The 133,359-nt window shown below is 37.8% G+C and overlaps 4 protein-coding genes across 6 annotated transcripts; 1 reads left to right on the top strand and 3 right to left on the bottom strand.

The window, feature by feature from the left end:
- Positions 1-8,747: 8,747 nt before the first annotated feature.
- FASTKD2 (FAST kinase domains 2) lies at positions 8,748-21,645 on the bottom strand. The gene is made up of 12 exons (XM_062004849.1): positions 21,335-21,645; positions 19,809-20,594; positions 19,312-19,415; positions 17,792-17,900; positions 15,830-15,953; positions 13,826-13,965; positions 13,353-13,525; positions 12,799-12,962; positions 11,578-11,799; positions 10,591-10,675; positions 9,325-9,439; positions 8,748-8,885 (listed from the first exon to the last, which is right to left on the bottom strand). The coding sequence occupies exons 2-12, from the start codon at positions 20,484-20,486 to the stop codon at positions 8,772-8,774; spliced, it is 2,028 nt and encodes a 675-aa protein (XP_061860833.1). The 5' UTR covers positions 20,487-20,594; positions 21,335-21,645; the 3' UTR covers positions 8,748-8,771.
- MDH1B (malate dehydrogenase 1B) lies at positions 21,186-31,128 on the top strand. Of its 3 annotated transcripts, none has more exons than XM_062004853.1 (10): positions 21,186-21,286; positions 21,812-21,924; positions 23,435-23,569; positions 23,730-23,872; positions 24,537-25,039; positions 26,113-26,254; positions 27,200-27,363; positions 27,886-28,025; positions 28,713-28,797; positions 30,489-31,128. In XM_062004853.1, the coding sequence occupies exons 4-10, from the start codon at positions 23,751-23,753 to the stop codon at positions 30,518-30,520; spliced, it is 1,188 nt and encodes a 395-aa protein (XP_061860837.1). In that variant the 5' UTR covers positions 21,186-21,286; positions 21,812-21,924; positions 23,435-23,569; positions 23,730-23,750; the 3' UTR covers positions 30,521-31,128. The 3 variants fall into 3 exon arrangements, with proteins under 3 accessions (XP_061860837.1, XP_061860836.1, XP_061860834.1); XM_062004852.1 differs by lacking the exon at positions 21,186-21,286 and adding an exon at positions 21,384-21,498 and having other exon boundaries at positions 23,733-23,872; XM_062004850.1 differs by lacking the exon at positions 21,186-21,286 and adding an exon at positions 21,384-21,498.
- A 14,480-nt stretch (positions 31,129-45,608) lies between these two features.
- FAM237A (family with sequence similarity 237 member A) lies at positions 45,609-51,020 on the bottom strand. Its single transcript, XM_010207722.2, has 3 exons — positions 50,500-51,020; positions 47,484-47,890; positions 45,609-45,892 (listed from the first exon to the last, which is right to left on the bottom strand). Exons 2-3 carry the CDS (start codon positions 47,881-47,883, stop codon positions 45,747-45,749), a joined length of 546 nt encoding a protein of 181 aa, XP_010206024.1. The 5' UTR covers positions 47,884-47,890; positions 50,500-51,020; the 3' UTR covers positions 45,609-45,746.
- Positions 51,021-60,519: 9,499 nt separating this feature from the next.
- ADAM23 (ADAM metallopeptidase domain 23) lies at positions 60,520-130,876 on the bottom strand. Its single transcript, XM_062004835.1, is given in 27 exon segments — positions 60,520-61,214; positions 65,304-65,358; positions 68,259-68,349; positions 76,862-76,973; positions 78,798-78,966; positions 80,352-80,471; positions 81,772-81,877; positions 83,497-83,560; positions 83,995-84,045; positions 85,193-85,273; positions 85,817-85,903; positions 86,639-86,710; positions 89,223-89,322; positions 90,571-90,619; positions 92,854-92,944; positions 93,674-93,758; positions 97,167-97,333; positions 99,970-100,041; positions 102,188-102,253; positions 103,158-103,231; positions 104,875-104,947; positions 106,423-106,486; positions 107,211-107,293; positions 111,353-111,416; positions 117,819-117,895; positions 129,308-129,534; positions 130,599-130,876. Coding segments are annotated over 27 exon segments (2,580 nt in total). The 5' UTR covers positions 130,765-130,876; the 3' UTR covers positions 60,520-61,100.
- Positions 130,877-133,359: the final 2,483 nt, after the last annotated feature.

Raw genomic sequence — 133,359 nt, 5'->3', positions numbered from 1 at the left:
TAAAACAAACTCCATCCTTGCTCCCTTCCTGTGTTAGTATCTTTCTGGAACTCATTGCCTTCTTCACTGGAATTGTGTCACCTGCTTAGTCAAAAAGAGAACATGAAAGAAACAACCAACATTCTTGGAAAAGGGAACGTCCAGATGGAGACGTCAGAGTCTCATCTAAATCCTTTTCAGTTGGATCGTCTCAGTCTCTGGCCAAAGCCTATTTACTACATAGTACACTACTATAAGTGTTTTTGTTATACACTCAGAACAGAGGGCTTGTTACTATCTGAAATCTTTCATTTCTTGATTAATTTATATATCAAGAAGAAACAGTTGAATTCCCTTTTTAATAGATTACAGATAGACATATTGATATATAGTTCTTCAGAAAGAATTTTTTTCTCTCAACTTCTCTCTTGTAATAGAGTTTCTCTCTTGTAATAACCTCCAGATTTCCCCCAGAAATCTGCATGAAATTTGGATGAAGAAAGTCTAGTCTATCTGTTTATGTACGCATGTTATGGATATTAACTACAATTATTGTGTGTTTTTCAGTGAAGTACGAAGATCTCTTACGTTAATATCAAGGCTATCATCAAGGAAACAGACATCAGAACTGTCCCAGTATAAAAGAGGAAACAGCTTAACTCAAAACTGTCTTCTCACAAAACCAGGTTGCATGTAAGAGAATAATACATTCTTCTTCATAAATCTCACTAGAACCTTCCCATTTTATTGCCACACATCATAACCTGCTCAAAAGCCTGAACTGTGAATTCCCTACCTGTAGATATCCAACCCACAGTGACTTACACAAGAGTTGAAGGAAATTCTAATTTATAGGTATAGAGGCAGCTCCATTTGTGAGGAATCAAAAAAACAAACTCATGTTCGAAGACCATGTTCCTTATTGACACTCAGGTCATCTGCTCACATAACCTATACTTTTGTTTCCTTTGTCTCCACCACTGCTATGAAGTGGTCCAATATTTTGAACTTATCTGTAGTCTGTCTCCTTATACCAGACATGTCTTTGAACTCGGGTTCTGTCCCTTGAGAAGAACTCAGAATTTTGAAACAGCAAAAATAGAAGCATAGAGAAAAATATGAAAGGCTTTACCTTTATTGTTTCCTCTTGCAAAAAAAAAAGATATGCACAAATGGAGCAAATCATGAGATGCGCTAAAATTCAACTCCATGTTGAAAACAGAAGCTATTTTGTGGCAAAAACATTACTCCTGTTATGCTGACAGTTTTGAAGATACATAGGGTCATTCTGCTTAATGAACACGGGATTCAGAAGAAATGACAGTTACTTGCTAGGTCTTTGATTCAAATTCTTTGAAGTCTAGTTGATTTTAATAGGCTTTAGATGAGAGTCCTGTGTAAATAATTGTGGACATTTCTCACTGATTTAAAAAATGGACGTGATTTGGCACTTCAGCAGAAGATGTATTTGTAAAAAACATCACTTAAGTATTTACTTAATGTTCAGCTTGAAAATAGCGCTACTGAGTTCAGAATTAATGCCATTTGAGACTATTCCACTATCAATGCAAAAGTATCTTGGGATGAACAGTTAACTTCAACAAGCCTATTGCCTTCTTGGGCGTCAATAATGTCTCTCTCACCGTAATAAAGTCTGTTCTTTCGTCCTTACAGGCAGCTGCTTATCTTTCTAGCAAATATGGAAGGCAGCTTAATCTCTTTATTCCCTCCTTGAAAACTGTGTGCAAAAAGATATGAGACATTCTACAGAGAGGAAAGGTCAAAAACATGTCGCACAAGCATGCCATATGAAACCATGTAATGTCCTTTCTTCTAATTCACTTTGCAGTTCTCTCATACATTCTTCTTAGAGCTTCAGAGCATCAGTTTAGTCTTTAAACTGCCATGTGAGACAAGTAAATATTTCCACTACTTAAAGATTAAGAAAAGGGAGAGAAAAAGAGAGAAAAGGTGACACAGGAACTCTGCTGTAGCTTCCTTAAATATATGACCATCTGCTCTCCTGATGGACGTATAGATACTATATGCTGACTCCAACAAGCTGGCTGCTAAGCCTGTTAGTTTATCCTTTTTTAATCTTGCACTGATATCATCTCAAGCTAAGCTTTTGGCCTGGAGTCTAAATGAATGGTTCGACCTGCTTGTTATTTTTTTAGCCTTGCACTACACATATACTCGGGTATTTGTGACTTATCTGCATACTATCTGTGTAGAAAGAGCCACAAGCTAAATTGTTTTGTTTAATGATTCCATGCTAAAACATAACACATGTTTTAAACAGCAATCATATAGTGATGTCCTGGTAGTTGCTTGCACACAGATTTTTTCTTCTGACATGCCTTAAGGACAAAAAGCCAATAAAAAGACAAAAACTTTTGTGTGGCTCCACAAACATCAATTCATCATGTGAAACTTTCCCAGTTCCACAGCTAAATCCCATACTGACTCCATCTGAACTTAGCTAGAACTAGATGGAATTTAACACCATCAGTAGTTTTCTAAATCATCACCTTGATTCTGAGAAAATCATCCTCCCATAAACTTCTTTTTTCCATTGCTGCAGAAAGCTCATGGTATGTGTCCAAGATAGAATCATCACTTGGTAGGGTCAGCACAGTAGTATGCTAACCAATGTGCCTTAAATCCTAGTTTTCCGATCCACTAAAGAAGACAGGTGGATAATGGAACTATTTTACTAAAATATGTTCTAGTTATCACTGCAGCTTTACTTGGAGGAAGCACACAATTAATCGGAAGGTTTTTTTCATGTTACTGTGTCATAGAAGATCGTTTATTCTGTAGGCATTACATTTTTCTGTATTAAAAGATATTTCCATCTTTCTAAGCGATGTTCAAAATACTCCATTCTACAATATTACCACCCTAATTCTGAAGCATATGGGTATTCAGCAATATGTTGTGTGATCTGCAAAGTGAATCATTGCTCTGCTCAATATGCCAAGTCGTCAGCTTTTTTAGTTTTGTGGAGAAAGCTCCTTCTGAAATACCCAGGACTACAATGTGATTTGACAGTTAACTGTTCTCAAGCCTCATTAGCTCCAGCAACAATCCTAGCCTAAGTGGGAAAATACTGGATGCTATGCTGACTTACTACAATTCTCTTCTAGAATTATCTTGCTGAATTCTCTCTCTGTTTTCCTCTGAGATTATACTGAAAACATTCCATTAACCTTACATTCGGGAATTAAAAATAAACCAAAAGGAATTGATAAAATAGATTACAACATCGCAAACAAACCTTAAAATTAGTTCCATTAAGAAAAATCTTTTCTGTCCTACAGATCATCAGGTGACACTGGATATTTAAGCTTTAGCTTAGTGAAACTCATTTGATGATTGGTATGGGACCTTGTGATTTCAAAATATATACATTTAGAGACACTTTCACAGAATTCTCCCCAGTTTTTACAGCATTTATTCACATAGGTATTTTGAAACAAAACTGGAAATATCAGTATGTTGTGGCAGTGGAAGAAGTATTGCCTGCCTTTTTTCCACATATCTATCCTGTGCTACAGCCTTCAGACAGCTTTGTTATCAGAAAGTAGTCTAAAGTACCCATTCAGTAAGCAGATTTTATGGAAGTGGGTTGAAGCAGGCTGACAAAATCTGTATTGGTTTAATTAGGCTGCCAGAGCAACTTTCTCAGACACCATTTTCTTTAACCAGGAAAGAAGAATGTTATTAGTGAATTGTCTTTACTTAATAATAGATGACTTGTGGTTATTTTCCCTTCATCCTTTAGACAGCAAATTGTCTCTGCTAGGTAACCTTGAGGTGGCCCTTTAATGTACAATCTGAATTTTAGATATTTACTACTTATTACTAAAACAGGTGAGCTCTAGGAGCTAAGGAAGAAGATCTTTATGTAGAAAGTGCACAAATTTCCTTTCAAAAAGGATTCTATAGTCATGTAAACACAGTTCCTATAGGAAAAACAATGGTTTTGCAATTTGATAAAAAAAATACTAATATTTCATGCTCAATGGTAAATTGCTGAACCCAAAGTCCACACATATGACCTGGCTGCTCTTGTAGTAGTTGTCCTATATTGATGTTCTGACTGGGCAAGAGTTAGGTAAGAATCCTTGATTTTGTGAAAACACAAAGCTTCTTGTAAGCTTTAATTATCAAACCATAATGTTGTTTGTTCTATTTAGGCCTTTTTAAGGAAGGTGTTATAGAACATTAAAAGCCTATCTTGTATTTTAAAATAAAATAATTACCTCTGTAAGTAAATAAACTCTACTATGTTATCGCTTCTAGCAGAACTGTAAAGGACAGTACATAAATCTCTGTTGCAGCTTAATGGTTAGAAGACAAGCTTACTGCACTGTATTCTAGAATAGCGAACTTTATTTTTAATGAGTTCTATTACAAGCACTAAAATACTTTATAATTAGATGTGATTATGCTTGCATATGATTTCTCAAAACCAAACAATATACACTGTATTGACTTAAGTAATTAGCTTTTGCAGCTACAAGATATGTTCATTTGTCCTCCATTTTATCAACAGCAATTCACATATTTAGTACTAGCAGCACTATGTATAACAGTGTTCCCTACATGCAAACAGTTATGCATCTATGTCAGTGAAAGGTAATACTTCAGACCCCTCAACTAGCATGAGGGTTGATTATAAATGGTTCTGATGTCCCTGAGGAATCTCAGTGATTATTAATGAAACCAATATTACCCGACAGAAGAGCTCAAAGCAGATCTCATCTGAGTCAAACAAGTCTGGTCTATGAAACTTATATTCAGCAGAATTTCCGGTGTATTTTTGCAAATGAGTTATAATGAGGGTTATAAGCTGGATTTGAAGTGTGCCCTGTGTGGGTATGGCTGTGGCATGCAGTAGAAACAGCTTGTATTTTGTGTGCAAAGAGAACATATTAACAAATGGTAATATAAAATAACACCTACTGTGATGGCCAGGGATGGGGGAAAAAAGCATTAGAGGGAAATCTTAGTATTTTCTTCACTTTAGCAATTGACCTGAGCCACATCTCTAGGTCGCTGCATGCGAAGCAGCATCCAACCTCTTGCCTGTGCAGAAACAGATAAAATACCTGAGAAACACTTTCATTTTCTAATTCTAAGGCCCAGTTTATTTAGATTAGTCTTAACCAAAGTAGAACTGTAGCACTGTTCTCTTAGTCTCTCTTTGTCACAGAGGACCTGGATGTTTCTTGTGAATGAGTTGCTGAAATATTTCATAACCTTAGAAGGCTGGAGATAGGAGTCAAAAGTGGTTTGAGACATGAGCAAATCCAAGTAGAAAACTACAGGTCATCAGGTCAGCAAATGTCCAGCTGCTTATGGAAACAATTTGTTTTTCCAAACACTCATTGTTCTCATTCTGCACTGCTTCATAAATTATGTTTCATTTTTCCTCAGACGGTACTAGTTTATTTTCTGTTCATACAACAGCCTTCTTGACCCTTTAAGCCCACAGCTCCTGCCTTCACATTTCTTACTCTCATTTGAGACCTCTTCACATATCCTGCGATGCTTAACATCATTCTCAGGCCAGTGAAGTTTGCTATTTAACTCACATTTGTAAATCCTTATCACATGCTTTCTTTGTGTGATACATTGCAATTATGGGACATTGTCACTCTTTTGTATGTGAATGTCCTTCAGGTGGAGAGTTCAATGGATGAACAGGATACGCACTATTCTCAAGGAAAAATTTACCAGATAAGCCAGCTTTGTAATCATACTTCACTGTTCTGTGATAAGACTTATGAGTCAAAAAAAAAAAAGTCTAACAGCAAGCACCACGCAAAAAACTGGAATCATAAAAAGGAGTATCTTTTTTCTTTGAGATTAGCAAGACAAATACTTAAACCCAGTATTTCATAGCTTTGAAAGATTTGTATGGATCAACTTTTCAGATCTCTTTGTGGCCCAAGAATAAAATATGCTGCCTTCATACCTGGTCAAATACATGGTTGTTCTGTTGTTCTGCTGACTCCACTGTCTTTAACTCAAAGCTACATAATTACTCTAAGCCCTATACTTGCTTTGTCTTCTTTAACAAGCCTTCAATTCACTGAAGATCCTCCCCTCCCTCAGCAATTTAGTTTACTTAATAAATTACCTATTTTCATTTTACACAGGGTTTAGGACCCTGGCCTTGCTACAGATTGGATACACCTTTAAGTAAGTGAAACACCACAGCAAATGTCTGGGCTACATCATTAATAAGATATACCCGTGGGCTGTAAGAAATAAAGCCATTTTCAGCTTCCCATTCCTCACTCCTTCAGAAACAAATTTCAGCCACTGCACTTTGCAAAGTGTTCCAAGTGTGAACAAAGGTTAGAAACACATGTTCCTGAGTCTTCAGGTAGACTGTGAAAACAGATGAGAAAGGTGCAGCTTGTATCTCCTGTCAGCCTCACTAGCAGGTCAGTCAAAAAAGGGGATTTTGCATCTTTTGCAGTGAGCAATCCATGCAGTGACAAACATGACAATTACAAGAGTAAAATAATTATTGTTGATCTTTACTGTGATTCTCCCACTAATTTTAATAAGCGCGATTCGAGAGAGAGGAGAATGGTATTCTACATATCCATTGTAATGCACAAAACAGGAAGTTAGATTTCCATAGCTACACAAATTGGACACCTGAGTAAATAACAAACCTGGGTTTATTTCAGACATTGCAGCGGAGTAGCTGTCTAGCAGATGTAAAGATTCAAGAAACCCACAGCTCTCAAATCTCTCTACATACTGCTTGGAACTATGAATCAGTGTAGGTGACACAGTTGCGACTTAAGACAGTGTAAAGCAAGATATTTTAAGAAGTAATATGATCATTATGGCAGATTACTACACTTCCACACTGCTTGTGTAAGTTTCTGCCTACTTATAAGGTGCTGTAAAAAAGAAAGAAAAGATGGTGATCAGCTAATTTATTGTAATGCCTTCTGGCATTTTGTGCTCATTGGTGGTCAATTCTGTCCAGGCTGCTGGCTCCCAAAAGGACAGTACACTTCCCTGCCTAGTGTTTTGTCCCTGAAAAGGTGTGAGCTACCTAGGGCTACTGAGGACCTGACTGAAAAGCTGGAAGCAGAGGAAGCAGTTTCCCCAGCCAGCTGAGGTGAGAGGCACGGCTGACACTGCATTGGTTCGGTTTGCAAGGCTTTGGCTTTGAATAGCACCAAATGCTCTCTGAAACACAGCTCTGAGCCTGGCTCTCCAGCAGAGTCTTTCAGACTTCATCCCAGAGCAGGCTGGGACCATGAGCCAGTTGGCCAGCTCAGAACAGCAGGATGGCTCTGACCAGTCTGCTCCAGGGATGAATTTGTACAGACGCTTTCTTAAAGTAGCAGCTCCTAGAAGAAGGCACAATGGACTTCTCATCAGGTTAAGCAGATTAACTCAGTCATGGTGGTTCAGTTTTACAATTGCATCGAGTGTGGTTCCCAGCATGTGCTGCGTTTCAGAGACTGCACCCTCAACATCTCACTCTGCTTTTTATGCCAGACTGCTGTGACAATGCTTTGCTTGCAGTTGCCTTCACACAAAGTGCAATACATTCTCTCTACATGTTCTGCAGGAGGCTGAGCAGTGATTTTTTTTTGCACGTTGCTTCCTTTCACCTTATCTCATCACTGTAATATCTTTATCTCATCATTGCAGTACCTCAAAACTGCGCGTGCATGCCACTTCAGAAAGACAAGGAGCACGGCGTCCGTCAATCCCCGAGCAAGGCGAGGCGAGGGCACCCTCGTCCGGCAGCACAGCCACCACGCAGCACAGCGCAGCAAAGCCACCGCACTGTGCCTGCGGCACGCCAAGAACCTACCTCAACAGCTTATTACATTGCAAAAGCAAGCGAGGTGCTGCTGGCAGATAGAGTCGTATTGAGCATTCCAATGCTCTTACTAAGTCCTTTGGCGATTCCAGCACAACAAATGGATATTACCAGTAATTGTTACCAAGAACTCTGCTCATTCATCTCAAAAGCCCAAAGCTACTAGGACTGCCAATATAATCAATTCCACCACTACATAACAGGCCACTGAAGATGCATCACACATAATGAACAAACCTGAGTATTGCAACACCTCTTTGAATAGTTGTGGAGACACTAATATCACAAACAACAAGGGTTGGTTCATAAAGACATCAGACCTGTGTTCTCGTAGCATGAAGCCTCAGCATCTATTACAGTAACAGTGCAGCAAAGGGTTCAAAAGTGTACAAGCTAACCGAACCATTATTGGCCCAAACTTCTGAAAACTGGGTGAGACTGACTTCTTCAGAAACTTTTCACTAACTTTGGATTTTTTAATAGGCTGAGTTACTCACTGCTTTACCAGCTGTAGCTCTAGCATAAAGAGCACAGGCGATATTGGGGGTGGGATAGTGGGGGGAATTCTCTGAGTATCTGTAGGCCGGGTTCCAGTATCACTTGAAACGGTTGACTGATTTCCCTGACCCAGAGGAAAGAGAGGAGGGGAAAGTAAGGAGGGGAAGCAAAATTAAGATAAAAATAGGACATTTCAACAGCAATAGATGCTGGGATGCTTTTTGGCTTAAGAAAACATACTCTCACTTCACAAAAGAAAATTCCCACTAACAATAGACATTGTTCACAAACATCTGGATTTTCTCAATACTCTGGAGTAGGGAGTTGTGTATAAAACTTATCTAGTACTTATGTATTCCATTAAAATCTTATATTAATTACACATGAAAAAGAGAGATCACGAGACCCAAAATTATTTACTTTAATTATTATCCTGCATAGTCACTTCAGAAAAAGAATTTTCCGAATAAATTTTTCCTTTCAAAAACTCAATTGCATCTTCATTTGTCATTTCTTGAAACTTCTTGTTCAGGATCTGGAAGAAAGGAAAAGAAAAAGGTACATTAGTTCTTTTATCTTTATCAAAAAAACCAAGCGCTCAGTAATGAGAAGGCCATAGGGAGTCACTGTATTTTGAAAACGAGTCGACTTGGATCTTTCATTCTATCAAAAATCAAGGAAATGAGCCAAAGTCACATAGGTTTTTAAGGTTCTAAGCAATTCAGTGAATGGATTTAATTTTTTTTGGTACTATATTTATTTTGCTGATAATGGTAATTAGTAGCTTGTCTTTTAGAGTCCCTCTGTCCTTTCTTCCTAGGGATACTACCAGTATCTTCCAAATAAAGATGATACACAATTACCACTCTGGAGAAGGCTCACCATTCCCTGCAAGGCTTGTACTACCATACAAAGTACTCATCACCATGCTGGTAACATGACTGAAACACAGAAAATAATGGGACGCTTCTCACCAGAATTACATGGTAGCCCAGTTTATTCAGATGCCGCTTCTTCATCGCCAGCTTCCCTTGCGGGTGTGTTGTACCCAAACAGAAGGCAGACAGAGGAACAAAGAGAAAAGCCAATCTACAACCAAGAAGAGTAGACTCCATTGTACAAATGCAGAATAAGACAATGATTTGATGATGTCCTTTAACACAGTAGAATATACAGCTGTCTTCCTGGTAGGCAAAAGTACCAGGACTGCATAAGTTTCATTATCCTTGTCTTTCTCCAGACTTAAGTAATTTAGACTCCCTCTTCCTCCATGAGCTTCACACAAGTACCAGCATATACCCAAATAGCTATGTCAGAATTAAGTCCTTAGATCTCCACTTCTCCTACAATGAGAAGGAAATAGGTAATTCAAAATCCTACTATACTTTGACAGCTTCTGTATTTCCTTTGATCCTTTGCTCATATTCAGAATCAGTTAATTTGTGCCATAAAAACATACTTAGAAGGGTGAGGAAAGCTGAGTGTCTTGGAAGTCTGACAGTGATTCTCTGTTACACAGTCCACTATCTCACCTTTTCCCAAAAAGCAAAGTGTACAAAATATATTGCTGTGCAGTGACCCAGCACATAAATGTTAAGTATTATCCAATCCTACTTAAGCATTACTTAAATATGTCCCACTTCAGTTACTGAGAGGTCATTCTCCTAAACAAGATTAAATTAATCACCTAAAATGTGGATATGATCCTTTTAACTCAAATTCTATTCCAGTAGCTGAATTAATTGCCATAACATACCACTGGCAAGCACATTTTAGAGATTTAAGAGAATCATAGAATGGTAGGGGTTGGAAAAGATCTTTAGATATCTAGTCCAACCCCCCTGCTAAAAACAAGTCCACCTAGATAGATCAGGTCACACAGGAACGCTAACTGAATGCTTAACTTGACACACAAATACCTGGAATTTTAAACCATAATGTAGTGATTGTTTGGAAGGGATTTCAGTTCTACTCCAAAACTTGTATCCGTTACAACAGTATCAGATTGCTGTGATATTTTCTGTCACTTTCTCTGAAATGTTAAGTTTTGGTCTCTGTTAGAAGGCAGTGAGACAGATGAGTTGTTGGCATAGAAATTCTGTATATTTCAGTGACCACAATTAACAAGTTAGTTATCTACTTTGTTTCTGCAGATCTGTGAAGCAAAAAAGTAACCGGATGGAATACACAGAAACAAACCTAGTCTGCCAGAAAAAAAATAAAATGCAGTCAAAAGATACCTTTGAACACGTGAATTAGTTTGATCATCTGCTGCAGCTACTGGGAGCACCTTCTTTCTCTCTGAATCCATTCTGATTTCAAAATCTGAAAAGAAGCCAACAAAACATTTAACACTACAAGAGGTTACAGTTAATATTTGCGTCCAAACATAAACTGTTGAGATTGTTTTCAAATTCACAGCTCATTTTAAAGAGTTGACGCTGTCACTGCTCTGTTTCTAACTGCTGTTCTCTTTTCCTTACCTGCAACCAACATAAACAGCTACAGCTTGCACATCTCCAGAAAAAAATATAACCCCACATTTGTTTTTGGAAATGTAGATCAAAATCATAGACAGTTATATAGAAATCACAGGAGTGAAATCATAGTTTAAAGACACTAGTCTTGGTTGCAGTCTGTCGTGATTTTCCTCATTAGAAATATTTAGGAAGAAAATTATTACAAATACAGAAAAACCACAAAGCTGAGTGGCTGGCAAGAAAAATAAATATAAAAGAAATCTAATGTTATAAAATTAAACCTATCTAATGCTACAAAATTAATGTTATAAAAATAAACCTGTCAAAGAAGGAACCTGCCAATTGCTAAGTCAAAGCAGAACTCAAACTTTATCCAGACCTTCAGAGAAAAAGTCAGAGAAAAAAAGAAGGTTGCCATTTGGTTTTGTTTCTGATGTGATTTAGTACTAATATGTAAACTCTCTAAAACAGTTGGCCATGTTGGAATTATGCTTCTTGATGCTTAACAAAAAGTCCAAAGTAGTTTTGTAAATAAGAACAATCATTTGAATCAATTGATTTATATACTCTAATAGAAGTATTCAAGAAAGTAGATTCACCAATCAAGGACATAATTTGTTAAAAGGTTGTGTCTTCAAAGTGTTACACTTCTAATCATTTGCACTCTACACAATTTATTACCTACTTACGATTTCAAGGATTGTAAATCTACATTTAAAAGAATATGACAGTAATTTGGCTTCATACCAATATGATATTTATACGGCAGCTGAACATTTTGCCGAAACATGTTCTCATTTCCCAGAAGTTCTATTAGTGCCTCCCGAGCCTTTCTGAGATTAAGGGATACTGATGAGGATAAATTCTCAGTCAGCACAAATGCGGGCTTCATGAAGGAAGGGCTATCAAGTTCCATACATGCTTTCACATTGCGAAGCATCATTTCCTTTTGTTCTTTGTAAAGATCGTCTGAAAAAAAGATGCCAAAAAATATTACACCTGATGTAGCACCCCACTGAATTTTTCATTTTATTATCATTTATAGTCTGTTCTGGCAGAGGAAGTAAACTTCAATATAGGAATTCAAACCCAATTGTTTTTTCACTGAATATTATTGAGTATCTTTAATATATTGTTAAATATACACCATCAATTCAGTAATTATAACATTAAAGTCTATGCCTGGGACCTGCCCTTTTATCTAGTGTTCCCCCTCAGCTGTACACAGCTCTGTGCATGCTATTGGTTACCACAGGAGACTTAAGGAGAACATGGAATGAGAGAACACACATAGAACATGTTATAAAATGAAGGCAATTAGGCAGCTATTTATAAAACAAAGAGACAAAAGATTTGGCCATAATTTTGAAAGGACACTGTAACAGTGTTAAGCTGCACAGACTCCGGGCAGTTACAGTGTTGCTGCTTGCAGGTTCAGGCACAGCATGACAGGCTGTTTTGCTCTACACTGAATTTCTACTCCACTGAACCACTCTACTGCTGTAGATGATTGTATTGTGGAAATCAAATTCTACTGCAAACCATTACAAGTTCCTCATAGTAACTTAGTGCTGTAAAAAACCCCTTTTACTAATGATTCCAGGTACTAAAGTTGGTTTACAAAGGTTAAGACCTCCTGTAGTTTTAAAAACACCTGTCAAAGATAGAACCTCTGGTTCTTACACACTTCTGCCGTGTCCACGTACCTCATATTCACCTTTTGCCATCTGCACACCTACTATTAAGCTGTTGCCACCATAGGGCCCAAGACAATAAGCCTGATGCTCCAGTGCAGAAATAGGTGACTAGATCACCAGCACTACACTAGTTTTGTCTTGAGAACTTCAAATTGAATATTAGTCGTGTCTGCATTCTTTAATTTCTGCACTTTTAACACAGCTACAACAAATTATCTACAGAGGCAGACTATCCTTTTTACAAGAAGAACATGACAAAGTAAGGCCTGACCTGACAGCAGAAGTTCATCCCTGCTGTGCTTTTTCAGCAGCTCATCAAGTGCACGGTGAGGAAGATATCCTAAGATGCAAAGTGAATACACTGCCCTCAGTAGGTCTGTGTTGGAAATCTCAGGGAGGTACTTATTCAAGCAGCTATGAAGAGTCTCAAGAAACCTTTTGCAAAAGCAGAAGAAAAATATCTAAATACACAAAGAAGAGTATATAATACAGATTTCAGACAAAAAACACAAGATAGAAATCTTTACAATTTTGCATAATCATAGGTTGTACAATTTAACATTAGCTTTTGATTCTTCTTTGACCATACAGCTACCTAGCAACAGATTTAGTATCCTAGTCAGTCTAGAACAAAGGTCTCCATTTTCAATTACAAAGAAAATTGTCTATGTAGAAAAAGATGTGAAGAGACAAAGCAAATTTACCTTATAGATTAATAAAACAGGATTATGAACACTTTCACAACTGAAATAAAATTCTAGTTGCCATACATTACTCTATAATGGCTATATAATATATTATCAGGCATTCTAAACGAAAACATACAGATCCTTTTGGCCTCTGGGAACACAATTGAGTCGTGAATACACTCGGAGAACAATCAAAAGGTTTTTTAAGTTGAGGAACTCAGGGTCTTCTGTCACCTTCTCAGCAAAAGTATCCATCAGCTCACTAGGATGAAAGCCAAGTAGCTCGAAGACAGAAAGAAAAAGGATAATCTAAAAGAAAAGATATTTTTATAAGGTCAAGAAAGCCAGTGGATCCTACTTGTTGATGTCATAAAAGGCATTTTTAATGAAAGTAAATTTTTCAAGCTGTAACACCCCTTTTATTTCTTATTTCTTTAGTCATCAATAAATGCAAGAGCATTTAAAAAATTTAACTGTATCAATTTCATCAGTCTGGTATTCCTAAAAATCTCTTCTACAAAGATCAAACATAAACATGAAGAAAGTTAAGATGGAAAGCATCAGATATTCTACTAGTACCACTATACATTTATTTGGTCTGAAGCTCACCTGTTTTTTGTCCCAAAGGCAGACAGTAGAACCCACATAGTCTGCTAATGCTGAAAAGAGTTTTTCATTACGGTACTGGAGATGGTAACAAGCTTCCAGAATAAGAAGTAACTGCCGAAATGGAACATCATGGATATTCTCTGCAACAAAAGAGCATGTCACCATATCATCTGAGGGAGTAATAACGAGGTGGGTCTAAAGCTGCTGATTAATCAGATACTAACACATGATGAAAATTGCTTTTTTTCCCATTTGGTTTTACAAAATGGCAAGAAATCACAAAAATGAATCTATGTCTAAAAAGCACTAAAGCTGTCTAGCACTGAAGCATCAGCATATGTCAAACTGGAAAACATGAAACCACAACATAACCTCCTGGCATATGGGTGTGGTGACACAGATTCAATGTCAAATGACAACAGACTCTGCCCAGGACTGCTGCTTGTGTCGCTACACAAGATGGAGCTACCCCTGAGATGAAAAAGATTAAGTACTGAAGAACAATGCTTTCTTTTGAACACCCCGTTTCATTTGCTGCAATGAGGAGCATAGATGTTAAAATAAGACAGTGACTGGGAGAGAAAAAGCACAATCACAGTAGTAGGATTAGCACTCATCAAAACTAGACTTTACCTTTTCCTCTGCCAGAGGACTCAATCGGATAGCAGGAAAATAACTGAATTTAACTCCCCTGAGTTATTAAGAATAACAGTTATTTTCCAGGCTCACCACAGAACTTTGTTACCTCATTTCTTGAAGTGCTGATAACTGTGACTGAAGACAATGAGAGCTATGCATCAAATACAGTGATTTGTAATGTGAGGTATTCGTAAGAAAACCAGGCAAATGGCATCTCATATTACTTGGCACTTTTTACTTTAACCTCTCTCTTCTGCGTAATTAGAAAATGAGTATCACCACTGAGTTGCTCCCTTGCTGTTGTAAAAACTAACTCAATAAGTAACTGTGAAGTACACAGTCATTACAATTCTTGATGAGTCCCTAGACATGGGAGAAGGGGCTACCTTCTCAAGTGCCCCAGCAACAGCATAGAACGGGGAAAACCTGATGGAGAATTCTTTTGTCCCATGGGCCCCAAAGCATGCCTCTCCCTCCTCTTCCTAGTCCATCTCTAGCCTCTGATACGGGTCATTTCTATAAAGAAATTCATCACTCTGTCTGCAGAGCATCATTTGCACAATGTGCAGCATGTAAGTCCTAAGAACACAGACTAAAAAAATGCAAAAAAAGTACTAAGTAGCTGCTCACTGTTTATGCCATCAAGCCTGTGTACTGTGAGTGGGGAAAGTCCTATGGGAGAAGCCAGTACGTGTAATTAAAGACCATGTCCTAACACATACGAACAACCAGGACAAATAAAGGCTCCTGGTTCATTTATGTGAAAATGCTGTTCTGCTATCTTAATGTTTTTTTTCAAACACAAATTCACATGTATTTTAAGTGTGAATCAGTACATACTGACCACATATACTTAAGAGACACAAACATACGGAGAGTTGAAAGCATTAGCTTTCTTTTCATTATTTTCTGGGGTGCAGTATGAGGTCAGTTATTAAGCAGCATTCAATAATTAAATAAAGTTAATTGGGGAAACACTATGTTCCCTTTATCAACTAATCACAGTAAGCCACCAATCCATCCTGTAACATGTCCAATTCCAGTTGAGATTTGGTTTAACAGTTTATTTGAAATCTCTTTTTTCTTGCTAGACTTCAATTCTTTTTCCTAAATTCTGTATACAGAAAAAGGCAAATAAAATGTGTAAATCAGGTATATGTTAAGAAGGGCAGAGACAACAAGTACTATTCGCCTTCATTAGTGATCATTAATTTTCTGTCTTGCTGCTTGTCAAATGGCTCCACATTATTACAATATCTGTAAAACAAAGATGTTTCCTGAGTTTTAAAGGAAATCAGAAAAGGGAGATGAGACAATAATTAAGAAGAATTTGGTATAAGGAAGGGAAATTTAATTTTTTCTTACCCTGGATCATTTTACTGCAGGCATTCAGGATTGGAACAGAACAATAATTCATAGCAACAAGAGCCAAAAACATACGCAGAGCATTCGGGAAAGTCAGATGGTCTATCTCCTTCAAAACTGCCATCTAAAGTAAATTAGAGTTTATTACATTCGTCATTCTTCACAGCTTTCTGGTAAAGGCATTTTCACCAAAATCTTCCCAAATTCCTTACCCTATTCAGCCTTGTATGAAAGAAAAAGGAGTAACAAACAGCAAAAGCATAAAATACTCTCAGTTCACACAATGACAGCAGATCAAGCATACTAGAGTCACATGACTATGGAAGTCCCCAGCAATTTGCCTTTATATGGGTTTCTTTGGAAGAAAGAAATCTTAATAAAGCTTATTTCCAAATACTATAAATGCATATCTTCTACGAACTCTTAACAAAGTAGCAGAAATTCAGCTGGCACAGTTGGCTTATTTAATAGTACTACAGTTATTGCTGTGGATACATGTGAAAACCATAAGCCTTGGAGAAGAGGAAACTGAGAGGTGATCTCATTAAAGTTTACAAATACATAAAGGGCAGGTGTCAGAAGGATGGAGCCAGGCTCTTCTCAATGATATCCAGTGATAGGACAAGGGGCAATGGGTACAAACTAGAACAGAAGAGGTTCCAAAGAAACACAAGGAAGAATTTCTTCACTGTGAGGGTGACAGAGCGCGGGAGCAGGCTGCCCAGATGGGTTGTGGAGCCTCTCCTGGGGACATTCAAAACCCACGTGGACGAGTTCCTGTGTGACCTACTCTAGGTGGTCCTACTCTGGCAGGGGGTTGGACTAGATGATCTTTTGAGATCCCTTCCAACCCTTGAGATTCTGTGTTTCTGTGAAAGTGCACATCAAGTGCCATTACATTTAACACACTCAGCTACAAATATGGACCGAGGCACAGAAGGGTCAGTTCTGATGCCACAAAAGACTTTCTTTATCCAATCAGTAATCTGATTGATACAAATTACAGTAAAAATGAGACTACAAAGTATACTAGTTATTACAGTACAGTCATGCATATCACAGGTTAAATACAAAATGTGTCAACACAGTATGAAAAATAGCACCCTGTACACTAAGAAAATGAAAAGCTCTCTTCAGGTACCAAGCAGAAACACTACTCTCCTCTCAGTTCCATATTCCTCCACATCTTCACCCAGTTTCTCATCATCTTGTAAAAAGTGGCACCTTGCTCAAGGTTTTATGATTTATGTAAATCTAACACATTGCACAAGCCCCCAACATTGCTCTGTTCTTGCCCAGTTTCCCATCAGTGGTAACTTCCCTCACTTCCTCATGAACGCTATTACAAACTCTGACCTCAGAGCTCTTTGGCTATGTGATGAAAACACTAGCAGGCCTTGTTTGAAAGGTTCCAAGAAGTGTCTTTAAATCGGGGAATGAAGCCCAGTACATCCTGCCAGAAAACCTTCAGCTTGCTCCCAGCCACTGTAGTTCCCAGGGGACCTTTCAGATATACAGAAAGATGAGTCCAAGAGCTAGGGGAGCTCTCCTGCCATTTTGCTCCCATCAGTCCTTTAGCCTCATACCAGTATTGGACATAGTCTTAGCACAGACTGGTTTTCTGTCTTGTCATCTTCCAGCCACAGGTTGAGCAAGCCAATTGGGGAACAGCCTGTAAGTACTTCAGTGAAATATCATGTGGCCAAACAAAACAATAGGTGAGGGCATTGCTATTTTACTGCCTCGAGTACTTTTGTTCCATCTCTGTTGCTTTCTGCCCCCTTTCATGCTGGGATATTTCCCGTCCTGCAGACACAGCTGCAGTACTATTCATATAGCAAACACACTTAACCTTTCAATATTTTTTCTTTGAATGTCTGGAAAGAACAATATACAATTTATAAACAATGCAGGCTTCCACTGGCTTTGTGGAAGTAAATATGAGACTTCAACTGAATTTACCTCTAACTTCTTCTTCAGAAAGACTGGAGCATCTTTTCCCACACATTTAATCAAGTTTTGCAGTATAAAGATGTCTCTGATGCTTGGAATGCGCTGTTCCACTAGTAACCTGATGAACAAACACAGACAAGGCCTTGAACTATAGAGAGTAACTGTTTAACAGAGTTTTCCCCATTTCAGCAGAAACCAGTAGATATCCCTGGTACTCCCAAGGTAAAGCGGTAATTCCCTGCTCCTCCCCCACCTCCTTTTTTGCAAGGGTGGCATAATTCTACATGATGTAGCTGCAGTACAAATATTTTGCATGTGGAAACAATTATACATGCTTTCTTAATATTATCCTGATAGATGAGTGTTGTTGCTGACACAGTAACAGCAGAAGCACCTGACCAAACCAAACATGTGACTGCAAACCTGAGAGTGGTTAAGCATTAATGAATTATCACTTTTCTAAAGAAGAAACAAAAACCCACAGCACATTTTTATCATAGAATCATCTATGCGCAGGCAAGCTCTGAAACATGTAGGAAACTCGGGGACAGACACTGACAGCAACTTGATGCAAGTGAGAGAAAAAACCAAACAAGCAGTGCTGTGGGCTGCAAGAACACAAGAGGGATCATCAGCACAAGATGAAGAAGATCCACATTCCCAAGCTCAGAAGGCATGTTGCAATTGTTATGACTGAATCACCCTTCCATATACCTGCACAGACACAAAAGCACAAAGTGTCACTTTCTGAGGCGCTGCATTGCTCTGAAATTCATCCCTGCAGATGCGGCGTCCTGCAAATGGGCAAGAGCTCCAGACATCAAGACAGAGAAGGAGCTGTAGCCAGATCTCCGGCTTCCTTCCTACCAACAAGAACTGCGTGCCTGAGCTTCCAGGAGAATCTGTTTATTGCATATCACTAACACATCCAGTTTCTCAAAGGAGGACCTGACAGGACCAAAAGTACTAATTCATAGCAAGTTTTGTGAAAGCCTCAGTTAAAAAAAATCTGGGAGTGAGCAGATTGGTTACCCACATAAATCTCATTGGCCCAGAAAAAAAAAATCACTACAGCCAAAGAAGTTATTCCAATGAAGCATTACACAGAAGGCCTTGCTGATGCAAGGATAAAGTATAAGCTTGTCTTCATATTAATTAAATTCAATTAAAATTTTTGTTGGCTGTTAAACAGCATTTTTCATCACAACACATCAAAATACTTCACAAACCAGGCCAGTCTTATTACCTCCTCCCTACATACGCATAAAACAGAGGCATAGATGAAGTCACTTGATCAACATCAGAAAAAAATCACAGTGGTGGAGCTGCAGTCAGCATATCAATTGCCTCCAGAGCAATCTAGCACCCTATGCCACTGGAAGCCTTTGTGCTAGCTGTTAAGTGATGACTGAAGTCTTAAAACCACAACATGTCTTTTATGCCCAGACATTCCCTCCATGATGTCTAAAAGACACACATTCAAACAGCATTTAAATATGAAGAACACATGAAAGATATATTTTTCTCACTGTAATCCAGCTTGAAGAGCGCTCACATTCTTGTCTTTGTCCATCCCGGATAAAGTGGTTGCCAAAACTGAGACACATCGGTTATCAAACTGATTGAGCTTCTCCTGTAAAGTTTTCACAACATCAGAGATTACTTCAGACCCGTAAATGTTTCAGAAAAGAAAAACTAACCACTCTTAATCTGACACCAGTTATCTTCTCTTCCCTCCCCTCAATTAATAAGCTTTAACTCCACAGAGAGCCACAAAGTCTCACAGAAGTCAAATTTAGTTGATTTGAAAAGGGTAATGATTTCTGAGAGTTCTCTCTGTTAAATCTGTCTGAAATCAGGCAGTTGTTTCAAAACCAAAGGAAATTAGAAGTACAAATGCACTATGGGAGTCCTGCTTCCACTGAACATCAGATTAAACCAGGAACACAACCTAACTCTCTCTGATGTTGCACACTCTCCCAGAATTTCATACCAAACTTAGGAGAAGAGGGATTTGGATACTTACTTGGCACACTCTCACTAAAGTCTGGACTAGGCGAGTGTTCTGAGGAACACCTAGGTTCACCACGGCATGCAGATTGAACACCAAGTCGCCCCGTGTCATTCTTCTGGAGTCCTGTAGCAGCTGCTGACAAAGCTTGACAAAAGCTGGGTGCTCGAAGATCAGCTGCTTCTCGTAACGCTGCTGGTCTTCAGACAGGTTTTTGAAGAGCTTCCATACTTTAGTTAAACAGTTTGTGAAGTGCTTAGAGGTAACAGCAGACTCAGAAGCCAAGTCCAGTACATCGCAAGGACAGGTACATTTCTGGAGGCTATTAAAGAATGGTTCACTATGATCCATTACAGGCTTCATTTTGAAGCTCCCAGAATCATCCAATTTTTCAAGTTCCAAGGAGCGTTGGGAAGCCTGTTCACTCACTAAATCCTCTGTACTCTTCTCTGGTTGCATTTCAGCACCTGTGCTAAAAACATCTGTCCTCTGAGATAGAAATCGAAGGGATGATCCATGCAGACAAGGATGAATGTTTAATTTCCTGAACTTCACATTTTCCAGGGGATTCCAGTATCTGCCAATCCATAAAATGTGTTTTCTTGTTGCGCTCGAAGACTTGGGAGTGAGCACAGAACTGCACCTATGCATGCTTCTAACACTACTTAACAAAAAACTTATCTTATTATTCATTTTTGCTAATGTCTCATGAATAGACTTGAAATGTCAATTCAAAGTAAGAGATTCAATTAAATTCTACCCAAGGAAACAGTCCCAGAGAAAACGCATAAAATCATTAATCTGTAAAAACAATTGAAAAGTTATGGTTAACACAGTTAGAATTCAAGTTTTAATTGTTAAATCTATTCACATCTTTAATGGAAGGGGAAAAATCCCAAACTGGAATAAGGTCCCTGGAACATGATTTGCAGAGGGACTTTTACTGGGACACCTATGTTTTATTCAAACGTCTCAACACAAGACTGACTGACTCTGTCTTTTTTCCACATTGCTTTTTCAACTGAAAACTATGCCGGGAGCAGGAGTCTTTTCCTAACTCCCGTTTCTCCAAGCAGATACGTCTCCTGACGGCTCCTCGGTGGGCCACCGCCAGCCTTCAGCCCTGGTTAGCGGAATCCCATCTGTCTGCGGTCACCAACCCTCCCTCCCAGACGGAAGCCTGTCCCAGCCTCCCTGCTTGGGACACGGGCGAGACGCTTGCCCGGTGGCCAGGGCACACCAGTGGGAAAGACGCCCAGGGCCAGAGGCACCAGACGGGACAAAGCCTCTGGGGTTCGGGATTGCTTTCTGCAGGCTCTGTGAACGCTGCCCAGGGGAAGACTGGACCCGCGTAGGCCCGCGGCCTGGCGCCAAAGGGACACAAGCCTTTCGGCGGCTCCGCACCGGCTCGGAACACCCGGGCTCAACGGCGGGGGAACCTGGCGAGCCAGGCTTGGCCGGGCGCCTCAGCCACGCTGGAAAAGGCCGCGCCGGTAAGCGCCGGGTAGCGCAACAGCCCCCCGCTTCCCGGAAGCCGTTACCTTGCACGCGGCGCCGCCATAATCCCCGCGCGCTCTCGGGCGGCCTCGCGAGAGGGACGGCGCGGGCCGAGGGACAAACGGCGTTAGCGCCGCTCGTTGCTGCGAGGAGGTGGCAGCGGCTGCTGGCCTGAGGCAGCGCGGCATGGCCAAGCTGGTGCTGGCGGGTGAGGCTTTCCGCGCGCGGCCTCCCATGAGGGCCATGTCGGGACGGCATGGTCGCCCGGCCAGCCCCTAGTCAGCCTCCAGAGAGCATCCTCTCTCGGCTGCTGTCCTCCTTCCCTCCGGGATGGGTCCTCACTCCCTGGAACGCTGTCTGAAGAGGCGCTCCTTCCTTTGCCGTCTAATATTGTCTTGTTAGTTTCTTGGAACTCACGGGATGCTGGTTACATAAGACTCAGTTAAACGTCTGGCCTGTGAAGTCCTTATCTATCAATGTCACAAAATCGTCCTTTTGTGGTGTTGTTACTGTGTTTACAGGTAAGGCAAACTGCCCTTATTATGCCAAAGCTGAACTCCTGGCTGACTATCTCCAGGCTAACTTGCCAGACTTCAGAGTTCACAAGATCACTCAGCACCCTGACAAATGGGAGGTAAGGGATTGTAAGTCAAGTTATTGGTGCATGTCCCAGTCCTCTACAAAGCAACAAATATGCTTATTTGTAGCTTGTCTCTTCTCCTAATGTAGTAGCATTTTAGTATGTGGGTACAGGTGCTGCAGGAGCAGCTTTGGCTATGAGAGCCAGATGGGAAAGATTTGAATGCTGCAAGAGACTGGCATTCTTGTGAGTCTTACCACAAAAGATGGGCATAAAATGTGAGACAGCCTAAAGCTGTCTTTTGTCAGCAAGAAGTTCAAGTTTTTAAGTTTTTTTTATTATGTATAAATGGCTGCTCAGACTTTTGCACATTGTGAATGCGTATGCCTTCAGATTTGTTACTTGTCAAGAGAGTTTCTGGCATTCAAGGGCTTTGCATTACAATGGAAGTATGAAATTAAGTCTCACGTATTTGTTTACAATATGGATTGTGATATCCCTGAACAGGATTCCAGTTGAATTTTGGAATTTATTGGATGAATAAGAGCAAGCAAACAGCGCTGGGTGCGCTGAGAGCCTCTGCTCTATCAGGACGCACACCCGTCACATCCCGAGTTCGCATTAAGTAGGGTAGGCCTTATGCGTATTCATGACTTTTCCTCGAAGGGGCTGAAAAATGTTAATCATTTCTGGGAAGGGGTCCTCTCCTTCTCGCGCATACTTTGTTCCATCTTGGGGGTCTTTTTCACCCTCTTTAGGTGGTCGTTGGAGGAAGTCAGTAGTCTTCCTCACGGTGTCCCCCAGGCGACCTCTGTGTGTATATCTCAGCAAAACTTGTTCAAGCTAATCTCCCCAAAATATCTGCCAAGCTGCTGTTACAAGAAGCAGAAACATCCTCCTTATCAAAACCTGGTTCAAGCTAGTCTTCCAAGACACCTGTCAAGTTGCCGTTATGAAAAGCAAGAACAAGTTACACAAGAACAAATAAAGCTACCAAAAATTATCATCCATATTTATTGATCCACATTGACACGAATCAAGGGAACACATTTCACATGGATGGACCTTTCTGAGTAATTTTACTGTAGACATGTAGCCATGTCTATGCTGTAGTTCCTATAAGGAACTGAAAAAAATGAAATATTACTTCATGAGATAGATGGTACTATTATGTTTATTACCTCTGATATTTTGCTTGATGCCTCAGCCACGTAACTCAAACAATTGACCTCTGAAGCTTACTTACCTACCTTCTGTGGCTAAATAGAAATCCTCAGATTACTCACAACTTCACAGCATTGGTATCTTCAGTAACCCTAAGACAGTGTAACAAAATTGCAGTGGTCAAATGAAGCAAAAGTAAGACCTTTTGTTCTTTTACTGGGGTAGCGCGGTGCATCACCCTGCCTTTGTGTTGGTCTCCTGTTTTGTCCATACTGGTACTTAAGTTATGAAACACCTTGTAATTATATTTTCAGAGGAAATAATGTTTACAGCTGTAACATTGAGGTGTTATCAAATGGGAAAAAGTATTAAAGCCTTTTGTTGTGGGTGTTTATATTAGCAGTGGCTTCAGGACATTTGTGAATTGAATGGATGGGAACACAGACAGTCTCCTATCATTTGGAGAGAACTATTGGACCGTGGAGGGAAGGGGCTGCTTCTGGGAGGAGTTAATGATTTTCTGGAATATGCTCAGGTAATGAGCTGCCTTTAATACTGTAAACCCATATTTTACATTTTTTTTAGAACCTTGTTCTTTATTCCTCATCAAGTATAAAATAAAGCTATCCTTTCTAATGTTACCTTGATGGGGGTTGGATTGTCATTTGATTAGAGGTCACCCTTTTTGTTCTTAGCAGTATTATGCCATCACCTCAATGACGTTGAGTGAGGAAATGTTAGACATTGCTGAGGAGAGCCTGCAGGCGCATATTGACATTGAAAAAGAGGAGGAAGAGTGTAAAGGTCTTATCAAGCCTTTGCAGGTCTGGATCACTAGGTGAGAATACAAAGAATATCTGGGAAGTTTCACTCAGCTTCAGAAGAATGCACTGTTCCTGTCACATATTACAGGTGTAACCATCTAAAGTTACACAGAAATTCCTGCAATTTGCTGGTTTGAATTAGGTTCTGTGCTCCTCATTGTGAGCATTCAGTATATAATTAGAAATTATTTTTACTTTTGTTACATTTTTCACCAGTTTAAGTGAGGGATGTAAATAGGCAAGATTTAGACCCCAGGTCACCCAAGGGAAAAGCAAGTATTTACAAAATAATCTGGGAGTTTTGTAGTACAACAATCTTGCACTAAACATGTTTGGAATGTTTTAAACAAGTAAAGACTCTCTTGCAGTTCTAGCCTTAGAAATTACTGTATTTCTGGTAATCCTAACAGAGCACCTTAAAAAAACTGTGGTTCTTTAAAGACACCAGTTTTTAAGTGACAATATTGACTGAAACATAGGATAGAAAAACATACATGAAAGGGGAATTCAACTCTTTTAATTTCCAACTTGTTAAAATGAAAGATAGAGCCATGAAAGATCCAAGGTAATGATCTGTTTAAACATAATCAAATATAAGAGAAGGGTATTTATTATGTAACACTTCCAAACAAGCAGTGGTTAGTTGTCAACTGTATTTTTTCTATATCTTCTTATCAGTGCATCATCTCCAATTTGTTATCAGCTGATCCCTCTGTTGGCAAATGGAGAAGTGTTTGGGATGACCACAGAAATCAGTATCCATTTGCTTGACACTGACCAGTTTAAGGAAGTTCTTTGCAGTATTGTAATGGAAGCTGAAGACATGGTGTTCCCACTCCTCCGCAGTATTTCAGAGCACACTGAAACAGATGAAGCTTTTACTCAGGCTGATATTGTTATTATTCTTGATGATGTCCTCTTAAACCCTGAAGTCCAGTCTGTTGAGAACTGCATCAGAGAAGTGAGTGAGATCTGTGAAGTGTATGCTCCCCTGATTGAGAAGAATGCCAAACGCGAGGTCAGAGTAATTTCATCGGGGAAAACCTTCGTAAACCTGAAAGCGATGATGATTATGACATGTGGCCCATCCATTAAGCCTGAAAATGTCATTGCCGTTGCGACGTCCTGGGAAAGTGCAGCTAAAGCCATGCTGGCCAGGAAGCTGAATGTGAGTGCAGCAGGTGAATATTTATGTGTTCTGGTAGCATTTGGGGAATCCAGTGGAAGGACAGCTTTGAGAGTACATCCTTGATTGCAGTTGATGTGTGTACAGAAATGCAAGCACAGCAGTGCACCCGCTGCATTGCACAGCTGTACAAAGTGCCAGGATGGGACTAGCAGATGCAGCTGTTCTCTGTGCTTACTGCTACCTGGAAAATGTGCCTGATCCCATGAATGGCAATTCTTTTGCTAACTCTTGTATGCAGCTCTGCCATTCTGGTGTGTATTTGATGCTGGAAATGCACTAGAAAGGACTGAGCTGTGTTGCTGATCAGGAACTAGGACTTCAAGATTGCATTTGCACTCTGCAGTGCATTGTTATTTTGGAGACTCACAAACTAGTTGTGAACATACAGCTGTGCAGATAATGACAGTATAGCAGAACTGTGTTGTAGTATTATTTCAGGGTTAATTAGCTTTTTTTTTTGTGATCATTTGTTGTAGCTTGATTGTATTTGCATGGTTCTGCACTTCATAGTGAAGGTGTATTCCAACAGCCTGCTCAGCATAAGGGTTCTTTCAATGTTGCAGGAGTAGAAACTGGTCATCACTGACAAGTCTAGATGTTTTGGAACCTAATATAATGGAAAAATAAGTTAACAGACTGAATAGCCTGTCAGCAGGTTATTTGAGAAATTCCTTTTGCACCAAAGCAGGTAGATTTTTTTTTAACATTATTTTTTACTGTTAGGCATTCTGTATTTTTGTGCACAGGATTTTAAAAGGTGTGTTGCTCAGTGTTTTAATATAATTTCATTTGTTTTTTAACAGCTAAGTATTTACCAGATTTTGTTTATTTTATACAATAGCATGGTATGAGTTGAAGTTCTTTTTTCAGCTTGGGATGATGTTCCATATGTTATGAAGAACTTTGTTGCGTTTTTCAGATAAAATCATTTCTGCTATCAAGGCAAGACTCTGAGTTGAAGAACGCTTAATCTTAAAATGCTCTTCTGAAAGTCATTTAGTCCAGTCTACATTGTGAAAGTATTTGTCTATATCTTCATTAATCTATGTATTTTCCTCGTTACAGGAGTTAAAGACGTGGTTGTTTGGGGCAATATTACTGGCTGTAACTATATTGATTTGTCGCACGCAAAACTTTATGGATATGACTGTGCTATTTGGGGCCCAGCTAGTTTTCCACGTCCTTTGTTGAATATGATTTATGATAGGTACAGTACAGTTTGATTTTTTTTTTTAAAGCAAAACTAAATGCTTTTAATCCATGTTTATCTGAACTGTGTAGTAAACATCAAGAAAGGTTTTTCAAGATTTGTCTCTGCTGACTAGTGCTGTACTTAAAGGAATGTTCAAGTTGACATAGTCTGTAAATAGTTCCTGGTGCTATCCATTGTTCCGATTCTCCTACCTACTTCATTTATAACTAATAGTCCTACATATTAAACGTGTTTCTCTTCTATCATGTCGTGAAGACCCTAAAAAATGTAATGAAAGTCTGGATAGTGACTTAGATGTCTAGTATGCATGAAGAAATTTTGAAATAATACTAAATATATATCTGCATCTTGAAGTACCTGAATTCCATTGAACATACGGCCTGAACACACTAGTTTTGTCAGTTTCCCAAAACAGACATTTTGTTAACATATTGAAAAAGAATACCTGGCAGCTAGATAGCGTCTTGTTTGAAAAGTAGCACAGAAAAGATGAGTGCAGTGGGAGAGCAGCAGACGTGACATAGACTCAAGCCTGACTACATGGAGCTGCCACTCTGGTCGAAACCTAGGATTTACTGGTCAGCAGACATTTGTTTTGTTTTATACTTGTATTGTGCCTAGCACAGGGGAATTGTGGTTCATGACTAGGTTGTTACATAAGACATACATATAAATAATAATAAAGGTTATCACCTGAGTAAATTATCTAACTTTCATAGATAAGTAGTGCTTTTTATTACTTTTTAAGCCACTTTTTGTTAGGTTTGAATAAATTTTGTCTGTTTTCTTCCTTCCAGTTCTTTTTTCTTCTAGAAATCTGTTCTTCCCGCAATCGCCTTATTTTATTCTTCCTTCTTTTTTTCTTTTTTTTTGTTTGTTTGGTTTGTTTTTTGGGGTTTTTTGGGGGTTTTTTGTTGTTGTTGTTGTTGTTGTTGTTAGCAAATGGATCCATTCGGAATTTCTAGCTGCAGAGAGTTCACTGAGTTCCCGGGTCAACTGTTGTGGAGGAATGTTACCCGCTCATGCAGTAGCTACTGTACTGAGATACTGGTATCATGACTCTCCTCCTGGGGAGATCATTTCCATGGGAGTACTTACTAAAGGTAAACCTAGTTTTGCTTCACATATTCTCTTGTAGCTTTCCCCAATATGTATAATGTTATTTTCTAATTAAGATTTTTGACTTAAAAACTTGTAAAACAAATGATACAATGGCAGACTGAGAGTTTGCTTCAGCATAAGAAAATCTTATGTCGAACTCTTCCAAATCTAAGCAATTTTGCACTCTAGAGCTTGTAATTTGATGCTTACTTCTTACGAGCATCTCTTGGTTTAATATTGTCTTGTTGCAGATTGTCTCTTAGTTTTTTTAGTTTAAATGCTTTTCTAGTGTATGTATTTTCTGCAAGGACTCTTTACAGATCTTAGAACCTAAGCTATAAAAGCATGTTCTTTTTGTTTACTTATGTGGACTAATAAATAGAACGTTTCACAACAGCCATTTAGTCCTACTCCTGCAACACTGAAAGAATCCTTATGCTGTGCAGGCTGTTGGGGCACATCTTCATTATACAGTGCAGAATATGTACAGAATATGTTTGGATCATTTTTGCTGTCATCTTCAGGTGAATTTTGCATTCCGAAAGGACTTGTCTTCTCTATGCCAGCAAGGTTCCAGAATGGTAACTGGAAAGTCATGGCAGAGTTAGAAATCAGTGAAACGACCCAAGAAGTTCTGGGCCACTTAGCCCATGAGCTGATTCAGGTGATAATTTCTTGTATCTAGTAGTAATGCCCATTCTGCCACCTATGAGTATGTCACAATGTAACTTTGAATACCAAGTCCTTTACTCCAAATATGAAACATACAAACTGCACATATGAATGATAAATACTAGGTATTTCTAAGGTAGTATTTATATATTGAAATGAACAGACAACTGTTGTGTAGTCCAAAAAGGAGATGATAAAATAACTTTACCTATGTAAGTGTAGAATTTGCACCCCAAAGTTCTGCAGTCTTTGTGCAAGACAATATCAGGTTTAATTTGATGCTTCTACATTCTGTGATGCTGATGTTGATTTTGTACGTGTGATATTCAATGTAGTTCTGTGCCAGGAGACATGTTTTGGGATCCTCACAGGTGTGACTCTGCACGAGTGAAGGACAGATTTTACTACAATTACAGATTTTTCAGAATATGCAAAATCCATGAGTAGTAATTTTATCATAAACTTCTTGTCACTCAGTGAGACAAAAGTAATTTAATTTGACTAGATATTAAAATACTACAAATTCTGGTCTCAAATTCTACATTCTAGTCAGATTTTGTGAGCTTCAGTCATGCTAGTAACATGTAAGGATTATTTTATTTTAACATAGTTTGCACTAGAGTTTATCTTAATGAAAAAAATGAGTGATATTAAAACTGCTATTACTTTTTCAATTCAGGAAAAGCTCATTGCACTCAAGGAAAAAAAAGAAATGCATCCGTATGGAGCTGATAAAATCACTACTAAAAATTATTTGCATCAAGGTGAGTTTTTATCCCCATAAAAGATGAGATCACATTTAAAGTGATAATGTAAGTAATGGGTTCTTATAACTCTTTTGTTAAAAGTGGATATAAAATCCTTCAGGAAGGAATATGAATAACAAGTGCTTGTCCAATGTAACCTGACCATGCCCTGGGTCATGGTGATAGGAGAGGCAAGCCAACGTGATAGCAACATTGGTTTAATAAGTCTCTATCATGTCATTCAGAGACCATGAGCATAAAAGCTGAGCATAAATATTTAGTGTGACACATTTCATCTTAGATTGGTAATAAATATAAAACCTTTATAACCCAAGTAACCATTATTATAAAAATACTTTCACCATATATCCTACTGCATGTTTTTGAAGCTGTTCTTTACTACACTTTGCCATCTAGAAATAATGAGTTGAGTTTATAAGAGAAAAAATACTGTAAATTGCATCTCCAACTTCTAATTTTTCTGTTTGTTACAGTACCAAGCTGTATTTTTATTTTTATTGAGTATTTTTAAACTGTAACCCAGTTAAAAGAAGAAAAGGTTGGGGCATACAAAGACAGTAGGCCTGTTTTCTGTAGACAAGGCAATCTCATGTTAAGTGTCAGCCAGATCTGCCACTTAATCCAGTTACAGTAGATGAAAGATCTTGTAGAGATTCCTACATTATAAACTGCTTCACATTATAAACTGATTCCTACATTATAAACTGCTTCACAACATTTCACTTTGTTAGTGACACACCAGTTTGGTTATTTTTTAAATGCACAATAATATAAGAAATTTCAACTAAAAAGCTATAGAACTATTTCAATAACCTTTCCTGATATTTAAGAATGTGTGGGAAGGTCATAGGCTATATATGATACTACCATGGCAAAACTTCCCTAAATCCACAAATCTGCTTTTCCCATGCAGAATAAAAACCCCACGTTTTCTCCCAAGTCTTTCTGTGCTGCTTTTCATATCTATTTTGCATTTTGAGTTCTCTGTCCTCTTAAGATTATATAAGGGAAAGAAGAATCAAAATAAGAACAGATGAACTTTAAAGTGTGTCTTATGTTTTTTTTCTCACTTTTTCCCTATTCTTAGGTTCTGAAATCCCTGCACTTGCCCAGTGTTCTAGCCATTTATTTCTACTTTTAGGTCTTATAGGCCTTTTCCCTAAGTAGGTTTTTTTCCTTCCTTCCTTCCTTCACATTCTTTCCAGTACTTTTATATCAGCACTTACTGTACTATGAGCTGCTCTGCATTAAGGGCAGGCTGATGAATGGGGAAATTATTTGGAGCTTGATGCTCAGGGTCTTGTGTTTATCAATGCTCGTTTCTCAGGAAAAAGACAAGAAACAGACACAATTTTCTTGAAAAATGCAGGATTTAATTATTCCACCTATCATGACCTTCATTAACACAGCCAGGAGATATACAATCAGATAGGAGTGTCCTTCCCTGTCTGTTCTCTACCTTTATGGCACTACTGTTCTGCAAAGCTGTCCCATTGCTCTTGTGGCTGCTTTAAGCCCAAAGCCTTTCCACTCCTAGCAGCTAACTGCTTAGTTATGGCCTACTCTTTGTGACATTAGTATCAGGTGATGCATTATTAAAATATTACCAAAGTATCTTACCTACTTTTGCATGTCAAAGTAATTTAGGAGTTTGGGAAAGTTATGTGCTGTTTTTGCTTTTTTTACAGAGCTGGAAACCTTGTCTCCTGGCTCACTTTAGCCAGAGCTGTCTGGAGGAGAAAATGGTGAAAATTCTCATATTAAAGCAATGTTTCCTTTGCTCAAAAGTGCAACCTACAAAGAAAGGCTAAAGATTGTCATAGCTTTTGCAGTATCTTCCTCATAAAAAACCTGGAAACTGTAGGCAGAAAAATATTTCAAAGTGTGAATACAACATTCTTAATTTGGAGACCAAAGGAAAATTCCTACTGTCCTAGTGTGTCTAGGATTTCATTTATAACTTGTTTCTTCAGACCAATAAACTGTATACAAAAACATTGTTTAGTGTATAAAATGTTCATCTAATGACAATTTTGTGTAAGGTCGTCACACAGAGTAGCAGTTTTATAACTCAAAACTCTTGTTTCAGATGTAATGAAACACTGCATTTGTTTAAGGGTATATTCTCAGGCAAAATTGATTTTTAACACAAAAAATTAAGTGCATGCATATCCTTAATGACAAGATAACTTATGTCTCTGTGTCTTTTATTTTGTGGGTTTCATAGAGGCTACTCATATGTTTTAAGTCAAACAGGCAATTCATTATTTGTCTAAACAGGATTGTTGAGAAACCACTTTCACTTGCATGTCTTTAGTGTCTTAAAAGATGGAAACTATGTTAAATCAAAAAGTATCTTGTTATCTTTTTATCAGATGTGAGTCTTTAAAGCAAAATTCTAAGTTTCCTCTTCTTTGAATCAGAGATATATAGTTGAAATAAATTGATTCTTTCTGGTCCAGTGAAGGTTCCAACTCTGAAGAGGTGTAGACTTCTTTTTACATTAGTCCAGAAACTCTTTACCAGGTCTTCACTGCAACCCACTCCCCCTATTACTAAGCAAAAGCTGCTCCTTGCTAAACCAGAACAGAAATGAATATGGCAGAAGGCACATTCACATGGAAACTGTAGAGGCAGGTGTTGTAAAAAGTCTTGAAGAAAGTGATTAGGAATCATTAGTTTCATAAGAAAGTGGTCTTCAAGGAATTAATTTCTAGTAGTGTGTGCATAGAAGATTGCTGAGTCTCTGAGGAGCATCTGGAGGCAAATGTCTCAGAAGAGCTTAGCAGGGAAGGATGCTACCAGTAGTCTTTACAAACTTCTGGATTTGTTCCATTCCTTCTTCTCCAAGACAGTGTACATTTACACTTGTTTTTTTTTTTCTATATGGAGTAAGATTTGAATATTACTTTTTTTCTCAGAAATTGGAAGGAGATGTTTCTTGTATCCTAAGTTATCCTAATTAGATTTGCCTATTGACCTGCAGGGATATTCAGGTCTTTCCTGATGGAAGCATAATGGGATGGAAAGGTTTGTTTTCATAGGTCCTGCTTAGGAGAGAAAGAAAGAATAAAAATAATAGGAAAGCTAAAATATGGTAACATATGCAAAGTTGGTTACATTTGTAACACAGTAATTGACTTAGTCATCACCATGTTTGGGTTTTCTATAAGTAGTGAGTAATTTCTGATACATATTTTCTCACAAGTTCCTGAGAAATGCTATGTGTGCAGGATATTCATAGCATTGATGTGTCCTATTGCTTGGGTGTTAGAATAACTCTTGAAAAAAACTATGAAAAGAGGCTTTAAGAAAAATGTAGGTGTCTGTCTTAAAACTGTTACATATATCCTGCTTAAACCTTAGCATTTGTGTCTACTGAAGAGTGTGTAAGCTTTCTAGTTGGCCTAAACAATTCTTATTCTAGGATGTTATCACTAGGACTTACTATTTGTCCTCTGTGTAGTTGCACCAACTGTTTGTTACAGCATTACTATGTGTTCTGCATTATTGTGCTGGCTTCCACCGTGCTGGCTTCCACCTTATTTTCAGTCTCTATAGCAACACTGTTTCTCAGCAACTGGGAGATACCCCTCAATTTAGAAATATTGCACTTCAACCATAAGAAAAAAAAATGCCTTGAAACAAAGATCAAAGAAGTTTTATCTTTAATAATTCAGAGTATTTATTATTAATTAATTAGTGTTCTCTGTTTTGACTGCTCAGACAATTACCTGATACTTTGATCTGAGCCTTTGCCTGGCATTTGTTATGAACAGCATTCATTTAAAAGCAAAACCTTTAGAAGTATGTCTTGAAGTCAGCTTTTAAGTGCTATGAAACTACTGGACTTCAATGTCATTTGACATTGGGCCTTTAAGTAAGAACCCAAGAGAAAGGTGAGTGCTGTTACTGTATTTAAGAGGAGACAACAATTTTGGCCTTTGAACACAACATAGAGTGTTTTCACCTTTCACATTTAAAAAAAGTAAATGTAGTTTATTTTATACATATTTAAAATGTTGTTTGATCTCAAAAGAAGGAGGACCTCTGTGATCAACTTAGTTCATCTATTGGAAGATTTCTGCCTCGTTTGTCTTTGTATTTCATCTTAATCGCACAGTATACTTAAAATGCATTTTATTTGCTAAAGTACATATTCTGAGAACCTGTATACAAAATACATACAGCTAATCAAGCATGTTACCTTTCCTGCAGTAGGATTCAGTCTTGTTCTGTGCGTAAGAGTATTTTTGTTGATGGGATCAAGGTTTATAAGTGTAAAAACTTATTTCCTGTACATTTGTAATTGTTTTTTAAAATTCTTTATTGTTTTGGAAGTGGTTTTAGTTATTAATAAAGGACACATGTAGCTGAAATACCACACATGGACTGACAAAGAATATCAATAAGCAGAGTTCAGATTTGATGGCAGGCAGATACTGCTTCCTTTCCTGTTGTGTTCATTGTAAGGTAATGTGCTAACAGTGAAGTAGATACTGTTCATTTCACCCAAGTATTCCTACTGCAGTCAAGATCTGAACTCTCCACAGTGTTTTGTATAAAATATGTAGACTGTACATATGTTAATAATGCCTTTTTTAACTTTTTGGAGGGAGGGTTTGTGGATATGATATTAATGATGTTGCACAATGACAGCAATGACAGCCTTTGGAGTCTCGTGTAACTTAGATCTGTTATACCTAGCGTTTTTCAACTGTGAGATAGTTACTATACAGGATTCATATTTATATTTTTTAAAATGTAATTTTGAGCATTAGTGAAATGAGTCCTTGCGGGAGACATTCTGTTTCTATTATCAGGGATGTAATTACTTTCATTTTCAGGGTTGCTGTCATAATTACACTTCCTTTTTCCCCTCTTTTTAAGCTCAAAAAGAATTGTCAGTCAGCTGAAAACTTTAGTTCTGTTTGAAAATTTTAGAAAATAGACTTGTGTAGTCAAAGATCCCATTTCCTGTACTTAACAGTGTTTGGGGGACTATTTATGCGCTGATAAAATTTTCCAGCTACTAGAGTCACTTCTACTTTATCCTGAGCAGAAAGCATGCAATTTTCTGGAGTTTCTCTGCACATGGTACCAAAACTATTACGTTGTTTTATTAATTATAGTAAAGTTCATTCTTGAAATGTGTCCAATAAATTGTTCAGATTAAAAGGTTTTATTTCAATGGTTCTATATGTCTCTGTCAAGAAAATGTGGTTTTAGACTCTGGTTTATTTTGTTATAGAGCACCTAATGCCATCTGTTTGTTTCAAATGGATCCAGACTTGCAGGGTAAGGATTTTTTCTCATTTTTCCTGACTTTTCCGAAGAGACATTTCTGTGCCTGTTTGAACAGAAACTATTTATCATACTAAAGTCATGCCTCTTTCACAATTTTTGTGCTATAGTGCAGAAATTAAAAATTACACAGCTGTGTTGTCCTACTGTTGCAGATATACAATTATTTTAGTTAACAATTTATCATCACAATAAGTAGCAAGCACTTGTTAAGCACTTGTTAATCATCTAGTAATAGTTCAATCAATTAGCTAAGGGCTTGCAAATAACTCAAACACCTATTGATTAAGTATTCATTTGAATCACATAAGGATCAAACTGCAAGAGTTATATACCACACCTGTTGCCTTAGCTATGTATGTATTTGTTAGGTTACCTTAGCTGTTTACCTTAGCCAGGAGACCCTGGTAAATGTATTCTTTAGGCTACCTTGGCTGTTACCTTAGTTGTTATTAAAACAAAGGGACTGAAATCTTTTTTTGACCAATCACTGTGATTTTGGAAATTTTGTCTTGATTGGGAACCAATCAAGGTGAAGGGCTAAATTGATACATGGACATTTTATGCATACTTGTGTTGGCAAATGTGATTCTTTTGTTTGAGATGTATAAAAGCCCTGAGAACAGTAACTAACAAGCACCACCTATGGAGGAGCTATCCCCAGCGCTGCATAATAAAGAAGTTTCTGCTTATCTGCATTCCTGTGTAGATAAGTTCTTTGAGATTGGGGATCCCTCAAAACTACATTTGTTTTTGAATCTGTCCTGGCACCTTCCTTGCCATTGTCACATTGGCTCATGGGATGATCAGGCACACGGGGATTGTGTTGCCTGATTTATAATGCATGATAAGTTTTCTTGACCTATTTATGTATAAGCATGAAGGCTGGCCATACACTCCATTTAGGAGTGCAAAATCTTATCAGATACTTAATCTACTACACAATCAGCAGATAACCAGCTGGAGAAGTCAGGAAGTAGACACTACCTCTAGCACAGGGTCTTTTACGAAGTGCAAACAAATCTCTGCTTCACCAGTCCTCTCCACGGGATTCAGGGGAGTCTCTGCTCCATCACACCTCTTCCTCTCTTCCCTCACTGACCTTGGAGTCTGAATGGTTGCTTCTCTCCCTCTCCCAACTGCTTGCACCACCTCCAGCCGGAAAAGGAGGAACAGAACAAGGAAGAATAGGAAGAACCCTCCACTTCTGGCTTCTTAAAAAGTGATCGTGGAGGTGTCTAATTTGCTCAGCCTCAGAGTGGGTCTGGCTCAGAGCTGGGGAGAGCTTCAAGCAGCTTCTTACAGGAGCCATCTTTACAGCCTCTTCCCCATTGCAAGAAACGGCTCCACACTAAACCATGACAAATCCCTTTGTCAGCTTCTCAATAAAAGGCATTTATGAGTCTTATGAGGCAGAAGGCTAGTTTTCTGTACAAAGTAGAAGTTCCATTCCTGTGAGAAATGAAAGCGCTTAGTGCCCAAAAATAGCCTTTCAAAATTATAATCCTAAAATATTTGGTATTTCATTTGGTTGGTTTGGGTTTTTTTCTTGACTACTGTTCTGCTTGTGTGCTCTTGCATGTTGATTCTGGACCTGTGCTTGACAGGCACAGGATGCCCTACTTTGAGGCCACATTTTGTCTGTAAGGATGGACTTTAAATGAGTAGCAAATGGCTACTAAAATAGATTCCTTTCACTTAGAAAGTTGTCTTGTCCATGGAAGGTTGATTGAGTTGGATCATGTGTATGTTTATAGCGTTTGTATTTGCATTTGGAATTTAATCTATGGCCTACTGAAAACTGTGGGAGCCTTTCTGTTACCTTCAAAAGAATTTTGGATCAGTTTACTGAAGAAAGAGAACTGATGATGCATGGAAGCCAAAAGTAGTTTTTCACATTGTATGACATGCAAATGTATTGTATGACATCTCCAAATAATATCACAAAACAGTATGACAAGAGCAAGACTAAACAGATGGTATACCAGATATTGGCTTATTTCTATATCTTAGGCAGCATCTGGGAACCAGCAGAGCCCATTAATTTGCTATTAACTTTAGTCTGGTACATTTGTGGGAAACCATTGCGTACAGATTGGCTCATTTCCAGACTAAACTGAGAGTTTCATGAGGTTGTTTTTGGTGTGGTTATTCATATTTGTTGCTTGTCTTTGACCTTAATAACTCTGAGGACGGGAGGATAACTGATAAATCCCTTTCTAGTTCCTAAAGCTTTTTGGACAGGACTTTGGGTTTTGTCTTGAGGTCCTAGCTATGCATGTAAAGTATCAGGTACAGGTAATATTCAGAAGCCTTTACTTCCTCCTCATGAAAACATCCTTTACCTATGTGAAAGGATTGAGCTGAAATCATGTAAAGGTGTGAGATTTAGTCAAGCAGTCTAAGTGAAATTACTAAGCAGAGATGTCAAAAGCCAGTTGGTCTGGAAAATTGCTTATCTTCTGTGAGAGTCCTAGATGTTAATCCTGACAGAAAATTTGTTTAATGCTTGAAACAATATGCATAAAAAAATTAACGCTGCTGTGTGTACTGACAAACTTCCTTATAGAAGAGTATCTCTGATCAAGAAACTGCTTTGCTTCAAGAAATATATTTCTTGGTCTTGGCTAGAAGTATACACAATGCATATCCTTTTTTTTCTGGTCCATGAATAGACTTGATTCCCAAAGAAGCAGGTGTGCTCTCTACATTAATACTATTTTTATGACTTCTTGTGTCACTGATTCTAAGGACCATTTTCCCCATAAAGCTAATGAAAAACAAAATGTTTTATTTCTTTCTAAAAAATTTTCCTTCAGGATATTGTGGGCTTTGGTCAAGTCCAAATTTTGTTATTTTAGTTTTTAGTTAAATAACTTAGTTTTCTTTCTTTCCTTTTGGTGGTGGTTTTTTTTTTTTTTTGAAACCACTCTGTTGTAATATGTGTTTGTTTTCATTCACAGAAGCTTTCAATGATGTCCAGAACTCCATCTACAGAACAGCCCTAAAACTATGCTCAGTGCAAAGTCTGTGCCAGTGTTAGCAGCTGAATAGAATCTCATGTTTTGACAGGGAGAAGAATCTGTAAAAAAATGGTGTTGACATCATCTTGAGCTACTTTGCTCTCCCATTTTGCAGCTGGAAATCTCAGAATGCATTACAAACACTTGAGAGCTAGATAGTAGTACTTCATATACAAATTGATATTTTTCCCCCTTTTGGATGCAAGTGGAAATACGTTAGTAAAATTCTGAAAGCATGGGAGAATCAAATTTTTATTGCCATCTGCAGTGCTGTTATCTAGATATCACTGGCAATTATGAATCTTGATATGATTATTCTTGTTAAATGTAAAATTCTCATGTGTTTCTTAGTTGATTTATTGGAAATAATTGTGGATCAGTGAAAGTGTACTGAGAAGCGTTAATATTATAAAAATTGACAAAACCTAAATAAAATATGAAAACCCCTGGCTAGCACACATTCTCCCTGTCTTTGAAGTGTGTGAGAATTCTGTGCAAGCAAAAAATAGTCAAATGAAACGCTGGTGACCTAGCTCACAGAAATTACTGGATGTAAATTTCATATTGAGTTAAAAGGAATGGAAGTCTTGAATTTTTCACCTGAAACAGTCTATTCCTGAAAACGCACAACACTGCAAATGATGTCTTCAGGGTAGCTATGTGGTTTAGGCCCATCGGGGTACCAAAGAGGCTGAGAATTGCTCAAGGGCAGGGAGGGCTTAATTGCCGGTTAAGGTTCAGGACAAAACAGACCAGGCTACTGGGCTTGGGGAAGAAAACAGAAAATAATTTAATGCAACATCAACTAAAACACAACCTTAAAACCCTAAAACATAACCAAAATAAAACAATGCAGAGTAATACAACAATGAAGAGTCCGACTAGCCCTTTAAGAACACCTTCATGCCACATGTCCCCTCTTCACGGGCTCAGAGCCCCGATCTTGGTGTTTTTACCTCCTCCCCCCTGAACAGCCCAGGGGTGCAGGGAGTGGGAGTCTACTCAGTCTGTTCCTGATAGCTTCTGCCATTTGTCCCTCCTCAGGACAAGTGGGCTCTGCACCCGTCCTCCCTGCAAGTCCATGGGGTACCTCACACTCAAGGCAACCCTGCATGGGCTGCTCGAACATGCATTCCAAAGGCTGTAACTCCTCTCTGCCTCTCATGTGGGGCTGCTCTGCGGTGCACAGGGTCATCTCCCCACACAGTCCCTTGCCTGTCCAGGCTCACTCACAGAGCTGCTGGTAACTCTCAGTCCTGCCATGGCCCTCCATAGGTTGCAGGGGTACAGCCTGTATTCTCGCTACGGCTTGCACAGGGGTCTCTGGTCTATTGCTTCTCCTTCCTTCCTCCTTCTCTGGCTGTAGGGTCCATGTGATCACATCCATCTCCTGTCACTCTTACACCTCCTGCCAGCACTTCAAATTCCTGTCCCTAAATAGTGATCGCAGAGGTGCCAGATTGGCCCAGCCAGGCTATAGGTGGGTTCACCCAGGAGCCAGGGGAGAGTCCACAAACTCTTTACCAGGTCTTCACTGCAACCTGCTCCCCTTGTTATCAAGCAAAAGCTGCTCCTTGCTAAACCATGACAGTAGCACAGGAAAAGTGAGGAGTTTGATTGCTTTGACCATAGTCTTTCATTTGGAGATGTTTGTCTATGAATTTACTTAGTTTGATCTCATATGGTAAATCTGCCTGTTACTATGTGTCACAGCACATTAATATCACTTCACAAAGGTACAGGTTTCTGTTAGCTCTGTTGCCTTGGTGTCCATGTCTCCTCTAGACACTCATAACATGTCTCCCAGTTACTGTACTCCTCCTTCAACATCAGAATTACAGATGGAGATCCACCATTGTCTCACAGTGGTATTTTCCCATTTGTGATCAAAAGACCACAGGTGACTTATTCTAGATTCTGTGCTATTTCACTGATAGACGAGCTTTCAAATGTAGTACAATCTGTCTCTTCTGATCTTAACTCAAGCTGACCATGCCTCTGTAGTACTGAATGTGACCTGTTTGCTCCTTTCTTGGCCATAGTGCAAACCTTCTCTTTGTCTTTGTACACGAGGAGAAACCTCACATCAAAACACAAATTGTTTTCACAGTCCCAGATGAGGGGTGGGTTTTTTTTTCAACTACTGACTGCAGTGAGTAGTTTTATGCTATCTATACATAGAATGAAATTTAGGTCTATAATTTGTATGGAGTTCATCAGGATATTTTCCTCTATAATTTGGCTGAAGTTAATCATGCTGTTTTCTTCCTGTCTATCCCAAAATCACATCTAGGAAATTTTAGTTGAAATGTTCTATGTTTATAGTCCCACAAGTTTTGTTACATCCATAAATCATAGAATCGTAGAATCACAGAATCATAGAATCATAGAATCATAGAATGGTAGGGTTGGAAGGGACCTTTAGAGATCATCTAGTCCAACCACCCTGCAGAAGCAGGTTCACCTAGACTAGATCACATAGGAACATGTCCAGGCGGTTCTCCAAGGAAGGAGACTCCACAACCCCTCTGGGCAGCCTGTTCCACTGCTCTGTCACCTGAACAGTGAAATATTTTTTTCTTATGTTTAAGTGGAACTTTTTGTGTTCCAGCTTTTTTTCCCATCACCCCTTGTCCTGTTACTAGCTACTATAAAAAAAAGGGATGTCTCAGCCTCCTGACACCCATTCTTTAGATATTTATAAATATTAAGATCACCCCTCAATCTCCTCTTCTCCATTCTAAACAGCCTCAGTTCCCACAGCCTTTCCTCATATAAAAAATGTTCCATTGCCGTGATCATCTTGGTGGCCCCACACTGGACTCTCTCCAGTCCTGTCCCTCACTGGACTCTCTCCAGTCCTGTCCCTCTTGAGCCCTCAGCCCAACAAGCCCAGAACTGGACACAGTACTCCAGATGAGGCCTCACCAGGGCAGAGTAGAGGAGGAGAAGAACATCCCTCGGCCACACTCTTCTTGATGCATCCCAGGATGCCATTGGCCTTCTTGGCCACGAAGACACATTGCTGACTCATGGTTAGTTTATTATCAATCAGGATTCCCAGGTCTCTCAGCAGCACAGCCTTCTGGGGAATCAGCCAGTCCTCCCGGTTTGGTGTCATCAGGGAACTTGCTGTGGGTACACTGTCCCCTCATCCAGGTTGTTGATGAAGATGTTGAACAAGACTGGCCTCAGAATCAATCCCTGTGGAACTCCACTGGCCACAGGACTCCAACTCGATTCTGTGTCATTGATCACCACCCTCTGGGCTCTGTCATTCAGCCAGCTCTCGATCCACCTCACTGTCCACTCATCCAAGCCACACTGCCTGAGCTTTCTGATGAGAATGTTATGGAAGACAGTGTCAAAAGCCTTGCTGAAGTCAAGATAGATGATATCCACTGCTCTCCCCTCAAACGGGATTTCCCCTTGGTGAAGTCATGTTGACTCCCCCAGATAACCATCTTATCCTTCATATGTTCAGTGATAACATTCAGGACAAGTTGTTCCATCACTTTTCCAGGGATGGAGGTGAGGCTGACCGGCCTGTAGTTTCCTGGGTCGTCCTTCTTGCCCTTTTTGAAGACTGACACGACACTGGCCTTTCTCCAGTCCTCAGGCACTTCACCTGTCCTCCATGATTGTTCAAAAATGATAGAGAGAGCCTTAGCCATCAGCCAGTTCTGTCAGCACTCTAGGATGCATCCCATCAGGACCCATTGACTTATGAGCCTTAAGCTTCTCCAAGTCTTTAACCTCTTCCTCTTCCACCCAGGGTAAGTTCTCTGTAGTCCTGGCAATCCTGTTATCCTTGCCAGATTGGACTTCCCCAGGGTCAGCCTTGGCTGTAAAGAGTGAAGCAAAGAAGGCATTCAGTACTTCAGCCTTCTCTCCATCCTCAGACACCAGGGCACCCCCAGCATTTAGCAGCAAGCCCACATTGCCCTTCACCATCCTTCTGCTGCTGATGTACTTGAAAAACGCCTTATTACTGTCCTTGACATCCCTGCCTAAATTTAATTCTAGAAGGGCTCTAGCCTTCCCAGTTGCACCTCTGCATGCCCTGGCCCTGTATAGTATGTTCCTATACTCTTCCCAAGAAGCCAGCCCCTTTCCACCTCTCATAGATGGCTGCTTTCTGCCCGAGTTGTCCCAGCAGATCCCTGTTCATCCATGTAGGCCTCCTACCTCCTTTTCCTCCTTTCTTGAGCATTGGGACACACTGATCCTGGGCTTGGAAAAAGTGGTGCTTGAAGATTGACCAACTCTCTTTGGCACTTCTACCTTCTAGAATCATATCCCATGAGATTCGTCCAAGTAGATCTTTGAAGAGGTCAAAGTTGGCTCACCTGAAATCCAGGTGTTCTGTTTGTGTTCTGCCTCTTCCACACAAGATCTTGAACTCTACCATCTCATGGTCACTGCAGCTGAGGTTGCCTCCAACCTTCACATCCCTAACAAGTACCAGGTCCAGCAGCACACCCCTCCTTGTTAGTTCCTCGATCATCTGCGACAGGAAGTTGACGTTAACAATCTGTAGGAACATTCTGGACTGCGTGTGCTTGGCTGTGTTTCTATCCCAGAAAATATCAGAGTGGTTGAAGTCTCCCATGAGGACCAGGGACTGTGATCATGAGGCAGCTTTCAGCTGTTCATAGAAGGCCTCATCCAAATCCAATAAAAACTTTCCCAGATGATTTCATTTTGTGTTGAATACCGATTTAGACATTGTTTTACAGACTTGCTAGACGTTTTGAATAAAAAAATGCTGAACTTCCATTGATGAAGAGGCAGGAATCCTTATTGTGATGTTTCTCTGAGTCAGCACGTCCTATCAAGTGAACTGAGAAGAAAATTTCTCTGAAAGTGCAGGAAATCTCTGGAATCCTGACAAAACTATTCTGAAGAGTAAGATTAGAAAAGTCAGGCCAAGTAGTTCCAAGAGCGACTGAATTCAAGTTGGACTTGCTAGCTGTTTTGTATGACAGGTGAGAGGGAGCACAGATATAAATCCATCTCAAGGTATTTCTTGACTGTCTGCTTCTGTCACTCTTAATATCACTTCTGTATGAAACTTTCCCATTTTTAAGGTAGTTTGCTTGATTTACACAATAAGTATAGTTCAGCTATGGGAACATGAGCACAGAACTTTATCAAAGAAACAAAGAGCTGTTGGGGTTGGAAGGGACCTTTAGAGATCATCTAGTGCAACTCCCATGTAGAAGCAGGTCGCACAGGGACGCATCCAGGCAGGTTTTGACATTGTCCAGAGAAGAAGACTCCACACCCTCCCTGGGCAGCCTGTGCCAGGACTCCCTCACCCTCATAGTGATATAGTTTTTTCTTATGTTTAAATAGAACTTTTTGTGTTCTAGCTTTTTTTTCCATAACTCCTTGTCCTGTCACTAAATACAACAGAATAAAGAGAGTCCCAACCTCCAGACACCCATTAATATTTGTATATATTAATGAATGCTCCCTCAGTCTCCTCTTCTCTAGACTAAACAACCCCAGTTCCCACAGTCTTTTCTTCATAAGGAAGAATGTCCCCTGATCTTTTTGGGGGTCCTGTGCTGGACTCTCTCCAGAAGTTCCCTGTCCATGTTGAGCTGAAAGAAACCATGAACAAATATTTCCAAAATTATCTGGAAGTCCAGGTATCTGTTAGTCCACAGTAATTTTTTTCTGAAGTTTTACAGTTCTTCTTTTGACTGCCAAGATATATTTATATCTCCTGAAAAATAATCCGTGTTTGCCTTTGAGTGATAGTACCTAAACAGTGGTCAAGAATTTGGCAAGCATTCTTCATTTTTCTTCAGCTTAAAATGTTCATCAACCAATTATGAAACAAAACTACTGTCTACTCCACTGATCATCTAGCTCCCGTGAACAACAAACAGTTTCTGGGAATAATAAGGAAGAAGCTGAGAGAGTGTACTTTCCTTATGTATTGTTTGTGAATAATAACTTAATTCACTGAAGGCAGGACTGATTTGTAATTGTATCAGATTTGCAAGTCAAAGGTTAAGTTCATCATGAATTTATTCACCACAGGTGCAGTTTATTCTCTTCTACATCAGAGAGACCTTTTTTACTGAAAATGGTTGAGATATAAGTGGTCTGCAGAAACTTCATTAGTAATGTGTTCACTATTGCTTAAGGTCTAATATTATGATTCTCTTTGTACTTAATAAAGCAAGACTAAGAATAAACTTTCGTGATTTATATGCACTGTTGTGGAACATTGTGTACAGGTGGAGTCCCGTTATACTGATTCATTTCCATCTGCAGGTTCTTCATGTAAGGCAGTAGACTCCTAAACTACGTCGATTATGAAATTGTGTACTTGCCATAATGGCCGTGGTATAGAAATGTTATTAACCTGGAAACAATGACTCGGGAAAAGAAAAAAAGAGTGTTTTGTTCTGAAATAACTAAACAGAACCACCAAATGTCATAGTACAAATCCTCTTCCCATACAGTTTTATGACAAGTTTACCATTTGTAGATCACCCTTAAATCTGTGGGAAGAATGCTACTTTTTCCCAATCCCAAAGTAGACTCATTGGCAATTTGTACTTTCAGTACAATAGTGGTGAAGTTTAGCACGGGCATTTGTCTTTGGAAGATCAGGAGCAGGAGATTTCAAAATTTGCACAAAGCAGCAGAGAGCGTGGGGGGTTTTATACATCTATATAACAGTATCTGTTCCAGTAAATGAGCATGAAAGATATCTATATATCCAGCATCTGCACCAAAACAGTCACCCTTTGTCTAGGGGAATATTAATCTCTCGCCACTTCATTGCTCCCTTTCTGCAAACCAAGCCCTATTGCTAGCACCGTGAGAAACTATATCTAGATTCTTGATATTTGCATTAAATAAAAAAGAGATATTCATTCCTCCAAATATTCTTTCTCACCTAACTGTCAGGAATGAAGACAACCAAATTGCAGCTTATCTCCCCATGTAGAAATTTCTAATAGAGACTGGGAGTGTGAGGATGCTGCAGAAGGAAGGGCAGGAGACATGTAACAAGATAGAAAATGCAGCCTAGATTATTTGCTCAGCAAGACCACAGCACTTCCACACACAACTTCTCAGGACAATCAAATCAGGGAAAAAAAAGGTAGCCTGAACAGAGGAAAAACTGCTATCACAGGGATGATAATGTAAAGGTAAAGAACAAGACTTGTACCTACACTTAAAGAAGGAAACAAATAATCACAATCACTACCAGCTCTTAAAGGAATTAAAGATGGATCTCTTGGATTTTGGATCTTGGATCTCTTGTCTTCCATGTCGCTGTAAGTCATCATGACCATACCACGTGTATACATGGACCTTGGTGTGTGAATGCTGGAAAGAATACTTGCATACATGTATGTCAGTGTTTGTGAGTGAGAGAGTATGAGTCAAATCCATTTTGTTTTCACATTAAGTTCCCTTCCTCCGCTACACGATCTGAAATTGAGCTTTTCCACATTGATACTGCAGTACTGTAACTGAATCACTGAACTTCAGTTTCTTTTATGAAGACCTACTATAACATTAACTGTAAATATTACTTTTATGAACAAAATCTATACTAAAATTTAAAATAAGCCACTGGCTATGACAGATACCATTTTAATATCCCTTGAGTGAGTAATTAAAGCATAAGTAGTAAGCCACTTTGCACTCTTAGCAAATGTTGTCCTTGACTGGGTAGGTTTTCACATTGTCTTTATCAGGGAGTGGACAGCTGCGTGAGGATTTGAAATACCAGCACTGATTTTCCTTATCCACCTGACACGTTGTAATAATGCTATTAGCAGGTTCAAGGAAAGAAACTTTGAATGAGAAACTCGAAGTAGTTGTTTTGGAAAGTTAAAAATTGTAATTGCATTCAGTCAGCCAGGCAATAGAAATATTTAATTTCATCAAAGCACGAAAAGTTACCTGCCCAAAGTTATATTGCATTAGCTTAACATCATATTTCATATTAGAGTTATCAATGACAGTCAAAGGAAACTGATGTCTTCGAAGAACTTGTTAAACACAAAAAAGAACCAAATTCAAGTTTTGTATGAGAATTCTTTTGATTAAACTCCTCAAATGAGACTGTGTAACACTAAGAGGTGTTTTTAATAAACAAAAAAATTATGGAAAATATCATAGGAAAGCAAACTGTGCAGCTGGTAAAACCTGTTGACCTTTCTGCTTTGATTGAAAACTCAGTATATTTTTTGAAGGTAATATATAGAAATCCTATAGCTATACATACAATAATACATAATTATCACAACTCCGTGTCTTGGAGCCAGTTGAGGTTTTTGGAAACTTCCTGCTCAGCTTGAAGGATCGATTATTTGCTGTCTTGGCACCCAAAAGATGATCAATTCAATGAGTCACATGTTTAAAAAGTCAGACATACACGCAGATTAAAGTAGGCAACTGCTTATAAATCATGCAGTTTATTAAGACTGAATTCATAGGTAATTTTTAAAAAGTCCATACTAGTCAGAGATACAATGTTCATAGTTGTAGACCTTCTTCCACCATGTAAGTTGGCATCAGTGAACATAAAAATACAAAAATCAAAGAGAAGTAGTTAAAAAACATCTACAAGATTTTGGACTAAATGTACCAGTTCCTCTTTTCCCCTAGTTCTCCAATGATTCTGAGTAACGCTGATCTACTCTTATGCATGTGAATACTTATCAAATCTTCAAACATGTCTTTCTTCTTCAGAACAGATGACCTCTGAATATGAGAAAATGTCCCTGAAAAATGACATGAAAATTGCACATAAGTATTCAATTTCCAAACAGCAAAGAGCAAGTGAATACTCAGTTTCCAACATCTATCTTTCCTCTGTCTTTAGCTGCTGCATGAGGAGAAAAGAGGCAGACAAGTTTTTCTGTTTGTATTCTTCAACTATTTAAACTCTTCAGTAAGGTTTGCTGTGAGTACAAAAGTTAGGTATTCCTTGTAGTTTTTTAGTCTTATTTTGACTCATTAAGAGTAGTAGCAGCTATAATGTATCTAACTCCAGTGTTGTGTTGTATTGGAAATGTTTTTAGGGAACCTGCTTCTTCATAGTTTGGGTTTTGTTAGGGTAAATGGATGTATCACTGAATCTTAGCCAAGTATTGCAAAGGACTTTACCTACTTGTCTCAATTTAAATTGGATTGGGGTTAGTTCCTCCAAAAAAAAAAATTAGACTGTGACTGCTATCAGCTTCTCGCTAGAGACAGACATTAATCAATTGTACACAGAAAACAGATTAATTGATGAAAATTCACAAAACAGATTAAAAAATGGAGATAGATATTTGTTTGTCTTGAAGTGTAAATACTTAGTAGTTTTTAAAATCTCTTGGATAGGAGTGAACAAAAATCAGTATTAATCACAAAACTCATAATCCAATTGTTCAAAATACTGTTACTCTTAATCTTGACTGGAACAAAAGCTCTTTGTTTAGGAATATCACAGTGCAACATAAACATGAAGAGTCAAATGTAAATAAAAAGTTTAAAAGTGAATTTAGACAGCAATCTTCAAAGCTGCAGTCATGAAAAAAAAAATTCAGGTGCTTTAGAATGCTGGGTATCTCAGTTTTTGATAGTACTACTACCTCAATTGTTCACATTTTCTTTACCCCCAATGGCGCATCAGTCTGTTCAGGACTGAGCAACTTGTGGCCTTTGTCATCAAAGGCAATTTGGGAAGCAGAAGGGGTTTCCATGCTGCCTGCCATTAGCATATCTCAGCAAAGTAAAACTCTTCTTAGAGCTATGGGATAGTTTTGATCATTTGGAGAGTAGGAGAGGAACCACTCCTTGCTTTCAAAATGTAGTGGTTGTTTGACTCAGAGTTTAGAAACTGGCTTTGTCTATGTGAGTTTTGTGCTCTGAGGAAATAGGAAATATCTAGAGGTTGACTACTACATATCAAGTGAACATATCCTTACTTTTGTGCCAAAACACTGGTGCTTTCTTTGACAATGCACATCGGAATGAAGAATTTGGAACTAGTCTAATGTGGAAGATTCTTTGTTTGAATCCTTCTATATTTCTCTTTCTGCTGACCCTCTTCTTATATCAAAATGAAATTTAAAAGCTGTCATTAGAGTTCAGAGTATTTGAAGGTCAAATTTTTACTCTTTGAACATAATTTTTTTTTATTTTTTTACTCTTTTACTCTTTGAACATAAATGTAGCTCTGTACAGGATTGAGGGAAGTGAAGGGCAGTTGTGATGCACTGTCCTCTGTTTTTGTACTATTACCACATAACACAATAAACCTGTATCTATTTTCTTTCCTACTAGATTCTAGTTATTGTTCATGAGATGTATTAAAGGAGTAGTAACCTTTTTTTTTCCCTGTGAACTGTGAATGTAGAATAGTAATCTGTTCAGCTTCTGCTAACTGCCTTCTCCCTAGACCATGGGTTCTAGAGAGCACACATTCCACATAGATATCCCAGAAGATCTGAGCCAGGTCCCAGAACAGTGCCCCATGTTTCAAGTTCTCTGATGATTTTAGGAAGATCATGAAGTCCCAAAAGCCACTGACGGAGTCAGAAATGCGTGGCTTCTTCATCTCCAGTAAGACAGCTGAGGAAGATTCCCAGCATTGAGGGTCTGCTCGTCCAAGTGCTAGTGGATCAGTTTGACTGAGGAATGGTGTCATGCAGAATGCTCCCATGATTAGCAGAGTGTACGTGAGCCTCATGTTGCAGCGGATACTTCCTTTGCTCCCAATGTCCATCACGTCACTGAAATGTAACAGAGCCAAAAGAAGCTGAAAATCTTCTCAAGTGCAGGAACAAAGCCCTGTGACCTTACATGATATTGAAGGTACTTTAGATATGATAATTGTTTCTCTGCTCTTTAAAGATTGCATGTATGAATACAAATACTAGTGGAGTTGTAGAAGGGTGTGTTAAAATTTGTTAATAATACTCAAATCCATAGGAATAACTCCCTTATCAGAAAAATCTTCATACTGAACTTTTTTAGCCTTTCTTGATTTACAGATCCCTAACATTTTTCAGTAAAAAAACCCATTCTTTGTCTAGAGAATTTAAGCCTTTAGACAGTCTTGCTTTCCTCCAAGTTTTACGACTTCTTTAAAATGGACTGCAGACTCACAGGAAAGACTCACAGGAGGCACAAAACTATTTGCTGAAAATTTGTTCCAATGAATTAATGGTAAGTTCAAAATCATCCACTGAACACAAACATTTTACCTGCTAAAATGTAAAACAGTTCTGACAGGAGAGGATCCAAAGCCACAGATTAGGAGCTGTATTATACACCATGTCTACATACTTACAGAATCATAGAATGGTTTGGTTTGGAAAAAAACTTTAACGGTCATATAGTCAAACCCTCCTGCAATGAGTAGGGCCATTTTCAATTAAATTAAGTTGATGTGAACCCTGTGCAATCTGAACTTGAATGTTTCCGGGAATAGGGCATCTACCAACTCTCTGGGCAACCTGTTCCAGTGTTTCTTCACCTTTTGTATAAAAAAAAAGATTCTTCCTCATATCTACTCAGAATCTGCCCTTTAAAACCATTACGTCTTGTCCTATCACAACAGACCCTGCTAAATAGTCTCTCCCCATCTTTCTTATATGTTCCCTTTAAGTGTTGAAAGGGAAGTTATCCCTGCAGCCTTCTCTTCTCCAGGCTGAAAAACTCCACTGTCTCAGCCCTTCCTCACAGGAGACGTTCATTCTTCTGATCATTTTTCGTGGCCCTGCTCCAGACCCACTCCAAGTCCATGCCTTTCCTGTGCTGAGATATATATGTAAGAAGAAAAAGTATATACATTTATTGTATATCACTATAACAATTATCTGTTGAGTAAAAATTGTGAAACTTGGTAGTAGCAGCTATAGTGAAAGAAATCCTGGGAATTACATCATTTTGGGAATGGAAGGGCTCAGCTGTCTCTGGTGTCTAATATGTTTCTGGTCTTTCTAATATTACATTTCATATACATATTTTTAATATGTGACAGATTTAGGGATGGTTTGTAGTGTAGCTCATGATATATGGAGAACCACAGAATTCCAGAATTTCAAGGTCTGGAAGTGACCTCGAGAGATCATCTAGTCCAAATCCCCTAACAGAGCAGGACCACCTAGAGTAGGTCACACAGGAATTCACTCAGGTGGGTTTTGAATGTCCCTAGAGAAGGAGACTCCACAACCCATCTGTGCAGCCTGCTCCATCACCCTCATAGTGAAAAATTCTTCCTTGTATTTCTTGGGAACCTCTTATGTTCCAGCTTATACCCCTTGCCGTTTGTCCTATCATTGGACATCACTGAGAAGAGCCTGTTTCATATGTGCTGATCTGTTAAATGTTTTTGGTTTTTTGTTTTGTTGTTGGAGGGTGTTGGGTGAGGGGAGGAGCTACCTCTCTTAATGAGTTTAACTTAATAATCAACTGGCTTTTCATGTAGAAAGCCTCTTCCATGAGTGACTATCAAAAGCACAAGCAATTTCTCTTTGCTATGTGAAGAAAACTATGTGAAGGCAGGATAAGTGTGTGCAGAATGTGTGTGAAAAGTAGCGCAGCCACAGCCAGTCTGCAAGATCAGGGAGGAGTAGGCTGCTTTGTGGAACATGTGTCATTGTAAAGCTAAAGAGATCTCAGTCCTGGTAGTGACAACTTTCTAAATATTAAACAGGGTAAGCCAAGAACAGGGATTCTCAGCTTGTCAGTGATGTGAGCAAAGGGACTGCCCTGGGAAGGGGACTGGCAGGGTAATAATATAAAGGCAGGTGCCACTTAAGGTGTGGTGGGAATGGTATGGGCCAGACTGGTAGCCAGCACCACCTAGTCAAGGTGATGTTGATCTACTCAAACTTGGACAGCATTTTGCTGTTTCAGGATTAGTTTTTTAGATGGCTGAGGTCTGAAGAGACGCTCAGAAAATTTTAGTTTTCATTAGTGTCTCTTACATGTGCTTATGGAGATAACTTCCATGTCACCTTCAATCTTTCTGTCCATCAAAATTTGTGTGTGTGCTGTTTATGCCTCTGGCTCAGACTTTCCACCTCCCACCTCACCCCCTCTCTCGGCAGTTCAACCCTCTATTTCATTCCTTGTCACGAGTAGTGCAGATAATGGTGTTTTTAAAGTTACTTAACTCATTCATTATTACCATTTTACTTGGTTTGTGCTACCGGTTATGACTAGTGTCTCGCTCCTAGACCTCGGAGATGCCAGAGCCGATCCCCCGAACTGGGGTGGATGTCCTCTCCGGCGGACAGCGCCATTTGCCAGCTTCTGCCGCTCCATGTCCCGTCCCGCTCTGAGTCGCGTCCCGTCCCGTCCCGTCCCGTGCCGTGCCGCATCGCATTCTTACCTGTGCACTCGGACGAGCAGGGCGGGCCGCGCAGGACAGGGCTCTCCGCGCCCGCCGCTGCGCTCCTTAAGAAGCCGGAGCGGGCAGCCCCGCTTAGTCTTTACGTCAGGGCTCAGGCAGAAGCCCCCACCCCCAGCCTCGGCCGCTACTCTCGGCCACCTGGCGCTGCCCTCTTCATTCTGAGGAGCCTGTACTCCTCTCCCTGCGACTCCCTGCCGCTCTCTGGGTCAGCCCGGCAGCGCTACTGCCTCTGGCCGATGGGAAGGTGTGCGCAGAGGAGGTGGGAGAGTAACAGAGCCAGGCACTTGGCAAAGCTGAAGGCCTCTCTTCGCCCCCCTCTCCTAGCAGTATTCCATCACGGGAGGGCGAGGGTAGAAAGCAAGTCCTTGCCTTGGAGCTCAAGTTGTCCGGACCTGGCTCAGCCTCCAGGTGTCTTGCTTGCTGTACTTCGCTGCTGTAAGTCCCTCCGCCCCAGAGCACGAGTCTATGTGACACAACTGGAGCTGTTTGCTGGCTAGGCTTCAACCTACACAGCAGCAGGTCCAGCTCTCTTGGGAACTGAAGCAGAATTCCAGAAGAAAGTCAGGAAAGGTATTAACTGTAGCTCAATTCACACGGCTTTAGGGAAAGGAGAGCCACCCCAGAGGGCTGTGCAACCTTCAGAAGAAGACAATCCTAGCTACATTTGTCCTCATGAAAAAGAAAAATAATGTGGTCTGTTATTGTTACTTTTTTTGTTGTTCTCCACTGACACATCGCTGGACCAGCTGCAAAACCTCTGTACACATCAGGGAAATGGGTCAAGCCAGTAGGGAGCTGGAAGGAAGGCATTGGTGAAAGGGTTGTCTCCTGGTATATGCAGTATGGAGAAGAAAGCCTCAACTCAGCTCTGCAAATGACAACTCTATGTTCAGTGTGCCTGCTGTAGCCACTCCCTCAACATTCAGCTTGAAGAGGCTCCATGTGTATTTTGTGTGAGTAATGTTACTTTTAAATAAAAAACAAAGTAGCTTTTTGCAGGTGATACAACATCTGTCTAGAACTAATGTAGATACATTGTAGTACTTGAGCAAATTTGCAAATGTTCCATTTATTTCTTAAGAAATGTGGAGCTGAGAATGGGAGAATAGAGAACACCAACTGCTGAAACAGACTTCAGGAGGCAGTGAATAGTGCAATTCCTTGCAAGAAGCCTTTGCAACACGACAGAGGGAAGCCTCTTGTTGAATCTACGTCTGCAGCATTTCTCCACTGCGCTATCAAATACAAGCTATTCCAGTAGACTTCCCTCTCAATGGTTCAAGGGCTAAAATCATCCTTAAGCTTTTTCATGTGGGTTTTTTTTTTTTGGTTTTTTTTTTGGTTTTTTAAGTCTGCTCTGTAAGAGCTGATTCTGAGCCCCTGTGCCATCTAGAACCCCCTTGGCAAGTGAGTAATGAGTGTACTATGGTATCAGCCTCTATGTTTTGGAGAACTGTGTGAGGGAAAGTGTGCCTGTAAGATAAGAGTGTCATGACGTAACCTAAGGATATCTCCTGGGTAGAACAGGCTCTGAGACTACTTGTATTTAGGTTTGGCATGGAGGCCAAGAGCAAAGCAGGACTAAGATACCCTCTCTGTCTGGGGTACATTGCTTTAAGGGCTCTGCTGTTAAGCAAAAAGGATGCAACTGGAAAGGAAAAGGCATACCTTTTCTAATCAGTCAATACATTTTTGCTAGCCTGAAACATTTATTGATTCCTGAAGTCAGTTGATTGAAAACAAGATAAAGTGCTCCCCAGAAGGTGACTCAATGGACCAAAAATGACACTGGTTTAATTCTGCTCAGAATCCTTCTGATAGGCCCAAGGGTGTTGAACCAAGGGTTCTCAGAGAAATGAGAGTTGTTGCTCAAGGGAAACACTGCTACAGATTAAATACTTGGCTCCACAAATACTTCCTGAGTCTTCTATGCTCTTTTCCCTCTGAACGAGAGCACTCATATTCTATTTCTGGGAAAGATCTGTTTCATAATTGGATTAATCACCTCAACCTTCTAGTGGAGAAGAAACATAGATAATAAACATTGTCTGTCTCAGTGCTGTGTACTCTTCCTCAGAAAAGCTTTCTGTGCCCTTTTTAGACTATCAATAATCTTTCTTTCATTGTACTGCATGATGTATTCCCCAACAGGCAATGTTAAAATCTTCAATGGGTCTCCATCTTATGAATGAATCTAGTCAGATGGGCTGTAGGTCATATCCAGAGTTTTATTTTTGCAAATAAAAGGACATTTTTTTGAAGAAAAATTCTTTTAACTGACAAATAAAAGAGAGATTCCAGACCATACAATACTACACAAATGACAGTATTTTAGCAAAATAAAATACAAGCAAATGTTAAAATGATCATGCTCCAGGAGTAGGCAAGACAAAGAGAGAAAAGTATCTGATTGGTATTTGTAGCTTGAATAAAGGTATAAACAACTATGTGCATGTTACTTCCTTCTTGCATTTGCTCCCTGCAAACCGTCCAATATGGTTTAACAGTTAACAGGCTTTATGGTTTATGGTTGCTTGAGCTAAGTAAGCATTTACACATTATTAAAAAATTAAATTTGTCACTTTAGACTGAGATAGCAATGTGTGCAGGCACATACAGCTTGCCTGTTACTTCCATGAGCGGCCACACTCAGACCCAGTACTAAGCTTTGTACAACAATCTTCACAATGAAAGAGATCTGCTTAAGCCTTAATCCAAAAGGTGCCGTAAAGACACATTGTTAGGTGAAAGTTTGTGGTTTTCTGAATTGGCTTCCAAATCATCCCAGCTTTTTGTGAGACTTGGTTAAGTAACAGTAAAGACCAAACTCGATTCTCAGGGAGAGGAAACCCCAAAGGTTTGTTAGTTTTTAAATCCATGATATGTGACAGAGACTGAGTTTTCTTCAAAATCCTCGTAGGCAAAGTGGGGAATCTAGCTCCTATTTATACCTTTTCAAATTCAAATTCAGATTAAACAGTGCTTAAAATTGTCTTCCTGACAGATATACCTAAGAGCTTCTTGGAAATGAAATGCACTTGCTCCAAAGTCTGTTTGTGGATATTTTTTATTAATTTTTAAAATTATATTTAGAGGGTTTTGAGTCAGGACTCTGAGTGGACTCAGAATTACACTACTGCCTAGTAAAGAAAAAATGAAAGCCTCTCAATACAGAACTTATTTGAAAAGTAGAGTGTGACAAAACAAAAAAATTGCTACGATAACATATAGGATAGTGAGCAGTCTGTATCCTATTAGCAGGAGACTGATGTTTTGTGAGTGGAAAGAGGGGCAGTCAAACAAATTCTTCACCAAATGGTTTGACCACACCCACACCCCCTCCCATCTATGGCTGTGTGTCTCTTGATAAGTAGTTTATGTCAAATTACCAGCAGCAAAATATGAGGTTTTAAAATCTTCTAATTTTTTTCTTTTGGATGGATTGAATCTGCAATCACAAAGTGTTTCATGGCTTCACACTGCTCTAAACCATCCTCTGGGTCTACTCTTCATTGAAATGGCCAACAGGAAGGTCAGTGGATGTGATGTGACAAGCAGTTCTAACTGGTGCAGAGATGTAGTTACTTTAACATGGAAGTCTTCAGTGCTATACACTAGTGGTGATGACCTGAAACATCCGACAAGACATGAGAAAGGCAGAAATACACAGGCCAGTGTATTTCCAGGCCAGGAGTCCAGTATTTCTGGAGACTTGTGAACACCCTGTAATGTCTCTGGCCTGTGCCTCAGAAGTGGACTCAAGCCCCTGAGGACATAATGCAAGCATTGTGGTGTTCTGCCTCAGCTAGGACATACTTTCATGGAGTCTGGGAAGTGCTAGCACAAACAGTCCTCTAGAGGTCTGTAGTTCAAACTACTGCTTGAAGTAGGCCTATTACCAACACCAGATCAAGTCAGCTGTGGCTGGACTCCTGGTGGAAATTTTTTTCATACCATCTAGCTTGAGCTCCCTAATTTGTGACTGTTGCCCCCTCCATGACTCTACCAAGAAAAATCTGTCTCTTTTACCTTTGCAGTTATTTGAAGGGAAGTTACAGATGTTTTTTAGGTCATCCCATAGCCGCCTCTTCACCAGGGCTGGCAAGCCAACTGACCTCAACCTGCCTTCATGAAGTAGCAGGAGCCCATCTTAGTTGCCACCGTATTTTAGCCCTGTGAGAACATGTAACACCACCATCAAAGGGCTTTGGTATCTCAGTTAGCAGAGCTTGTTAGTGTCCGATCTTTGTTTAGAAATTCTGTGTAGTAAGTTTATCTTTAAAGCTTCTAGAGAGACTGTAGTTTGATTTAACAAGGTTCTTTCTCTCCTGGTCTAAATTAGGGATGCCTAAAGAGAAGCATATTTCATGAAGAATTACAATTTTTTTTTTAATGTCAGCCTGTGCGTGGGGCTGACATAAATGTACCAGCCAACCAGCTCTGCCTAAAATCAGAGCTCCCTGGATTAGGTCACCTTTGAGTTTCTATCCCAGAGATCTTGTGTTTGAAGTGAAAAATATCCAGCCAAATTGAAGGAAGGAAAACTGAAGCAAAATACTGAAGCAAAAAAGAGACCTGAATCTCTTAGCTACCTTTCCAGCCCCCAGATCCAACAGTATACAATCAGGGCCCCCTTGTTAAAAAATAAGAACTTAAAATATTTAATTTCCGGAAGCTTTTCAGTGAATGCTGGAGTGCACTATAATAGTTTCTGTTTCTTGGAATTGCTGTCTTATTACACAGAAACCCTAGGCAAGCATGCATTGTCTGCGAACTATATTATTGTTAACAATATCTGTAAGAGTAATCTCATCATGTAGCAAGGCTTGCAATAGCAACAGAGTTCACATGGACCTGAAAGGAAATAAAGGAGCAGTGACTGACTCCAGAGCAAACAGGCTTGCTGGTGCACTTTGTGTCCACCTAATTTCATTGATGTGCCACCCTTACTTAGAACAGGGCATATTGACACAGAAATAAGTCTAGGAAGGAAATGGACAGCCAGAATATGTCAAATGCCTACATAAATATATGAATGGAGTAGGGAGGCTTAGATTGTGCTCTTTGTACTTTATATGTAACTTAAGCAGCCTCTTTGAAAGAGCTGATTGAGACTCCTTAACATGACCATGAGAGCTGTGACAGCGAGTTCTGTACAATCATTCTCTAATTGTAAAAGTTATCTGTATGTTCTGGAGCAAACTAGGCTACTGTAAACCATGTTTTGGGAAAAAGGCCCTATTAGGAAGATAAACAACTCTGCTCACAAAAGCTGGAGAGATTAGTGGAAGTGTAGTTTGTGTGATGGCACAGAGAGTGATATTCAGGCTTTGCCAAACTTAAGTGCTATGGACAGTTGGAGCTTTAAGTGTCGGTAATGGTGCTGCCGTGAGCTCAGCACACTGACTGGTGGAAAGCACAGTGAGTGCCATGTCAACACGATCTGGGCCCATCCTTTTCACAGAAGAGGCAAAACTGATGTTAAGGAACCACGGCATATTACTATTCCATAATGCAGGAAGTGTGGCATATGCTTGGGCCTTGGCCATCAGTTCAAAGCGTAGCTTTATTAACCTGCTCTGCTCTCTGAATTTCTCTGGGTATCTGCAGGACTTCAAGTGATGGGCAAAGCCACAGGTAGTACAGAAAAAACCCTATTGCTTCGTAATCACAAAGGCAAATTCAAAGCTTATAATTGTCTGATGGTGGAGGAAATCTGTCAATGTATGATATATGAACATTTAGATACGTTTTTGAAGCAGTGCAGTGTTGTGCTTATGATGTCTGAAGACTTGGACCAGGATATTTGTTCTGGTTTCTGTCTCTCCAGTGAAGTGTCATGTAACATCATGTATCCTGAGAAGGTCCAAACCCTGGGCAGTGCGTCAGACTGCACCCAGCCTTGGGGGAGACTGCTGGGCCCCTGAGGCATGCATTAGGTCAATGCTGAGCATAGCAGCTTTCCCCAGGTTGTATGATGGACATGGGCACAGCTGTATCCTGCATGCAAAAGCATGTAAAAAACAGTTCTTTCATGCTTTGAGTTACCAGTTTTGCTGGGGAAAGTCTTCTGTCTCAGAAAGCACCACACTATAGCATGTCCCGTTACACTGATAGCAGTACAGATGTGGGGTGTCCTGTGACTTATGACAAAAACAAAGTCTTGTAAAGGAACATTCCAATGAGAACAAATAGAGTGACACTTGGCTTCCTACAGACACTTGGCGTTCTGAGTTCTACTGCCTTCAGCAGTGCATAGTTGCTCAGAAATAGCACGTGTCAAGTGGATGTCTGTGCTGGTCTGATGTGGAGCCTTTGTACTTACCTAGAGGCCATATGTCTATCACATTACACACTTCCACTAAATAACTTACACAACAAACCTTAAAAAAGGGGAAGATGTGCTGCTGTGCTTCCTGAGTTCTGAGTAACAGATCTCTGACCTGAATTCTTGTATGTACAGCTTTAAGATAATGGGGTTTTTTTGTGACCTTTTCCATTCAATAGTACTGGTTGGAGCATAACTACTACTAAAATTTCTAGTTACCTATTTTTCTCTTCAAGCTTTCCAAAGGCACTTAAACAGTTGCCATTGTATTTCTGATGAATGATTCATGTTAAATTAATTTTTCAGCTTTTGTGGGTAGGAATTTCTGCATTTAGAATAAAGAAAGGGTTGTGGGGTTTGTACAACATGACTTGTTCTTGTGTTGGTTTTGTTCTTAATAGCAAGTGGCCCAGCAAGATTGCATTTTGTGCAGTTACTGTGGCACTTTTCAAAACCAATTTTAAGAGTTTTTCATATAAAATCAAGGCAGATGTGCTTCTATCTATAGATGGCTCTTGTATTCATATACTGTAAAAGGCTTAACTCCTATTTTAGGAATGACTGTCTACTATAGTCATAGCCAAAATGTTGCATATTCCTATTGAGTTTACAGACAAATTCTCCAATGTTCAAATGACAGGAAATGAAAGTGAGGGATGGAAGAACCAGTAATGACTGTGTTCCCTCACTCTGTAGTTCTAAGTGAGAAACATGCTTTCATACATCACTTTGGCAGATATTAAGACAAAAGTATATTTTGTTTCCTTATCTAGAAGTGGAAAAACAAACAAACAAAAAAAACCAGTGGTTACTCAGTAACTGTGTCAGGCATGCATCTAGTCTTCCCAGGCTGGCTTCACTAGAGTTAGTCTGGCAAAAACACAAAACAGGAAACTGAGCTTCATGTGGTAATCCATTAAAATCATTAGTTGTTAATGAGCCCTACAAAGTATTTTTTTTAATAATTACATTCTTTTAGACTTTTTGTAATTATAGCATTCAGATTTTTGAACTGCAAAGGTCTTCTATCAATGAACTAATGCATCCAGGTGTCATCCAACTCAGTGAAGGAAGCAGTTAGGACTGAAGCAAGCCCAGCAGCCCTCCTCAGTACATCTGCTCAGCCCTGGAGCCAAGGCACCGGTCTGGTCACAGACACAGCCTTGCTGAGAGGAGAGACAGAGTTTCAGAGGAAACTCCAGTCACTGTCCACTACTATAAAGGTGGTGAATAACCTGAACACAGAAGTGAAATAAAACTGAAAGAATAAATAAGAAAAAATGTTTGAAAATTAAAAACTACTTCACTCCATGTCCATGACACTTTTAATACTCATCTTGCTAAGCAGCAGAACAAGGACTATTGAATTTCCATTCATTAGCAGCCAACAAGATATGAATGAATATTAACTTCAAACAAAAACTTCTTTATAACATCAAGTTGTGCACTTAAAAAAATTATTACAAATCATTTTAAAAGGAAGAGTAACAGTGGAAGCAGTAACGAACATAAAACATGACTGATTAGGCTTAAAATATAACTTCAAGTATTCTATGGCATTTCCTCAGACACTTGTCTTAAATTTGTTTGTGCAATGTCCATCTTTGCATAGTATAGAAAAATTGGTTGAACTCCAGCCTTAAGTAATGTATTTCCTTTAACATGCACCTCTATGGCTGTTAATTTGCCTAGTGGACTTTGAGGAGGGTCAGATCAAATCAGCCGAGATCAGGCAGCATCATGGGAATGAGCTCTACAGTTACCACTGTTTCTTGACCAGATAAATAGATTAATAATGGAGCAAATGCAGCACAGTGGATAACAGGAGGTAGTGCCAACTAGGTCTTCTTTTGGTGGTGCTTTGCAATAAAAAAAAAATAATGCTAAATGTGTATGCACTTCCCAAAGCAGTATAAAGGTGGGTGTAGAAAATCAAGATCTACCAAATCCATTTTTTAAAAATTGCCACTCCAGCTGGTACCTCCACTGAGCTGTGGTGTCACTGTCATTGTGTACACACAGGACAGGAAGCAAAGGTGTCCTTCCAAGTACACACAATGGCTGATGAGTGGAGCATAAATTCTGTCAAGAACTCAGACTTCCTATTAAACTGCTAGTGTAAATAAAAAGGTTACTCCAGCACTGAACACATATCTACATAGTAGTTGGGGACCACTGTAATGTGATTTAAAACATCACATCACACACCAACAATGCTGGCTGTTGAATCACTTCTCAAAAGTTCATTACACAGGTAGTTTACATATATCCAGTTGATTTTACTTAATTTTTGGTAACCAGTAATGTTTGTGATGTGGGTTATGCTTGCTTTGGGAGTAGAACCCTAACAAAGCTAGGGATTACATTCCCAAACAAAATACTTTCAAAGGACACCAATACAGTTACAGGTACTTCTACTCTGCCATAAAATTGTTGTTGCTAAATTCATTCTACTTGAAGCCAGGGAGGAATTTTCCAGAGCAAGATGTCAATGTTGACTACCTGTGTGCAGCACCTTTAACTCATAACGTAGTAAGTGGAAATGTGATTATGTTAAATGTTTATGTTAAATGTTTCCACACAGTTTTAAAAATAACTGTCAAGAATAAATTGTAGTTCTCCTGTGAAACTGTTGGATTGAACATTATAAGAAATAAAATTGAAATGAGATTTTAAGTCAGAGGAAGTCTGCAGCATTTTCTTAATATGTTGTCTCTTAAAGCTAACTGAGAAAATGGAGTTCCATGGAACAAAGATGCAGTAAGTAGTGCAAATGGACTTCCCTTGTTACTAATATACAACCTTTAAATTAAATCCAAAATTACAGGAGTTACTCTATCAGATGCAGAAATTAGATTTTCAGATCATTTCACTTGTACAAACTGAATTGCCCAAGTTTAAAATCAAGCTGAAAAGGATGAGAAAGATAATGCAGCTCTGTACAGCTCCTACATCTGGTGATTGTAACTAGCTTGCAGTAGCTCAGGGTCAAAGTAATAATTTTGCATTATACTTCGAAAAGTGACATACATCAAGGAGATCCAGGGAGTGAGCTGGAAATGTCAGTCACCTTGGCCAGCTGGTTTGAGGGGGTTGGCAGGAGGCAAGAGAAGAACAACTCATTCCAAGCTTTTAACATTTTGTGAGTATTTTAAGGCATATTTAAGTTTCTATCTTACAGGACCTAAACAGCATAAAAAGGTAGTTATTGTTAAAAAAAACCCAAAAGCTTGGCACTTCTGTGATTGGTTTGAGAGGGTGTCAGTTATCGTACATTACAGAAAAATCTGTATAACAGCCAAAAAAGTAAACCAGACTTATAGTCAATACATAGATATGCATTTATACATTTTAATTGTTTTTGGTTTCAAGCATACAAACTTTAGATCACATCTATTTGGTGTCAGAACTCCCTGCATCTGCATGCTGTTATCTGCCTTTTTTGAGCAAGCCCAGAACATCTACAACATGCTACAGACAGAAAATAAAAGGGAAGGGAAAAAAATCCAAAACCAAACTCAACATCAAAAATAAAGAATAGAACCTTTCTTACATAAAGAATAGAACCTTTTTGTATGGAAATCCTTTTCTCTCACATAGATATATATATTTATATATAATCTGTGAAAATGATGCATCAAAATTTTATTTCCATATTTACATTTTTTCCTTCTTCCAAGAATTACATCCATCACTCGACAGCTTCTAAACCCAACAGACTCCTGGCCCAGGGGACAGAGCAGGGGCCACTGAAGTCCAGCAACATAATGCACTGCATGGCTGGAAAAGCTATTGGAACCCTGTATTGTCTTCCCAGTTGGGCTGCAGATTCTGCTTGGGTGCAGCTTGCTAGCTTGGTTGGTTGTGAGCCATGCAGGTTATCCTTTCAAAATCAGCTCCTCATGCCACTGGAGTTTGATAAGAAAAAGGAAGTCATGCGAACTCAAGTGAAGACAGAGTGCCATCAGGCCGGGGAAAAGAAAAAAACAATCTTCTACCATGCCATTATTTTGGAACAGTTTTCTTATTGCACTTCATCTGTGTGTCTCCTCCCTTGTTCAAGAAAAGAAAAAAACCCACCTGATTTTGAAACCGTTTGCTTGTAATACTTGCCAGTTTAGAGAAAGGTGAATAGAGGAAGTATTCTGAACTTCCCTCCAAAAAGGACAGTCTTCTGCCACCTCAGATCTTAATCTTGTGTTTATAGTTACTGTTTCTCATGTTCTACCTGACTGGTCTCCTTCCCATGCAGCTACAGCAATGACATCATACCCAAAATCCAGTAGTGCAAGTCATAGCTTTCTGAACCCCATTTCTTCAGATAGGGCCTTGTTGACTTGGATCAAACCTTCGTTTTTTGACATTTCTTCCAGATTGCATCAAAACAAGATGAAAAGAGAAAAATGCAAGTCATTAGTTAGGTATAACAGGAACAAAGACATTGCCAATGTCATAGTAAAGTAAAAGGCTCACAGTGAGATAGTTTAACAAGTAACTTTTCCAAGGGGTAACGTGGGCACACACTTTCTGTGCCACAGCATCAAGTATTGGTTTCTGTATGAAGTTTAAGGATTGTGCTGGCATATTGAATTCAATTATTTCTCTAGTACTTCGAGTGGTCCTCTAAATTTGTAGGAACTTCAGCCCACAGTAACACATGTGCCCACTAGGCCAAGAAAGCATGCACGTACCTCAAAGGAATGAGTCAGAAGTGCCAGTACTGGAAACAGATAAGCACGTGGAGACGAGTTCTCAGAGCAAGTGCCCATCTCTGGCTACACCAGGATACCAGAATTTAGTTTACATACTCCAGTGTAATGAAAAAGTGAGTGTCACTGTGAGCTCTTACTACACTATTGACCCTAACTGCTGGGACTCTTAGTACGGTGCAAATTATAGCGAAGACATCAGCTTCACAAGAGACAGGACAGTGTTGGCAATTGTGTCATCAGAACTGCAAGCTAGTCAGTAATGTCCAGTCTCCCGTGACACTGATATTTTATAGCAAAGAGCAAGACATTAGGAAGTGACAACAAAAGTTAGGTACAACCTCCCCAGTATCTGGCTTTATGTGGGGCATCAAGCAAGGGGCTCATGCATTTAGTTTTAACATTGGGCATATGCACCACTACTGTCACCAAACCAACATGCAAAAAAAATACACAACAGGAATTCATCAGTTCCCTAAAGCTATATCCCAGTCCCAGGAGTTTTTATTTTCTGCAGCTCTGCTACATACTACCACTGCTACAACATTTATAAATATACTATACATAAGGTTTGCCTGATGGTTTAAGAGACTAATGGATGTAAAGTTGCAAAGGCAACTTCTTTTTGAGAAGACCTCCAGGGACTGGTAATTCTTGGGCATCCTTTGGTTTTTTTTTTGTTTTTTTTTTTCCACGGGTACCAGTGCCTACATTTTTCCAAGGTGATTGCCTAAGAACTGCAGGTTTCTGAAAGGTCACTGTATCTTTCCATGATTTCCACTCTAGAAGTACTGCAGTAATGCTCCTTTTTAATTAGGCTGACTTTGCTTCAATATCTCAATCCATCCCCCTTTGCTCTACAGGTGAATTTGAGATGACCAAATTATTTTTTCAGACCAACCTGCATGACAGGAAGTATGATTATAATGTAACTTGTTTCAATGGGAGTTGAAACCTGCTTTGTGAATGCTTGTCCCACCAGTTTTAATGGGGAAAGGATGTGTTTGTTTCAGTCACTCCTCAGCCCACTCCCTCCCCCTTAAAAATACTATCTAGCATACTTTAATTCAAACACTACCAATAAGCCACTAATTAGCCAGTTCCCTTAAACCAAATCATCAATGCCTGTAAAAAAAAAAACCAGTTTGTATAAATTGTCCTCCTACTCTAGGGAAAGTACCATATTCCCACTCCACTCGAAAAGTCAATAAAACACACATAGAATTACATTGTTACCTGAACTTATTTTAATTAGAGAAATGGGGTTTATGTGTTTTAAGGCATAAACAGAAACCATGCTGGGTTCCCAGTACGGCTCTTGTAACAAAACTCTTTTGACTTTCATCCCATCAAATCTCTTCTAACCTAACCTCTGACCAGGGTGGTACTCCAGTAAGGGCCATTTGGCTCTAGGACATGTCCACCAGCATCCATGTCACTGGGCAACAGGTCAAGTCTGCTGTGCCCTTGTCATGCATTCTGTGAGCAGCCCAAACCACATATGTATACATTCCCTAATTTTATACAGTAGAAACACACACTTCAAGGAATATGATACGGGCTAAACCACTGCCATTTTTCACTTGGCATACTCTGCTAACAGTAGCATATGAGAAACATGAAGAACTAAAAGAACATGCAACAGGAGAGCCTGAACTATGAACAGGAGGCTCAGGTATGGTGTCAGGAGACTCAGGTATGGTGTCAGTGAGGGAAGGCAGTGCACATGCGCGAACAGGAGCTGCCACCTCCTGCGACTGCACCGGCAGCTCACAGAGTAGGGCACCCAGGGGAGATTCTGCAGGAAGACAAATTCCTGAACTGCTTTCACAACTTAATCCCAATTTACCAACCATTTTAATACTAAATTAAGACAGTAGTCTTACTTAAATCAGCAAACAGATCAGGCCTCTCTCCTGCCGAAGAAAATGATAATAAAAGGAAAGGAAACTAGGTGAGTTTCAAATATCCAGGTCCTGGATATTTGCAGCTCTTTACAGCCAGGTATTACAGTAGTAAAAGGTTCCTTTCAGTATGCTTCAGCCGAACGGTAAGGCAGGGGCAGTCCTCGATGGAAGGACACAAAAGGAAATGATGCTGTTTCCTACTACTTTGTTGTTTTATATGGAAGAGTTTAGAATGTTGACTTCTTTTGTTGCATTTTATGTCTTAAAGCCTCTAAGTAATGAGGGTGAGCCTTTCAATCCAACCAGAAGAAGGACCTCTAACAAAATCAAAGTTATAGGTGATTCTGAATCAGAAAAGCACAGCAAGCTATGGCACATCACTGCCTCTCTAGCACGGTCATCTTTACAAACAAGGAATATTTTGGAAAAGATATTTTAAAAAAAGGCTAGATGTGTGTAAGAAGTACCGTGTACCGTGTGGCATTCATCTGCACTTTTTGTTTTCAACTATTCGGGAATGTGGTTACACATCTGCTTGCATATCTTTGCCTTTGTCTGTGATCACATAAATACAAAGGTTTATGCAAGTATTTAAAGATTTAGCTGAATCCAGCATTTTAATTGCTTCAAATAGCTAATGTTTTCCTAGGTGTTCCTCAAAGATTGTTCAAATGCTACAAAAGTGATTGAAATTAACAAAATGAGAGAATAAAATTAGCAGCTTAAAATAAGACATTGACCTGCCATTTATTCTAGTAGTTTGGAAAAAAGTGAGATAACATCTGATGCTTGATTCTAATGCTGCAGACTGTATTCAGGCCCACAATCCATGCTTTACCAAAATGTTGCTAAGGGACAGAAACCACCTTCCTTACAAAGTCACCATTAGCATTCCACGGCCTATCTTGCAGAAACTTTTAGAGTCTAAACTTTTAGGGTCTAAATGCATCTGCACAGAGCAGTTAAAAACTTGTCATCTGTTACATCTGGGTAAGTTTTGGTCTATCCATTAATTTTCCAATAAAGGGACAGAAAATCCTGCAGCTCTTCAACTACAAAGCAATTGCTGGAAATAGAATTGTACCTACAATCAGCTCTTCTCTGTCAGCCACTTTCCATTGTGAAATCCCAAGAAGCAGCTTTTCATGTTCTGTCCTCACTGCTTTTACTAGCATTGCCTCTTAGCCATGTTACTTTGTTACCAAGAAGTGCTTTAATACTGTTAAAGCCAGCAACAAAAGCATTTAATTGGTTTATATTGCTGCAGTAGCTTTGCAAAAATAAGTGAATATATACTAAGGAAAAAAAGTTGAGTGTAGGCCCCTAAGACTGTGACTGAAGCCACTCTAACGGTAAAAATGTCCTTCCTATAGTGGTCCTGTATCCAACACTGTATATTGAAAGCTTGCACAGACTTGCTACATCAAAATAAACTTCACATTTGATGAAGGCTGTACTTCTGTACATTACCCAACAGAGTACAGGTAGAAATATGCAGGACTCCCTTATTGCACTCAACACCAACATCTTTTAAAGTACTATGCAAGGCTCAACTGAACTGAAGTCTACTTCTTAACAGGGTTTCTACTCCCAGCCTTTAACTCTAAACCACCTGAATGTATAATGAGGCTCTATATCCTCTAAACCTGTCAGTTAACTTTTTTCTTTCCTACTCTCTCTGCACATTAATTTGGTTATCTAAGGTTCACTCTTAAAACTAGAAGTTGTTTATCATTTTACTTTGTTTCTCCAAACTTGCATCAAGACTTCTTTTACACTTCCCTTCCACCCCCCCCGCCCCCTCAGTTCATGAACAAAGTTTGCTTAGTTGCAGCTTACGTTTGATATGGACTTGACACCACAGTACCGTATGTTCATATGAACATCTGATAACCTGTGAAACAGAAATCACATCTCCCAGTTTGTAAAGCATTAGCTACCTTCTCTCATATTTGCAGAGACTAAACATATCACTTGCTTAAAAAAGAAAAGTTCAAATCCTCTTGATTATCCTCATCTGTCCCTCCAGATATACCTGAAACAAAGTATCAGAGGGTCTACATGTGCCAGCCCTCTTTTGTGTACAAGTCAAAAAGCCTTTTCAGTTCCCCTCTGACCCACAGAAGAAACATGCACTTCAAGCTGTGAGCTAGGCCAGCCCAGTGTATTTGAGGTTCTGCTACAGAATAAACATTTGTGTCTTGCTCTTTTGAGAGGAAGAGCTTCAAGAGAACTTTCCAATACAGATCCTCTACAGGGATAACAAGGGTCTACAATGGCACCAGGATGCAAAGCTGAACACCTTGTAAGAGTGGTCTGAGGGATGTGAAACACAAAGAAGAAAGAGACAGTAAAATACTGTTGCTTTAGACAGGAAGGGATTTTTCAAGTTCTGTGTTTGTGCAGTTCTTGAGTGTAGGTCTCCCCAGGCCAGAGCCAGGCAAAGCTGGCACAGCTGCTGGCAAAGGCCATGACAGCACAAGACATCTTAAATGAGCCAGAGGAAGAAACTGCTTCAAGTTTTTATGCTTTAATGACTTCTACTATGTTTTCAACTAATTACCTTCTGCAATGTAAGTACATAATTTAGACATGCAGGTTTGGAAAGGATATGAATTGCTAAAGAACAGACATACATCTCTGATGGCAGAAAACTGTCCAAAAGTATCATCAAACATCTGTTTTCTCCAAGAAAATCTAGCTTGGTTCATTCCCACAGCAACTTGCAATATTAGTGTTTCTTTAAAGCATTTTAAACACCCATGTGGTGTTGTTCTCAGTAAATCAAAAACTATACCAAAAATGTTAAGGCAAGCCTGGCAGAAAATGTGGCTGTATTTAAAAGCTAATTGAGTGAAGAGCAGGGGGGAAAAAAAAAAACACTCCTCAGTTCTGCAACTAACTGAAGTTTTAATGTATTTTAAATCCACTTTAATTACACTAAAAGACAATTTTCTTCTATAATTCTCCATCTAGTAGGATATGGCAGGAAAAAAAAAGTAAATGTGCTTGTATCAATTAATGCTATAGAATAGAGTCTGTAAAAAAGCATTATTCGCAGACTAGGCCTCCACACAGAAGGTATATTTCAAACCATCAAACGAATCCCCATTCCTGCTTGTGTTAACACCATGTGCAAATCCACGTCTGTCACTGCGTGTTCTAAAGTATACACCTCATTTGAATTTATGCCTTTGAACATAGAACTGATGAGACAACAAATCAAAAATGCATTGATGGTAACTTATGTTACTGTTTATAAATATGGAAACAAATCTCAGACATGAGACACAAAGTGAAAAGCACAAGACTGTATTAAAGCTACACCGTTTAGAGTTGCCCAGTAGCATTTTACAAATACTAGACACTGACCTGGGAGTATTTATTGCACAAATAAGTTGATTCAGTATATGTAATTGAAAAGCAGCTCACAGTTTGTCTATCAGCAGGAATTAATTCTGAAGATCATCCACCCCTGCTTAAAGATGGATGTTTCATATTGGTTAACTCGGGTCTTCCAGAAAAACCCAACTGTGGCAGGCAGTGTGAAAAGCAGCCGTTGCTGCCTTGTCTAGAGGAAAGGGTAAAGTCCAATTTCTGTTTTCAGCAGGGTTGAAAGGGATTCTGAAATATTTTGGTTCTGTATGTGTAATTAAGACCACTGCACACTAGGAAAATAGAGCAGTCTAAACCAGAAGTAAATAAACATTTACAGGTATCTTTGAATTAACAGATAAATACGACCTGACCACTATATTCTACTTTAACAGTGGCTTTAATCAACTAAGGAATAAGGTTTTTCTTCTTATCTCAGACATGGAATATGCATATAAGGCATATAAAATATTCTTTGAATTATTGTACAAACCTGATGAAGGTATTAAGACTTATTGTTGAAACATGGATTAATCTTGATTCGTGTTATTGAAAAGAAATAGCATTTGAATACCATGAGAAATTACTTGTTCTTGTGCTGAACACGCTCATGATTTGTAAGGTTATAAAAGTTGATTCTAAATTGAGATCTGTTTTACCAAATATGAGCTGTGCATGTAGGTAGATTTGACACTACAAAAAAGGCAAGAATTAAATACCTTTTACAAGACTCTCTTTGCTTTAACAGTCACAAGCAGAATGAATTAGAGTGCTGCTCTCCATAGTTCTAAAACAGGATGAACTAGAATTGGGTGAGAAATGTTTTCATCATTCAGGAGACAGTAGAAGACTTCAAAATGTTTTCTCTATACCTGATATTAGTTTAAGTATGAATTAATAATTTTTTTTAAATCCATAACACATAGAAGTTACCTCTGGTATTTCTGACTCAACTGCATCAACACATTGGTTACTGAAAACTACGCAGCTACTGACCATTTACAGATGAAGTCTTTAATTATAAAAAAGTTTGAAAGTACTACTGCATTCAAAATAAACACTCCTCAGGACAACCTGACTTTTGGGGTTTTTAATCACTCTAATCAGTTTCTGAGAACAACACAACTAATTGGAGGTGAAAAAAGACCTTGCTCCCTAAGCAATAGTGTGAACTTACCAAAATTAAATGGGTTTTTTTATGGTTCTTCAACTTTGCACCCAATGACATCTGCTAGTTTCATATCTATTTCATCCTCTTGTTTAGGGCAGGAGTATTTCTTTCTCTTTAAAGCAGTTTGTAATATTTTGGTCAGGAGAGGTTGACTTAGAAATCTTGTAGCAGAAACTCAAAATTTAGTGATGTAAGCAAGAAATAGAAATGCCATAGCCACTGAAGAGAAGACATGCGGCATTGCTTACTTAAAGCCCCATCCTGTCCCCCCAAGGACAATAGCTGCTACCAGGATGGCACCAGCGATGGAGCCTATTATAAGATTGGTGGCACTAGGACCTGTGATAAAGGATTAGGGTAAGACAGACATAAGAACCAATCACTTTATTCACATTAAGTGAAGCAACTGAAGGGTAGTCAAATAATTCAAGGAATACAGACAGCACAAAAAGTGATGTCTCTAGACAATTTTGGCAAGCCCAGCTTAAATTTCTTTAACTGTAAGAATGAGCAGAGCTGTTGGTCTCTGCATTGCACTATGTTGACTTCCACCACAGCTAGAATTCTAGCATTAGACATTAAATCCCACTGCAACTTATTCCGTTCCATTCACTAGTGAATGAATTGTCACCTGAGGACACAAATTTCTTAACTTGAAGGAAAAAGTATAAATGCTGTATGTTTTACCACTACAGCAAATGAAAACAAAAAAAACCTACAAAAGCCTAACTTTTTTTCATGGAGATCCTGAAAGGTAGTAGATATTTTCGTTTCAGCTGAGTGCATCTACCTACCACCACTTGCTAATCAGAAACCAGACTCCCTACAGTTACGTCAATGCTAAATTTACAAACAATTGCTTGACAAAAGCAAAGGATTATATAATAAGGAACAAAAGTTAAAATAAAAACTGTATTCCACTTAAGCTTTCTGAACATCAAAGCATCAGTTCATCATCCTCAAGAAGCTACTTAACAACAAAGTGGGGAAGAGAACAGGAAAAATAGAGCAACAAAAAGAAGCAGCACAAAATACGGTTGTGCAATTTTCTGAAGAGGGCAAGAGAACACCTAAGTAAAATATCCTTGATTGACCCTGAGATGCTCTGTTTACACAGGGCCAGGAAAACTGACAATAGGCTGGAGTAACATTGTAATTGCTCTGTATAAAAACTTTTTATTGAGCAGTCTTTGATGTAAAGCTAATTGCATGTGTGCTCAAGGCATAATGAAACTAACACAGCAGTTCTTCTACAGCACATTGCACACTTCCTTTTTGAGCATTTCCGTATTTAGGAGTAGCCTTCAAAACCAGTTCTTACTTCCTATCCCAGTCCTCTGAAAACAAAACTTTTATACAGCAACTGAAATTATCCTATTTTTAATGTTCTGAAACTGAGTTTAGAAAACTGTCCAACAGCTAATATAATGATGAAAAAGGAGGAGCCAGAGATCAGCAAAGGAAAGAACAAGAGCAACTACAACAACTGAGAGCTTTAAGCTGTTAGGCTGGTATCACAAAACCTTCTGCCCGGTCCCAGCCACTACAATAACTACATGCCCGAAATCCTAAAGGTTACTGCAGTGACTTAACTTCACTGCATCCATGATATGTTTCTGTCATCGGTGCTTCTTGCAGAGTAGCTAAAAGAAAACCAAGCTTTAAAAATTGCTTCCTGCAATTTCTACATGAAGAATACTCAGGTATATGAATAACAGATTTGGACTGAAAAGAAAGAGTAAGCTTTATAGATACGAGCAGTGCACAAATTTGAAAACAATAATTAAAAGGTAATTTTTCACAATTTGGATTAACATATTTTATTTAGACTTACCTTTAAAGTCACACCCAGCTCAAATCAATAGGAGTGAGCATGGTGGAGAGTAAATGAATGCCATTTCACATGCATTATTTTCCCAACTGAGGCTTGCTTTCCTCAGCTGCCTAACAAGCTGCTGTATCTGCCTCAGATCTATGGCTTACTCTGGGTTTTATCAAATGATTGCATGCAACAAAAGACTGAAAACACAGCAAGTAATTGAGCTGTAATAAATTTTAGAAGTCTTCAAAAATTCTAAAGCTAATTTCTTTCTCACCATAGAATGCTACTTTCCCCACAAAAAGCACAATAATTAATTGATAGTACATTCTCATAACTTAGTTTGATGATAAGATTCTATGTAATAGATACTATTAGATTAGATTATTAATATTATATAATAATAATACCAAATTACCATTTTTTTACTTCCCCCTTCTTACTATGTTCCTAGATTGTTAAATATTCCTGAGGGAGAAAAAATCCCCAAACTATTTTATAGCGCACATCCATTCAACAAAGAGGGGTTTGTTCTTCCAATACAGAAAATCAGTATTGGGTTTATTTACTATACAAAAGAATTCAATCAAAATTTAAACAGAAGTGGATAACATAGAAAAAAGTTCAGTTAATAGAGAAGTTACTAAAATTCTGTTAAATAATAAGAGTCCTGATAACACTTTCAGAATTGACCCAATTTTATAGTGTCTAATGAAGTGATGTTCATTTTTAAACACCACTCCCCCTCCCCGAAAGTCCAAGGCCTGTGAGAATTACCCTGTCTACTAGAGAACAGAGCCAGTGATAGATGGCTGGGCTTACGGCATGTCCAGCCCCCAGGAATGACTTTAAAACTGTTTCACAAATGCTGGGAAGTGCAGTTCCTATAGATGCAGAGAAACAGCTAGTTTTCCTAGTAAAGAAACTGAAAAGGGTACACTCAAGGTAAAATTTTATTGATAATCAACAAGACTATGATCTGATTTCCAACATAAAATATGGTAGAGTATTTATTCCTGAAGAGTTACTACTTGTTTACCAGAACAGAGTCCTCCAGTTAATGAATTCGTTTTGCAATACAGAGTTTGAAGGACTATTGGTAAACTGGTTTAAGACCGTTAACAGATGGTATGCATAAAGGTACTTACAACAGGACTACTTTTACACGTTATACTCACCTTAAGGATGTATGATGCCTTATGTTTTATTAAGCATCATCAAGGAAATTGTATTAACAAATTGAAATTTTGCTATCAGCATGAAGCCTGCTTTGCATCAGCTCATTTTAGTGCCATTCATGAAGAAAAGTATAGATTAATACATTTCAGCTAAATAAGCTTCTCTAGTTATTGGGGTCAGATGCTTGACATAAACACATGCAGACCAAAAGTAAGAGGGAAGTTTTAACAATCACCATACTTTGGGACCATCCAGACTATGGAAAGACACAACACTTCTGGTATACTTGTTCCTTCCGTCACCCCCTGTGGACAATAGGTTTATTGGGAGAAAGCTCCTGCAACTGCCTGGACATCATCCTTTCCTGCAAGGCACTATTGGGTCACCTCTAGTCATCTTTTAGTATCCTGACACAAATCCTACTGAAGGTGTTAACACAGAACACACTTTTAACTTCAGTGGACTTCAGACTATTCCATAAATCCTCATTGTCATTAGATAGATTGACATCATTAGAATTGACATACATGGCTTTTAAAATCTGTTGTAGAAAAGGCAAGTTTACTGCAGATTATCTTGCAGGTAGCAATGCATTGGGGTGGTTTGACATTTTCTTTTCTTGTCTGTCACTTTGCCAGTCAAATCCTTGGACTTGTCATCAAAACTAAGTATTCATTTTAGGAAGAAATCCTAATAATATTTTGTCCCCCACAATTAGTAAATTAAGTTTATAGAGCATTAAGAAACTAAAGGTATTTCAGCACTTTGAAGAGAAGCTTGCAATTTGCAAGTGAAGGAGTCAGGAAGGAGGAAGAAGGGCAGAACCTGGCATCAGGTTGTGATGAACAACCTGCCCTGCAGCCACTGATGAGAACAGCCACCAGGGCCTGAAGGGCATTAAGAACAGAGAGGGTATTTATGTTCCCACATAATAAAAAGTAGCAGTGGTTTGTCCTTAAATGTGTGTTTGTATCCGAAGACACCAGAAAACAGAAAAGACAGATGGAAATGAACAGAACCAAAAAGAGGAATGAGTCAGACAGTGAGTAGTAAGAGCTGAGGAAAGATAAAGAAAAGCTGGAATTAAAGAGAAGGACACTGAAGCAAGAATGAATGGTCAGAGACATTGACTGGTCAGACCTGAGTGGATTGAGACAGTAGGTAACGGTGAGATAAAAAAGAGTACAAGGCAGAATATAAGTAAAAGGCAAATGGTCCTCAACTTGTTGGTAAATCCTCTGCTCCAGTATCTGGGTCCCAAACCGCTACAATCTTCACAGTCTTCAGTTCTTTAGCAAATGGCTATAAAAGCCGCCAGTAAAACACTGATCTGATCTATCTCAAGCATGTGAGGTGTTACCCTCTTCTTTCTATTTGCAACTGTGATTTATCCTCGGCAAGTGCAAGGTCTCTACACTTGTGAGGACCTAAGATGACTTTCATGTTACAGTCCAATCCAGTAAAAGCTAAAGAGATTCTATCTGTGTGTCTGAGTTTACAGCCCTAGAATGCTGCCTACCTGAAGACTGTCTATGCAGCCTCAGTTAGAGCTGTATGTGCCTGCTTTTTTCACATAGCCTGATTAGAAACCTCAAACTGTGTTTTTTAGTTTCCCCTTCAGCACAATGGTACTGTAGCACAACAGGGTACTAAGATGTAATAGTAGACACACGGCAAAGTTGGCAATCTCAGAAGAGCAGAATAACAACAATTGATTCTGTAGTTTGCACAGGGAATGCAAAATGGAGTTCTTAGATGGACATTTTTATATGTGTATATATACATACACACATAGAGATATATAAATCATAGCCACTGTCAAAACTGAGGTAGCGGGCTAACATCATTACAGTTTCCTGCTTGTATTTATATACAAATTCTATACTTTAGCATTTTACTGCCTTGAGGTAACAGAATCCTAGTAACTCAGAAAGCTTCCTGTAAAACCATTTCTCCATACTATCATCATCAGCTATCATCTTCCTCGCTAGATTGTGTGAGCCATTACTAGATTGAAAGCCCCATAGACCGTAATAAACAATGTCTGTATTTTACAAAATAGTCCGTGTTACTCAGTCTATTTTACAAAAGAATCACATACTCCCATTTTCCCCCTTATTTTTCTAACTTGGTGTAATGGAAACATTTAGACATTTAATTTTACTGTGACAATGTAAAAAAAAAAAAAAAAAAAAAAAATCACAAACTTGTTGTTTTATGCCCCACATTATCCCAGACAGGAAAAGGTTCAACACTGCATGAGCAAACCACATGACACAGATACAGTCAAATCACATGACAAATACAGTCACCACATGACAAAGCTAACGGGGTAATACACAGAGGGCTCGGGTGCATACAATTACCTCACACATTAGGCACCAAACATAAAACTCAAACTAAGAAAAATGCTTACTCTATTCCCCACCCTGTGCCTCCAAAAATCACCCCCAAGGCCAGAATGGTCCCTGCCACTGCACCTATTAGCCTGTTAGTGGCCATGCTCACTGTGTGGAGGGAAAAGGGAAAATTTTTTAAGGAAATGATCACATATATGTCTGAAATGAAAACATGACAAATTCCTCAATGGAATATTTTATGCTATCATCCATTGTCAGGCAAACAATTTGAGCTTCCTTACAAACCTTTATTTACCAAATAATGTAGCTTTAAAAATTCTGTAACAAGCTATATTTGTTTTTCTTTGAATGCTTTACAAATACTTCAATGAGAGGTTTTTCTGTAAATGTAAGACTATTCCTTTTAGCTTGCAAATCAATTGTTTGCTTAAAAAGTGAACATTCTCAACCTACTGCTTATTTAAAACAGCAAAAAAGAAAAATAAATCACCAATAAGAAAACTTTGCTTTTCATCACCAGAAACTTACTGTATCCATAATTTAACTAGGCAAATGAAAACCATTCATTTGAAAACAGTTCCATGGCAGGAAAAACAACAAAAAAATCTAACTTTTTAATTAATTCCTGTACTAGTTAGTAATGTTTTCCTTTGTTACTGCATTTATCAATATGAATCTCTATGTGTTGAAGGCAGACACCACCTTTCAAAAAGGGAAAACTTACCCCTGGAAATTTCTTAAGACATTGAGGACTTTTTTGTCATTTTTAAGGCAACTCTTCTGAGAAAAAAGATCTATATATTTTCTATACTAAAGATTAAAAGTTTGATAAATTTATTGAGTCATAATAGACCACAAGCAAGCAGCTAAATTCTGTGGCTAATTAGAGATTTTTTAAGGGAACAAAAGTTTTATAGATGTCATGCTGAGTAATTCTTTTGTATTTTTTCCTGTTTCATAAATATACACACATAAACATATACACACATACACACACTTTAGACATGTTTTGTATTAAAAAAACCCAAACAGACACTACTCCATTCATGAAAGTGGCCTAATTCCGCAAGTTAAATTGCAAAGCAAGAATCTTGTGGGCCTATGGAGTCCTACTGATTTCAAAACCACTAACCAATACACTGAAGTAATTCAAAGTTTCTGGAGTAGCCAAAAACTAGCAGCAAAAAAAATTGTCTTCCCCAAACTACTCACATTCTGTGTAGGTCTGCTAGTACAGAAGACAGTAGGTTGCTGAGTTTAGAGTAATTCAGGACTCATAGATTAATACCAACATAATTAAGGACTGTTGATTTTTTAAATCATGAAATACAATATGGAGCCAAAAGCAATTGATAGAAAATGGGAAGGTCTGAAAAGGGCAGCAGCAGTAGTAGTTAATTCACAATTACCATAACAATACACCAGTAAATATCAATACTTCCTAGCTATACACACTCTAATTGTACTAACAAAAATGCCTGTATTTATGGTGAGAAAAATCTTAAATCTCTTAGGTGAATCTTCACATCATAAGTGTTCTGCTCTTGGAATGTAACAAAGGTCAAAGATAGGGCTAATGACAAACATGCACTTTGGTTTCTGTCTCAGACTTGTAAACTGGCACATGACACAGCAAGTATTGGAAAGAAGCGGAAATAAAGACTTAATGGAAACAAGTATGCTGGATCTTTACAATACAGAAAAATACTTCTGTAGTCTTCTGTCATCTTTTCAGAAAGGAGCTCCTCTGCTATCACACCAGGAGAGAGTATGGTAGCTGTTAGTGTTCAGGCTTGTAAATTAATTTCTAGGTGATTCAACATCAATAAATTACCTTAGAATTATCATTATAATAGAACGGTAGGGTAGGAAGGGACCTTTAGAGATCATCTAGTCCAACCCCCCTGCAGAAGCAGGTGTAAAATTAATCAAGCTTTTGAAATTAAGGCAGCTTATACAAAAACATATTCTTTTTGCAGAGGGCTCCATTGAAAAATGCCATCTAAACTTTATGTGTGTATCTACTGGCAGAAATCAGACTATTCACTTAGGAGTTTTTCCTCAAATATTTCTGCACTGACATAACAATTTTCATAAGTGTATTTCCATTCTGAATTAGACAAGTTAATCCAAATCATACACTCTGTGTTGCTTTTCCTATAGATTTTTCTACAAAGGAGGGAACTATTTCCTATTTACAGGATTTGGAAATGAGCAATATAAAATTCATGTACTCTCAATGTCACAACTGTAAATACTGTTCCCCTCATCCACACATAAAGACAATTAACCAGTTCTACAGTGCTGTTCTCTATTATCTGTGCAGCATTCCATAGTTAGGAAGGCTTTTATGGGAAATGGAATAACAAGTAGTTTTGTATTGCAGGATAAAAACCAGGCAGCTCTACACTGAATAGGAAGAAACTGCACAGATTCCTTAATACAAAACTGGACTGTTTCAGAGTGCCCTCTTCACAGTGGTAACTTGCTTCAAGATGATCTCATCAACAGTTCTGGAGGGACATACCAAAATCCTCTTCTCATTTGAAACCCTGGCTATTTTCAAGAGTAACAGATAGAATCTGAGCTCTAAGAATTACATTTTCAAACAACTCTAGCTTTTTTCCATCACCCTTGTACAAGGGATAGAAGAATCTGGAACTGGGTGTGTAGCAGAAAAATTTTGTTTGAGTTTCTCAGTTGTTTAATGGGAACTTTATCCTTGAATGCACAATTCTGGATAAATATAGTCTGATGTTGGACAGTGTCCTGATGAAAGACATCTTCCATCTTCCTGATGGAAGACATTAAAAAGTTAGACAGCACCATCCAAGGACATTCTTTGACAGAAAATTCAGAAAAAATCTCAAGTGCTTTTCTTCCCCTTTGAAAAACTTTTTTACGAATTATTTCCTCAGTAGCTCCTCTTTCATATGCAGTTGAAATATCTACTACATATATAAGCACAATAATCATAAGAATCATTTAAGTCATTAAAATTGTAATTTATTTCTTTTTCTTCCCATTGAAATTTGATTACAAGGAACCAAGGCTTTTTTCCCCACCAGGGGCACTCCACTTTTTTTTTTTTAATGCCCCAGCTCTCTGAATTAGCTGAGAACAACTAAGATAACTAGAAAAGTCTAGTAAAACAAATATTCAATTATCACATAAATAATGAGAACTACATTTAGTTATATTCCAACCACAAAGAAAAAGACTGTAAAAAGAAATAAGGGATAAAGGAAAAAACAGGAAGTATATATCACTACCTGTTGAAACCTTACCCAAATTTAAGTTAGAAAAATAAAAGTTTAATCAAGTCTCAAAGCAAAAAGATCTACTTCATCTACACAAAGCACATTTTTGGTGTCTGGGACTACACAGGACTGAACAATAGTATTCTCTTTCTATATGCTAATTTTACTACCATGTATCAATGGAAAAATGTTATAAATACTTGAAAGAACATCAAAACTGAAATCACACAAACCCTTGGGTCCTTCATCCTTCTTGCTACCAGTATCCCTGATAGGATCATCAATACTGCAGTCTGTCCCTGCCCAGGAGAAATTACAAATGCAAGTGGCTTCATTACTACAAACCTGGAAAAGAAAATAAATGACAGCATTATTAAGTCTACTTAACTTGTAATTAGGTATTTAATTCACAGAATAAAACTTATTAATTTCTATACTGTAACGATAGCACCAGGTGTTTAGAATGAGTATAATACATCAATAACCCCTCTAAATATACTCAGATGCTAGGAAAAGCAGGAGTGTTCCCAGTCATTCCACCATCACTTGCACTACACATCTGCTTAGGATGTAAAAAAAAATAACAGAAGTTCTCATCCTTATCTAGACTAGTTAGACATTCACTAATCAACTGCCTAGGCTCTGAGTCTGGATGTCCAAAAGAACACAAGCATTTGCATTTAAAAGGTTCAAGACGTGGTCATTCTTTACAACCTCTCATTTACAGCCTGCCTCTATGTAGAAAAAATAGTATGATTTTCATTAGTTTTGTTGACAATTTTTTCTAAGCTGCAATGAGAAGTGCTTGCTTATCCTCTAGAAAGAGAGAAAATAGTCTTTTCTAAGTCTACAATTAGTTAAAAGGACTCTAAAAAAGGACTTAGGACTCATTAAAATTGGCAGTACATTTATCAGCTACAGGAAACCTATACAGCTGACAAAACACCAAATCAATAACAAGAGTTAATAGCTATACACTCTCCATATGAACAAGAGCATAGAATGTGTTGCTAGAAAAGGTTACCAAGAAAAAAAGCATGACACAAGAAATAGACACAGAACAAGAATGAAGTTTTGATTATGTGACTAGAAGGGGAGTCAATCATTAAGCATCAGCTAATAATGTCTTTTTGGCACTGGAACATAAGGTCACAAATACCTTCCCTCTCTCCCCGAAAAAACCCTACAAGTTACTACAAGAAAGTAGTACGTGTTTTTTTTTTTTTAAACTTAACTTTTATCTCACTATGCTTCTTAAAGAAATCACTGAAGAGACTTATCTAGGAAGCCGAAGATAAATATATCTTATGGTAGGTTGATCAGCCAAGGTATTTTTAAGTTATGAACTGGAATAATCCAAAGCAAAATAAAGATGGTAACAGTTCTCTCAACACTTATGTCACTCCGTAAAAGTACCAAGAAGATTTCCAGTTCTCCTAGATCCTTCACTTTCCAATTTTAAAATTTTTCTTCTTAATTTTGGACCAAATCTTCTGTGAAGCACTCAAATACATCTTCAATTCCTCATAAAAATAAGAAAAAAATGCAAACACACCTTCTTGTATAAAGTGGAAAGGTTTTATCAGTATTACAGTTAGGACATGGCACAGTGAAGCAGTTCATCAAAATAGACCTAGTGTCTTGGACAAACAGACTTAATTGGTAGAATAACTGAGTGTAAAATACCTGAATGTAAAATGATACACTTTGTGTCTGTTTGAAAAGACTATATCATCTCTTTTGTGATCCCAACAGTTGAGAATTTTAATTACTTAAGTAATAAATCAATATAAATTCATATAATTCATATAAACTCATGAACATAAGACCAACTTCATAAAAGGTGTTAATATCCAGGAAAAAGCATATTTCAGGCAAGCAGCCTGAAATATGGAGACTACATTACCAAAGTCTTTACCGTAACTGATGTCAGAGCTCCTCCTTGCCAATAACAAAACCCACACTTTGGATATAATTTTAAATTAATTGGACAAATTTGCTTTTTAAAATTTTCTCTGCGCTTTGTAGAATGGCAGTCTGCTCTTCAATCTAACATTGGTGTTTTCAGAACACTTAGAAACACTTTCAGGTAGATAAGTCCACCAGAGGGTACATTAAGATCAGAGGCAGCTGAAGCAGCATAGCTGCTTGCTCCCGGTACAGACTCACCCCATGACCAGAACAGACTTTTCCATTAGAACCAATGGGACAGCTGCTTATGTTCAAGGACTGAATTGGCAGGCACTTTTTATCCAGACACATCATGTGAGGTCCACATGGAGCTCCATCCTCCACGTAACCTAAATCTGTATCATCATCTAAAAGAACATGAGCACCACTAGGAAAAATAAGTTTTAAGATATTATTAGTGTTGTGACTGTAGTATTCTGAAAACATTAATCATGTCAATGTAGATACTAGAACCCTCATACCTTTCTCTCATTCACACATGCAGACAGAACAAAATTACAAAGTTTTTCTCTCTGTCTGCAGTGTTGTGAATGGATTCCAGTTGTGAGACTAAAAGTAAATCTAGGTAATGACTTAAATACTCAGAAAGGGCACCTTAGGCTTTGGGGTTTTTTTAATAGTCTTTGATGAGCTATGCTTCTCCCCTCACCAAATGCTGTGAAATAGTGTTGCTAGAAAAAAATTTCAAAATCTAGCTTTCCGTCCACTGCAGGGCCGCCAAGATGATCAGGGCAATGGAACATCTTTCATATGAGGAAAGGCTGCAGGATCTGGGGCTGTTTAGTCTGGAGAAGAGGAGATTGAGAGGAGATCTTATTAACATTTATAAATATTTAAAGGATGGATGTCAGGAGGTTGGGGCATCCCTTTTTTTCTATAGTAGCTAGCAACAGGACAAGGGGTAATGGGATGAAGCTGAAACACAGAAAGTTCCACTTAAATATAAGAAAAAGCTATTTCACTGTGAGGGTGAGGGAGCCCTTGCCCAGGCTGCCCAGGGAGGGTGTGGAGTCTCCTTCCTTGGAGGTCTTCAAGACCCACCTGGACATGTTCCTATGTGACCTGATCTAGGTGAACCTGCTTCTGCAAGGGGATTGGACTAGATGATTTCTAAAGGTCCCTTCCAACCCCTACCATTCTGTGATTCTATGATTCTATGATCTGATGACATTTAAATAAAAATACTAGTGAAATAATAGAAGAGTTAAGAATCATTGTTCACTCAGGACTTCACTCTGTAAAAGAGCATTCTTAGCACAACAGCAATGTTGCCAATGTCTTTAAAACAGAAATCTAGTGTTGTGCACAGTAGACTAAAATTCATTTACCTGCCTGTTAACTGAACTGTAGCTTAACATCTTATCCTCTTCCGTTTCCTCTCTCTCAGCCTCACTTTCCTGCAGCTATTTCTCTGAATATATAATACTTAAAATCATCATGTTTAATATATGGATCTCTGCCAGTTAGAGACTCCTTCCTCCCCACAAAAATATAATGCTGACCATTAAATGCTGACTGTGAAGTTCTGCTGTTGGAAGGATCAGAAGGAGTAATCAGGAGGATAACCCATATTTTGCCCTATTTAGATGTGGAATATGAGGCTTTTTAATCAAAAGAAATGCCACTCAGAACAATGATTTTGCTGTAAAATTTATATTACCTAAAAATAATAGAAGCCTAGAAATCATAGAGACTTGATTCAGTTGGGTTTAACAGAGCAAAATCATGCTGGAACACTGCATTGTGTTTTACCTGCAGTCCACTATTCGTCCTTGATGATAAAAAGAATTTGGAATAATTTCTCCTTGAACTTGACCAACTCGTGGAACTTTAGTGAGATTGGTACAGAGCAAAAAGCCACAGAAAATATCACTGAAAAATGAAAACATAAGTAAAAAAGTTACTGGAAGAATATGAAGTAAAAAGAAAGACTGGCAATGATGGTGCTGATCACATTAAGTAATATGCTACCATAAGCCACATGATAGATTTTCAGAGTACAAGTCTAGAAATATTATTTGATAGAAAAGAGGCAGAAATAAGTAACTGTACACTCTAAAGCACTAGTGAATGTTCACACAAATAAAAACCTCTGCTCTAAACACAACATAGTACAATTAAGAGGAGTCAAACTGTACAAAGCTTTGTTGTAGCAGGCTAAACTACATTTCTCTGCTCTCCAGCAGCTTGGAAGCCACACAGTAATGTGAAGTTTGAATTTCTAATTTGACTTTATTTCCCTTGCAGAAACCATAAGAAACCTAACAAAACCATAAGAATCATTAGCATGCAGTGCGTGTGTCTCAATTTTGGCAGAATCTGCTTTATTTCATGTCATTTTATATGTGCAATCTTTAATAGAAGGATACCAGCTTAAAACTTCCAGCCTACTCTAACTGTCCTAAGTCACAGAGGTAGCCGGATGAATGCTGGAAGTTGTCTTTGTTAAAGTTGAAAAAAATTTAAACAGCCCCTTCAGCTAGACCATTTTTTTTGCATCTCTCTACTGACCAAGAAAACCTTTTATACAAATGAGAGTTTTAATCTACATACCCGAACAAGATTATTCTCATCTATATATTATTTTTAAAAAATGATTAAACAATTCATTATGATGCTACCTGAAAAATGAATCATGCAATAAAAAAAAAAATAAGTGGCACTTGACAAATGTCAAATAGTCAATGAAGAAAAACAACATTCTGAGACGGAAATTATTATAAGCATAGTTAAAAGTTACAAAATAGGTAAATGTATCAGGAGAAGTTAACATTTATCCACTAATGAGCATTAACTTGAAAAGTAAATTTACTCAAATATCCAACTAGTAATGATCACATAAAAAAAGAATCAGTCATTTTCCCTATAGCATCCAAGTGTTTAGTAGTCGTCTCTGGTCAAAAATAAAAGTTGGAACAAACTTGAATAGCCTGTCCCTCAGCTTCTCTGAAAGAATTGAAGTCACAGTACGTTCTTCTGAAAATCTTGAATTCTTGGTATTGCTGAGTCACCCGTGGATTTGTCAGAATGGAACTCTTTCAAACCTTACGAGGGGAGGAAGATTCAAAATAATGTGAAAATAAACTGATGAAATCTTCATGAAAAAGTAGGCAATATTGAACCAGTATTAATCTATTTAAAATACAAATATTTTCTACCAAGTTCAACTTACTGTTTGCTACACTGAATCCATCGGTCCCCATCCTTTCCACAGTTTCCCTTTTTTGTGCCTTCTGTATTAAGCTTTTCATAACAAAATTTGTCAGATCCTGAAGACTCTGTTCATGAGGAAAAAAGGAATGTACTTCCCATTGGCAACTTGAGAGCTCTGAAAATCTATATAATATATTGCAACTCTATTTTTTTGATCCAGAACATAAATCTAACAGCATGTGTATGTACACAGATGGCATTTTCCACTGACTACAGTGGGAACCTAGCAGACCGAACTGCAATACCTACAGAGGGCTTTTCTAAAATCATGTTCTATGTTCAAAACATGCTCTGAACTCTTAAAAAAGAAGTAGTGTCCACAGTGTATTTATTGTCTTCTGCATTTGAATTTATCTATGATCTAATTTTTTTCATAATGGTTGCACATAGATTTAATCTAGTTGTTTTCCCTGCAATTAATCCTGATCTGTATTTCAGGAGATTAAAGATTTGATATATGGCATATACTATAAGCATATATTCTGACACCAACTCAATGATTATTTTATTTTTCACTAAGTTCATGAAGAAGAAAAGGTTGAATAGTCAGAGTGTAATTTCTACTGCTTTTTAAGAGTAGAAATTTGAACTAATAGGTTTAAAACTACAATTATTTACTAACAACCCTATTTGTTTTTTTCTAAAAATCCACTTAAGAAAAAAGAAAAGCAAAAGAACTATACAGAGGAAGACAAAATATTGAAGACAGTGTCGTTTCAGTAAATAAACTAAGTATTTTAAAGTATAGTCATGTAAAATACAAATAAATTAGTTAAAAATACCTATTGCCTTTAACATTATCAATAAACGTGATGTGCCAACAAAAAACTCAAAAAAGCATCAGAAGACAAAGAAAATGTTGTCTCCATCCAATTTTACGCTTTTATATAGCATCTTTTGTATTGTACAAGACAAGTGGGAAAACTATATTCCCCTGCTCTCATCTTTGTTAGACTGGAATGATTCTTCTGCCTCAAACAGGTGGTGTCAGTGGCAGTTATGATTAGACAAAATGAACAAGAAAACATTAAGCACTAGAGAGTACAGGCAGCCTGATAGTTCTGCTCTGCTGAACTGTCTCAAAGTCTGCACACAGCATTTATCTGCTCTCAGCTGCAAGCTAAATCCATTGCAACTGCAATTCTATCCTACTCAAGGCCCCTGGGCTTAAATTTGTACTACATATTTCTACTTCACACCAAAGTACTAATTTTCCTCATGGTATAGGATGGTGTAGAAAAGAGCAGCAAGGTGGAACTGCTTTAGCATGATAAATGGAATGGACAACTCCCATTAAAAAAAGTCAAAAACACCTGTTTTGAGCTATAACAAAAATATCTTCAAAACCATTCCCCTTACCCTGCCCCCCCACCTCAACAGTAACTCAAAGGTGACAATGTCTTGTATGTTTTCTCATCTAATTTCACCAGAGTCCACCATTTGCTGCCCTGCCTATATCTGCAAACATGTCACATGAGAATCACCTCACTGGCATCACTCTCAAACACACATACAACTCACAATCTCATTTGTCAACTACACTACAGTTTCTCACTGCAGTCTATGCTACTGAGCAAAAAACTTAAATTTATAGCAGCATGAACAAAAATAAAAACACTAAAAATACAAAACAAAGGCAGGAATCAACCAGAAATAAAATGTGTTGAAGGTAAAGTCAACCTACTAGATCCCCAGATATATTTGCACTGATTATCTCTTGTCTTGCATTCACCGTTATAGCAACGACCCTAAAGAAAACACAACATGTTAGCAATGATAACTGACACTAGTTTGTTTTCTTCCCCTCCTCCAACAAATGTCTTGATTCTTCACATATGTATTGGGATGTATAATAGCTTTCACGAATTTGAGTAGATGGAATACACATTTTGGCCCAGATTCTCAGTCCCACCAGTTGCTTTATTCATCTCATTTACATAGTTGTAAAGAACTTTTTACACAGCATGTAATAAAAGGTCTACACGTAAGGATACCAAGTAGATCTTACTCAAACTAGAAATTTTAAGTATTCATAGAGTGCATAAACCAGAATTACCACTCATGTCTGAAAGACAACATTTAGGAAGAAATCTAGAATATAAGATTAAATAAAAATATGAAGACTTTTGTATTTGGTTAGTTTCTATTTGCTGATGTGCAGTGATTTTAAAGCATTGCATACCTGATTTGAATCACAGGCATATCCATCTTGTTTATGAAGATTTGGTGGACACTGAAAAAAAAAATTCATTGAATTTACTGTAATAATACAAAGTATCATATATGGATTTTTCCAACTTTTAAAAGACAACTGCTAAACATCTAAAGGAGTTAGATAACAATTAGTGCAGGATTCTAGCTACACATACAAATGAAAAAATTATCATCTTGAGCCATGAAATACAAGGTTTGAGACAAACTTCCTGTATATTTTAAATACAAATTAAGAATTTGCAAAACAATTGTGTCAGTAACAGGATATTTGATAGCTAATATTGGGGCCATGTTTGCAACACTGCCAATGCATTCACTTCAGTAAGTAAGTAAGCAAGCACCTAGTTGTTGCCTACTAGTCTACTGCTTACACAGCCGTGGGTCTTTTATGTTGTTCTTCTCTTGGCTTTGGAAATCTTTTTGATATGAACAAGTCATTAGACCCATAAGTCTCAAACTACTAAAGATAAAAGCAGGTCTTTCTCAAAATCTTTTTTGCATCAAAAAGCACCTGTGAAGATTTGACACAGGCACACTGTTGCAATGTACTATATTAGCCAACACTCTGAGGGCAGCCTTTTTATCTTAAGAAAGCCCATCTCTCACTAAGAACGCTCCATCTACAGAATAAAAGATTTACAGTTAGATCTCAGCAATAGCTACTTATCTGTAAGTGTGAATGTCTCAGATGATAATATATAGATTACTGTTAATTTACTGTTAATATGATTATATAAATTACTGTTAATTGATTCTATAATCAATTAGTGATTTTCTACATTTGTATTTTAAACTATGTCCTAAAATCTTTGTATGCCTTCACATTTGTGGTGTATTCTCAGTACTTACAGTACAGATCAGGTAAAGCATAAAAGATGTTATCTGACAAACAATATTCAGATCCACAAAACCTCACAAGTTTTTTAAAAACAAAAAAGACTACAGAAGTCATTATTTTGACATCGACTTAGATTTTTTTGGGGGGTTATGGTGGTTTATTCTTGTGTTTTAAAAAATTTGTTAGGTTTAAAATATACTGGCCTACAGTTATTTGTGGGTATATAAGAGTGTAGTTTCTTAATCTGGATCTTCCCCTCTTAAATCCATATAAAATGAATGCAAACATACATCATTAGTGTAAGCAGAGAAAGCTTTTGCACACATACCTGGCCAGAATCTCCAGGGCAGAACTCTGCAATATCACATTCATTCACTGCATATCGACAGTCATAGCCTCGTGGGAAAAACTAGAAAATTAATAATATAGTTCAAGACAAAGATTATGTCAAATAAAAATTAAAGATTCCTGTTTGGAATTTTTCATTTTAACACTCTGTAAACACTATGCTCACATATATTTGTCTTTGTTTGTTTGTTTGGCTAACAACAGAATATTACAATTGCAATAGTTGTTTCAACTGAAAGTGTTGAAAAAGATTTCAGTTTATTAACATTTTAAAGGCTAAACTGAAGTATATAATACTTCTAAAATTCAGAGGTTTTTTTCATCTCTGATATATAGAATCATAGAATGGTAGGGTTGGAAGGGACCTTTAAAGATGATCTATTCCAAACCCCCTGCAGAAGCAGCTAAATGCAAATAAAACACATTTTTTACATGTATACCTATCCAACGTAATCTGTTCTCTTTATATTTGGGGCAATAACCACATTATTAGACTGGAATAACAGTCAGTGTACATAAGCCATTCTTTTTCATTCCACATAAAACACACATGACATCCATGGGCAACTGGAAAGAACAACAGATACACTGCAGAGACACTCACAAGACATGATGTATTACAGCAGGGTCCATCGCTACAATGAGCTCCATTAGAAAGTGAGCACTTCTTACAACAGTCTGCATAACATTCCTGAAGAAAATATTATGTGCATTTTTAATTTTCCATTTTATAAGTTTTTTTCTTCACAAACTTTCCAACAAACTGTTAAATAGCAATAGACAAAAGATTCAGTTCAGCACTGACAACTTGAAATTATCAACTGGAAGAATCCTTTCCAACACCTGAATACTAAAGTAAAGGGAAAATAGTAACATATGTGCCATAAAAATTGGATTCACACCTTTTGAAGCCTCTTCACAGATGTGACGTTTAGTTAAATTGCTTTAAATGCAGAACAAAGACGGGTCTAATTCTGTTTCAATACTAGCACTGGGACTCAAAGCAACAGAGCAGATTTTTGCAAAAAAAAATGTCTTGGAATATTTCTATAATTGAGAAAAAAGCAACAGTTTCCATATGCTGTCTGAATACAGACATCTATCTTCAAAGCACAGATATGGAGTGACACTCCAGGCACATCACCCAGGAAACGTAAAGGGATATGTATTTCTATACAGTGCAATTTAAAAATTACTGGGAAACTGTTAGATCTTGTCATTAGTATGACATGGAGACTGTTCAGAGGAAACTCTGTCTTTGCACTCATTGTCACTTGAAAAAATGTTTTAGCACAGTCTTTTAAGTTGTTCCCTAACAATAGGCAAAACAATTTCCATAACCTGTCCCCTTCTCTTACCAACCATACAATTTACCTGAAGATGTTTTGTAAGAAAGATTTGTGGAGTAATACATAACTCTACTTGCCATTCGGAAACCGCAGTCACATTCTTCTCCTGCTTCTACATATCCATTTCCACACTCAGTGTTTTCAAAGAGCTGAAAGCAAAAAAAAAGCCCCCCCCCCCAAAGTAAGAATAAAAGCAGTATCAAATCACTTTTCTGTCACATATAGCTTATTTCTGCAATGCCACGGAAATAAGCTCAGAATATATATGCCATGCTACCACAATGGGTAAGAGAGAATGTTTTTCAAGTGCTGATTCTCAGAATTGTTAAGACATGAAAGATACACAGCTAAATCACTTGATTATTAGCCTTCTTCAGAAGAAGATTGATTTTACAAAAGTGTGATAAATAGAGACAAAATAAAATAATTCTCAAGAGGATATCCTATTCTATGGATTCCAACTTCTCTGACAATTCCTCCAGGAAACCAGTCAGTAATCTGGGTTCTACTGAAGTACCAGTACTTTCCGATGCAATGAGTTGCTGTTGAATCCAGTGTTAACATGTTTTGGCATGAAAACATTAAGAAACATTGTGAAAAGGAAGTGCTATATGCCTTATTAGTAAGTTAGAGTAATAATCATATATAGTGTTAAACAGTTAGTCCAGATATGCACAGTACAGATAAATTCTAGAGTTCAGGATGATATAGGTTCTATATTGGTTTCACATATCATAATTTTGATTGAGGTAATTTAAGATATTTTCCCATCTTGTCACAGAAATAATTTTGCAAAAACTTTGTCTGTTTTCAACATAATAATTCTGCTTCACAATCATGTAAGAACATCTCAAATTTAACTGGGATAATAACAACAGAAACACATTAATCGTTAGAATCTGGTTGCAACAAGAAGTTAAAAGTTTAAAAGTTAACATGAGAATAAATAAATCTCCAGCTCGATGAGGGTGAAAGCTGCAAGTAAACACATTCTTTCTGCATCAGCTTAGTGGCAGTACAGATGTTGAGGACCATCAAGACATGAGATGTAACATTTAATACAATATAAATTTATAAACTTAGATGGAATTCTTTGATTCTTTGAGGTGAGGGGGGAAGGTATCATAATGCCTAATCAAAAAGAAAGAAAGCATTTCACTTTTGTTGCATAAACTACATAGGTAATTGATAGCACCTACAATTTTGAGTGCCAGAAGCAAAATTACAGTGAAGCCATATCCTTATGTACATTCTTCACTAATAATGTCAATTTGACTCAGAAAAAGGGGTTTTTTTTAATCTCTATAAGCCATTGTTACTACTATGCTTCAGTGGAAACAGCAAGATCTCTTATTCTGAACATGAAATTCAGTTTTCCATCAGACAGATCTGGTTACCTGACCTGTAGCTCATACCAAAAACAGGTCAACCAGAGAGGAATGTAAGAAAATATCAGAACACAAGGAATTAATCAGATATTCATACACAGCGCATAACAGGTTATCATTAAAAGTGACATCATGGTGACTGCTTATGACATCTACATTTTATTTACCTTAACACACCACTTTCTACATTTCCTTCCAACCTTCAAATACAAATTTTCAAAATATTGCATGACTTTTTCCCCCCAAAGTACTTCAAAGCTCTGAAACACCAACACAGGTAATATATAAAGATAATTCTCCTTGGAAAATTTTCGCAGAAGTAAACCAGATTTTTATTCTGTATACAGTCAATTTGACAATTTGTTGCTAGATTACCATCATGCAAAAAAAAAAAAAAAAAAAAGCTGTGCTTTCCTTTCTTCCTACTTTTTTTTCTGTAAGAATTATTATGTTCTTATTCTATAAGCAAAGACTGCTACCCTATGAAAAGATTAAAAAACATTCTAACAAGCAAAAATCTGTCAGTTAATTGTGCAAGGTGAAGGTCTACTAAAGGATACAGCACAGTAAACAGAACAGCCTAATAGTCTCATGTGGGATGAGGACAGCAAGTTTGACACCATGAGTAAATAGAATATTATCAACTTGGCTTGAACTTTGTGAAAGAGACACATAGAATACTTTTATACTACTCAGCTTTAGCAGGACGTCATGTGATCAATTGCCTTAGAAAAAAATATGACCTTGATAAGATTTAGGTGAAAAAAACAATGGATGGTACAAGTTACAGAGCTCGATAGATGTACATCTGAAATTAAATGAAGTTATCTTTGAGAAAAAACACAAGCTGTCTATATGTGGTAAGCTATCAATTTCTAATTCCTAGTGTGGTAACACATTCTCTTTAATCATCTCAGACCAAAAGTCCAAGAATTGAGTTTATGTGAAGCATGTACTACAACCTCACCTCCAGATTAATTTTATACTCCTTCCAGCTTAATAAATAGTGCATTTATGCAGAATGTATCTATCTGTGAAAAATCAACTGCAACGTTTGTCATTATTTGAACAGGAAGAATTGACAGAAAACAAGTTTCACTTCGAGGTTATTGTTAAATGTTATGGGAATGAGTAGTCATCTCATTGTGTCGGTATTTTCTTGAGGATAGTTGTAGACCTTTGAGTAAATTTGGGTAGATATAGGTGTTATCAAAATTATTACATTTTCATTATAATGTTTAGCAGAGATGCTGACTACCAACATATTTATTACCTTTGTTGGCCTGTTGAAAAGACAGGCACCTCCACCACGAAGTAAAAATTCTTTGTATTCTGCAATGCTGCATTTGGAGAATTTCCTGGAATGGTATACCCTAAAAAGGCAAATAATTAGCTGAGTAAATGCCTTGAAACACCAACAGTTACTAGAAGGGGTGGAAGAGTGACAGCATTTTCTTAATACTGTAAATTCCAGTTTCCTACAATCACTGTGTGCAACAGCACGTCAAGCTCAGTCTTATCCTCAAATAATAAAATCAGAACAGAAAAAGTTTTAAACATTCTGCATTTCTATATTTTCATTATACAGAAACCATGGTCTTCTAATCTTCTTAATAATGTGAAACCTCATTATCATAACAGCTGCTATAAACTCTCTAGATTGCATGCATAATCAAATATTCTCTTGGGTTTCTTCTCCCTGCAGCTTCAGTTTAAGAGATTCCAGTTCCCTCATTTCGTGACAAGATTTCAAGATGTTCAATTCATCTGATCCTGCTAATAAAGTTAGTTTAAAAAGTAAAAGTAATTGTAATCAAAAGATCACCTGTATAGAGTAGACTAAAAAAAACCCAACACTTTGCCCAAATCTCATCTCTGATTTTGGCCTTAAGAATATGTCTAGAGAACAGATCATGGTACTACTACTTGCAAATTATTTTTCTATCTTCCAACAATTTTCAGTTCAATTACTTTGTCAGGAAGCATTGTTTTGCCTTACTTAATAATCTTAATTGTATTTCCCCCAAGAAAAGTAGCTACAAAATGCTACAGCAAGAAGTTTCACAGCTTAATTACAGACGGGTAGAAGAACAATTTAATCGTGGTTTTTGTCAGCTATTTGCTAGTCTCATTTCATATCTTCCAAGCTCTCACACTGGAAGACACACTAATCATTTGCCAATTGTTTGCTCAAAACAATTTTGAAGGAATTGGGGGAAAAATAATTAAAATTAGGAGGAAAACAGAAGTATCACTTATCAAAACTGTATAGTAACATTTTTTCCACTACATGTAAAAAGTATAATTGGATTTATTTAACGAAAAGTATGTATTCTTTACTTTTCAAATATTTTAAGTATAGCAAAGCATTAGTGAATACAGTGCATTGCACTTCAAAAGATAAGATTTATAAATAAGTTAATAAAATGTGAATAGCAAAGGGAATTAATTGCTGAAAATTTAAACTATTGATCTATATGTTTGGCTTGTTTCACCTGCTTCTAGTTTTTCCTTTAGTAGTACTAAAATACATGGACAAAACCCAGTACGTAAATATTTATGTCATGAGGTAAACTACAAACTCATTCCAGAGTCCTCAATTACTGATAGTTATGACCTACCCTGTTTCCTCCATGATGCAACCACCCCAGGATTCAGTGCAGTCACACTCTTCTCAGACAAGACCAAAATGTAATGGAAAAGGAAAGCAGTTATAAATATGCATACAAAAAATATAAAGTGCTAACTATAAAAATGGACCATAACTAATTATACAAAGATTAGATGGTTGCTTGGTTCTACAGACTCTAGTCCTAAAAAAGAAATCAGCTCAGTTGAAGAGATACTAATATATCTAACAGAAAACTGGTGCTTTCCAATTACTCTATGTGCAGGTTCTTTGAATGGACACAAAGTTTCAGGCAATACAGAAAGCTAAAAATAGATGGCAACATTCTCCCTGTATGCTACACACAGGTTTCCCTGGACAGGTGCGGGAGGCTCCTCCCCAGTTTGGCTCTTTCTCAGGGTGGTCAGCCTTCCGTATCTCAGCCCAGTGTGCAGATGAAGGGCACTTATTGCATTCCCTGTCCTGCCCTGTTTCCCAGCTAGAGGAGACAGCTTGTTCTGTCTCTCCCATAAAGGTATTGGATTATCTGAGAGTAGACTAGCAAATTTAATGAAGAGGTCTTTAACCTAAGGGACTTGGGGGGTGGGGGGAGAAGCAAAACAGAACAATCTGGAGTACTGTGTCCAGTTCTGCGCTCCTCAGCTCAAGAGGGACAGGGAAGTTCTGGAGAGAGTCCAATGCAGGGCCACCAAGATGATCAGGGGTGTGGAACATCTTTCATATGAGGAAAGGCTGCGGGAACTGGGGCTGTTTAGTCTGGAGGAGATTGAGAGGAGATCTTATTAACATTTATAAATATTTAAAGGGTGGGTGTCAGGAGGTTGGGACATCCCTTTTTTCTATAGTAGCTAGCAAAAGGACAAGGGGTAATGGGATGAAGCTGAAACACAGAAAGTTCCAGTTAACTAAGAAATACTATTTCACTGTGAGGGTGATGGAGCAGTGGAACAGGCTGCCCTGAGGGGTTGTGGAGGCTCCTTCCTTGGAGGTCTTCAAGACCCACCTGGACGTGTTCCTATGTGACCTGATCTAGGTGAACCTGCTTCTGCAGGGTGGTTGGACTAGATGATCTCTAAAGGTTGGAAGGGACCCCTACCATTCTGTGATTCTATGCTCTCTAAACAGGCAGCACACGGGCACGTACACTACACAAGATACTGATGATTAAAAATGCTCACATTTTCTCCTCTCTAAGATATGTACAGAATACCCTGAAGGAGAATTGTTCCTGGACAAGCTAAGTTTTTTCCCTTTGGCATAGAATTATTCATAGCAATATGTGAAACAACCAATCAAACGTTCATTAGAGAAAATAACTGAGTGAAAATGGATTTACAGTTTACTTACATGCTATAGCTGTAAGTAAGTAGTGACCAAATTCATAAAATAAAAGATCAATATCTTATGGCTGGTAAAACAGCAGTTATAAACTACTCATAAAAATTATCTACCAAGGCAGTAATATTTTCAAGAAGAAAGATTTTGCATTCTAGTTATTACAACAAATCCACACCTTTTCTCCATAGGAAACAGTCACAGATTATTGATATTGTTTTTTTCTGTACTATCCACATCTTTCATTCAACTTTCTCTAGAAAGGGTATCTAAATAAGGTAACTAAGCTATCATTTTAAAAACTCATTTTAAAAAATTTCAAATAAATCTTACAGTTTAAAAATATTGTGATTTCCAAGTTACATTAACTCAGTTTGACCCATGATCAAACAAACAATTACATAGAAAATATTTTAGCAATTTCCAAGTTTACACTATTCAAAAGCAGTGCTTCACACAACATTCCCTAAACATCTTCACAGTTTCTTGAAGTGAATCTAAAATAAAGTCAGCATTATCATTCATGTTTTTTGAAGAAGAATTAGAGAAAATAGTCAAATTGCCTTCAAGAAATAAGCGGAAGAAACCAACAGTTTTCTTTATCCCCAAAAAGAACTTTTGCAGCCACTTTTGTACCTACACTCTACACACATTAAGGCCACATCATCCTAATCTTCTTGCTGTGAAGCAGCAAAGTACATTGAGTAAATGTCACCCTGGATTAGGTTACAGCTTCTTGCTGTTTCTTTGATTATAAATCAGGATTTTTTAGTATTTGAAGAAGTCAGCAATAGGAATTACAGGTTTCATTGTGGTAGGTAAAAGCAGCAAGTCTTGTGTTACAGTTAGAGCAAGTTTTGTATCTGTTTCAAATATGACAACAGAAGAGTTTATATATTTAGCTAAGGAGGACAAAAGACTTCTTGTCCCATGTACATACTCGGTTTCCTGGCAGCTGGCTCCCATTGTATTCCAAGGTTCTGAGCAAGACTTTGCGCTAGTTCCTGTGCCATGGCCAAAGGGAGGCCATACTGCATTTCAAGAGGAGTGCAATTGAAAAAAAAAAAAGATGTAAGTTACCACAATGAACACTATATCAGCTCATTCTGGCTTACCGCGTACCTACTGCTTCAGTCATTCTGTACAGTGTAAAATTCTGTGTACTATAAGGAAAATAAACACAATGAAGCAGATAACAGAAAAAATTTCCTCTCTTAACCTGATAGATCTGTCTACTATTCCACCTACAGAAGGGAGTCCGTTTGATATAAGTTTTGTATAGTATGATTAACCCATGTTAAACCATGAGATTTTCATTATTAATTTAACGTTGCACTGGGGAAAAAAAATTCTAAAAATAAAAATCAATTCACAGGGATCACATTGTTTTAATTTTAATATTTAAAAATCATTAAGAATTACACATCATAGGTGCCTCAGAAGATTAAACCTCTTATAGAGGCAGGACCCAAGAGAATGTTCAGTGCTATATTTCAAATACTCATGTCCAAGATTTTTGAGTCTTAATCCCTGTCAAATACACTAAAACTCAATCTAAGATTTCATTAAGAAAATAATTCAGACAGAAAAAAATGCCTTTTCCAAAGAAAACCACAGTGAGAAGTAGTTTAATGATACAAGTACATGGTTGTGAGAAGCCTAACTTTTTAAGTTATCTTTAATGAATGATAAAACATACAAAATCTATGATTATAGTCCACAGTTCCTATTGTATTTCAGTCAGGACAAAAAGAAATTACCTCATTCACTCCCACTCCTCTGGTTACAGAGCAAACCCCTCCAAAGTAACTTAAGCTGCTCCTTTTGTAATGAAATGTCACATTCCTTACAAACAAAAATAAAGAAAATATTAACATACTGACATTGGGAATGAACAACTCATTGAAAGATCCCACTTTCACACATACTATGCACACATTAATCCTCATCTAACATCAAAAGCAACTGCAACTTTACAAACAGAACACTGACATCAAGAGTCAATATAAATGTCGACCAAAACTCTATTTTTATCTTGTAATGTCAGAACCAAAGTAACCAAGCAGAGAAAGCTAGAGTACCAGATTTCTAAGAAAATACAATTACAATATTTCCTTTAAAAAGTTAACAACACAGTGAAATTTATAATCTGTGAAGGATTCTGTATTAAAACATATCAGTGTTAATAATTTTTTAATTATTCTCTTAATCCAAACTTATTCAACAATTCTCAAGTTCAAATGAAAGACTGAGAAGTATACCTAAAGGAAAAGTAATTTAACACTGCTCTTTAAACCTGCCTCCTTTCATTTACAGTTAATCACTGTGGGAGGCAGTTCTGAACAACTGATATACCACATAATAATTTTATTTAAGTACTCTTTTTAAAGAGAGTAGCAAAGCCCCAAATAATTTGGTTAATTTATCCTGGAAGATACAACTTATTCTATAAATTGTATAGAAATTATTATGAATGACAGCTATTTTAACTTCATAGATTAATAGAATCATTATGGTTTGAAGAGACTTCTAAGATCATTACATCCAACCACTAACCTCACACCGTCAGGCCCATCACAGAACTAAACTACATCTCTCAGCACCTCATCTATGTGTCTTACGAATATCTCTAGGGATACTGACTCCACCACCTCCCTGGGCAGCCCATTCCAATGCTTAATAACCCTCTCAGTGAAGAAGTTCTTCCTAATATTCAATCTAAATTTTCCCAGTGCAACTTGAGCCTATTTCCTCGTGTCCTATCATTCTTTACTGAAGAGAAGAGATTGACCCCCACCTCACTATAATCTCCTTTCAGGTAGCTGTAGAGTGACCCTATCTCCTCTCAGTCTCCTCCTGGTTAAACATCCTCAGCTCCCTCAGCCGCTTCTCATCCAACTTGTGCTCTAGACCCTTCACCAGCTTCATTGCCCATCTCTGGACATGTTCCGGCATCTCAGTGTCTTTCTCGTAGTGAGGGGCCCAAATGGGACCACAGCACTCAAGGTGCATCCTCACCAGCACCAAGTACTGGGGGACAATCACTTCCCTGGTCCTTCTGCTCCCACTATTCCTGATACAAGGCAGGATGTCATTGGCCTTCTTTGCCACCTGGGCAAACTGCTGGCTTATGTTCAGCCACTGTTGATCAACACCCCCAGGCCCTTTTCTGACAGATAGTTTTCCAGTCATTCTGCCCCAAGCCTGTAGCACTGCACGGGGTTGTTGTGGTCCAAGTGCAGGACTTGGCACTTGGCCTTGCTGAACCTCATGTGACAGTCCATTGATCCAGCCTGTCCAGATCCATCTGAAGGGCTTTCCTGCCCTCAGGCAGATGCATGCTCCTGCCCAGTTTGGTGTTATCTGCAAACTCACTGAGTAGACACTCAATCCCCTCATCCAGATCATTCACAAAGATATTAAACAGAACTGGTCCCAACACCATGCCCTTCGGAACACCACTGATGAACAGTCATCAACAGGATTTCACTCCATTCTACACTACTCTCTGGGCCCAGCCATCCAGTCAGTTTTCCACCTAATACCAAGCCACAGGCAGTACATTTCTCCAGGAAGATGGTGTGGAAGACTGTTGAAGGCTTTACTGAAGTCCAGGTAGATCACATCCACAGCATTTCCCTCATTACCTTCTCATAGAAGGAAACCAGGTTATTTAAGCAGGACCTGCCTTTCATAAAGCCATCCTGACTGGGCCTGAATCCTTGGTTGTCCTGTATGTGTGTCAGGATGGCACTAAAAGCAATCTGCTCCAAAACTTTCACTCACACTGAGGTCAGGCTGACAGGTGTGTAGTGCCCTGGCTCCTCCTTTCTGCCCTTCTTGCAGATAGGTGTTACATTTGCCATCCTCCAGCCCAGTCCAACTTGATAGGCATAACAAGTCTACACAGCCTTGGGCATGCACAACAAATAATACAGTAGCAGAATCAATATCCCTTTTGGTTTTTTTAAATTACAAGATACTTGAGCCACGTTTTTGTTTGTTGGGTTGCTTTCAGAACATTCTGACAGCCATCAGAACTTTCAAACTGCAGCTTAGCTACACTACGTGCTTAAACCTAGACACCTTACAACAGGCAGAACCACAGCAAGAGATGAGGTTGGCAGATACTTCTGGAAGTGATCTAGTTCAGTCCCTTTGTTCCAAGGAGGCTCAGCTGGACAAGGCTGCTCAGGACCACATTCCACCAGCATTTGAGTATCTCCAAGCATATGCACTACACAGCACCTCAGGGCAAACTGTTCCAGCCCCTGACCGCCATCACTGTGAAAGGGGTTTTCTTCCCTATGTTTAAATGCAACTTCCTGTATTTCAGTTTACTTTTGGTATTTTTCACTGTGCAGAACTGAGAACTTTTGTTTGTTTGCCCAAAGAGAAACTCTTCAGTAAGTGACACAACATATGCATACAACTATGCAAAAGGCAATTAACACTGCCAGTTGCAGTGACTGTATTAAGGCAATACAGTTATGAGAGAGGCTGGAGAAAAACTCTTCATCCCCTATTTCTATCTTTCCCTGCAGAAGATGAATGATAGGAGAATCACAGGGAAAACATGTCACTCCATTCTTGTAGTATTTCATGCTGCTGGGAGAAGGTTTAAGATCTTTATGCTTTTTATGCTGCACAGGGGAATATGCTCTTCCTCCTCTTTGCTTAGGATGCCATGAAGTAAAAAAACACCATTACTCAAAGTTAATGTTCCTAGTAATGCAAGTAGAATTACCCCTCAAAATGCATTATGTCTGAGGAACAATTCATTACAGCTCTAAAGGAGAAGACCTTCCACTAACAAATCATCATTGCAGATACGTGTTCGAATAAATATAGTACCTGGAACGCTCTTGTGGCAACACATATTACTGTCAGCTCTGCCCTCTTCTGCTCTTCAGTGGGAAAGCAGTACCTTACACATCTGATTTGCAAAACTAGGTGTCCTTAAGGACTTATCAGAAGACACTTCAAATATGTGACAGTCTCCAGGTTGCAAAGACACTAAAATTCCATTACAAATATATATCAACGTGACCATGACATATTCTATGATATACTACACCTATTAAAAAGAAACTAACATGTTAAAACATAGATTAAGCTTAATAAGGAAGACAGAGGCTGAATGACATAGTACCCAGAAAAAAAAATAAGCAAGAAGAGACAGGTAGACAAAAGTAGCAAATAGAAAAATACATAAAACTGTAATAGTCTAAACCATTGAATAATGATACATACGAGAGCAAATGCACAGCATCAGCATGCTGCTTGATGTGTTGCTGGCGATACTTGGAGAAGTCATGAAGCATCTGCAGAGGGTCAGGTTGAATATTAATACGATCTCGTTCTGTCCAAGTTTCCACAGCAACAAGAACCACCCTGGTGTTCAGCTGTTCCTTATATATCTGAGGGCAGAGATGGGACAGGAACAGGAGTAGAACACTGGGTCAAACAAGCACAGTTGGCCAATAAGTAAAGTGGAAGGACGAGAGGGATAAAGCAAGACAGAAACGGGGGAAACAGCTTGTAATGCCTTGGACTTCCTGTAAGTTAGTATTCTGATCAACGTATTTTTGGGAGTTTAGAGGACAAAGCAAAAACAAATGACAAAAAACAACTTGCAGCTCTTTTTTTTTGAGTAATCCTCTTTTCTTTAAAATTATCATGTTAAATAATTTCATCACCAAATTTGGCAGAAAACCTGCACAAAAATCAAAGAAGAAATGTAAAGGTATACTGGGCCATCTCAAGGAAAAAGAAAAGATTAAACAAAGCCAATTCTTAAGTCAAGATTAAATAACTTCTTGGTTCTCCAATATATCTAGAACTTAATTCATGACAGATTTTAATTTACAGTATGATTGCTTTACGCTACTCAAGCAAGAATGTAAGAATTCAATAAGAATGTTACGTCCTCTATTAAGTCACTATAGCAATATACAAGGAAACAACAATCAGGCCCTAATAATAACAAAACTGTTTTGAAAGATCCATATGCATGGATACTTGATTCTGAAATAAAACTTTTGATCTCTTTAGCTTCTGGTCATAAACAGCCAAATTTTATTAACTAAGGTTTATCAGAACTTGCAGATCTACAAAACACACACTAGACAATCTGCTCATTAACAGTTTTACACGTGACATGAGGAACACTTACTGATCATACTTAGTTATGATCTAAACACACTGCATAATTAATCCTTTGACTGTCTACTGCATAAAATGCACAAAAGACAAGTTATGTGGTCACTTCCATGAGGTGTCATATTAAATATACACTTTTATTATCTTTCTTTCAAATTATACCTACAATATACAACATGAATTGCAAACACCTTCCAGCAGTTATACTGAATAAACTAGCACTGACAAGCATGCTAGTGTCTTTTATCAAGGCAGTATTATTCTTATAAAAAAAGTCAATGCATAAGATTCAGTTTAGGAAAAAAAGGCAACAAATATAGAAGCAGAGAGAGCAACCAACTAAACTCAATTTTGTCCAAGAATTTTGAAGGAAAAAGGAATATTAGCATGCTCCAATCTAAGACAGACTGAGGACATAGAAGATGCCTAATGATGTGCCAAAAATCAATAAAATTAAACCCAGAAAGTATTTATAGACGGATCGATAAAGCAAAACTGTTTCCTGAAGCAAATGGGAAGGAAAGAATGGAAAAGGGGGCAGAGAACCTGGAAGTCTGATAGTCACTATCCTTTTCCCAATAATATATCAGAAATATAGCCCACTCCCTATGAACACAAGGGCATAACAAGGCAGAAATTCCTGCTCCATTTCATGCTTTGTTTGAGGAAAAGGTTATTAAGATCTCACTTTGTCAGATCTCTATGAGTGGATTGAATTCTACACCGAAGTTGTATGTTTCTGTGTACACATATACCACAAATAAAAATGGAAAAACAGAAGGAATAGTCAGAGAAAAGACAGACAGATCAAATAATCTTTGTTAAAATGCAGAAGAAATAGAGAGAAATAATGATCAGATGAGCAAAAAATGAAGATGCCACCCTTTCTCTGAGAACATCCAATATCAATTGCAGAAACATCTGAGTTACTTATACTTTTATCTGCTCTGGTAACTTTCTTCTGATTACTTGCGTTTTCAAACTTTTACACAAAAATATTCCAAAACACTTCCAGTATTTTATGTATTAAAAATATATGCATCTACATTTTCAATATACATACATAATACTGTATCTGTAAGGTATTAAGAACAAATACTGTTTTGCTTACTCTGAATGAAACTGTTGACAATGTTTTGCACTGAATCATGTCACATAGTTTTACTGGTATCATTAATATCACATTGAAAGGGGACTTTGAGTCAGAACTTTGCTAGCTGTTGTTTTCATCACTGCTAGAGAACCTATCCTGTTTTCACTAGGAACACAGCTCTGTAACTTGTGTAATCACTACAAGTATGTAAAAAAATGAAATAAAAAAAAAAATCCCACAAATCTTACTTTCAATGTATTTGTTCCATGTGAAATTTTTCTAAATTTAATCACAATTACACTTTTTTTTTTTTTTTTAAACACAATTACAGTATCTGTCAGTGTTCTCGCTTATAATGTACTGCAATGGGATTTTGTTTGGTTTTAAGCTATAAATACAGCTTTATAAAGGAGAATGTTTCACACGCTTTCTCCCAATAGATACGTGTATCCTTTGAGAACTTACAGTTTCAACCACTTGTGGTTAGATTTGTTTCACAAATCCAAATGTGATTACATTTCCTTCTTAAGCAATGACAGATACTGGAAGCTCCTTCAAGTTTTAAATCCTCATTGCCAAGGGCAAACACTGTCAGCTACAAGCTTTATGAAAAATGCCAAGGATAATCTGGTGGCTTCACCTCAGGATATTCACCTGCAGAGGAACTGGAAATGAGTTTTTAAGTGTAATTTTTATAACCGCTATTTTTTTCCTGGTATCTGTTAATGTTAACTTTTAAAATACAGAACTAAACTAAAAAAAGTCAGTGATTCAGTTTTCACAAGAAACATTGATACTTACAGCATCTACAAGGTTTACCACAGACTTTGCAAAATTGTTTGTGTAAGCATTTGAAGAACGGTGTTTTCTGAACTAAAAAAGAGAAGTAGAACACAGTGAGAACTTAAATATTTATTAGTAATTCTTTATTTTTACAGAAAAAAAAAAAAGGAGAACTAACATTTTAAGAAAGAGTAAGGAAAAAACTCAAAAAGTTTTTCAGATAACAGCCTATATCTCATTTTCAAGAATCCCTGGAAGGTAAAGAAAGTCATGTATGCTAGGCAGTCTTTCACATCTAGAAAAGGGGCATTTAGTCACAAGAAATATTCTATTTAGAATCTAAGTTCAAATATTCAACAGAAAATTTCAGGTAAACATGAACATAAACGTGAGCTCAAATTGAGAGGATGTTGTACTCACTGAAACTGTGCTTAGTATCATACTGTACTAACCACATTCCATGACTATGAGACACGAAGAAACAGCTTTTAGTACTTGCCCTGTATAAAGCCCTTGGCAGAGGCATCCTTCCTCTAGTATAGTACCAGACTTTTATAAAAATCAGCATTAGTTATACAAACAGCCAAAAAAAGATGAAGGAGTGCATGATAGAAGTAAATGTGTGCTTGAATGTGGAAAGAGTTAAGTTGAATTAAGTTGCAACTGCAAATGTTTTTCCATATCTATAGACTTAGATGAGCTGTACTATAAGTTGTGCTTCCTCATTTCTGTGCATACTATTAACAGGTGTTTCATATCTTTCCTCATTGTGTCCCAGAAGTCCCCCCCATTCCAAGTAAAATTTTCCAAAGATGCTGCTACGGTATCGGAACATAAATCCATGGCTTAATTTCAACTACTTGAGCAACAAGTCTCATCATCTCATGAGCAAACATTATCGAATTTCATGGAAGTGTCAGCTATTCCCACTCTGAAATACAGTACCTAAAAAGAGGCCTTGAGACAAGTGGGTTTGACTCTTCTCTGAGCATCTAAGTAACTACTGTCATCAAATAAGTTAGATTAACTACCTGCCAAAATCAGAATTACAGAACAGACAAATCTCCTATTTTCCAGAATCATTCTTGGTGCGAAGGTGAAAGTAAAACTGGAGTATGCTTTTAAAATTAAATCATCTCTTTCTCAAATTGAAAGTCAGAAAAGTGGCACACAGTATATAATTAGATAACAGATTTTAAATTTCAGTCACTTTTGTACAAGCAATCTAGTTTTATATGGACAAGTGCCATATAGTTAACTAAAGGTTTATCAAAATTAATTGACACTCATTCATGTGACTTTTTTTTTTTTTACACATGCAGTTTTTCACCACTAAGTACCACAATGCTCCAGCACATTCATAGCAAGTTTAAATACTCAAAGACCTTATAATATCAGTTTGTAGAAACTTCCTTGCCTATATACAAAGCATTTTCAGCTACAGTGTTAGCAGATGCTTAGGATGTATGCTGAATATTCATATCACAGGACTCTGCTACCTAGGGAATCACAATATTAGAACAGAATAATGGGGAAAGAGGGAAGGAAGGCATTTTGTTTATTTCAAGCCGATCTCAAACTTTTCCAGATTGGGAAAGGTGAAATAATACAGTTTGGAAAATGTTCTCAGTTTTCATGGAAGTACTTAAATCCCAAAATTAATAGCAATATACGACCTAACATGTTTAAAAACAGATCCTAAACCAGAAATTTAGTGGAGTTTGTCAGAAAAACATGCAACAACTTAATTAAATATGTTCAGCTGTATCTTCAGTGCTACAGGAAAGAAAAATTTTGTGAAAATCCATAGTATTGACCACTTCACCACACACTGGCCAAAATGGCTGAAGACCTGCCGCCGGGAACCTCCTGGTAACAGCAAACTGGACAGGTTAATTTAGTGCTCCTGGACTGGCAGCCTAAACTCCCACTGTCAATGCTTCCTTCAGTCTACCCATTTTAGTGCTTGAAAAGAACTACTGCCTGCCTCTGAGCCACCGACAACTGTAAGAGAAAAAAAAATCTTGTGGTCTAAAGTCCTAGCAAGAAACCATTAAGCACTACTAGGTGTTATGGCCTATACTGTCTTACAGTACAAATCTTAACAGCTGCAGAGAAGTGACATATTTGACCCAAAAGTAACTGATGGAGCACAGTGCATACAGCTTTGCACAGATTTGTACAAATCTACAAGTTACAATCAAAAGAAAGATTACCATTGAATTGTCATACTTACCATTTTATTGTCATTGACAATCATGAGCTCCAGATATTTCATTTCCTCAAAGACACCACGAGATACCTGATGGATTAAAAAAATTCTTCGAGAAATCATGAAGTTGTATTGATTTTCAAAAATAACTACCACTGACTTAATAGGCTTACACATAAATATTACCTGGGCTATGTAAACCTGTTAAAACTGCCTCAGGCATTCAACTAGGGTAAATAATCACAGCTCCTGTAATTTAGTGAATTATGATAGACATTGCTTGAAAATTAGTCACATAATTAAGAATATATAGTATATTTCTTCTGATTCAGTGGAGAAACAACCATTGCTTCCTTCTTTTCTATTTTCACAACAGAGAAAAATCTCAAATCATAAAAACTCTTGGTTTACTGTATTGCTCATTACAGATTTAATAAGGAAGGAAATTACTGAAAATAGATGCACCCCCCAAAAAATACGCTGTGCCTTGTGCAACTCAGTGAAGAAATGCATATTTATCTTCCTTAACTCAATTATTCTCCTAATATATACACATGTACAGATCATGAGGACCGTCCACTTGTTCTCAGTAACCCACTTGTGTGCCCTCATTTGATTTTTTTCATTTAATCGTGCTACTTATAAAGCAAAATGAAAATAAAGTCAAGTATTTACAAAAGAGCAAGTCTTCACTCAAAATTACTCTTTATCCTCAAGTATTCAAAACTTTAAATTCTAAACTCATTTTCACCGTAAAATTTCCATCTAATTGATGTCTAGTATTGCTGTTTTTAGAAAGTTTATCCACACTTCTCCAAATATTCTGTTTAAGAATGATCTTCTTGGTTTATCATTTTGTAATTGTGTTATACGACAATGTCAAGCTATAAAAAAATACTTGTTTTTTAAAGCCTATGTTCTTTCAACTGAAAAAAAATCCAGAATCAGAGGGTTTGGTTTTGCTTTTATAAAGTCAGGATCACACTGTACTCACCGCTCTCTTTCTTCTCTTTCTCCTCAGCCACTGTAGTTCAGACAGAAAGGGCCATTCAGAACTAGATTCAGTCTCTGTACAAATTACAATTTAAGAATTTCATGGCATTTTTTTAAACTACTTATGCACACTGTTCAGACTAAAAGTAGATTACTAAAGTTAGAAGAAGCTTTGCTATACAGAAGTTTACTTTTTAAAATACACAAAATGTAAGATGTCTCATATCAAAACTGAAGTAATTCAGAAATCTGAAGTTAGAATTAAACCACAAAAGGGAAGAGACTGTAACTCAGGCTTAGAATACATATATTCTATCTTGGGTCCTCAATAGCACTACTACCTGTAGTGGTTTTGTCTAGGCCAGATTTCAAGAGTGGTGGTGCTACAGGGGTGGTTTCTTTAAACAAAGACTGCCAGAAGCTTCCCCTGTAGCTGACAGGGCCAGTACCAGTCAATTTTAAGATGGACCCACGCTGACCAAGGCCTGGCCAATTAGTGACTGAGGTAACACCTCTTTGAATGATATGTTTGAGAAGGGGAAGAAGTTGTACTGCAGTTGCAAAAGTACAGCAGCAACAGGGAGTGAGAATGTGAAAACATCTCTGCACACCCCAAGGTCAGTGGAGAAGGAGGGGAGGAGGGTGCTTAGGCCGTGGAAGAAAGATTCCCCTGTGAACTGTGGTGAGGACCATGGTGAGGCAGCTGTGCCCCTGCAGTCCACAGGGGAGCAGAGATCCTCTGCTGTGGAAGACTCCAGGTCACTGCAGGTGGATGCCTGAAGGAGGCTGTGATTCCATGGGAAGCCCATATCACAGCAAGTTCCACACAGGACCTGGGAGCCCGTGGGAAGAGAGAAGCCCAGGCCAGAGCAGGTTTGCTGTCAAGACTTGTGATCGTGTGAGGGACTCAGTCTGGAGCAGTCTGTCCCTGAAGGACTGTTCTGCTGGTGGATGACCCACGTTGGGGCAGGGTATGAGGAGCTGCCCCCATGGAAGGCCTCATGCTGGAGCAGTTTGTGAAGAACTGTGGCCCACAGGAAGGAACCACATTGAAGAAGTTCATGGAGGACTCTCTCCTGTGGAAAGGACCTCACACTGTAGCAGTGGGAAGTGTGGGGAGGCCTCCCTTTGAGAAGCAGCAGTGGCAAAGTCCATCTGTAATGAATGGACAATAATCCCTATTCCCTGTGCTGCTGGGGGTAAAGGAAGGAGAGTTAAAGGAGGGAGAGTCCTGGGAAAAGGGTAGGGGGAGATGTTTTAAGATTCATTTTTATTTCTCATTTCCCTGCTGTTTTGATTGCTCATTCATAAATCAAATCATGACACTAATTACCGAGTGATATCCCTGTCCTTATCTCAACTCACGAATCTGGTTTTATTCCTCTCTCCCTTGTCCAGTTTAGGAAGGGGAATGATAGAATGACTTCATGGGCATCTGGCACTCAGCCAGGGCTAAAACTACCCCATTACCACTGACTAAATGACTTGCAGAAGAAAGCTAAATACAGATCTTCATGGATGGAAGTATTTCAGCTGCTTTTTGACAACTCTAAATTCCGTTGCAACAATTGCAAAAATAAGTCAGGTTAAGCATTTGTTTTTAAAGTTTTTCTAAATACTTACAAATTTTATATAGACAGTCTAATATTCAAATTTTTCAAGTTACATATGCAATTATTTCCAACATTGAAAAGCTTGTAACATAAGCAAAAACATACCAAGGTCCTGTAACTGCTTGGAGGCTTGTGTTCCGTAAGTTCTTTGGACAATATGTGGCCTGCTTTTACTCTCCTGACAAGAAAAATACATGACATTTTCTTCTGATCAATTATGTCAAGTGAAAAGTGAGGCACTTGCTTCAATATTTGTCTTTTTTTAAAAATTTTTACCTAAAATGCTTGCAACCATAGTACCAATTTGGCATAGTAGTAATTTGAAACAATCTATTTGCAATCTTGAGCAACTCATGAAGTCTCTGCTTCAGCACATTTACTGGCCTACAAAACAGAAGTAGCACAGGTGTCTTTGCGATTACTTGAAAGAAGTCCTTTAAAAGCCTTAGCGTTAGAGAATATAAACCATTTATTTGAATAAATCAAATTAGACAGTATGTATCCAGTTGAAATCTTCCTCCAACAGATGAAAAGCAACTATTACTATTTATGAAGAAAAACGTATCTAATTGCAGCAAAAGGAAATAAAATCATATAACATTGCTCTTTTTGGACATAGTATTTTCTTGTGTCTCCACAGCTTCATTTACAGCCCAATCATCGACCATCCAAATGATACAGATTCTTCTGAATACTGATCTAGTTCCTTTGAAAATGTCAAGCGTCAGATTTTGCAGATCTTTCTTTGCACTGCAAGTTCAGCTCTAGTCAGTAAAAGGTATCAGTTCTGCAGCATTACATTATTTGTCGTATACTGGTAAGTATTTGAGCAAGACAAGCTTGAAAGTTTTATTGCCCCATTTGGAATGTATCCTACAGACCAAACAGGATACAAGTATCTGTCTCCATATTTCAGAATAATTTCTCTGAAAATCACCCAAATCCTTGAACCACTCAAAAGCTAGAAATCTACCTGGTTTTACTGTTGTCTATGAAATTGAGTCAGTTCTAATAACAGCTAAAGTTTTAGGAACAGTTGCATTATAATACTTAAAATGAAGTACAAGAATAATAGCAAGATATTTGCTCAACTGCAGCCCTACATGTTGATCCAACACAGTCATATATTTTAACATGCTGGATGAGAATAATTTAAGCTATATAACAACTACTTTACATGTACAAAGTGTAACAGACATAATTATCTGCACATCATTAAACTCTTCATGGAAACACAATAGGTCAAAAACAATCTGATCCAACTATTTAGAGAGCTTTGAAAAAATAACTTCCAGAGATCCCTCCTATGAATTTATAAATCCTTTAGTTAAAGTACTAGGTCAGACTGTTTCCATAGCAAATGGTTATGGACTGTCAAAAAGCATTTATCAATCGTATTAGTCTAATCCCAACATCTAAACGATCAACAATCATTAGGAAAAAGAAAGATAAAAGAAAAGCAGAGAGAAATCTTAGCTAATTCCTATTTACACAATTCTTGCCTTAAATATATTCCCATCAAGTGTTTTAAAATGCTTTTTATTTCATACAAATGCATGAGAGAAGTAACTAATTTATTAATTTATTCCAATACTTTTACTTACTTGAGCACTCTCTTTCCCTAACCAAGTAAATTAGATTAAAAAAACTTACTGTGCTATGGGTCAGATCCATTGGTTCTATCAAGTACAAATAAGTACTGTCTTCAAACATGCCACTAGAATACAGAGAAAAAATAATCTGATATTTAGGACCACATGGTAATTAATTTAACTCTAGGATATGATTTTTGATGAGACAAAACAAAACTCTGGGCTGAAAAAAACAATATTTAAAAAATTAGTATTAAAATAAATTCCATATATGTTCATTACTACTGCATATGGGTAAAGCTAGTAAGTTTCTTTTACACTTCAGGCACATTTTAATGTACTAACACTGAATATAATGGCATTACAATGACAAAGCACCAAACCAGCAAAGATTTGACCTTGGAAAAAGGAAGTCCTAAGACAGACATTAGCACCTAGAATATAGCCAACAGCTCAGTTGCACTCAATAATAACTAATCTTAGTAAAGACATATTTCTAACATTTTTTCCTTGTACAATCTAGCAAAAAAGTGAATTTTTCTACTGGCTGACAGAATAATCATACATGATTATTGAGAATGCAAACTGCTAAAGTACAATTCTTGTTTATCCTTTATCATAGTAAGTAATTTGGTGAAATATTTTTCTGTGCTTACCATATTCAAAGGTTTCATGAGACAGCATCAAAAGAATTTAAGCCCAATGATACTGTTTGGCACAGCTAGTACTGGCATTCCAAAACATCAAAAATTTTTGGCCCTGTAGAGTTTCAGTCCTTCACATATTAAGAGATAATAATGAAGAGTAAAAATTAGCTCATAGCCTTGAAGAATGAGAACGTGCACTTACTGAAGTCCATTACAAGTTGAAAGAGCAACTTTGGAATCTTTGATACCTCTGATATTTCCATGATAGTAACAATGCTCTCCACCCTAAGAATGTTTAAAAACAAACAAACAATCACACACACACACAATATTACCCTGATTTAATGTCTGTTGCTTAAAATCAAGTAAAAAAAGATCTAACAACTTGCATTAGGTAAAATTTCAAATAAAGCAGTGATTACACCAATGACTAGCCCTAATTGCTTGTAAGAGAAAAACTTAGTCCAGTAAGGACAAGTTTATATAAGTATTCAAGTCATGAGTCATTCTTTTGTTGAAGTAACAGCATTCTTGATCTTTCTTTTAAGTGCATTTCTTTGCTCTAAATTGATTCTACTAAAACATTATACAATGCAGGTTACATGAGTATTAAATTGCTTCTTTATGACTTCTAGGTCTATTAAAATTACAAGTGATATAGTGTTCATTAACTGCCATGTATTTGGCTTAGATCTGGATTCACTAAAGATGAGTAAAAAATGTAATCCAGTTTAGCAACACTAAAGTGTACGGTTACATTTTTATTGTAACATATCAAAAGGATACTAAAAGTCAACTACTGATTTTAACTGCATAAAATTCCAAACGCAAACTCAATTTCTGTCTTTGTAAGGAAGTCAGCACCCATGTTTTAGACAAGGTCCTACATTTTTTTTCTTTAAATAACCACAACATTTAAGTTTCCTACAAGTGTGTTAAAATATTAGAGATTTTTTTTTTTTTTTAAATTAGGTAAACTACATAAAAAACTGTGATCAGTACATATTTAAATTCTTGACTTTGACTTTTCTAAAGAAAAAAGATTAGTGAATTTGGAAGCTGTTAAATACCAGAAAATCTGCTGATGTAAGTCAGTAAAGCTAAAATGTGAAAATCTGAACAACACCAATTTACCTAATTTAAGTAGCTTGTCTTTAATGTCTATCAAAAATAGCTAAACTAAAGATTAAAAGTATTCTCAAAAGTTTTATTAGAACCCCTTAGGTGCGGTTGTCTCTCTCACACATTGTTTTAAAAGTGTACCATTCCTTATCAAAATATTATTAATTCTGTTGTCAGAAGTCATCTGAATTTCAAGCGTATTGGACTCACTCCTTCCGCAATTCTCATAACTCAAGGAAGTATCAGAAATGTAAACACTTTAAGTATACACAACATTATTTCTATTTTGCATCTTATTGAATAAGTTATGTTCTGATTGACAATCCTAAGAGTATTGTGAATGATTAAATTGAAGTACTACACAGAAAGCTATCACTCTGTTTACCTTTCCATCAGTTAGAACATAAGCCACACTTTTTAACAAATATATTGTGATTATCTTTCTTACTCAAGTAGCTTTTCAATATTTTTTTTACAGTCATTCAAGTAAAAAAAACACCAAAATTTAAAAAAAAAACCAAAACACAACCAATCACAGAATCATAGAATTGTTTAGATTTGAAAAGACCTTTAAGATCATCAAGTTCAACCACTAACCAAGCACTATGTCCACCACCAAACCATGTCTCTAAGTATCTACGTATCTTTTGAATACCTCCAGGTATGGTGACTCAATCACTTCCCTAGGCAGCCTGTTCCAATACTCAAGAATCCTTCCGTGAAAAAATTGTTCCTATTATTTAAACTAAATCTTCCCTGGTACAACTTGAGGCCATTTCCTCTCTGTCACTTGTAGCTTGGGAAAAGAAACCAACACCCATCTCACTACAACCTCCTCTCAGGTAGTTGTAGTGATAAGGTCTGCTCTCCTCTTCTCCAGGCTAAACACCCCACCTCCCTCAACTGCTCCTCATTCAACTTGTTCTCCAGACCCTTCATCAGCTCCGTTGCTCATCTCTTGGCACACTCCAGCACTCCATGTCCCTCTTGGAGTGAGGGACCCAAAACTGAACACAACACTCAAGGTGTAACCTCATCAGAGCCAAGTACAGAGGGACAATCACTTCCCTGGTCCTTCTGCTCACACTATTTCCGATACAAACCAGGATGCTATTGGCGTTCTCGGTCACCTGGACACGCTGCATTCAGAAATTGATGTTTGTTCTCAGTCTTTTCACTCTTGTAAAAAACTACCCATTTCTAGAAAATACAATGTTTTTCATCAAGTTTTCACTTACTTATGTCCACACCAAGATATAAAACAGGTCTAAAAAAGATTATAAGATAATGCAAAAGACCAGGACACAGTCCTTGTGGCCAAGAAAGCAAAAGGCATCCTGGGATGCATCAAGAGGAGTGTGGCCAGCAGGTCAAGGGAGGTTCTTCTCCCTCTCTACTCTGCCCTGGTGAGGCCTCATCTGGAGTACTGTGTCCAGTTCTGCGCTCCTCAGCTCACAAGAGGGACAGGGAAGTGCTGGAGAGAGTCCAATGCAGGGCCACCAAGATGATCAGAGCAATGGAACATCTTTCATATGGGGAAAGGCTGCGGGAACTGGGGCTGTTTAGTCTGGAGGAAAATGAGAGGAGATCTTATTAACATTTATAAATATCTAAAGGGTGGGTGTCAGGAGGTTGGGGCATCCCTTTTTTCTATAGTAGGTAGCAACAGGACAAGGGGTAATGGGATGAAGCTGAAACACAAAAAGTTCCACTTAAATATAAGAAAGAGCTATTTCACTGTGAGGGTGACAAAGCAGTGGCACAGGCTGCCCAGAGGGGTTGTGGAGTCTCCTTCCTTGGAGGTCTTCAAGACCCACCTGGACATGTTCCTATGCGACCTGATCTAGGTGAACCTGTTTCTGCAGGGTGGTTGGATTAGATGATCTCTAAAGGTTCCTTCCAACCCCTACCATTCTATGATCTCCTGCACAAAATTTTTACTTTCTATACTTATTAATGTGACCTCAAGAACTCTATTATTGTTTTTAAATAAATCAATTCAGGAAACATTCCCTAGGAAGTTTTTCATCAAGTTACTGCAGTGTGCAAAGGTAGTCCATTTGCTGAGTCTAAAGTTCTAATATAATTTTCCAGGCAGATTCATGATTCAGCAACCGCAGTGCTCAATGCTAGTGCTGCAGCTGCCAATTGCATGAGCTTGTCTAAATGCCAGAGGGATTTGCTTTCTTGCATCATTTAGCATTTTGCCTATTCTGTAGAGTACTAAGTCTTAATGAAACAATTTCCTTGGTATGTTACATGAAACTATTTCTCTTTTTCAGTGGAAGAAAACAATATATTGCAATGTAATTGTTTAATTTTGTCACAATGAGCAATATATTATTTGACATTCTCTATAATAAGAGCAAAGCAATAAACTAGACCTCTAATGCCTGGACAAACAACAGTCCCAATTTGCTGAAGGCATAAATGCAACATAAATGCTTGCTTTCTTTCACTCTAAATAGCTGTATTTCACATGTAATAAGCTCACAACAAATATTTCAGCATTCATATCAAATATTAAAAAAGTCATTCCCTGAAAATGTAGTTTATAACCTCATTTTGATACTATAACAAACAAAAAGACTGACCCGGTTCCCCTTAGTCAGGGCTGAACTATCTTGCATAACTTTAATCTCTTTGTCTTTGTATCAATAGTCTATAGTACTGAATTCAATTTGGGAGGTAGTTTGATAAACATAATTAATTGGATGTCAAGCCACATGTTGATTTTTTGATAACGGAAATCTTAACCTGTGGAGCTAGGTCTTTCATTTTCTGTTTCACTGCTGTATAATTCTTGCAAAGAAAAAGCACTGCAAGTTTTTTGGTTTGTTTGAATGTCTTGTATTACCATTATCTCTTCCCCTTGCAGTTTGTGCTAAGGACATGTAAATAATTAATTAAGGCTATACTGATGGTGACTTCAACCCCTCCCCTCCCTGTATTTTGCAAGATGAAATTGTTCTGGCAGTAATAGCATCATCCTCAGTACTAACACCTAAAACTGTTCACCCTTCACCCTGACACATGGCTTTCCCTTTTTTCTACAATTCTTCTTGAATTACTGAAGCATCTTCACAAGATGAGATCACAGTTACCTTGTATGTCTGGGAAAAGTCTTCTGATGTTTTTAAGTATTGGAAATTTTTTTTTCAACATTCTTTTAGCATCGTTCACTCAGAAAAAACATTATGACACAGTTTAAGAGCACAATACCTTAGAAAATTTTGGTTTTCCATCTTCATAGTAAATCTCCACATAATTGGAAGACAACAAATCACTGTCAAGGAAAGGGAAAAATTAAGATGAGAAAAATCTGAGTACTCTTTGTAATGCTATGGGTGGGTTTGTGTTTTTTGGTTAGAATTCTCAAATAATTTTTTTCTTTCCTTGTAAATTATTTTAAATTAGATACATCAAGCAGTTTGTGTCCAGTAAATGGTTTACTGGTGCACTGGAAGTCAGAGTGTATTTCAGAAAAGGGAATTTATTTTTGATAATCTAGTTGTAAAACTAAAATATACAGGATTAAATTGTAGGCTTTTAAATATGAAAAAAATCCCTCATGGCTTTAGAACTTTGTTGGCTGCCAGCAACTGTTACTGACAAATACGTTTAGTTTATTGTTTTAAAATAACTTTTATATTTTATCCAAAATTAAACAAAGTATATGTAAAGCTGAACAAATACATACATGATCATTCTGAAGACAAGAGTGTATCCTTTAGATATACCTCACTTTAACAACTGCAAATACTCAATTTTTTCCAAAACCAGTAAATAAAGAAAACACACACAAAAAAGAACATACTACCCCTTTTCTTCCTTTCACTTTTTCTTCTCAGACTATTTTAGTATTCATTTTTTTCCTTACTCTGGCAAGACAAATTTATGAAGTATAAAAATTCCCGATAATGTATAATTCACAGCTCAAGTTTATTATTTTCTTTTCTTTCTTTTTTTTTCCTCCTATAATATTAGCTATTCTGTACATATCCTGGAATAACTAAATGTCCCATTCACCTCTGACCCCATTATAATCAGAGTTAGGCATAGTAGCAAAGAGAGCAAAGCAGTTAAATATGTTAACTGTCCTCATCATGGACACAAAATAAGCATTTTACTTCATGTGATCCATAATTCTCAGCACTTCAAGCCTCTAAGAATCTGTACCCTTTTGAATTAAAAAAAAAAAAAAAAACACAAAAACCCACCACATTGAAGGGTCTGATAGTGGTACATATATCAAAAAATAATTGTTGCTATGAATGAAAACCATTATCATTATGGAAGCCTGGCTGACAAAACTGCTCTGATGGGAATTCATGACTAATAACAATTTATGATAATAGGTATCTCAAACTCAGATTAGGCTATTAGCAATCCTGATATAACTTCAACTCTGAGACTACTGGCTCCTGTATTTTATCAGACTTGTCAGTATTAATAATAGGTAAACACACACAAAATCACACTTAACCAAAATAACTTCCAAACATTTTTCCTTACATCAAAGACAGATACACAGAAGAGCACTGTAATTTTACCAGTAGGTGTAAATGTAATCAAAAAGAAAAGCCTGGAATACAGAGATTAAGAGCACATCTAGAAGTAGGCACAAGTGCCTGAGGAATAAGATACAGAACTCATTCACAAAGCAGGCACACCTTTGTCCACAACACAAAATACCTCTTCTTTCTTCATCATCAATTACAGAATGCCTAAATTTACCTCTGAAAGGCATTCCTGAATTTTTAGAAAAGACATTTGTGCCTCATCTACACTGCACTGTGTTTTGCTACCTTTTGGTTATCCACTTACATTTTGATTGAGCAGAAATGCACTCACAAATTTAAAAAAAAATATTATTATCACCAGAAACAGTGCAAGCTTTAATTAAAACAATTGTGTAAGCCATGATCACATCAGATAAAAGCTTATTTAAGCTAGTGACACATTAGTACACTGCCTTACGATGAACACATCAAATTGCAACGTGCTGAACAAACTCATGAAAAAAATCCCCACCTTTAGTCTGCCGTGTCCATTTCTATAGCTCTTCTGTTATTGTCTGGTTTGTCTTAAGTAATTATTGTTATTAAACTATCCTGTTTCACCAGCTCTTCTGAGCTACATGGAGAGACACAAAACAAGTAGCAAAGGGATATGCCATTCCTAGTAGTCACTGCCTTTGAAGACAAAGGCCAGCTGTTAATACAAGCAGTGGATGGTATCTGAAGAATTCACATCCATTTCCCTGGTACATATTTCACTAGTGCTGTTTCCATTAGCAGGAGAGGTGCAGTGTGAGAAGTGGCTTACCCTAGTTGGCATCTAACTGTCCTGGTGAAATGTTTTTATTTGAGTAGGTAAAGGCTATGAAATGACTGAAAGATATCTCATATACAAGTAACTAAGTCAGCTTCCAGGAACTTAGTACACAGCCTACAGAAAACCAGACTACAGATGAATTATCTTTCTTGCATACTACTTAAATGATCTTTATACTAACCTACTACCAAGCAGCAGGGTTTTTTTAAGTATTCTGAAAGTATTCAATATCAATACCAGTGTCTCAGCAGTCTGGTTTAGTTGAATTACTTAACAGAACACCCCTCAGATTTTTCTGTTCATGTGACACATACCATTTAGTAGCACATAAGAGATGTGAAAAATCAGTTAAGACCTTGCTATGGCATTTTGTTAGATCATCCAAGATCCTGTCATCTAATGAAATGGCCATCTATAGCTTTGTTCCTCTTCCTGATGCCAATTATATCCACAAGTTTTGTTGAACTGTTTTTTATAGGAAATTAAGTTTCTGGTGTGTATTTACAGTTCTATTTTCATGTTGGTAGCAAAGAGATCACTAAAAAGTAATTTGTTAGCACCTGAGACATTTATGTACATAATATACAAATGAAAAAAAAAAAATTGTTAAGATATACTAGGATCATTGATTACTCAAATTGTTACAATAAATGAATTGACTGCAATGTTTGAAGACAAAAATCTAGCTTCTCAAAAGGGATTAATCTTTACCCCACTAGTAGCCTATAATCTCTCATTTTTTTATTAAAAAGTATTATTTAACCCATTACAGATTAGAAAAAGTGGAGAGTTTTCATCTAACTTTTCCCATAATCCACATATTTGCAATTATTATACATTGTCATCAATAACATCACACCGACAGACTAAAATTGGTCAAACACTTAAGTGAAACAAGAGGAAAGATATCTGAAACTTCAGAGTGGCTCAGTACCCTTGTGAGAAAAAGCTGCCAACAATGACCTTTAAGGATAGCAAATTGTATTTAATCTGTTTTAAAACTTGCAGGCCTTGTGCAGCTGGAAAATTGATCACACATTCAAACTCCATACAAATCTCATGTTTGAATTGTCTCTGCACACTGAATTCAAGAGGTTTGATAGGCTTGTATTTCCTTCAAGCAGTTTGTGTCATTGCACTATAACAAGACAGAAAACACCAAGGAAAAGTTTATGTTGACATAGTCCAGAAACTTTCATATTACCCCTGTTCTTAAATAATCTTCAGTTATTCATACAAGTGAATATCCAATTTTCTTCACTTCCTGGTTATAATACTTCCATGAAAAAAAAATTAAAAAGAGCAGTTGGAATACAGAAGGTAGGCAACCACAGAATTCCAAAAACGTAAAGAAAACAAGAACCTGTTTGTAGACAACAACCATCCTCAAATGTCAGCCTCATTTACTCAAAGAACTTTCCTAAATAGGGCAGGGACAAAACCTATACAACTATATACATACCTATACAACACACAAACACATATTTCAAAAGTACTCTAAATTTTGAATGTGTTCCACAAGTGACTGATTTTGGCCAATAGTACATAACAGCTCAAGTCTGCAGCCCTGTTTCCTTCTGATATTAGTAATACCTGTAAGCCAACTAATATTCATTACAATTCAACATAGCAGCAAAAGGCAGCATTTTGCTGAACACATAAATGTAACTGAGATATGACAATGGATCTTCTTCACATCATTGTATATGAGCATTTAAAATTTATGATGTTAGAAGTTTTATAACTTGTCTTCGAGTCAAAAAGTAGGGCAGGTTTTTGAGGTAATTTTCTGGAGCAGAATCAGAGAGAGTCTGAAATATTTGAGTCAAAAACCACTTAGGAAACTAGGAGAAAACCTAACGTATAAAGAGGCAAACAGTAAAGATACCAGCAAGCCACTGGAACACTCTTGACCTTACATAATGCTAGTAAGAAAATTCTTGATACCCCAAGAACTGAATTTCTTCGTGTAAGGTATACAGTAGATATCTCTCTCTTTCTTTTTATATGAAAGATATTGCACGTCTGGATTGCTGATAAAGCAATCACAATTGGAAAAAAATGTGTACATTCGTTATAAACAAGGAAGGACAAACAGCAGAGCTGTACAATGAGCAATATTGCAAGGATATAGGGAAGTCAAGGCTTTTGGGTTTGTGATGATATTTAACAGTCCTTCAGCATAAGAGATTAGGACATGAAAAGCAACCAACACCCAGACACACAAACGCTATCAAACAGGAAACATAAGTTCTGGTCTTTGTTACCATCTCTGTTAGGTCACCGACTGATGTGCCATAGAAGAAGTCACTAAGGCATGGCCTTGAGGAGGTTCAAACAGAACTTTAGAACACTTAAGTGGTAAACAATAGGTTACCATGGGTCTTCTGGGAAAGAACAAACAAGTAGTCCACCTAGGATCTGGCAACATGTAAACATTTTTATGGGACATTCAGGTATCTCATAAAAAGAGTTATCAGTTTAAGCTACAGGTCAGTAAGTTTTTTTGGCCCAAGCCTTGCACCTGATCACTGCAGTCTGTCCTATCTTTTTATTGAGTACTCCTTATAATATTTCCTATGTGACTTTGCTCACTATTCTGCATAGGTGTGTTACGCAAGCAAACTTCAGTCAGTCAGCAACTATGAAGAGACTTGTATCTGAAAAGATCTAAGGTCTAAGCCAGTGACCAAGTAAGAGACATCAGGCCTAGACATGAAGGTTTGATAAATTTAACTCCTGTGTTAACATTTGAGTCTGTGAAAGCTTGTAAATCAGGAGATGGCTGGTGCACATGTTTCAATAGCAAACTTCCAATTCCCATCAGCTAGAGAAGAACTTTATCAGTCTTTCTATTCTCGTTCAACTGAATGCCGTTTGCCAATAAAGGCAACGTTTTTTCTCTGTGATGGTCTGCATGACCAGCCATATCTGATTTATAATGCCATCTTGGCTATGTGTCTCGCCTCTGACTGGCCACACAAACAAGAATAGAGGCAAGTAGACTGAGAACAAAAATTCCCTGTAGCTTAGAACTCAATAGATATAGGTTCCCTTCAGAACTGTGTCATTATTATCCCACTGGAATTATTCTGCATGAGTCCAACTCCAGCTATCATAAAGCATCACAGTCTTGCACTACACTATGGTTTTTCCAGAGGCTAGAGAATACCCCGTTATCTTTAAACATTTATCTTTCTCCTTTTGTGGTGTGCCACTGCCTGTCTGTCTACTAACTCATCTTTTGCCAGTCACTCAAGACTGTGTGTCATGTTTTAAAAGATGCAACTGCAAGACCAATCTAACTTCAAAATCACACAAGGATGAAAGAAAATGTTTCCTGTTCACCTTTGTAGCAAAATATCTGATAACTGAGCAGCCAAATAGCAAAATATGTGAATATAAGAGATCAGAAAATTTTACAAAGCCATAGATTGCTGCTTTGAAAAGCTATTAGATTTAATAAGCTTGTATTTTTCTCCATAACAAACCTCCATTACATGACCAACAAGACCAGAGGAACACATTGCAGTTTTCTTAAACCAGTGTGCAATTGTTTCTGCAACTTTGTTTCTCCTTTAAGTGTGCTGAAAGCCTCCAGGAGAGCAGCTGGGGCAAACGCACTTTTAAGCAAAACTGTAGGTAATTTTACCTGTCCAGTGTTCAGTATTGCTTTTACACCTGTACCTTATTCTTAAGCTTTCCCAGTGTAAACTTACAGGGGTAAAAACTTCATAACTTTTAGAAAAATACATAGTTCCATAACTTCAGCTGAGGATATATATACATGTGATGCAAACAACTAAACTGCCTTTGACATGAATTACAAGTCAGGTCTTCCAGACCTGAAACCTAAGTAAAATTGTCTTACTGCTGAACAGACTCTAGCTGCACCCTTCAGTATAGACAAACCATTTGGATTCCAAATTCATTAGGAACTTCAGGATTTGAGCAGCAATAGCATGTTTTCCAGATCATTAAAGGAGGAATTTATGCAAGTATGTACAATATCCCTACACACGACTTGAGCAACTAAAATAACATTTGTTTGACAGGTAATTAGTAAGTAATACAATGTACAAGAAAATCCACAGCTTTCAAGCACTACTAATACTGAAATCTCTATCATCATTTATTCTATCACGAACGACAACAGTTTAAAGGTATCTATGTAATGGGAGGCTGCAAGGGTAACAGTTACCTCACCTAAAAAAAGCTATGTTATTTTGTATTCATAAACTTGCATAATAGCATATTTTTTTCTGCAGATCATGAGATTTCACATGTCCTAACCTTGTACTGTAAGTTAAAGAAAAACAGGAAGAAAAGAAACCTCAGATTGTGAACTTACTTATTCAATGTGAGGTCAAGGATGAATTTGGAGCCAAAGGCCTCAATCTGGAAACTTGCCTGAGCCAGATGTACAGCCTGTAAACATGAACACACAGGAGTACTAAACAGTTTTGCAGAACATTTAAAGTTGTCAAAAGAATCGTTGAGCATATGCGACAAAGGTGACAAACATCTGTAAAAAGCAAAGTCATCGAAAATGTGCTTATTTTCATTCATTTTATAAGCATATGAAAACTTTTGTACCAAATTCCAATTCAAAAGAATTTGCTTTTTTAGAGGGTAAAGGAAGAAATGCAAATGGTACCTGAAAATTATACTTTCAAATACACACAAAAAGAAAAAAAAATAGTAAATTCACATAGATGTCTATATTTTGTCATAACCAGATGGCTATGTAACAAAAACAAAACAAATCCAGTATACTGTTCATTTAATTATATCACTGCCTGCATTTACTTTAAAAGGCCTGAAATAATTAAAGCATTTGGAATTCATACTTTTAGATAAGTAAATCCTGGCAATGCTTGTATCACATGTTATGAAAGACTTTCAAAGTAATCCCTTCACAATTAAAGGCTTTGTATGTGGTATTGTGTCTAAACCAGTACACAGAAGATGGAGCAGTGTCAACATACAACAAAAAGAAGATGAGTTTGTCTCACGTCAGGAGTTACAGTTAACTTTCAGGATGTTCAATTTTAGAAGGATATATAAATTGAATTCTTTACTCATTTCTACACTGTTGTAAACATTTAAAACATGCACATCCATTGTCTAGAAAAATAAGAAGAGATGATCCAAGAATTTCTTTTTATGAAGACACCATTCCAGCAAGGTGAAAGAGATTAGGTTTGAATTTCATAGAACTGCTTCTCTGTTAATGTTCTAATCAAATCATGCTTATACATTAACTTCACATAACATTAATAATTACATAAAGTTGGAGTATTACGTCCTTTAATCTATAGATTAAAAAACCCACTATTTTTAGTTAAACTTCGCAATGAATATTCAGGTATGTCACAGTAACCATACAAACTTCCAGATAGTTTACAGGATAACTTAAATATGAAGATCAGCTTCCAAAGCCCATAAACCCTACAATTTTGTTCTCCTTGGGAAAATCTTCCACAAAGGTAAATTCTTTATTTTCCTCTTCCATTCTTGCAGCATACAGAGTAGCACCAATTTTCATCTTATATCTCAGCAAAGGTAACCATAATCTTTCATAAAATCCTTCAACATATTTTTAAGCTACTTCCAAAAGTTGCTGTAGTGACTAAAACCAGCTATCAGGTTTCCTGTGTTAGTTTATCATTCTTTGCCCCCAAAATTATAATTTCCCTCTCAACAGAGTCACAAAGCTTTGTTGTCAAGCTTCTTTTTAAAAAGTATGTAGTTACAAAATATTTTACAGACTGTTAATGTCATTAAACAATCTCTTACCCAAAGCGTGGTTTTTGCTTACTCAAAAAAAAAAAAAAAAAAAACCCACCAATATCTTAAATAAGATTTTTTAAAAGAAAATTTCTAGATGATATCTAAAACAAAATAGAAGTAAGACAGTTTTCTCCCTGGTACTTTTCTTTGGTAAACGAGTATTAACAGCTGCCTCATCAGTTCACCAATTCACCGAGACAAAATTTGCCTGGCAAACTGAGTTTATAGTTGCTCTCAATCACTAGTGAAGCAGTTTAAATATAAAAACCAAGAAGATCTGAGAATCTGCAAGAATGAAAGCTAGCACATATATTTAAAAAACAACCAAAAAAAAACCCAAAACCCAAACCATAGAATCTCAGATTAAATGTCTGCCTACTAGGAGAGGCTTTTCAGCTCCTGCTCCACTTTTTTGCCCAGTGAAACCAAGGAACAAGCACCACAAGGATCTTTTCAGTCATCTGTTAGTGACAAAAACCTCATGTTTTCAACGTGCACATGTATTAATTTAAGGTTTTTTAAAAAGAATGAAAATTTGTTGGCGGTTGCAATTAGTCATTTACTTGCAATTAGTTTTATCTCATAAAGATTCCTAAGTGGAGAGTTACAGGAGATACTGCTGTAAGACTCTTTGACATGAAACATTTACCTGAAATTGTCCTTATGTATATGCCACAAACAAGACTTCAATATTAACTATATGGAAAGTTTAAAATAGTACGTACTATTGCATTAAGATTATTCTGAAACATGAGAAATGAGAAACACAGAATTTCTTGAGTATCTAGTTTTTATTATGTTCTTATATATATATATATATATATATGTATGTTTAGAACAAAGTCTTTCCTGCTCAAAGATAAACATGGTAATTTTTAGTACACTGTATTTTTGCATACAAATCATGAAGACTGAGGCTTTTCTCTATAATAAAATTATACTTTACAGATCTATGACATAACATTTTTGACACACATAACATGGTGAAAAATGACTATCCAATCAGAATTTACTCAGTGTAGTGTAACATTAACGATATCTACAAGTCATTTTAGAAACAATACTATCTACCAGTGATCCCAAATGCTAACTTGGCCAATTTGAGCAAAATGGTAACATAAGAAGTGACTATATCCTTTTTTCCAGGGTTAGATTAGAAATAAAACTGCAGTCTTTCTTTTCAGTTTGATAGAAGAGTAGCATTTTTTTCACTTTTCCTAACAAACTGCACATTACTTAAAATTACTTAAAATCCATTGGAACACTTCTTAGAAAAAGAGCAGCATCCAGGCTAAATAATCACCTGCAAGAGAGATACACAAATATTTGTTTCCCATATGACTTTTTTTTTTATTTTGTCACTAATTTTGTTCTGACTGTCAATTCCAGACCAACTAAATAAGCAAAACTCATATCTTTTAAGAAGGTTCAAGCTACTTAACTTGAATAATAAAATATACTTCAAAATCAACCATGGTATACTGAAACATGCCAAAATCCTGAAACTTCAGCACATCACAGATACTAAAAATGTACACGTATTAAAAAGAACCTGGATAACCTCAAGGTCAGAAACTCCCAACACAGGCTATTACATTTAAAAGACAAGCTCTGGTTCACAGAAGACCACGAGTCACAAGTTGCTGGAGTCTGAGAGATCAGTCTAGGAAATAGCACTCAATGACTGTTATGCTCCTATATCACTCCCTAGGCATCTGGTGGCTCTCCAGGACAGGTTGGTAGAATTCCAGGCTTATCTGCTATAGCTTTTCTTTTGTCCAATCAAGCCCATTCAGTGATACACATATGCCATCCTTTAATTTTCTTAGCCATCAACCATGTATTCTTACATTTAAAGAAACTCATATTTGTGGTCTACAATACCATAAAAAAGTTAAACTTGTAGGATTAGATATAATACCGTTATTTCTGAAAATTATTACTTCTATATATAAAAACACTTCCTTTCTATTACGGTGCCTCACTTAACAGATGTAGCCTCTACACATAAGCAACTGCTGCAAAGCACCTGACAGTAATTTGCTGCCCTGCAGGTTCTCCACCAAATTCAGCTCAAGCCATTGATTACAAAAAGAACACTGCAATTTAGCAAAAACATTGTTCTGAATTCAGATGAATGTGATACACCACTGCTGCAGCAAAATACAGACTTTGCTAAGCCAGATGAATAATAGACAACCACTCATGAAAGCCACAAACCCAAAAGGAGATGAAGATAATGAGTAAAATATTTAAGCCTGAAACAAACATTTTTCCTGACAAAAATTAGGACAGAAATCTGCCAGTGAGTTGTTACCAGGTATTTTAGCTGATGAATAAGGTGACAGAGAACGCACAGAAGTAAGAACTACTGAATGCCTTCTTTGCCTCAGTCTTCACTGGCAAGGCCAGCCCTTGGGAAGCCCAGTCCCTGGAGGATAGTAGGACAGTCTGCAGAACAGAAGACTTCCCCTTGCAGACGTGGATGGGAGAGACCTGTTGGGCAAGCTGGACACCCACAAATCTATGGGTCCTGAAGGGACGTACCCATGAATGCTGAGGGAACTGGCTGATGTTATTGCTAAGCCACTCTCCATCATTGTTGAACCATCATGGAGGACTGGTGAGGTGCCTGAGGACTGGAGGAAGGCCAACATCCTCCAGTCTTCAAAAAAGGCAAAGAGGAGGACCCAGGAAACTCCAGGCCAGTCAGCCTCACTCTCAGTCCCTGGAGAGGTGATAGAACAGCTCATCCTGGATGGCATCTCAAGACACATGAAGGAAAAGATGGTTATCAGTGGGACTCAACATGGATTCACTGAAGGGAAATCCTGCTTGACCAACCCGATAGCCTTCCATGAGAGAATAACCAGCTGGATAGATGAGGGGAGAGCAATGGATGTCATCTACCTTGACTTCAGCAAGGCTTTTGACACTGTCTCCCATAACATCCTCATCAGAAAGCTCAGGTAGTGTGGCTTGGATGAGTGGACAGTGAGGTGGATCGAGATGGTGATCAATGGCACAGTGAGGTTGGAGACCTGTGGCCAGTGGAGTTCCACAGGGATTGGTTCTGAGGCCAGTCTTGTTCAACATCTTCACCAATGACCTGGATGAGGGGACAGGGTGTACCCTCAGCAAATTGGCTGATGACACCAAACTGGGAGGACTGGCTGACTCCCCAGAAGGCTGTGCTGCCATTCAGCGGGTTCTCAACTGGCTTGAGAATTGGGCAGAGAGGAACCTCATGAGATGCAACAAGGGCAAGTGCAGAGTCCTGCACCTCAAGAGCAACAACCCCATGCACCAGTACAAGCTCGGGAACAGCTCTGCAGAGAGACCTGGGAGTTCTGGTGGACAACAAACTAAACATGAACCAGCAATGTGCTCTCCTGGCCAAGAAGGCCAAAGGCATTCTGGAGTGTATTAAGAAGAGTGTGACCAGTAGTTCTCCTTCCCCTTTACTCTGCCCTGGTGAGGCCTCATCTGGAGTATTGTGTCCAGTTCTAGTCTCTCCAACTCAAGAGAGAGCATCCAGTGACATGACTAGAGGTAACGGACATAAGCTGAAACCCAAAAAGTTCTACTAAAACACAAGGAAGAACTTTCCTGTGAGGGTGACAGAGCCCTGGCACAGGCTGCGCAAAAAAGTTGTGGAGTCTTTTTCTCTAAAAGTTTTCAAAACTCACCTGGCTGTGTTCCTGTGTAACCTGCTTTAGCAGGTGGTTAGACTAGATGATCTCTAGAGATCACTTCCATTCTATGATTCTACGATTACAACCATCATCTAAAACCGTGACAGGGGAAATATTTCAGAAATATATCTGTGGGATAGTTTATTTCACAGTATTCTCTTATCAGCTACTGTGTAATACAAAGCCATATAAAGTATGAAGTGATATAAAGTATAATCTGAAATATGGTGTTCAGATTGGGACAGAAATATAAAATCAAACAAGAACAGAATGTAGATTAGCATATATTTTGAAGAATATGTATGGGCTAGATGTCTTTTACCATATCTTTTCATAGGAAAAACAGTAAACATCATCTTCTTGTACCACTTGCATACATGCACATGTTCACATCTACATAGTCTTTACTTACACAGGAGATCAAGTTCCTTTGTATACGTTTGTTTATCATTTAAAAACTCTCCAGGGGTTCCCACTTGGGTAGCTATAAGCTAGTCCAACAGCAGAGCGGCAAAATTACATAAAGTTTTTCTGTAGCAAAGACTTTACTGATGATATATAGGAGTAGGTTGAAGGAGAGGCTGAGTCTAATTTTTTTCCTGCTCTGAAACCCAAATTTTAGAGAGGGAAAAAGAGGGGCTTTTTTCTCCTCATTCTATAAGCTCAGATTACTATCTTAGTCACTATAATAAGAGATTAAGAACATGCTAAAAGTGCTGTGGCTCCTTGTGCAAGCAGTAGATTACTGGGGTTTCTTTCAAGCTAAAAATCCATATATATAAGGAATTCCAGTTTCTTTCCAATCCGTCATTAGTTTACTGTAAATTTCAAGGTAAAAATGGACTAGAATGCTGCAACTGGAATCTCAGTTCTAGTGATCCCTGTCAGAACTTTAACACTTTCATTGGTTTTATTATCATATGTATTTTCATTATTTCATTCAGTATTTTATATGATTGGGCATAATTTTTCCATAAATCACTTTTTCAGCCTTTCAGGAATTATACAACCATCCAATCATCACCACTAAAAGTAAAGTACTATGTTAGTTTTACTTTCTTCAGAGTAAAACCATGCCAAACACGATAATGTGTTATCCCTTCAAAAATACTAAGTTCTTTCAAATCTTCAAACAAAATAACAGCATTATTTGACTGACTAATAGTGCCTATGGATCTTTTGTTATACTAAGATAGATATGATCTCCAAATGACAAGCTTATTGCTTTGAGAAATCTATTTTTACATGTAGTTCTGCTGACTAAAATGATGGCCAAAAGCTGCCTCTTGCATTTCAGTAGCTGAGCAAGGGGTTTCATCACTCCTATTTCGGAATTAGAAATCCACATCAGATTTAGATGTATTTTACACCATTAAAATATTTACCTAGACCTTCATTCTAATAATAGTACAAGTTCTGTCACAAATGAATGTGCCTTCTTATGTATTAGTTCCTCACTCATTTTTTTGCCTACCCTTAGAGAGCCATCCCTAATTTTTAGATCACATCTACTATATAGCACATATGCTGAGATAACCTTACATGTTTTATTTAAAAGAAAGCATTTCATACTGAAACAGCATACATTGTCATACTAATATGTAAGAACTCATGCTTAAAAAATACAGAATTTCAGAAAAACTCCTGTTGGTTTGTTCCTGGTCTTTAATGATTAACAACAGAGAGGCTGCTTTGGCACAACTGAACTTCTAACCTTGAAGAATGCTCTTTGAAACAATAGTTGCAACATGAACAAAGGCTCAGGCCTGAAAGCAATCTTACTGTTGCTCTTTAAACCCCAAGGGTTAAGATCCACCATTCTCTCTCAAAACGACAATACTTAAATACCAGTCTGTAATGACACTGGCATCAAAATCATATCCCTCTCAGGGGTTTTTTCACAAGGTAGTGCCTACATATCTTGGACAACTTCCCTGAAGTACCCACCTTCTCACAAATGCTAGAAAACCTATAAACTTTTTTGTAATTTCAGAAGAGGGCTTAAGTGCAAGTGTTGCACCACCTAACACTTAAGAACTTAAATTTCTACAGGGTATCACTTGAAGCTTAAGACTTAGAAATACATTTTTAAGAGAACAATCCAAAAGGATTTTAAAACCTTTGGAAATATCATGACGTACATTTCAGCTAGGAAACGAAAATGTAGATCTACTTGAGAAGTTAGCATAAGGAAAATGGCCTTCTAGTCCCAGAAAAAAAATCAAACACAATACAGGAGCCCATTGCAATCCTCCTGTTAGTCTTTAACCACTGAAGATGCAGAGTCCAGATAAGCCTATATATATAAAAAAATCTATAATTCAATATAGAATAGAAAAAAAAAGGACACAGTACACAAAAATATCTATTTGCAGATAAATTGAAGGTGCACCATAGAAAATTCTGAAAAAACCCCCACAAAAGTAGCTGAATAATTATAAAGATTCTCCAATAGTCTTAAAACTCATATGCCACGAAGTTCATTCACTATTTCAATTAGATTTCCTTACATGGATTTTAAAAGTGAAGACTTGGTCTAAGACTGGCAAGGGAAGGGAAGATAGTAAAGCACAGGATAATTATCTGGATTTTAGTAAGCATTCACATGATGGCAGCCCTTGAGAGATTATTAACCATGATCATCATCTTTTAAGAAACAGGCCTGCTTTTTCTTCCAATACTACCTTCTCTGCAATAGCTGTGATACAGTTGTTTTCCTTTCATCTTCAGGATGCTTGTGCTCTAGACTTTCATATGCTACCTACCAAAATTACATAAAGGACTGGGACAGCACTATCTCAGGCTTTAAAGGACAGCAACATGGTAGACCACAGAACCGCCTGGCAGGAGTATTTTCTTCACTTAAATGACAAACAGCTGAGCTGAATAGAAAAACCTGGAGTCCTCATTTCAAGAAAAATAGCAGAATTTTGAGGGGGGATGGTGGAACAGTCTTCACAGTCAAAACTACTATTACACTTTCTTTTTCCCCCTGTCACTAGAGTCTGCAAAACAATCTTAATAGCTTCCTCCTCCCTAGAATACCAACAGCTTTGAATTACGCATTAAGACATCGCTTCTTTACAGCTTCTGAGAACTTCTCATTCAGTGATCTAAAACTAGAAAATGTTCAGCTGATAGAGTCATCCTTCATATGCACTTAGTTCAAGATATTTTCCATTTAAACTTTAGTAAAGCTGTCCTGAGCCGTGTTTCTCTGGCAACCCTAGTAGCTTGAGACCACATCTTGTGTGGCAAGATTTCTCTCTCTGCTGGCCACAATAAAGACTTGGCCCTCGCCTTTTGTGGCAAATCGTGTCCCACGCGGTCTTCCTGCTAGGTCCTAACGATCTCGTACACACACTCTGTAAAAATCAATCAAAGCAGTCATCTGGCTCAATAAAGAGATTACTAGTTCATTCAAAACGATATATCTGTCTGCAAAAGTTTAAAAAACTGGGATGCAGAAAACAGATGACTCAGATGTCTTTAGCAAGTTTAAGGATTCCTGTGAGCTTCTTCAGTGCATTTTTATTAACAGGTGCTCATTTCTAAGCATTTCATACTTAACTTTAAAAGTACTCAGAACCAGATAGGCTTTACCAATGATAAAATAGCTCTACAGATTTTAGAATGAAGCATAGAGTATTTAGAATATGTGCTTTTTTTTCAGAGCACTAAGAGAAAAGAGATTATATTCTGTCCACCTTGGAGATGGATCACCTAGTGAGCATCTCTCTCTTTCAACAGAGAGAAAAACCTTCTTAGAAAAATAAGAAGGAATGAGAGGGGTTCTACATTTCAGATCACATACTCCCTTCTCTTTAGTGTTTCAACAAATTCAAAAAAGGATAAAGAACATAAATGCAAAAATAGCCATTTATTATTTATTTTTTTATTCTCTAGTACATTGTTTTCTCCTCTGGCCCTTCACTTCTACATACATTTCACAAAGACTATTGCACTCTTATTTTTAGGAAGAAACTTTAAAAAATAAAATATTTTACATCACATAATTATATTTCTGTAGTTTCACCTCTTTCTTTCCACCTGCACATGATTTCCTCTAGTCTACCCCTCTCCTCATAGTGACTCAGCATTTCTGAGGTATTCAGGTCTAATGCCATAAACTATCCATATGGTTTATACTCTTCTGGTCATTATAATGAAGTCTCACAGAAAGGGAGTTCTACTGAAAGACATCCATAGTTAGGAAGTATATCCACATCACATGACTGTAAAGGATATACCAAGGCTGACCAGAAAATACAGGTTAAAGGATGTAACAAAACGTGATTTTTCTTCCTCAGTTGTCCATTGTGAGTGTATACAAGCTCATCATATTTGTCTTTACTTTTTTCACTCCCAAAAATGAATCCTATACGTAGATTTCTTTCTTTACCTAACTATAAGTATACTTTGGTTACTTCTTTTTATTAACAATGTGTAAGAAAGTCAAATGTTGTAAGTAGAATTTATTAAATATAGCATTTATTTTAATTTTCTGAAAGGATAAAAGACACTCCCCCCCCCCCAAAAAAAAAAAACCAATCATCAAAACCCTCATGTGTCTTTCACAATTCCAATTGCACTCTGGTTTCTTTATGGGTTCTTTTCCTTCTACATGCTAGACAGACTTCCCCCCATTAATTCTTGCTCTACAGAGACAATTATAGTAAATGTTAAACAGAACAATTTTTTTTTTTAATATACTATTGGTAAAACAGAGGGAAGGACAAATAAATTATTTAATGCAAGGAAAGACACAAAATGCAAGGGGAGATGGTGCGGAAAGCTCTCCATGGTGCTCTGGAAACAAGACATGCAAAAATCAACCCAGACACGGAACATAATTAACCCTTTGCTTCAATTAAATGGATCAAAGCAACAGAAGCTTCATGCCAGAAGAATGAAGTAAACAAAATGTCAATCTCCATGAAGCCTCAACTCTTCCCTATAAAAAACTGCTGTGTTAGCATTCCCTATGCTTAAAAGGGACACAATGAGTAGGGAATGGAGACCCACTTTACACAATACTCAGCAGCAAGCACACCCAAGGAAATCAATACCAGTCCTGTCAGCACTGATTTCTGCAGAGGTTTAGCCCAATAGGTAAACATAAGGTAGGGCATAGGAAGGATAGCCAACAGCAGCAATATTCTTGTGGGCAATGCTGTGTAAGTAAAGTGATTGGTAGACCTTCTCCTTTGTGAATTCCCAAGAGGGAAAAAAAAAACCAAAACCCACAGAGGAAGCATTATTCCCAAAGGAAGCTCTGCAAGCACTTGCAAATCCCTTTCTTCCCATATACCCCTCCAAAGAGGGGAACAAAAGTTCCCTAGTGTTTAAGATTACTTAAAGAGTAATTTAAAGGCCTATTAGTTCTAAATGTAGTATTCTCCTACGTAGCTCCAGTTTCCAGCAATCAAACAGTTTATGGTATATTTAGATGCATCCAAAGGTACATACTAAGTTCAATAAGCTAGGAAGCAACCTCCACTAAAACACCAAAAACTATATCATTTTTTTCCAAGATTATACAGTGCCCCCATTTTAATTCAGCTTTCTTGACTCTCTTCTCTACTTTGGCCATCTTTTCCTATATAAAACATCATTATCTTCACTTTATCTTCTTAACCCATGGGAAGAAAATATTTTCTTAAATAAAAATATATAAAAACAGGATAGAATCAGTTTAAAGAGTATCTCCTAAGTGATAATAGTTTAGAATAGATTTACTTCTTTCCAAGTTATTTCACAAAACCGAAGTTCATTAGATCCCATGCAATTTACTATCTGCATCTACACAATGTGAAATACTAGTTCTTACAATTAAAAGCAAAAAATGCAGGTATTATCTGACAAAGACATTTTACGGTGGTCTTCACTGGCCATACACTGGCAGGAAACCAATACTGCATTTATTAGATAGTGCATGATACACTCAAAGCCAAGTAACTCATGCTGTTAAGATGAGGATTCTAAAGAAACTCCCTATGCAGAGATTTCTGCAGTCTAAAGCTATTTTGGAAGAAGCTGGCAATGGTATACCAAAAGTCCAAACATTGTCACCTACATATTTGATGAGACAGGGTAACTTTAAATAATTCCCATTTGTTTTAGCTACAGTTCAGCTTCTGAGACATCCTGAAATCCAAAGTAATTATTTTTAAACTAACAGAAAACAAATTACATTCTTGTTTAATTACACGTTCTCCTTTAATTTCTAAAAATTATTGCAAGGACCACCATCAAGTCTCAAAGAGCTATAGAATAAACCATTCAAACACAGATTCACATCACATATTGCCATTTTGAAAATTCTGCAGATGAGCTTTTTTTTTTTCCCTACCTTGTCATGTTTCTGCTGGTGCCTTGCCCTAGTATCCAGAATATGGTAAGGGGTTTCAGAGTCTCTGTTGATATAATAGATTAGTCTTGAAGGCAATGTGATTTCTTTCTGGATTGCATTGCTGTAGCTGTTATTTTTACTGTTACTGCTTTTATTCTGTGGAAATGTATTCTCTTCATCTGCCAGTATTCCCTCTATACCGGCTACCGTTTCATTCCAATGCAGGTCTGAGAAAGAAAGATATGCCAGCCGTAAATAAGATAGCAGAATGTGTGTATTTCCATAAAACACCCACACATTAGCTTGCAAAGTATTCTAATATCTTATCAATCACTCAAGCAAACAGAAAGGTTACTCGTTAAGCTAAAGCTGATTCATTTTTCCCACATAAAATGGTTTCAGAAATAACATTATTTAAATGCGTATACATTGTCATATGCAGTCAGGCATTATAAATATTTTAATGCCTCTCAACCTCCAAGAGGACAAAAGCCCCCAAACTTAATCAGTATGTAGCTGCCCTCTACACTCTGATAGCTAAGTTCTCTTCTCTCTCGGAGACACAAACACACAAAAAAACCAAATATACATCTACAAAAGGCTAAGAATATCCCTCATCTTCCTTGGACAAACTGAGTTGCAAGGAAGTTTTCCACCTCTCTTTTAACTTTGACAAGAGCCCTTTTCTTCGGTGACAGCTGTTCAGATTAAGTCCTGTATCCTTCCTCATTAAAATTTCAAGGTATGAGCAATAAGGCATGTAACAATAAGAGAAATAACCTGATGCACAAACCGACTATATTCAATATTTCACATCGCATATATGCAACTAAAAGCAAATAAATAAAAAGCACACCAAAAAATCCACCCCCAGACAAGAAAAAAATAGCTTTCCAGTCACGTTCCCGCATACAGGCATCCTAACACACAGAAAAACGACCTAAGCCTTTTTTTGTCGCATACCCCACCGGCGCATTTCACGCACACCATCCTCTATCTAAAACACTGCAGCACTGGCCTCCAAAGACCTGAGGGGAAAACCTCTGCAAATCTGATACTTTTCTCTTTTCTGTAAGCAATCAAGCGAAGGAAATCTTTTCCGAGACCCGTTTTCCTATATGCCGAAACAGATATGTACACAAAGCTGCGAAGGGCAGGGAAAGAAATCGTGGATGTTATCGGCGGTTTATCACGCGGGGCGAAGGCGGGGAGGCCAGAGGAGGACAGTGACTGAGGAGCAGCAGATACCTCACGCACACAAAACACACACTCTCGCCCGCGCCATACCCACCGGCGGCCGCTGCAGCCGCGCGGGCCCGGGGACAGGAGCCGTGGACGAGCAGGAGCAACGAGACGAGGCGGCCGAGGAGAGGCAGGAGCGCGGGACGGCGGGCGGCAGCGGGGAGGAGGCGGTCGCAGGGAGGCTGCCGCAGGGAGATGCTGCCAGGCGGCTTCATGGCTCATAGCGGCCCGGGGCGTCGCAGGGGGCGGGCAGCCGTCCGGGGGTGGACGGGCGGGAAGGGAGCAAAGGCGGGGAAAGGCCGGTGGCTCCCCGTGACGGCACCCACCCGTCTCCCTCCTCGTGTTACAGGAGACCGTTACCTCAGAGCGAGGGCAGGAGGCGGAGAGCGGCGCATGCACATATTCAGCCTCCGCCTCCGCCCCCAACCCCACGGCAGGCGCGATGGGGCGCGGTCGCGCGGGCTCTGTCCGTTGTGCTGCCGCCCGCGGCCCGGCTCTCTCGTGCGGGCGGAGCAGGCCGCGCCCCCTTCCTGCTGCGGGCGACCCCGCGGGCGGGGGCGGGAAGGGGGGAACGGGGGCAGGCAGAGGGCCAGTAGTCGCGGTGCGCAACTGTGGGAAGCTCGTTGGAAGTATTCCGATTAAGAACTTTATGCAGGGTGAAATTACTTTGAAAATCCTCAGCCCTGAGCAAGGCTTGGAAGACACCATGGAGGACAAGAAGAGGAAGCCACAGGTCAGTTTTCTCCCCTGAAAGCAGTGGCAGACACATTTCTCCTTCCAGGGAAGATCTGCACCTGCACAGATAAGCAAATGAACCATTTCATTGCAGTCCTCATACACTGCACAGCGTTGCAAGGGGCCCTTCCCGTGAACCTTCCTCTCCTCCTGCTCCAAGGGAGCTTCAGGCCCACCACTGCTCCATCCCAATACCTCCAGCCAGCAGATTTGTTCCTCGCATCTCCCCCCTCGTTCTTTAGACCCTGTGATCTGCTTATCCTTACTAACTGCAGCCAACCTGCAATGAAGTAGTTGTGGAGGTGAGATGGTACCAAGAAGCATACATACATTGACCAAAAAAAATGGAGAAGGATATCATAAACAGAGGAGCACAATCAGACTGTGACTTGGTGTAAATCTGCTCTGGTGTGCTGCCTTTAACAGCAGTCTGGACCACAAACAGTGACTAGTATCTCTCGTATTTCAGCGTGCCTGGGGTGAACCACCAATACAAAGAGTATTTTTAATGATAAAAATAATTTCAAGGAGGTATGAGAAGATTTTCTCTTCTGCTTTGTATTCATTTTGTGGCTTCAGGAGTCAGGAAACCTGGAAGCTGAGTTCAGAGACAAGTTTAGATACTGAGATATTAGTACACATTTTGCCCAGCAGACTTCTAATATCCAAGAATATCTATGTTTTGTTTTGGTGCAAGTCCTGCTGCTGAGAAAATAAAGATAGCTATTGCTTTATTCTTTATGATGAGTCTGCATACCACGTGGATTTCCAGAACTATAATAATTTTCTCTGCTTCATTTAATTTTCTTTAGATTCCAGCCTGAATTTGTTATCACTGTTAATTTCAAATCTGTTAATTTCACTGTTAATTTCAATCACTGTTAATTTCAAAAGTATAAGCAGTTTTACAAGCAGATTACTTCACAGCAGAAGTGTTATTACTTTTTTTAAAAAACAGCAGCTCAAATCAAAGGACCAGTTATGTCAGGGCAACTAGATCTAAAATAAACCTAAACTTTTTTTTTTAAATCATAGAATCATAGAATGGTAGGGTTGGAAGAGATCTTTAGAGATTATCTAGTCCAACTCCCCTGCAGAAGCAGGTCCACCTAGATCAGGTCGTACAGGAACATGTCCTGGTGGGTCCTCCAAGGAAGGAGACTCCACACCCTCCCTGGGCAGCCTGTGCCAGGGCTCCCTCACCCTCACAGTGAAATAGTTTTTTCTTATATTTAAATGGAACGTTTTGTGTTCCAGCTTCATATTTTAGAAGCTGTGACCAAAGGAGTAGAATGACCATACAGCTGAAAAAACATAAAATCCAACTAGCCACATCCACCACACAGCAAAAAATCCAAGTGTAGCAACAACGAATACTAGAAACACCTGCTTTCTGAAATTACCAGTTCTTATTTTTGCCATCCAAATTTTAGGGGTAGAAAATGATTGACTCTTTCTACATAGGTTGTTGTCTAGGGTAAAGATTTTCTGAAGTTCTTTTAACTCCTGTACAGTCTGCAGCAGAGATAATCACCTGAATAATGACCTGAAGCAGACACGTCTAGCCTCCCAGTCCCTGATGGACATGTAACTCAAGCTGTGTTTTATAAACCTGCTACAAACCTTGATATGGTCATGTGCCATTCACAGAATCAGCTCAAGAAGAAATACTTTGCTAGAAATAATAACTTAAACCTGCTTTCATCTTTGAAAGACACTATGAAATAATTCCAGACAGATTGCAGTGCAGATGTCTGAAAACAAAGTAAACAGAAGTGTGGATTATCATGGCAACATCTGTAACAAAGCCGTTGAAATATCCAAGTCAGAAGCACTGAAGAAACTGCTGATAGAGTGGGGAGGGAGCAAAGGCATACTATGCAAGGTATACACATACTTTCGATCTATGTGATAACTTTATATCACATCTACAGGAAATTGCCCAGAGATTTTAAGTTCCTTCCTCCTTTATCAGGATGAGGTCAGTGAGCACATAGGATGAAATTTTGTCATGCTACAATTCAAACTAAAAAGGCTTCAGATGCAAAACTGCTGATAGTATTCTCAGCTGTTCA

The sequence above is a fragment of the Colius striatus genome, chromosome 11 (assembly GCF_028858725.1).
Source record: "Colius striatus isolate bColStr4 chromosome 11, bColStr4.1.hap1, whole genome shotgun sequence".
Taxonomy (NCBI): Eukaryota; Metazoa; Chordata; class Aves; order Coliiformes; family Coliidae; genus Colius; species Colius striatus.
This window is presented reverse-complemented; position numbering and strand designations above follow the sequence as displayed.

Bases quoted from the DNA above. Each gene is read 5' to 3' on its own strand.
- FAM237A (XM_010207722.2), bottom strand. From the start codon at position 47,883: ATGGACATTGGGAGCAAAGGAAGTATCCGCTGCAACATGAGGCTCACG. The intron at 45,893-47,483 runs GTTACTACTCCT...GTCATTTTTCAG, and splicing joins GTTCACAGGGAAAAAAAAAG to GGACATTTTCTCATATTCAG.
- MDH1B (XM_062004850.1), top strand. From the start codon at position 21,477: ATGGCCAAGCTGGTGCTGGCGG. The intron at 23,570-23,729 runs GTAATGAGCTGC...TTTTGTTCTTAG, and splicing joins ATTTTCTGGAATATGCTCAG to CAGTATTATGCCATCACCTC. The intron at 27,364-27,885 runs GTAAACCTAGTT...TGTCATCTTCAG, and splicing joins CATGGGAGTACTTACTAAAG to GTGAATTTTGCATTCCGAAA.
- FASTKD2 (XM_062004849.1), bottom strand. From the start codon at position 20,486: ATGAATAATAAGATAAGTTTTTTGTTAAGTAGTGTTAGAAGCATGCAT. The intron at 13,966-15,829 runs GTAAGAAAAAAT...CTTTTGTTGCAG, and splicing joins CTGCAGTAAAATGATCCAGG to AGAATATCCATGATGTTCCA. The intron at 8,886-9,324 runs GTGAGAAGCGTC...CCTTTCTTCCAG, and splicing joins TGGGCTACCATGTAATTCTG to ATCCTGAACAAGAAGTTTCA.